The 144,179-nt window shown below is 40.6% G+C and overlaps 7 protein-coding genes across 8 annotated transcripts in view; 4 read left to right on the top strand and 3 right to left on the bottom strand.

Moving 5' to 3' along the window:
* Positions 1–821, top strand: part of LOC140535801 (uncharacterized) — a 13,119-nt gene extending 12,298 nt beyond the window's left edge. Inside the window, exons 10-11 of the mRNA XM_072657313.1 lie at positions 275–431; positions 514–821. Of these exons, the coding sequence (XP_072513414.1) occupies positions 275–431; positions 514–588 (232 nt within the window). The 3' untranslated portion in view covers positions 589–821. The remainder of the gene's footprint in view (positions 1–274; positions 432–513) is intronic.
* Positions 822–3,923: 3,102 nt separating this feature from the next.
* On the bottom strand, positions 3,924–16,795 carry cacng3a (calcium channel, voltage-dependent, gamma subunit 3a). The gene is made up of 4 exons (XM_072657314.1): positions 16,585–16,795; positions 8,211–8,294; positions 6,755–6,895; positions 3,924–4,600 (listed from the first exon to the last, which is right to left on the bottom strand). The coding sequence occupies exons 1-4, from the start codon at positions 16,793–16,795 to the stop codon at positions 3,924–3,926; spliced, it is 1,113 nt and encodes a 370-aa protein (XP_072513415.1).
* Positions 16,796–28,289: 11,494 nt separating this feature from the next.
* Positions 28,290–75,904, bottom strand: prkcba (protein kinase C, beta a). Its single transcript, XM_072657746.1, is given in 18 exon segments — positions 28,290–31,997; positions 36,959–37,099; positions 37,890–37,997; positions 38,117–38,197; positions 39,531–39,669; positions 40,058–40,120; positions 41,051–41,142; positions 41,342–41,515; positions 43,661–43,807; positions 46,676–46,772; positions 46,908–47,042; positions 47,294–47,450; positions 51,590–51,718; positions 53,966–54,077; positions 56,141–56,223; positions 74,749–74,780; positions 75,522–75,607; positions 75,609–75,904. Coding segments are annotated over 18 exon segments (2,010 nt in total). The 5' UTR covers positions 75,693–75,904; the 3' UTR covers positions 28,290–31,847.
* Positions 75,905–80,085: 4,181 nt separating this feature from the next.
* tlr2 (toll-like receptor 2) lies at positions 80,086–87,847 on the bottom strand. Its single transcript, XM_072657361.1, has 2 exons — positions 87,766–87,847; positions 80,086–83,629 (listed from the first exon to the last, which is right to left on the bottom strand). The coding sequence occupies exons 1-2, from the start codon at positions 87,783–87,785 to the stop codon at positions 81,262–81,264; spliced, it is 2,388 nt and encodes a 795-aa protein (XP_072513462.1). The 5' UTR covers positions 87,786–87,847; the 3' UTR covers positions 80,086–81,261.
* Positions 87,848–96,963: 9,116 nt separating this feature from the next.
* LOC140535934 (ATP synthase membrane subunit K, mitochondrial-like) lies at positions 96,964–101,972 on the top strand. The gene is made up of 3 exons (XM_072657503.1): positions 96,964–97,156; positions 99,264–99,350; positions 101,793–101,972. The coding sequence occupies exons 1-3, from the start codon at positions 97,088–97,090 to the stop codon at positions 101,892–101,894; spliced, it is 258 nt and encodes an 85-aa protein (XP_072513604.1). The 5' UTR covers positions 96,964–97,087; the 3' UTR covers positions 101,895–101,972.
* Positions 101,973–119,548: 17,576 nt separating this feature from the next.
* On the top strand, positions 119,549–126,844 carry socs1b (suppressor of cytokine signaling 1b). Of its 2 annotated transcripts, none has more exons than XM_072657021.1 (2): positions 119,549–119,605; positions 125,584–126,844. In XM_072657021.1, the coding sequence occupies exon 2, from the start codon at positions 125,658–125,660 to the stop codon at positions 126,225–126,227; it is 570 nt and encodes a 189-aa protein (XP_072513122.1). In that variant the 5' UTR covers positions 119,549–119,605; positions 125,584–125,657; the 3' UTR covers positions 126,228–126,844. The 2 variants fall into 2 exon arrangements, with proteins under 2 accessions (XP_072513122.1, XP_072513121.1); XM_072657020.1 differs by lacking the exon at positions 119,549–119,605 and adding an exon at positions 124,928–125,067.
* Positions 126,845–131,576: 4,732 nt separating this feature from the next.
* On the top strand, positions 131,577–139,528 carry LOC140536095 (Golgi apparatus membrane protein TVP23 homolog A-like). Its single transcript, XM_072657733.1, has 7 exons — positions 131,577–131,657; positions 131,788–131,864; positions 134,660–134,804; positions 135,718–135,807; positions 137,073–137,195; positions 137,430–137,558; positions 139,305–139,528. Exons 1-7 carry the CDS (start codon positions 131,649–131,651, stop codon positions 139,329–139,331), a joined length of 600 nt encoding a protein of 199 aa, XP_072513834.1. The 5' UTR covers positions 131,577–131,648; the 3' UTR covers positions 139,332–139,528.
* The last annotated feature ends 4,651 nt before the right edge of the window (positions 139,529–144,179 follow it).

Here is a 144,179-nt window from a genome sequence, read left to right as displayed (position 1 = left end):
CTGGAACTCCTGGACACGGATGGCTAGGGCAGCTCTGGCGACTCTCTCAGTAGTAGGCCCTGCATGTAGATGGCTGCAGAATTTGAAAGCTACCCCTCCACTGAACTGCTTTTGTTATGAGAGAACATGATTCCAAGGCTACGAATAGTAGCACACCGTAATACCGTTGTTTTGCCTCTGTGGGGCAGTGTTGTAGTGGCGAACTACTGTTTGTGCATTTGTCTGAATGGTTTATTTCTAGATTTACTTATTAACTGATTGATTGATTTTCTAGCTCTCAGTATCGCTGGGATCTCAGCAACTACAGCCTTGCAGATGGCGTGGTTGATTCGGGAAAGGCCAGTGACCTGTCCGTATGTAGCTGGCCAATTGAACCAATTCAGTGGACACCTTTCCCACTATTACAGCAACTCTCCAGAAATACAGCTTCAGTAAGTCAACACAACTTCCACATCACAGCTTCACGATGCTGCATTGTTGTAGGCTGAGTGACTCTCTTCACCTTCTCTTCAGGTCAAAGCCTCCCGCCCTCGCTCTTACTGCGAAGGCATGGAGCTGGTGGACCTGGAGAAAAGCTGGACGGCTTAGGCGGACTTGCGGGGGGCGGCTGCGAACTCTCGAGGAACATTCGAGACGTGATTGCGACTGAGACCAAGCTGAGGAACTTTTGAAGGACCGGAATGGTGGAGGAGCTTCTTCCCTGATTAACCAGACTGGGTGGGGTCGGTGGGGGTGGGGGGGTGACTGTAATACTTTCTGAGAATGTTTTCATTAAACGTTACTATTGATGTGAGCGTACGCTCACTTTCTGATGATGGACATTTGCCTGGGGGTCCTGGTTTATTTTCGGTGGGCTTGCTTGGAATTCCAGTCATCGATATTCTACGGTCCAGACATTCAGACATGTTCCAGACATTATGGATCAAAAAGGTTTGTAGATGTTTTTGGATGTTTTACCCAAAATGTACAGTATTTTCAGAACAATAGGAACAACCATGACCCTGTCGCTGGTTGTCTTTCCTTGGAGCACGATTGGTAGGTGCCAACCACTCCATACCAAAACACACTACCCACAAGACCTGCCTGATGCTTTGGAGGAGATGTGAGGAGACCCAGTGGTGACCACAGTTTGGGTCTCGTCAGCGTGTCTCAGATTCTTACCATTGCCCATTTTTCCTGCTTCAACACCTGACTGTTCACTCGCTGCCTACTATGTAGATCCCATCCCTTGACTGGAGAGAGGAGCTTAGCTTCTCAGGCCTAGGGTCTTGTAGGAGGACTCTAAAGGACTCTGGAGGACACGAGGGGCACAAACACAAGGTGATGGCATATTGCTGGCTTTGTGAGCTCCAGGGAGCTGCCAAAATCTTGGTGAGCTTGTTTCTGGAGGTCTAACCTTGCCAGTTGTAACTTTACAGAAAGCATCCATGATTTCTCACATTTCTCATTTTTCTCCAGCAAGTTCTCCATTGTGTCGTTGTCTGTTTTGCCCTTTGAAATAAAATCCAGCAGGAGAGGAGAAGAAGACGAAGAAGATGAATTGACTTTACCTCAAAGAGTCCACAGATCTTCTACTATTGCAACACGCTGGACATTGTTCTTGAGAATTCTGTGGAAAGTGAAAGGGCATGAGGACTCCAGTGGTCTTCAACCTTACCTCTTCTATATTGTTGACGTGTTTCCCCGTGTCTAGTAAAGTAACGGGCGAGTTTCCCAAAAAATCAACCGAAATTGACCAAGTGAGTTGAAAGAATGTCTCTTTTGCCCCCCTCCCCCCAAAACAACCACCTCCCTAACAGTGGGAACTTCCACTAGCGAGACTTTGTGGCACGGACTGTTGTCGGTGACGTAAAGAGGTTAGCTGCATCGATTGCTCTGCACCACTCAGCACTCGAGTCATCGTTCCCCTCTGGCATCAATGACCTGTAAGGCACCACTTTTATGCCGGTGGGAGGCACTCAACGGTGACCCCCAAGCAGTTTCCCGAGATGCTACCGCCCTTCGCTCACTGTCACAGTCATATCGGAACATCGGGACCACCCCTGGTTTGGAATGAACTCGGCCTGGGACGTGTCACAGATGCCAGGGTTTGCTCCACGTATAAATAAGCGAGCACACCAGTCAGCTGTTGCAGAGTGCAGAACCATCGTCACGGCCCAAGGGCGCAATTTGACCGATGTCCAAAAGGGTACCGGGCGAAGGGGTGGTAGCATCTGAGAAATCTGCTTACAAACTTACAGGCTCAAACTTACTCATGCTAACCGCTGTCGTTTGGAAGCTCTGCCTTTATTTCATTCAAGGTTTTGGATGACAGCTCAACGTTATTGACAGCTGATCTTTACGTCGTGTTAAATTTGTAATGATGAACCGACCAATAGAAATGCTCCAAAATGAAAACAATAGCATTGAAGGTTATGGCAGGTATATGCTATGTGCTAAGCTCAAAGAGAGCTGCTCATATGCTGCCAAGAACCTGCATGAAAGGTTAGGAGAGTCAATGAGGTGGAGCACCGTGGACAAAGGCGCTGCCCCTGGGGTTCAAATCCCGATCAAGCTGCCAAGTTGCCATCAGCAGCCGGAGTCAGAGAGAGCACAACTGGCCCTGCGCTCTCAAGGGGTGGGCTGACGGCACTTCCTGACCACATCACCTCTAGTGTGTATCGGAGCTGGGGAGCCGGTGTCGTGACACATCCTATCCCCCCATCTTACATTTGGGACCATTTAGGGCCCAATACGTTAGGCAGCCGAGGTAGCTGGCATGCTACTCGTTAGCCAGCGGATGTAGCTAGCATGCTACTTATTAGTCAGCAGAGCTGGTCCACCCCCTCGACTGTATTAGCTACCATGCTAGTAGTTAGCCAGTCGAGCTGATCCCCCTTCGACTGTATTAGCTATCATGCTGCTAGTTAGCCAGTCGAGCTGATCCCCCTTCGACTGTATTAGCTATCATGCTGCTAGTTAGCCAGTCGAGCTGATCCCCCTTCGACTGTATTAGCTATCATGCTAGTAGTTAGCCAGTCGAGCTGATCCCGCTTCGATTGTATTAGCTATCATGCTGCTAGTTAGCCAGTCGAGCTGATCCCCCTTCGACTGTATTAGCTAGCATGCTAGTAGTTAGCCAGTCGAGCCGATCCCCCTTCGACTGTATTAGCTATCATGCTGCTAGTTAGCCAGTCGAGCTGATCCCCCTTCGACTGTATTAGCTATCATGCTGCTAGTTAGCCAGTCGAGCTGATCCCCCTTCGACTGTATTAGCTAGCATGCTGCTAGTTAGCCAGTCGAGCTGATCCCGCTTCGATTGTATTAGCTATCATGCTGCTAGTTAGCCAGTCGAGCTGATCCCCCTTCGACTGTATTAGCTATCATGCTAGTAGTTAGCCAGTCGAGCTGATCCCCCTTCAACTGTATTAGCTATCATGCTAGTAGTTAGCCAGTCGAGCTGATCCCGCTTCGATCGTATTAGCTAGTATGCTACAGGTTAGCCAGACGAGTTGCCCATCCCCCCCTTTAGTGTTTATTTTATTGCTTTATTATTATGATCTCAGTTATCTGCTGATCTTGCTGAAGGTTAGCGCAATGGTGGATAGCAAGTGCACGATAGCTAGCTTCACCTGTTGGTGTCTTTCGATGAATTTACGACAGCCATGTGAAGATGGTCAATTAATCTCGTGCGAGATTTTAACCAGTGGAACAGTCGAGGGGATAGGATTTGTCCGGGGGGATAGGATGCGTCACGACACCGGTGCTACCTAGCCTACCTAGCGATGCTGCATCAGTGTTTCAAAGTTCGGTGAAAACCTCGGAGGAACCCTCTAATTCCGTAAAGCGAACTGGGCAAATGGAAATGTTCTCGACTGCTAATCGTGCTAATAGCACGGTTGCCCGTTAGGCCCGTTAGGTCTTTCACAGTATTGCAAGTCTTGTCACACTGGCGTGGTTCTCCTCGTGGCCGCACTGCCCGGCGGCGAAAGCGTGCCCCCCTTCGGTGGCTCTGACCCGTGCTGCAGACTTCGACCGAGTGGACGGCCTGAGTTCTGCTTGCAATGCTCCTGACCGGCGTCTACCTCCACGGCGCTCCGCACATGCGTGGCAGCCACGAGCAGGGCTTGAGGCAGCCCGTTATCCAGTGGGGCGACAGCACTTTGGGGTAGGAGTGCTCGCGCACCCATGCCCACACCCACGCCTACGCCCGCGCCGACCAAGGCCAAGCCCTCGTCGGTGATGGCTGCGTGGTGAAAGCGTGCAAAGCTACCACGACCATAGACCAGGGAGTTGCGCGCCAGTGCAGGGGGCGTGGCCGCAAGCGGGTAGAGCGCAAGGTCTCGTGAGCGTGAGCGAAAGGAGCCCGAGGAAAGGCGGCGCTGCAGTGAGGACTGGCGCGAGCGAGGGCGGACTGTGCGGCGGGAGCGAGCACGCAGGGCGCGGTGCGTGTCGATGAAGAGGTGCACGGTGAGCACGCCCACCGTCTCGGCGATGATGAAGGACAGGGCGCCGCAGTAGAAGCTCCAGCCGTACCAGTGGCTCCGCTTGGACTCGCTCTGGTTCGGGTCGCCCGCGTTGGATGAGATGTACACTATGATGCCGATGATGTTGCTGAGGCCTGAAACACAAACATACGGGTATCCTGGGGTGTCATTAGACCCAAGTTTCTGGGGCACGTGCAGAATTGCAACAGGTACTACATTTCCCATGATGCCCCAGCCCCCATTTATTTTAAGTAATATTACTAATAACAACATATTAGCATATTAGCACATTAGCATATTATATTCATTTGCAACAGGTACTACATTTCCCATGATGCACTAGCGTCTTCCCAAAAGTTGAGCAACTTAAGGGACATAGTCATAGACATGTCCAAGAAGCAAAGGCATTCATTAAACTAGCAAAGGCATCAGTTACGTTAGCATAGGCTTTATTTATGCTAACTAGGAATAATAGTAATAACAACAATAATAATAATAAGTAATATTAATCACTAACATTATTATTATTATTATTATTATTATTATTTGTAGTAATACTATTGGGCAATTCTGGAAGTGAAAAAAGCTGGAGGACCAGCCACGCACATTTGCAACAGGTACTACATTTCCCATGATGCCCCAGCGATTTTGAGCAGCTACCGGACTAACGGACGTAGTTCATGTCCATCAGTTGCCTTTGCTTCGTGGTATGCTTTATTTATGCTAGCTAATAATAATAATAATAATAATAATAATAAACAATAAGCAATATTAATATCTAACGCTATTATTAACAACATATAATCATATAATAATAATAATAATAATAATAATAATTATTATTATTATTATTATTATTATTATTCACTTTTAATATTATTAGGCAATTCTGGAAGTGGAAAAAGCTTTGTCATGTCTTCCACTAAAGTCTCAGCAGCAAAAACACCCTTTTATCCTGGATTGCTGAGCAGAACTACAGGACACGCCACGCAAACATGCAACAAGTACTACATTTCCCATGATGCTCCAGCGTCTTGCCAAAAGCGTGAGCAGCTAGCTAGCTAACGCTTCCAGTCAGAGTGTGTTTCGGGTTTTTGAGAGGAGTAATGGACTTTCGTACATATCTGAAAGAAAGTCAGCCCCCCAAAAGACAAGGTAATGATAGCTCATGGCTGTATGTGTTGGTTAAAGCCACTAATAACCGCCTAATCCACCAAACATACAGATTAGACCAATGGAGCAAAGCCATCGGTCACGCTAGCATGGGCTTCATAGTAAAAGGGGCATTGAAAAGACATCATATTAATATACTATAATATAATAATAAAACTACAACCACGTAACTCACTAAAATCCCAGCAGTAAAAAGAAGTTTTTTTTTTTAGTTTTTAAAACTACAGGACACGCCACGCAAATTTGGTGCAAAAGGTACTACATTTCCCATGATGCCCCAGCGCCTTTCCAAAAGCGTGAGCAGATAACGAGTTTATTTTATTCTCTTTTGTAATAGCATGTACAAGCCGCATTAATAACACATTATTATTATTATTATTATTATTATTATTATTATTATGACTGTACCCCTGTACCCTAAATTCTGCGTGCGCCCCAGTACAAGCAGTAGTGTAGAGGCGCCCCCTGCTGGCTAGTACAGACCTCCTGTAGTTGCTGTCACCTCATCACATTAGAAACTCCTACTGAGTGTAAAAGCATGTGGCTAAAACCCAGATCCTGGTCACATGAAGTGGTCAGGGGTCTTGGATCTTATTTTTTGTGGATGTTCAGAACAATCTCTGGTCTTTATTTCACAGCTTTCCGTCCCTTTCCGTCCCGGGTCCCTGACAGTCCCTGTCCCCTGTTGAACTACGGAAATCTTCTATCCAGACAAGGTAAACTTTTCTCAATATTTTACAGGGTCCAGATCTGATGTAAGCCCACTGTGTGGCATCAGTAGGGTGGTGTATTTCATTGGCACTGTAAATGACGTTTTATTGGAAACCCGCTATTTCCTGATTTCCATAGAGCACTACTATGCACTAGACGCGAGTCATGAGGTTTATGACCACCATCCTGGTGGACCTAAGACCTTCCATTCCCAGCCCATACACTCTCACACAGGCCTACTGGAGAAGCTCCAGATATGGTCATACGCTATAAAGCCAGACCTGATACCCGATCATGCATCTGATGATTAGATGATTAGACCTCACGTCCAGTGGCCATGGCCATGACCGAAACCCCTGACCAACAAGATGAGCATGTGTTGTGCGTCTGTTTAAAAAACCTACCAGCCGAGACGAAAAAAATCCCTGCGCTCAGGATGACGTTGTGCCGGCTCTTGTAGAACTCGCTGGCAGCCACACACACACCGCCAATGAACAGCAGCCCCACGCTCATGATGGGGAAAAGGCTGGAGGCACGGACTGCCCCTGTATTAAAGAAACAGCGCTGTATGATGATGGCTAGCAACTCCAAAAACAATCATTAGCGCTCAGTTATGACACAGTTATTAAAATAGAAGCCTAACAGTGATCGGCTGTTGTGGGCCCCACTGCTCCTCCGGTCCTCCTGACTGTGAAACCCCAGATCTTGCTGATCTTGCTGTGTCTTCTCCATCAGTTAGTGTCCTGCCTGTCAGCCTCTGCAGATACTTGTTAATAACTATATGATGCACATCCACTTTACTCTTGACAGCTCATTGTGCATTGCTTTAGCATATACACACTCCCGGCCAAAAGTTTTAGGACACCCCCAGTTTTCACGGCTTTTATTGACACTCAAGGTACAAAGGCAAGCAGTGAACGGTCAGGGCTTATTATGGGTCATCTAACTCTTAACCCTGTAGATCTTACAGATCTAGAAATTACAGATAAAGCCAGAGCGTGGTGAGGACACTTTCCCACAGCATCCAAAGACCATTAGAAACTGGAGGAAACTGATCTGATATAGGAAGAGGCCTGACCGACCCAAATCCACGGCAGCATCAGAATCCAAGTCTCTGAGAGTCTACAGCGTTGGTAGCTCAGCTTAACACTGGCCCAGGTCTCAGTTTCAGCTGTGAGGAGAAGACTTGGAGCTGCAGGTTTGAGGGGGGGAGGGGGTGGGTGCAAGAAAGTCACTGCTAAATTCTGCTGGTATTCTGTGGAATCCACGCTTCCCTCCAGCTGTGCAGTACTGCCAGTGTCACTGATTGGCTTCACAGTTGGCAAGGTGTTCTTTTCATGAAATGCAATTCCTCCAAACGTTGCTGAAACTTGTTGTTTTAGGCTTGATTAGCTCCAGAGGCTGTGGCTACTATTCACAATGCCAAAAGTGTGTAATTTGCCCAAGGTTGCCCAAATTCTTAAGCTGCAAGAGGCGTCCACATTCATATTCTATGGTCTACGTAATACTGCTAACCTTCACATTTACCTTCTTGATGTTTATAAGTGTTAATATGTCCAGAGACCATCTGAGACCATCTGAGATGCCAACAAACATATTAAAAATAGAGTGAAAAGATCAGATGATTTTGGACTACAGCAGATTCTGGATGATTTATGAGGTGTTTATGACCTAATTAATAACCAATAATACACAAATATTAAATCATACATACATCTTTATAAGGGGAGTCTTATTTTGAGGTGGTATTTGGGGGGGGGGGGTGTACACATGTTGGTTGTAACGCTGTTAAAAACACCTCCACCACGTTTAGCCGCTGTGTATTGCATTACATGTAGAGGTGTGTGTTGCAGCACTCACGGAGCAGGTATTCCGCTGCATCCTGTTCATAGTCAGCGTCTTCCGGGAAGTGGTCGATGTTTTTACAAACACCTGTGAACATACCTTTGAGAAACACACACACACACACGCACACGCATGAGCATGCACACACACAGCCGATTAATGGACAAAGCCTATTTTCCACTTCATTGCGCTAATCTAGTCAAATCCCGAACAATATCAATAATTAATTCATGTAATTACATTCCTCCTATTTCCAAGCATGACCACATTTCTGCTGAAGAGGAAAACAGAAGCAAGCCAGCTAAAGTCAAGCCAGCTAAAGTCAGGCCAGCTAAAGTCAGGCCAGCTAAAGTCAAGCCAGCTAAAGTCAAGCCAGCTAAAGTCAGGCCAGCTAAAGTCAAGCCAGCTAAAGTCAGGCCAGCTAAAGTCATGCCAGCTAAAGTCAAGCCAGCTAAAGTCAAGCCAGCTTAAGTCAAGCCAACTAAAGTCAAGCCAGCTAAAGTCAAGCCAGCTAAAGTCAATCCAGCTAAAGTCAGGCCAGCTAAAGTCAAGCCAGCTAAAGTCAGGCCAGCTAAAGTCAGGCCAGCTAAAGTCAAGCCAGCTTAAGTCAGGCCAGCTAAAGTCAGGCCAGCTAAAGTCAGGCCAGCTAAAGTCAATCCAGCTAAAGTCAGGCCAGCTAAAGTCAAGCCAGCTAAAGTCAATCCAGCTAAAGTCAGGCCAGCTAAAGTCAGGCCAGCTAAAGTCAAGCCAGCTTAAGTCAAGCCAGCTTAAGTCAAGCCAACTAAAGTCAAGCCAGCTAAAGCTCAAAGCCAGCTAAAGCTCAAAGCCAGCTAAAGGCAAGCCAGCTAAAGGCAAGCCAGCTAAAGCTCAAAGCCAGCTAAAGTCAAGCCAGCTAAAATCAAGCCAACCAAAGTTAAGCCAGCTAAAGTCAAGCCAACTTCAGAAATCTCAGTTTGCTCAAAAACACATTGTAAGCTGAGCCTCAGTACACTGGTAAACGAGCTGCAGCTGAACTTGTGGCTCCTCCCCCTCAAATTGTTTACTGTCTATTCCCCCTACTACATTAAAGGAGGCCTAGCTCTTCTCTAACTCCTGACCATAGAGGGTGTGGTGTTTAATGGGATTTGAACTTATGATTCCCTGTCTAAATGTTTCCTTGACAAGCAAACAGTTAGACAGTTGCTCCACTCAGAGAAAGAACGTTAAGCTATATTTACTCAGAGCTGTGTTCTAATGTAGTGTAATCTCACAGCTCTAGACCGGCCCTGCCGTCTAACTGCTGCTCATCAAGTCAGAGGAGATCATAAGTTCCAAGCCTAGCAAGGCCTCAACGCTCCATTGTCAAAAGCCTCTCAGTCTGGGATGTCATGTGATAGGGGGTATTCTATGGTGGGATGGGAATTAACAGTGAACAGATTAAAGGGGAGGAGCCACAGACTAAACATCTTACATAGTATTTAATCAGTTTCAGCTGCAGATCTCTTACTAATGTCTGGATTGTTGACCAAACTGAGATTCACAACTAATGAAATTGGGTTAGGAAGACGTTTGATTAGACCGAGTCGAGTTTACTCAAATCTGAACATCAGAAAGTTTTAGAACTTTGAACAAAAAGTAGTGATGGTTCATTTTTATTAAAAACTCATTAGTAATACAAATCTTGAAATTAAGGCATGGACCATTTTAAGGCCATTTCACAGAAGGTTCTGATTTCTGATCACCCATTTAAGCTCTTGGTTAGACGACTCTCAGGTGGTCCTGACCTGCTGATCACAAATGCGAGTCAGTTTAGCTTGAGTACATGCTTTTATTAAAGGAAAAGGTGAAATACTAATAACCGCTAAATTTTATGTTCAAATTTTCGAATTCTTTCTTTGACAATCCATGAAGTTCTAGGTATTGACCAGGAGCGAGGTGTGAGGTATAACACAAGTGTGTGTGAGGTAAAAATTTCAAAGTACTGGGTAATTATTTTGAATAAACGATGGTAACTTCTTATGTTCTTAAGTTCAAGAATATTACACTGCAACACTCAACAGGTTCTAGATAGATAGAAACCCTAAAGCACTTTATAATAGCAATGCATCATTTTATTTTGGCAGAGATATATCAGAGATATATTTTCCATTTCTGCTGTTTTATCTACATCTACTCGGACACTTGACATACATTCTTATAGGTGTTCCCTGTCCACTGACCCTGCAATTATAAATGTAGTCGTTGTGATTGTGGAGCTTTTATTCATTGTCAAATTAACTTTTCTTTTTTTTCTTTTTTTTTTTTTACAAAACAGCTTATTTTATGCAACCAGTGTGACAAAACAGGTCCAGGTCTGGAAAAGTCATTATTTAACAAAATTGGTCAAAATCTTGATTTCTTAACACAGTTAAAAAAGGTAAATATCTTGAGAACGTAAATCACTAAAAATAAAGCATAATCTAGGATTTTTACTAGATACATACTATGGGAATGAAACTAAAATAAGGTTCAAATCTAAAGAAAATAAGTATATTTTTAACAAAACTATTACAAATTTTCGGGGGACACTGGAAGAGCAAAAATACTTCACTATTTTACCAGAACTGGTAAAAAAGGCATAATTTAAGGGATGTTCTTTTACTAGATATGACATATTATGGGAATGAAGCTAAAATAAGGTTCAAATCTTAAGAAAATAAGTAAATTTTAACAAAACTGATACAAATCTTAAGATAAAAGCATCTGCTCAGAAGGGTGATTTTAGATAAAAAAAATTAATAAACAAATACATAAATAGTCATCATTTTGACAAAATAGGTCACAGTCTGTGGTGTCATGAATTTTTTTTTGAAAATAATACATTTATCAACATAATAAACCCAACATTTAGATACATTAAGCGTAACGCGATGTATTTAAGGGGACAATCGCAAATTTCAACAGAATTGGTCCAAATGTTCATGACACATAATACAAATATAAGAAAGATAACTGATTCATGACTAATTCCATAATTTCATATAGTAAATAAGTTAGTAAGTAAATAATAAATAAATAATTTGCTCAGTTTAAGATTAAAATGCAAATCTAGTGCGATGTATTGTAAATTCATTTGTTACAATTAAAATATGAAGCACAAAATCATGTTTAGGTCCCATGAGCTGCAGGCTTGCTGATCTATACAGCGATAAAGTCATAATTATTGATGTCAGCAGTCAAAACAGGCAGTCAACTTAAGGAGACTTAAGGAATATGAATATATATGAATATATATATATATATATGTATATGAATGTATATATGTATATATATGTATATATATATTGGCCAAGGTATTTTGATTTATGGCTTTGTTTCCTGCTATAGCGCTAAACGTTTTTTGGGTTTCGTTTGCTGTATAATTTACTGTATAATTTAATGGTATGTATTTTGTACTGTGTTGAAAAATCTTCTAGTTCTCGCAGTGTGACTGAGGCATGGAGACATCCGAGCAATAACACACACCCAAGCAATAAACACCCGACCTAAAAGATCCAGCCCGTGTGTGTCGTTGTGAAGAGAGCTACACATACTGTGGCAGCTAAAGTTACCTGTTTCCTCAGGTATCACAACGGCCACGTGCGGCCATGGCTCTGGTGCGGAGCTGTGTATGTACATGCACATGTGGCTATAGGAAGGGTCCTGGCCTGTGCTGCGTCGATGTACAGAATAGATCTCCTTCTCTGTGGACGTAATGGCCTGTCTGTCAATGTCAGCTGTCGCTGTGGAGCTGGGCAGGACAGAGAGGTCCCTCCTCTCTCTGAAGGTGGGTGGGAGAGTTGAAATATTTTATATTAGACTGTATAAAGGATCATCTCTGTAGCTTCCTTTATTACTGTTCTGTCACACTAGCACTGATTCACAAACACACACACACACACACTCGCGCTGGACAAGCGTGGTCATATTGATGCCCTTTTAACAGCCTGAATGCTTCATTACACTTTCCATTAAAAGAATTGATGCAGAACTGATATAGGTCAGAGAGCGGGGGGCACTGGAAGAGCTGGGTCGAAAGCAGAGGGACACATGCAGTGCGTGAAGGTGAAAAACAACAGCACTGCAAAAGCCCTAATGTAGAGTCAAAGGTGGGCAGCATCTACAACTCGCAAATTAAAATTATGGAATTTATTTAATTTTAATACAATAAGGCATAATTTAATGCAATTAGTCAAAATCTTAGAAAACAAGTCATAATTAAATGAAACTGGTCAAAATATGAAAAGATTAGTCATACTTAATGAAATTGGGCAGTGTGTCATTAAAAAGTCATAATTTCATGTAATTGGTCAAAATCTGAGTAAATACGGTAAATGAATAAATCTGTCAAATTCTAAAAAAAGAAGTCATCATTTCATGGAATTGGACAGTGAAATTTATCAAAATCTGAGAAAAGTTAACACTAAATGAAATTGGTTCACATCTAAGAAAATGTATAATTTTACAAAATTGGTCAAAATCTGAAATAATTAAGCATAATTTAATGAAATTGGGCAGTGTGAAAGTAAAAGTCATAATTTAATGCACTTGGTCAAAATCTGAGTAAATAAGTCATAATTTAATGAAATCGGTCAAATTCTAAAAAAAAAGAAGTCAATTTAATCAGATTTGATCAGAAAATAATTACATATTTGAAAATAATGGTCTTGTTTTAATGATATAGATCAAATCTCTTAACTCTTATCTCTGTTCTTTTTCTGGGGCAGAATGAATCACAACATCCATCTTTAATAAAAAACAAAACAAGAATTTGGTTTTCAAGGGTTTTTTTTTCAGAAACCAACCCAGGGTCAGGATGATACACACGGCACATCCAATATTTGGTTAAATATCCCATAGCAAATTACACCCTCACCAGATGCTTTCGGGAGCCGTCAGCATGCTTAGTTGACTCAATCCACTTTGTGCAGTGTCAGGGGCGGATCTACAGAAATATTTATGGGGTGGCGAGCGGGGAGCAGGAATTTTTGAGAGTTGGCAACATTTGGCAGACGTATATATACTATATTTAATCACAGGTTGATGAGAAGTTCATACAGGCTCATTCATCAAAACTCATACAGACGTTGAATCAATATTAGCTTTTATAGCCTACTAATTTACACGTGCTGCGTTCACTGCAGTCAGACATTAGAGATTTGCGCCCATAAATGTCAAACTGGCCATGACTTTTCTTTTAATTCGTTGCTGCCAACTGGGGTGGCAGCAAGAGTGGCAGCAGGGGTGGCCAGGCTTTCTTTGAGGGTGGTATTTCCCACCCTATGCCACCCTGGTAGATTAGCCAATGTGCAGTGTAGCAGTTCCACTGGCAGCAAAACAGTCCCAGAACATGACACTACCACCACCATGCTTAACAGTTGGTACAGTGTTCCAGGGTCTGAAGGACCTGAAGGTCAATAGACTGAGCTGTACTGAGATGTTGTTCATTTTCTATTTTGCTCATCTTTCGTTACGCTACCTTTCCTCTTCATTTTTGAAAGATTCAAAGTAACTTTAGCTACAATGCTTTCCTTGACAGACGTTGAATCGATATTAGCTTTTATAGCCTACTACTTTACTCAGAATTACTGTCAGACCTAGCTAACATTACATGTATAGTTAGCAAACTAACGTTTTTCAACCTGATATTCATCATCTCGACATCATCATCGCAACTTTACTAGCACTGTGCTTTCATTAGAATTTGATTAATTGATGGATAGTTCATCATTTTAAACTTCTTTCCTCTCGTGTCTCCTTTCTTCGCGACTTCTGAATCCCTCGCTTTGCGGAACTCAGTTTTCCAAACAAATCAGTCTCTCGCTGCTTTGCCATTTTCTTGTGCTGCGTTCACTGCAGTCAGACATTAGAGATTCACGCCCATAAATGTCAAACTGGCCATGAGTTTTCTTTTAATTCGTTGCTGCCAACTGGGGTGGATTAGCCCACCCTGGTAGATTAGCCTATGTGCAGTATAGCAGTTCCACTTGCAGCAAAACAGTCCCAGAACAGGACACTACCACCACCATGCTTAACAGTTAGTACAGTGTTCTCAGGGTTCTTGGAACGCTTTACCTTTACTACAAACATACTTCTGGTCATTGTGGCCAAACAACTCAATCTTTGTCTCATCTGACCATAAAAACCTTCTCCCAGAAGGCTTTGTCTTTGCCCATGTGGTGCAGCTGCAAACTTTAGTCGAGCTTAAAAGATGTAGGAGCTTCTTTCTTTGAAAGCATTCTCCTCAGACAATGGCAGTGTAAATCTCGCTTGACCGAATGCTGTGCCTTGGTGGGCCTTGGTGCCTTAGTGGTTCCAATTTCCTCTAAGCTGGGGGTCTTCCAGACGCTGGCTACATCTCCCACACTTGTGTACAGCTGGTTGAAATGATGATCTTGGAATCTGCAGTTGTTTAGAAATTGCTCGTAAAGCTACATTAAGGTCTTATCAGATCTCCTCTGAGCTCCTTAGACTTTCTCATTGTACTGTGTGTTGGTCAGTCCAGTGCTGTTGAACAAGCCCTTTTTGTAGACCCAGAGAAGCGTCCAGCTGTAGTCAATCAAGATCACTAGCAGGAAGTTAAGAGGCCTTGGTAAGTTAAAAAACTTTTTTTTGAACTTTCAGCACCATTGAATTAATAATCTAAGTGGGTGTATAGATCATTTTGACTCTTGCATGTCCCTTGTACCCTTAAAAATATAAACCTGTGCACGAAACACATTTCTTGTAATTAAAAATGTATATTTTAACTCATTCTACCGAGAAAAAACTGCACTACAGGTTAGATATATAGCTGAAAGCCCCACATTGCCATGGCATTCATATTCATGATGAGTGTATGTAAACATCTAACCACGACCATACGTAACATTTACAAAAAATAACCAACCCCTGAACGATTCTTTAGAAAACCAAAGGTGGCTTCTTTTAGTTCTTCAGACAAAGAACTATTTTGGCACCTGAATTTTATATCTAAGCGAGTTGTTTTGTGCATTTCACAGAAGTAACATGTGGTTGGTGTGGTTGGCGCAACAGATAACACCACTACCTGCCAGTGGGAGACTGGGGTTTGATTCCCGGTCTGGGTGCTGCACTACACCAATAAGAGTCCTTGGGCAAGACTCCTAACACTACATTGGCCCTCCTCCGTAATACGAGTAACCTTGTAAGTCGCTCTGGATAAGAGCGTCAGCTAAATGCCATAAATGTAAATGTACTTGATAACCATTTACATAAACAGTCATTGTTTATGATTAAGATCTTATCAGATCTCCTCTCAGCTCCTTGGACTATGTGTTGATCAGACCAGTCCTTTTTTTGGTAGGCACAAAGAAGCGACTAGCTGTAGTCAATCAAGATCACTAGCAGGACATTAAGAGTATGCCTGGTCATGGCAAGTTAAATAACTTTTTGGAACTTTCAACACCATTGATTTAATAATAAGTGCGTGAATGGATCATTTTGACGTTGCAAGTGCAATTTGATCCTTTTATTATTTTTTTATTATTGAAATATCAGTTAACGTTGAGTAAGAGCTAGTTATTCCTTAGTAACTGATTAAGACATTCAAATGTAGTAATTGAGTGCATTGAAAATTGATTACATAGTTTATTTAGTTTCAGTTGATGAACAAGGGAGCTGGCAAGACTATTAGAAGATACCCAAGCGTTTTTTTTATCTTGCAGTTTTTACAGTGTAGAATATTATTATAGACATGGCAGATTAGGGGAACTGTGGGGGTCAACATGAGCTCTGTGAGACCAAGAAAACTTGGAGAGAACAGCTCATATGCTGGTAAGACAGGCAAATCAGACAGGCAACTCCCAAAACAGCCTGTTATTTTTATATATACATATAAATACATGTTATATAAAAAAGAAATATGACTGGTACAAAAACCTAAAAAACAATTGGTAAAATTAATAAAAAATTTTGTTTAGTTATTTGAGCTACCCAAAGAAAAAAATGTAACAATAAATGAATAAAAAATTATATTTTTTGAGATATTAATAAGACTAACAGATTAGACTTTGTAAGTTCTTATGCTAGTTCTTTATTTAAATAAACACACTCATTAATAACTAATTCTAAGTAATATTTAGTAATGTAGTCATGATTAAGAAATTTTATAACATACACTTAATTAGTAAGTTCTACCTCTTAGGCAGTTAGTAAGTAAGTAATAACTTATATTTAATGAACAGGTAACTTAAATGTCAGCAGGCTGTAATCACTGGATTATTAACAACATAATTAATGTTTAATAAATTCATTTGCGACCCATTATGTAAAGTGTTCCTCTATACTTTTACCTCTGCTGAGTTCATGTCTACCTGGACTTTGGTGTGATTATTATCGGACACTGCCGGTGGCACAAAAAAGGGGTTGTTACCTTCCATACAACACTGGCGCCAAAGCCCAGAGTGCGTGAGCACCTCCTCGTTCTTTCGGCTCGTGTCATTGTCGCTGGCACCCTTGGTCCGACAAACCCCAGGCGAGTACAGCCAGTAGTCCGTTCCCACGGCAATGGTCATGAGGCTGAAGGCTGCGAAAGCCCCAGCTGTGGTGACGAGCATTTGCGCTCCACGATTGCACACCCTCATGTTGTCCTCTCAGTCACATGCACTCATTTGTCCGTCTCATTTCTCAGCTCCGGACCAGCAGGAGGGACCTCCGGTCAGAAGCATGTGTCCCCATTGCACTGGCTTTGGAACTGGAGTTGAGATCAAAGAGACAGCACCTCCAACAGTCCCTCCACTTAAACAAGGGTCTTCTCTCGGACCCCTGGCCCCCAGGACCAGTTCTGTAGATACCAGACTCATTCCATCAAGCAAACTGAAATATCCCACCAATCCATCAGTTCTTCACAAGGACGCCCACACCAGCGACAGACCTCCTCCATAAAGCTGGCCGACGCTTGAAGAACTTACCTCGAAGGCAGAATTAGGCACGAGACCTGGCCCACAATTCACAAACCATGTCTCTGAGGAAAGATGCAGGTAATTCCAGGCCAGGCTGTTGGTGTGCTCTTTGTGGCACAGTTGCAGAACAAGGCGTTTGTTGTGTGCTTTAGGCCACTTCATCTCTACAGTCACCGCCCCCCTCTGTAGTGATTGAATACTGTGAATGAAAGCAGGGCTGTTCACCACTGTGTAACAGATTGGTAGTTCTATCCTTTCACATCTGTAAAAGTAGGCTAATAGGTTAGGCTTCATGCACGACACGTGTGTTAGTAGTAGAAACAACCACTGAAATGATTGCTACAACGATTGCTTACTACTGAAAATCCCTGCAAACTGTATTACATTCAGTGGAAGTTAGGTAAAGAGTTTTTTTCCAAGTCATTTGGAGCCATTTATTTTGATCATTTTGTAAAATGTATTTTCGAATTATGTCAAGAAGTGGATAAAGAAAAAAGGAAAGCCGAAATTACGTCCAGGATCTCCATAATGCACATTTTTCTAGTATAAATACTTTTTTTTAGTATAAGTACTTTTTGCAATTCCAGATATTTACACTGTAATTCTCACTAGTAAAAACTCCAGGTCCACTTAACAGTAAAAGTAGTTGTAATTTGCAATTAAAATATGTGCAGTTTCGAATTTTACTCTATTCTATTTGTAAAGATAAATGCAGATATTCTAAATTGGGATTTTTACATGTAAAAAAAAAAAAAGAATAAAGAAATTCTGTGTAATGTACATATCTGGTCCTGGCAGAATGACTAATCAGGGAGAAAAAAAATAAAATATATATATATACATAACATTTATCAGCTTTGATAATTGTACTAGTAATAAGATAAAAACATATGCATATATGTGGTACTATTATTAGTACAATTATCAAAGCTGATATGTATATAATGTTATGTATGTATATTTATTTATTTATTTATTTATTTATTTATTTATTTATTTTCCCCCTGATTATTCATTCTGCCAGGACCAGATATGTACATTACACAGAATGTCTTTATTCTTTTTTTTTTTACTTGTAAAAATCCCAATTTAGAATATCTGCATTTATCTTTACAAATAGAAATGGTAAAATATTAAACTGCACATATTTTAATAACTACTTTTAGTTGGATAAGTGGACCTGGAGTTTTTACTAGTGAGAATTACAGTGTAAATATCTGGAATTGCAAAAAGTATTTAATAAGTAATTAATCTTTAATTGCTTTTTATTTTACTACTAAAAATGTAGTTATAGCTAAGAGAGAAAGTGACAAAAATTTGTCAGAATTACTTTACGGATATGTTGTTTTGGCAATATTCAGAGTAGGTTTATAGATCTGTAAAGATAATATTATTAGCAGTACAAATTGTGACATATGAAATTTAAAATTCTACTATGAATAAAGCATTATAGAGATTAGTTTGAGTTAATACTAGAAAAAAGTAAGAACGTTAAGGCTGATATCATATTTAAAAGTAAACTGGCTTGCCATACAATTTGGCCTTGTTTAACCAGCAATCTAATATTCATTAATGCAAGAATGGGCTTTTTAAATGAATATTTGTGGTTGTTTTATTTCATTCGTCTTGAAACATGATTCCTACTTACCACAAAAAATTCTATTTATTGATACGCATTGTAAAAACATCCACAGCTCTGCACATCACTCTGCACACAGTTACAGTTTATTGTTATTTATTTATAGCTAATTTTGTAAAACTTGTGTTTTACATCTCCTTCTTGTCTTCCATCACTCACCACACCAATAAGAAGGCCCAGCTTCACGTGCTGACCACAGTACAGCCTAGCAAAATCCTTACATTTCCGTTTAGCTGTTATTTATTGTGTGAATAATGTGAAAAATCGAAATATGGCCACGCAAAAACCTTACAGCTCAGTTTTTGCCATGCGAATCTGGTAGTTCTTTATATTACATTCAAATTTAATGGTGAATAAACCAATAGAAATGCTCCGAAAAAATTTGCCACCTGCCACCTATCTGCACTGACTTTTTATGCATTTTTTTTTTTTTATGCATTTCCAAACTGTTTATTTCTATTTCAGTTTATTTGCTTGGCCTCACACTCACGGATACATGCATTCAAACAGAAGGACGAGCAGGCCCGTTTTTTTTTTTTTTTTTTTTTTTGGAAATTTCAGCTTTAATATGTCCTACATACAGACCATGAATAAGGAACATGCAAAATATCTGTCTGCCATCACCAGAGAGACCCCTGCCCCGCTCCAGCCAGGCCGCAGCCATTCGCTGTTCTTATTTGGATGTAGTTCATTTGTTGCTGCTGTTGTCGACATGCCTTTGTCTTGCATAGTAAAAAGTCCTTGATTTGGGAGGAGGGGCGGGGGTGGGGGAGTGGTTGGTTAAGGAAGCCCTTTGAAGCTTTCGTTTGATTAAAATTCAGACTAAGACAGACTGACGCTCTATGCTAATTTGTGTGCATGCAGCACACACACACACACACATACACACACACAGATACACACACATAGACGGAAACAGAAAACAAACCAACAAACACACACAGGAGAAGACATTTGTCTAGGTAGTTGTTATCAACATCCATTTCATTGTACGAATTGCGATACTTCACTCGCCGCTCGTCCAAAGGGGCGTAACCGTCACGGTAACCACAAATTTGTTTATACAAATGTAACGTCCTCTTTGATCCCTCCGTCTTTCATCCGCTAATCCTTCCTCCGTCCGTGTGATCATGCTTTCTCAGGTCCATTCCCCAACAAGACAGCAGGACGCTTTATATTATCACCATTTACACGATCACACGATGCTTTTTCCGATGGAAGACTAGAATGCATATTTCGCTACTGTACAGCATATCTATCTACAAAAAAAACAAAAACAAGAAATAACTAAAGTAAACATAGAAAATATCTTGTGTCGTAACCCTTAAGGATCTATACTACAACAGATCCAACCACCATATCAACACGTTTGGTAAATAGATAGAATCGACACTGAGTTAAAAGAGCAGACGCTCTACGACGCATGCATAGGGTGGGCTACGGCTCCTCCTGGAGTTTTCGTTACTCGGACACATGGCACATGGTGAGGTCCCACTCCAACATACCGCATACAACGATAGAGTGGCGAAATGGTTGCAGTCTAGATTTCCGCCATGTGCGCTGTGTTGTCCCCATGCATACGGCCGTACACAGGGCAGAAAAACATCAGAAATATTACTATATTATTATTTATTGAAATTGTGTCAAAATTATTACTTTTTTTTTTTTTTTTTTACTTTGCATGACAATCAAACGACCAAAATGATCACTTCAACTGATGCTTGTAAAAATCTGTATGTGGGGAATTGTGCTAAAAAATGCATGTTAAAAAGTAAAAGTAAAAGGTGCTTTATTCTATTTGGTCGAAATGGAAGTTGTGTGTTATGTTTTTATATTCAGCACCAGTCAAAAGTTGGAGCTGTTGCGCTGAAAATAAACATATATTGGCTAGTGAAATCACCCTAATCCTAGTCCAAATACACAGTTTTTATTTTTAATTTTGCCTTTTTAAAATTTCCCTATTTTTCTCCCAATCATGATACTTCCAGTTAACCCTGTTAACTGTTCGTAGCTCCCCCTGGCACAAGCAATGCTCCCCACGCTAAGGAAGGTAAGGACTTAACATCTGTACTGCTTTTGTTTTATTACAAATTATTACTGAAACACATCCTTTAATAAAATATATGACAAAAGTAATAAAATTTCATATCTATGGCATTGATATGAAATTTCACTTTTTTTCTTTAAGCTATCTGCAAAATAAAATACGAGCGTTTTGACTGGTACTGTATGTTTCTAGTGTATTTGTCATATATATATATAAATATTTATAAATACTATATGTAGCTTCGGAAAGTATTTTGATGGTGACATGTTTTGGCTCTGTCTTGTATCACTTTGAATTTAAAATGAAATGTAGCTTTAAATTTATAAATATACACTAGATATATATACACTATATATGCCCATGGCTATATTATTAGCCATTTGAAATGAGTTTGAAATGATAGTTTTAGCATATTTTATACATTTTGACCCCATACTTGTAAGTTGATGTTGTTTGTGTCGTTGAGCGCTGTGCTTTAATTTAGTTGTTTATTGCTCAGGTTCCAGAAACAATCAAGCATTTTTACGAACTTTTATTTTCATGTCTTGAGTCTGAGAAAGTGCAGTCTTCTGTCTGCCTGACACATTGGGCCAGATATATTATACATTTTAATTGGAAATATTATAAAGATTTGAATTGATCAAATTTGCTATTAACTCGCTAGTTTCAAGCTGGAGGTGAAATAATGTATGTAAATAAGCTAGCAATGTTAGCTGAAGTAACAGATATGATTGAATTGTTTATATTAAAGACTTTAAATTGCCCTTATTTGGCATAAATTTCAACTTTAATGCAAAGTGACACTGTAGCGTCCAAATTTGGTGTTGTTGACATGGTCTGAGGGCCCCGAATGACTCTTATAAAGTTTATTAGATAAATAACGAATGGTAGAATCAGTGAGATTTCCCGTGACTAAACATTTCAACAAATGCGTTATCATGTTTACATTACGTTGTTCAGTATTACCGCCTTATATTACAGGAATCCTGGCCAGCTAGCTAGCTGACTAGCTAACATATAGGCAGCTATTTCAAAGAAGCTAACGTTGGCTATTTTCACATCACAAGCAAACATGGGCGTTAGCTTCTTTCTAAACAAATCAAACGTTAGCTACTTTCACTTTGCAAACTAACGTTAGCTTCTGTTTAATAAGTTAATGTCAATGTTAGCTTGCAATAGGAAATTAGTCAAAGCTGGTCACTGACGGTCAAGGTGGTTAAAAAGCTAAACATCTAGGGAAAAACATTGGGGGTTAACCAGCTGACCAGCATGGCGTATATTTTCATATGAGATGGATGGACTAGCTGGTCTATCAGCATGGCTAACCTGAACAAGTGATTTGTCATGCTGGTCATGCTAGTATAAACAAGCTTGGTCGTACTGGTTGCTCATGCTTGTAGACCAGTTAAACCAGCTAACTGGGATAAAATCACAGTCTATGCTGGTCAAGACCTAACCTGGTCAACCACATTGACCAACTTAAGCTGGCCAGGCTGTTTTTATTTTTATTTTTATTTTTTTAACAGGGTTTACATAAAGATCGTACAACAATTTTACATCGTTTACTGCGAAGTCAGGTTTGTAGTTTAGTTTAAGGTCTGCCGTTGTAGACAAAGCTAATTAGCTAATTATTAACCCTTTAGCGTTAGCTTTCTTAGCCAGTATGTCATTTTAATTACAGAGTGATCTAGAGCCAGCAAGTCAAAGTAAAAGTCAAACTATTTAGGTGTATTTTGTAGTACGTTTAAAAAGTATTTTTATTTGTTTTTGTTTAGGTTTTTTTTATTGCCTCAATCTGAAATATTTTACAATCATATCAGTCTAAATTCCACTCAGGTTCTAAGTGGCAACATCTGGCACTTTATAGGCAAATAAACAAAAATGAATAAGAAAAATTAGACCCTTTTGCACATACAGAAACTTTCCGAAATGAAAACTGTGCTTTAACCGTCAACATGTTAAACGTTAAGAATGCTTGTGGGTGCTTCACCACCTCCAGATACTGGCTGATGTTTTCCTAGCTGTTATTTACCGTTTTCAACGATTTCACTGAGCTAAGCTATATTAAGTTTTAAATTATGCCACTGTTAGGTTGTTTTTTTTCGGTCCATTTTCCGAAATGTATTTCAGCATCTAACACGACGCAAACTAAGTTTGCTTTATCACGTTTCTTCGTAGCAGGTTCATCACTCTTGCTGCGATGATGCTTGTTGTCTACCTTTTTTTACTTTCTGTACGTATACTTACACTAAACGTATTGTTTAATCTTAACCCACTGAACCCTTGGCCTGTTCTTCTGTTGTTCTTCTGTTCCTAATGCAGAAACTACAGTGAAATATTTGCTTACCGTTAAGCATTTTTTTTGGAGTCCCACAAGGTTCTATTTTAGGGCCTATGAAACTGATGTTAATTATGACAGAAATGTAGTCAGAAGAGTGAGGAACTGTACAGGCTTTACGTTACGAGTTGAAGAAGGCCCTTTGAGCCTAAATCATGATGTGTTGTTTTCAGTCTTTTAGCAATAGCAAAGTAGTAGCTGCGTGCTATTTCTAAGACTGTCCAGCTCACTGGCATGTGATATGTGAACATTAAACTCTATTAACTCCATTAATTCCGAGGCCCTAAGGCTAAGGGCTGACAAAAACTTCGGTAGAGTATTCGCTTCTGGTATTGCTAAATGGTATTAGACCAACACTGGCCCACTTTTTAAGAGTACTGCAGTAGCCGTAGCTTCTGGGTTGAAGTGACGGACGACGTTCTGGCTTAACGCTGATCGTACGGAGCCTGACGTGAACTCTACGAACATCACATAGCTCTATTAGTATGTTATTGTAAGACACAGGGTGGGGGGTTGACTGAGTGGCAGGAAAAAGAAAAAAGAGGAAGAGGTAGGATAATTCTCATGGAGATGACAAGACGAGACGTTCTCATGGAGACTATGAACTCAGTCGTTTCTCACTGTTCTCTCCCCTCTGTCCAGTCCAGTGGATACTGGGATTCTGCTCGGGCCTCGGGCGAGTATGGAGAGAGGACCATCGAAATGGACTAGAGTCGAAAACCAAACAAACAAACAAACAAACAAAAGAAAATGCAGACCGCCTCTGGCATCGGTAAGGATAGGCCTTAATGCTGCAGGAAAAGGGGAAGCCGATCGAAGGCTGGGCTTAAACCTGAATGACGAACTCTGGGTTAGTGTAGGAGAAGCCTTGGAACTCGTTCTGGTCCAAATTCATAATGAAGAGTTTATCTGTTGGAGTGAGCTCGACCGCCATCTTGGTGAACTCCTTATCGAAGTTCCCTGTGTCGCGTCGATTTTTCTACAGGACAGAGTTTAAGGAAAGAAGAAGAAGAAGAAAAGAGAGAGAGAAAGAGAGAGAGAGTTACATTACATCATGCATATATTCAAGTCTGTATCTCATTTAATGTACACTATATGGACAAAAGTATTGGGACACCTGTTTCTTATGAGATTGCAGGTATTACGAAAGAGTTGATCCTGCTTTTGCTGAAGTAACTGTCTCTACCGTCCAGGGAAGAAAGCTTTCTGCTAGATTTGGGAGGAGCATTGCTGCGAGGATTTGATTGCATTCAGCGACAAGAGCGTTAAGTGAAGTCAGGATGCTGGAACTCCCCAACTCCTTCTAAAAGTATTGGATGGCATTGTCCAAAGTTTTCTTGTTAGAAGTGAGTGCAACCTAAAGTAGCTGAATGCGCTCATTAAAAGGGGTGTCCACAAACATTTGGACATATAGTGTACGTACACGACCAGCATCCAACTATTATTCTCACAGTACAGAGCATTTCATATCCGCACATTTTTGTTGATCACCTTTTAAACCTGGCAGTTGATTAAATCTTTATGTAGTGTCAGAATTTGGACCAATAGAAATGCTCCAAAATGACTTGGGATGATTTAAAAAAAAAATTGAAATTCTATATAATTATAAAATCGGAAATGAACAAATTAGGTTTATCTGCTTACAGAATGACTTAACTAACTTGAAATGTAGACTGGATACAAATACAACACTATTGATATTAATACTAATAATATCTATTAATATCTAATACTAATACATACTAATATTATCATTGTATTTATTTATTTCAGCTTGTTTTTAAATGGAAAATGATTTTTTTTGTCATTTTTCTAAATATTTTAATGTAGACTCCTACATCTCCACCATGGGCTGAAAGTTGACTGATTTGCATGGTTGATTGTACACAACCTCGCTTAACTACAAACAGTATTGAGTGATTCCATAAGCAGGTAAACTAAAAATGTAAGGTAAGAGTTTTTCACTAAGCGTCAAACTCCTGCACAGTTACTTGACGTACACATGGCGTTTCTGCCAGCCAGGCCCTGGGTACGCTGGCATAGCACACTTGGCATAAAAGCTGTAAACTGCTTGAAAATCGCTCCAGGAATTATTTCCAATAAGGTGCCTGCAACAGTACTTTAGCTACACACATCAGCATTTCACACACTAATGAGCTAATGACTAATGACTAAACATCACAGAGACGCTCCCTTAAGGGTAACCTCCCCAAGGCTGGTTTGGTACCTTTCATATGAGAGTGCAGTAGCTTATAGTCAGGCCCGGCTGCAGAATTAATAAGACAAGGTGGGCAAACTAGGCCGAGTGCTTGCGCAGACTTGCTGTAGACACGCCCACCTCCTCCCAAAATTACCACTTGTAGCACCATATTTGTGGGGCAGTGGTGGCTCAGCGGTTAGAGCTGTGGGCTATTGATAACAGGGTTGTGGGTTCGACTCCCGGGCTCGGCAAGCTGCCACTGTTGGGCCCTTGAGCAAGGCCCTTTACCCTCTCTGCTCCCCGGGCGCTGGACTTGGCTGCCCACCGCTCTGGGTGTGTGTGTGTTCACTACCACAGATGGGTTAAATGCGGAGGACAGATTTCGCTGTACAGTGACAAATACGTGCACCTGCACCTTTAATTTTGAGGAGTGTAGCCGGACTCAACAGAAATGCAAAATTGAGGGGTGTATTGTATGACCACCCCTCTCCAGGTAGAGCCAGGCCTGACTATAGTGCAATATTTAGTCAATGTGACTTTCTAGACAGGTACTGTTCCCAATGTTGTGCTCAGGTTTACCCCTTAATTCACAAATTAGGCCTAAGTAGGGACGCCTGTTAGACTCTTGGATAGAAAGAACATCAATACATGCACTCGCACCCACAGACTGCATGCATACCGACAGCTACACCACAGCCAGAATTAGCTTTGAGAGAAAACCACAGTGCTGCAGGACATTGCTTCAGTTTCTGACACAGAAAAAAGGAGCATCACAGAAGAAGACCAGACACAGAGAGTAGTAATGAGCTATGAGGCAGCGGCACAGCGTGAAAAGACTCCAGAGTCCATGGGTCTGAACGATGCAGGTGACGGGATGCCGAGACGGCAGAACAAGACAGTCCGAAGAAGAGGAAGCACAACGTGAGTCACTACATCAACCAACCAACCAACCAAACAACCAAACAACCAACCGGCCTCCAGAGATGAGGAAGAAGAGTTTGGACGGGACCCGACCCGAGCAGGGCAGGTCCCTCCCATAGGTACGAACGGGTAGGGACGAAGACAAACAAGAAGACAGACCATGTTCTAGGAAGCACAAAACACCAAGAAAAACAAGACGCAAATGCTTAAGAGAACGCTTGATCATTCCTACCTTCAGCTAGAGGCCCAGAGAGGGGTTCTCTCTCACCCCCAACCCCACAATGGGATTGAGTGCCCTTAGGGAGGAGTGTCACTTGAGGGCCTGGTCCCTGCGGTCCTACACAATGGCTGTATCATGATGTTCTCACACAGTTTCCGCAAAGCAAGATTAGCCTGAAGTCAAGCCTGTCCAATAGGAAGAGTTCTTGCCGCATATTATATATTATAGGTTTCTATTGTTCTTTCAGTCAGATGCTATCGAAAAGCTGTGAAACTAATCGGCACATAAGAAAGGCAAAGAACAGGATGTCTGAAAAGAAATAGGAATAGTCCCATTGGAGAAAATGTAGGGTTGAAAGGCTGATATTAATGGATGAGCTTAAAGAGTTCAGTTATATAAGTTTAGTTTATACATATAAAAGTAATATACTTATATAAAAGTAAAAATGGTAACACTACTTAGATGGTTCATTGTAGATTCATGTAAATGGTTGAGTATTAAATGAAACCCTACATTTCTCTAATCTTACTTCTTTTAGGGTAATGTTTAAGGTTTTAGGTTAAGATTGAGGTCAGGGTTAGGATTTAGGGTTGACTGAAGGGTAAGGTTAGGGTTTAGGATTACATTTTAGGTTAGGGTTAGGATTTAGGGTTGTTTTAAGGTTTAAGTTAAGATTAGGGTTAAGGTTAGGAATTGGGGTTAATTCAAGGGTTTGGGTTAAGGGTTAGGGGTTATGGTTAGGATTTAGGGTTGATTTAAGGGTAAGGTTAGGGGTTAGGGTTGATTTAAGGGTAGGGTTAAGATTAGGGTTAAGGTTAGGAATTAGGGTTAATTCAAGAATAAGGTTAGGGTTAATTCTAGGGTTTAGTTTAAGGTTAGGATTAGAATTTAGGGTTGATTCAAGGGTAAGGTTAGGATTTAGGATTACATTTTAGGTAAGGGTTAGAATTTGGATTTAGGGTTGATTCAATATTAAGGTTAGGGTTAATTCAAGGGTTTGGGTTAAGGTTAGGGGTCAGGGTTAGGCTTTAGGGTTGATTCAAGGGTAAGGTTAGGGTTAAGGTTAGAATTTAGGGTTGATTCAAGGGTAGGGTTTAGATTAGGATTAAGATTCAGGGTCCTGGTTAGGGTAAGGTTAGAGTTTAGGGTTGATTTAAGGGTAGGGTTAAGATTAGGGTTAAGGTTATGAATTAAAGTTCATTCAAGAATAAGGTTAGGGTTAATTCAAGGGTTTGGGTTAAGGTTAGGGGTCAGGGTTAGGCTTTAGGGTTGATTCAAGGGTAGGGTTTAGATTAGGATTAGGATTCAGGGTCCTGGTTAGGGTAAGGTTAGAGTTTAGGGTTGATTCAAGGGTTTGGGTTAAGATTAGGGTTAAGGTTAGGAATTAAAGTTGATTCAAGAATAAGGTTAGGGTTAGTTCTAGGGTTTAGGGTAGATTCAGGGGTAGGGTTAAGCTTAAGGTTAAGATTTAGGGTTGATTGGAAGTTAAGGTTAAGGCTAGGGTAAAAGTTACATTCAGTAGACAGTTATTTACATTCAGCTTAGAGTTCAGTTGCATTTAATAGACAATCAGTTGAATGTCAAGTGAGCATCTCCGAGGCATCTTCAGTGGACCATCTAAGTAAAGTGATACCCTTAAGATTACTTAGAGCACAACAAAAATGCTATGCATGCATTTATTTTTTGCCAAAAATGCATAGTAGAGGCATTTTTTCCACTTCAGACCTCCAGACCCCGCTGTAGAGGTGTTTTTCATTTGATGGTAATCCAGTAAAGCGGTGTGTATTCATGTGAGAAACAAACAAGACATGAAAGGCTTATTAATATATTTCAAATATATCACTGAAATTTCCTTGTGTAGAAACAGTCTGTCCACTGTTAGCCGAGTTTATCTCATCCAAATACTGGAGGGCATTCAAATGTGGTCAAACAAAGTAGCACACCACAGATTTGGCAGAGGAATCACAAAAAAAAAACCAAACAAACAAAAAATCAAACAAGGATATGTTCTCTTTTTTCATCATTTTAGTAATAATACCACTTTCGGAATGGAGTAAAGTTTCAAAGTCTCTAGTAAGGATGGATTTCATGGATTTCCAGTACAGTTTTCTCAGATGCAGTGCAGATGCGAGTTCATGCAGGATGTCTAATATTCACACCACACGGCATGACGAAAGTGACTCCGTCAAACATGGCGACCGAACCCTGTGCGCTCACCTCTGGCTTTTTGATTTGGCACACTGATGTGGAGCAGGAGCACAGTTTGGAATCCACACCCACCCACCAATAATGTCTATCCAACAAGGGCAGGGAACAGGCTGACCTAGTCAACAACCTGGTCGATGACATTAAACGCTTCATGAACGCTGCATGGCAGTTGTGTAGGGGAGCATGTGTGTGTGTATATGTGTGTGTGTTTCAGTGTGATTTTCATATACAGTATCTCACACACGTTTGAGAAACATTCGAGGTTGTTTATACGCCCCCCCCCCTCCTCCCAGAAAATAGTAGACATATAAAGAATAATTAAATTACAGTATTCATTCATTAAATGGAATCTGACTCAAAACACACTGCTCATGTTCTTATGTAGTCCAGGCATTGCATCGTAAGTTGTAATGGTTCAAGCGTGGTCTGGCGTGACCCGACCTAGTCAGAATTGTTCAAGGTGGTGGTGAATTAAACTCCCATTTAAATTTTTTTTATTAATTCATAGTAGAAGGAGACTTTTAGGATGTTGTATGGTACGTACCTATACAATAAAGGAGAAGCTAGAGCCGGGCAATTAATAAAAATAATCAAAATCGATACCCGACACATTGTTTTCTGTGTTTTTTTTTTTTTTTTTATCAATTCATAGTGGAAGGATACTGTTGTATGGCACATGACTATACAATAAAGGTTATCCAGAACCTCTAATGCACTGATACCTGACACACTGTTCTCTGGTAGTTCCTACTTTTTCTTACATTTGGATACATTTAGGATGTTGTAAAGCAGGTATTTATGAAATACAGGATACGCTAGTCTGGGAATTAGTCAAAAAATAGTCAAAGCTGATATTCAGAACCACGAATGCACTGCCTGATACCTGACACACTGAATAAATACACATAAATCACACATAAATCAATTCATAGTGGAAGGATACTTTCAGGGTGTTGTATGGCACGTAACTATACAATAAAGAATAGGCTAGGGGTGGGCAATTAATCAGAACTTCATCAAAATATTGATTATAAAAAGTTGTAATGCACTGCCTGATGCCGGACACACTGTTTTCTGGATTTTTTTTAAATCAATTCATAGTGGAAGGATACATTCAGGGTGTTGTAAGGCAGGTACTTATAGCATAAAGGATGTGCTAGCCTGGGCAGGACATTAAAAATGTATCAAAACCAACATCCAGAACCTCTGATGCACTGCCTGATACCAGACACACTGTTTTCTGATGGTTTTGAATGAGGTATTTTTTTTTTATCAGTCCATAGTGGAAGGATACATTCAGGGTGTTGTATGGCACATAACTAATACAGTAAAGGATAAGCTAGTGCTGGACAATTAACCAAAAATTAATCAAAACTAAGATATATTAGAGATAATGACTATAGACTAAGAGATGATGTTTTTTTTTTTTAATTATTAATAATAATAATAATAATAATTAATAGTGGAAGGATATATTTAGGGGTTGTTAGGCAGGTACCTGTACAATAAAGAACAGAGAAATTAATCAAAACCGATATCCATGCTGATTACTGACAATTTTTAATGTTATTTTTTATAATCTGTATGGTCCCCTTAAACATACTACTGCGTGTGCAGTCACGTGACTCCGCCACATCCCAGAACTCCAACGCCAAGCAAACTGAGCTTATGGAATTGCTCATTAATTGCAATCGAGGTAAAATGTTGTATTAACCGTGATATTGATTTGAGCTCAGATGGCCCTGCGCTAGGATACGCTTTAATATAGTACGTATTTCCAGATTCGCCACTATTTCACCATCATCAACATTACATCTAAAATTCAGAAGTGTGTAGCTTCACTGGTGAAGTAAATAAACGGCTAAAACCGTGCTGTAGTCACCACAACTGTAAAGAAATAGGTCAGTAAGTTCTTCTATTAAAACATATATTTATTTATATTTATTTCCAGTGACCAGTGAACGTACACAGATACAGTGTGTGTTTTATATGTAACGTTTTTTGATGGTAAAACAGTGGAAAATCTAAAGAGGCTTCTCAAAACTAGGACTGCATGATTTTTGAAAAAATGGATGTATAAATAAATATCTATTTGCTGTCTAGTGGAAAACTTGTACTTACATATTTGTCAATTTTTATTTATATTTATTTATTTTCTACATGGTTTGAACCCCGGAGCTGCTCTGTACACTGTGTAAGTCACTCTGAATGAATAGGCCAATAGAAATGAGCTAAAGTGGAGTAATCTCTTATTTTACATTGACTTCCATTCAGAGTTAAGCAGGTTTTTGCCTTTGCCTAAATAAAAAAGAAATCAACACAAAAATATCACAATCTAAAAGATGCATGTTTTTCATTGGACAGCGACGATGTGCTTTCTACGATATTTACATATTGTGATATTAAAATAAAGAATGCAGGTATTTTCACCAGTCAATGTCAAAGTAAATGGTCCAACATGTCGTGGTATTAATAATGCACTCGGTGTATTCCGAAATTGGAGTAAAATTAACGATACAATCTGTTTATCATAGTTATGTCACAAAAATGAGGTGCTTGATATCATGTGACGTTGCCCCTGACGCTGCACGTCCTGCGGATGCTGCTAACGGTGTACTATGCAGCCCTACTCAACTAGCACTAGGAGCACTAGGAGGGGTGTTCATAGCCTTTCCATGAGTGAGTCTAGAACCTTCCAGAGACATTCAACTCTACAGGCCTTCAGTTCTGTTCACCACCACCGTGAGCGAGTTTGGGACTAGCTGAGCTTCACACCGGACCATTTTGAAAGTCTGAATCTGACGAAATTCTGCAGGAACTGGTAGGGGTCCCCTTCAAGAGGGAAGTTTTGGATGAAACCGAATAAGGAAAAGCCGTGTAAAACAAAAAAAAACAAACAAACAAAAAAAAAGTGTGTATGTGTGTGTGTATGTATGTATGTGCACGTTTAAAATGTTTTATTAGTAATTAATAACCAACATGAATTGCATGAAACAAAATGCATGGGCAAATGTAGGTCCACTGATTTAAAAAAAAGAAAAAAACAAAAAAAAAAAAACAAAACAAAACAAACTTTTCTCTCTTGTGCTCGGCTGCTCACTGCGCCTCAGTCCGATCGGATTGGTCCCCGTGTCGAGCGCCGGTACTGGCTACTCGAGCTGCTATTCCTGAGCTGCAAATTCTGGGTTAACGTAAGAGAAACCCTGGAACTCTGCCTGGTCCAGGTTAAGAATCACTTCTTGGTCGGGAGGGGTCAGGACTGGAGGGTGGCGGGTGAAAAAGCGATCAAAGTTCTCTGCATCCCGACCGCACTGTGGAGAGGACGAGAGAAGAGAGGAGTGGGATGGGAGGATGGAGGTTATAAAATAATTTAAATAATAGGCGGCAACAACAACCAAATAAAAAAATAAAAAAATAAATAAGAAAGCTGCAGAGCAAATATGGGGGAAACAAAAATTAACAGGATTAAAACATCAAAATGAGGAAAACTGGACAAAAACGGACACTTTTCAGACTGGAATCACAGTTATGGGCCGGATCAGCAACAGGAATCAATGTTTTAATCCCGTAAATCCTCCTGTAATCATGTATTCTTCAACTGAAAACACATGGGAGGCCAAACAAATGCTGAAGAAACATTTGTTTCAGAGGTTGCAGAAGGGGTCTAAAATCTAGGGCTGGCGGCCTGGTGCGACCACAGCATTTGAGGAGAGCACTGAGCATCCGAAATGTGCCAAAGTGTGTTTTCAGAGCTTCCCAAAGCTATTAATCCCTTATTGACTTTTCTTAAACCCTAAGCATTACTAATCAGTTGCTACATGCAAAGCAATGCAAACTAGTGGAGCTGTTCCCATATCATAACAGTGGGGTCAAAGGCCAGGAACCAGGCTCTGGCTGCTGATGGCAGGCTAATGAAAAATTCTTAAAAATAGTATAATACGGGGCTCCAGCGGACCCAAGGTCCGCTGGAGCCCCGTATTATACTATTTTTAAGAATTTTTCATTAGTACATGGCCATTCTCACATGCCCCTACTGACCAATAAGACATCTGTATGGAAAAGATGACCAGATAAATGTGTTCATTTCAGGATGAATGTGTGTGTCCCTGTTTACACAATATATAAGATATAGTTATCCTTACCACCCCGTCACGCTATAAATAAATGTAGTGTTGCTTTAAATGACATCACAAAGAGGAGATGACATCATTTGGGCCTTTTTAAAAAAAGCTGAGATCAAACCAAATGCAAACTCTGATGTTTTTATACAACATTTTTGGTGGATTTAAAAAAAAAAAAAGAAAAAAAGAAAGAAGTTTAAGATAAAAAGAAAACCCACATAATGATTGAATGAAGATGTATTTAAATGATTCAGACCCCGCAAAACTGGACTGAGGGTTTATGAGGAGTTAGCAGTCTAAAAAAAGTCTAAAAAAATTAAATAATAATAAATAAATAAAATTAATAATAATCATCATAGCTATATGATCATAGCTTCCTCACTGGAAGTGCTTAAGAAGTAAGAAAAACACCAAAATACTTAAAATGAAAGATAACCTTGCTACGACCAACACAGACACCAAGATCCAATAATTTGACTTTTGTTTGCATTTGATAAAATGGGAAAGCTGGTAATATGTACCCAGAAATTAATATGCTTTTAATAAATAAAGGATCAATTCTAGGGGTTGTAATTTTCAGGGTTTATTTATTGTTCTGGGATTAAATTTTTTATTATTATTTTATTATTTAACTTATAATCTTAAATTATTCACCTTTTAGTTTTATATTATATATTTAATATTTTTTTTATTATTTTTTGTTTAATTCTTACTTTTTTATCATATACTTTCGACAGTTACCTGTGAAGCACCTTGAATTTCATTTGTCTGAAAGATGCTATATAAATAAAGATTGATTGATAGATAGATAGATAGATAGATAGATAGATAGACAGATAGATATGATATAGCCTCTGTCCTCCTTACACTGTGTGCATAATTCTAAATGAATGGACCAATAGAAATGCTCTGCTTGGAATAAACTAATTTTACATACACTTTTAGGTTAAGACTATTTTTGCCCTCTCCTCTAAACTATAGGATATTTATAATCTGTACATTTTGGACATACATGATGTAATGGTACAGCGACTGAAAATGTAAACCTAGCCACTAGCTTGCTAAATCAGACGTGTTATAAACAATACCATGTAAGTAACACTATTCGATCCACTGTTCAGCTCTGTGGTGAAGTTAATTTTATTTGTGTTTATAGACCACAGTAAAACTGACTACCCCACTGATATGCCTGCATGAAACAAAGGGGTTTAGGGCTGTGGTGTTCTCCACTATGCTATCCATTTCAGTGAGCTAAGAGCAAACGAAACTGGCCACTTCAGGTGACCGTATGTGCATCGGCAAGAATGTGGCAAGTTGGAATTATCAGCGGTCATGTCAGTATCCGATCAATAACAGAATCCCATACCACTGATATATAATCAGAATCAGCACAGGCTTTACTTTCAAAGCTAATTCGCTGGAGGTTCCTTCATCTGACAGAACAGGACTATGGTCAGCCATGTGCCAGTTCATGCTGCACAAGGGTTGCTGACCCAAATAGACTTTCGAGGACAAACCTAGCATTACTAACAGTCTCTCTAAGAATAGAAATTCAGCTGCTTCCAACACCAGGGAGATGTTTTGTAAGTCGAGCATACAAATAACTTCCCTTCACCTTCAATTTTGAGAAATCAGACGTATGAAAGCAGTGCTATCGTATGTTTAGGGGAGCTTTACTAGTACAGAACATCAGGTAATCACTAATGCAGAATGTATACCCATCAGTCATAACATTAAAACCACCTGCTTAATACCAAAAGAGCTTTGACACGACACCCCACAAGTCTTCTGAAAGTGTGCTGTGGTTTCTGGTACCAAGCCTGTGGCAGTAGATCCTTTTAAGTTGTGTGGTGGGGCCCCCCATGGCCCTGTTGCAGGTTCATCGCTTCTCCTCCTTTGGAACACTTTTGGTGGGTACTGACCACTGCATACCGGGGACCCCACCACAAGACCTGTCTGATGTTTTGGAGATGTTCTGATTCAGTCGTTTGGACACAAAATTTGACTCTTATGAAAATAGTGGCTCAGATCCTTATGGTTGACCAATTTTCCGGCTTCCATCACCTTCCTTCACCCACCTGGAAGCAGCTAATTCAAATCATTTACTACACCCATCAGTGGTTTTGATGTTGTGGTTGATTGGCATGTGGACAGTGTCTGTGAACCCTTTACAAGTATTTCAATTTCTGCATAAATTCGACCCGATATGTGGTCAGATCTTCTTTAATCTGGTTGCTCTGGTGAAATGCAACATTTTGGAATGGCCAAGGCATAGTTCAGACCATATCCCAAATAATAATAATAAAAAAAAAAAGTTCATGCAAGAAAGCCCACCAATCCATTGTGCAGGACTGATCATCAGTTACCTGAAACGTTATTGAACATCAACAGACACTTCACCTTGGATAATTGTCCTCAAGAAATAATCCTAAAACTATAGGTAACACTGTATTTTAAGAAATGCAAACTAGCGTGTTTATTAAGACCCAATTCTAAAAGGATAATTTACCATGCATAAACCTTTATTAGTAAATAATTGGATATAATAGGAAATGTGAAAATCACTAAAAATGTAATTAGTTGTAATAATGCACAATAACCACCCTGTTATGCTAATTATTTCATGTGTTTTGGTCTTTAATTAGTGATGAATGTAACCTACAGCACCTAAAATGTTAATTACGCAATATCCCAGGTGGCCCGACGATAGCTGAACCCTTTTAAACAACCTAACGCAGTATAGAAACTCATACTGTTTCATACTAACCCTGAACCTAACCTTAACCTTAACACTTACCCATCCATCACCATAGCTACCTTAACCCTTATTCTACTAACCCTAAATGTAATCCTAATCTTAACCCAAACATTATCTCTGACCATTACCATAGTGACCCTAAACGCTGGGAAACAGGTCAATAACGACGGCTGGCAAAGAGCTGGCATATGATTTGCCCACACTTGTCTTCTGTTTAACCTCTCCGTCAACCCTGTTTACCTACTGAATGGCAAGTCTCTGCTTGTGGTGACGAGGAAGTAGCCTTCTTCATAAGTTTATCAGTTACTTAAAGCTCGTGTTCAGAACAGCGACGGTAGGATGGATTGAAACACACATATAGAAGCACCAATGCACTAATGTGTACACACACACACACACACACACACACACACATTCTGGTTTTACTATATGAAGTAGGACAGGCGTTGATTTATGTACTGTTGTAGTGGAGCAATGCTGCATTTACACCTAGGTCTAACCTTAATCTTAACCCTGATCTTAATCCTAATAACCATAATCACCAGCCTAACCTAAACATAACCCTAATCTGAAGCTTACAAACCATTTCCATACTAGCCCTAACCTGAACCCTACCAAACCTCATCTTAACCCTAACCCTACTACACGTAATCTTAATCCTAACCTGAATCCTACTAAACCTAAACTTAACCCTGACCTGAGCCCTACTAAATCTAATCTTAACACTAATACATTAATGTAACCATAATCGTAACCATACTAAACCTAATCTTAACCCTAACCCTAATCTTAACACTAACCCTACTAAACCCAAACTTAATCCTAACCTAAACCCTACTAAACTTAATCTTAACACTAATACATAAATGTAACCCTAATCATAACCATACTAAACCTAATCTTAACCCTAACCCTACTAAACCCAAACTTAATCCTAACCTGAACCCTACTAAACTTAACCTTAACCCTAACCTGAACAAAGCCCTAACTGTAACCATACTAGTCCTAAACCTGACCATACTAACCCTAAACCTATCCTTAGCCTTATCCATCACCTATCCATCACCATAATAACCTTAACCCTTATCCTACCAACCCTGAATGTAACTTAAATTGAACCCTAATCTTAACCCGGACCTTAACTCTAACATCACCATAGTGACCCTAAACCTAACCCTAGTCCTCACCATGTTAACCCTAAACATCAGCCTAACACTAACTTTAATCCTACTTATCCTGATTAACCCTGACCTAAACCTAACCCCATCTACTCTAGTCTAATTTTCCATGCTGTCCTATCAGCAGTACAAGAACTCTCTCTCTCTCTCACACACACACACACACACACACACACACACACACACACACACACAGGTGTAGGGCTGTTACTTACTGCTTTGGGTTTGAATGGAGGTTGAACCTCTTTGTTCTGCAGTTTCTCCCAGTCCATGTAACGGAAGAATGCATGTTCCTTAATATCTCGCTCCCCTTCTGGACCACAGCCCAAACGCTTGCCCGGGTGCTTGGTCATCAACTAAAAGACACAGCATAGTATGTCAGCGAGAGAAAGTCTGTGTGTGTGTGTGAACAGAAAGAGTAAATCCACCTTAAAAGTCTTCTAGGTACGTGTTGAAGAACATGCCTGCCTGTATCTTCTGCTACTGCTCTGTAAGAGACGCCTTGGTCAAAATAAGAACTAGAAAGTTCTCTACATCCGTTGTGCTCATGGGAAACACAGGAGGAGCTCCACTGACTGAAAACAGGCTAAACAGACGTTCATCAACAGTCAGACATTCGTTGCTATCTGGGCAGTGAATTGTCAACAAAGGCACGTGCAGCCCGACGCTCGTACATCCACCCCGCGCTTTACACCACTGAAATAGCAACCCGCCAAGGTCAGACTGACCACACCTGGCTCTTAAACCAATCAGCATGACTTTCGCCGATTCCCCTTTATTACTGCACGTTACGCCCCCAAAAAAACACACCCACGATTAATTAAGAGACTCAGTACATGACGTTTTGAGTGGCATGGCGAACTTTTCCTGTAGTTACGACAGCAAAGACACACCGACACGCCCTAAATCAAGCTGCACGGTTGACTGCTCGTCTACAGATCTCTACAATAGAGCCCATAGTGTTAAATGGATTATAGGTTAACTAGCTGTGCATCTGGATACTGAACACAGGTCTTTTTGTTCAGGTCATTTGCTCATCGGGTTGGTTTATCCCACAGTTGAGTGGTTGAGTATTGTAGCGAATACGCAGATCTGAAATGGTCATCGTGACATCGTGTGTGTGTATGTTTGTGTGTGTGCACTTACTCCCTTGCATATGGCCACTGCTTCTTTAGACATGGGTTTAGGGTAGGATACGTGGTGTTCCATAATGGACTGGAAGAGCTCGTCTTCATCTTCACCATCAAACGGGGGCTAGAGGGATTAAAATGAGGATAATGAGGACGATTTCATGCCATTTAGGTCGAGAACAAGATCAGTTGGACGTTAGAAATGCATGAATCAGTAGCTGTAAAGGCACAGCATTACTTTACCTGTCCTGCTAACATTTCATAAAGTAGAACGCCATAGGCCCACCAGTCAACAGACTTCCCATAGGGCTGATAAGCAATAATCTGAAACAGAAGACAGAAATCAGAAGGTCAGAGGAATCTCTCTCATATATATATATATACATATATGAGAATTGAACACATCCACGCTGTGATGGCTGGACTGGGGGGGCGTCCAGGAGAAACCTGGAGGAACCAAACTTTTTTTTTTTCCAAATGTTTAAAATCACCTGACCAATCTGAAGTAGACTTTTTGTTAGGACGTTTCCTACGACCAAATGTAAGAAAATTCTTAGGATGATTGGTGAACGAGGGGCTATAGTTTTCTCGGACACCCCATGCCAACACATGGCTTTGTTAACTTCCATCAGTAGCACATATTTATATATACTTATATTGTTATTAATAGTATAATTAGTAGTATTATATAGAGATTATATATTTTCTATATGTGCTTCCTGGCGTTCTATATGCGCTTTCCTTTTACTGTGATGTTGGCAAGGTTTTGCAGGACAGCCATGAGATAGATACGTAAATACATATAAACATACATTTATACATATACACATACAGTATGTTTAGAAGATAAGATAATCCTTTATTAGTCCCACAGAGGGGAAATTCTCAGTGTCGTAGAAAACCTAGATACATTACCACTATATATATATATATATATATATATATATATATATATATATATATATATATATATATATATATATAAAATATAATATAAATAATAGAAGTAAAAAAAGCAATATTATTTACAGATAATTGCAAATTGACCCTGAATTGCACGTCTGTGTGTGTGTGGGGGGGTATTGCATATTGTATGTTTACATTGAGGGACCTCTGTTCCCTGAACACGTGTATGTAGTTTAAGTGTGTGTGTATGTGGTCTGCTGGGAGCAGTGCTGGTTGTGGAGTCTGATGGCAGACACTACATACTAGCGTTTAATATATATAGAGAGTATATTATATACACACACACACACACACACACACACACACACACACCCACACACACCACCTACACATATAGTATTTTAGTTTATATAAACTAAAAATATAGTTTTGTATATAGTCCTGATAAATACTGAACTACACTACAAGTGTTGATTTAACACTGGTACATTTACTGTGGACTATGATCTACAGAATAGTCCAAAAGGCGTCCTGTTGCTAAGGTTTTGCAGGATTATGGCTGTACACTCAGAATACTGTGATTCATTGCTATTTTTTATTTATTTATTACTTTTTAAAATTGTTTTGCAGCACTAATAAACACTTGGGAAAGTCAGGACCATTCAGTTGGCCGTGAAACTGTGGTCCACAGATCATTTTGACCCTAAATGCTATGAAACCAAACATTCACAAAGCTCATAAACGCACCCACCTCAGGAGCAATGTAGTCTGGGGTTCCACAGAAGGTTTTTGTGGTGATGCCGTCGAGCATGTTCTCTTTGCACATACCGAAATCAGCAATCTTAATATGTCCCTCTGAATCCAACATCACGTTATCCAGCTTTAGATCTCTGTGGACGCAAACAGAAAGACCCTCATGCATTTCCACTGCTGTGAGCGTCATCTTTACATGCATGCCTTTTGGTATACGGGTCATCTTTTACTCGCTTAGCTGAGCAGGGCCTCGGCTACAGATACCGCCATCTATAAAACTGGCGTAAAGCACTTGGCTTAAGCTCTGGTCTTAAGATAAGCTTCTTAAAGTAGGCTATGGTTTTTCTCAATGATAACTACTCTAACACTCGACTAATGCTAACAGCACTACAGCACACAGAGTAGAAAACGAGGTGCTCCCATCTCCAATCCAGCATTTACTTCTGATACACTTCTGACCCACTATCAGCATCTGGTATTAGACTGCTGCCATTTTGCAGTATCCATCTGTAGAGAGCTGCTCACCTGTAAATTATGCCTTTTGAGTGGAGGAAGAATAGGCCAATAGCAATCTCAGCAGCATAGAACCTGCACACACACACACACACACACACACACACACACACCATACAAAAAGAAGACTTTTATCACATCATTGCATTGGTCTGATTTTGTAATGTAGGGATGTGAGGGTTTTTGTGCAACAGTAACCACCACTGCAAATTAGGCTTATTAGCACTGAGAGGACCCAGAGAGGACACCAATACCACCCTATAATACCAACTATGCCAGGCTATGCTAGGATACAGCTACACTAGCTTCTGGCAGCCCAATCCATTCTCAGCCCATTCCTCAGGACCAATGACCTCCAGTTTCTCCAAGATTCTTGGGTTTGCTGCTTCGTCAACCTCCTTCTTCAAATCCCACCAGAGATTTTGTATGGGGTTCAAGTCTCAAGACGACTGTGACGGCCACTCCAGAACCTTCCAGGACTTCTTCAGAAACAGAGCTTTTAAGGTATGCTTGAGATCATTGTCCTGTTGCAAGGTCCAATGATGCCCAAGCTTCAGCTTCCTCATAGAAGGCAAGAGGTTTTCGCTTAGGATTTCCATCTTCCCTTTCCTCCACACTCTGCGGGTTTCCAGTGCCAGAGGAAGCCAATAAGCCCTAGAGTATCACCGACCACCTCCATGTTTCACTGTAGGCAGGGTGTTCTTTTCAGCGTTTGCTTCATTATGTAACATTTTTGGCTTAAAATAACAGCTTTAAAATTCCTGCTGATGCTTTACTGACTATAACATGCAGAATAGCATTGCTACCCTGGGTTTCGATACTCAGTATATTCGCAGTATACTCTGATGGAGCAGACAGGAAAAGGAACTGTGAGAACTGCGAGTCATATTTGTGTAAAATCCTGTAGTGCTACCCCACCACCTCAGTCCACAAGCTTCCTTCACTTTCGGGGACGGTTCTGTATCTTTCAGCTCAGCCAGAAAAGCCAACTGTGTGCGCACTTACACGGCATGAGGTTCCTTAAACTTTCCCACTTGCTGTATCTGGTACATCAGGTCCCCACCGTTGATGTACTCCATCACAAAATACAGGCGGTCCTGCGTCACCACACAGAGGAACACAAGAGCGAGAACGTTAGATATAACGTTAGAGATAAAAGAAGCCTCAAAAGAGGATGTGAGTAAATCTGCACTCTCCAGTAAAAGTGCATGTATGTGCACGTGGGACCTGAAAGCAGAAGTAGACCTTAGTTCAACACCAAAAAAAAAAAAAAAGATGAGACACTGGGCTCTGTACCATAGTCTGAAAGCAGGAGTGCAGCTGTGTGAGGAAAGGAGGCTTCCCAGACAGAGCGAGAACTCGCTTCTCCACCATTGTACACTCCACGTCATCATCCTGAATCACCACGTCCTTCTTCAGGATCTTCACTGCGTACAGCTCATCCGTTCCCTTACGCTCCGCCAGCATCACCTGGACAGAGATAGTGAGAGTGAGAGAGGGAGAGAGGGAGATCAGACCTACACAGTATATTATCACTGCCATAAAACCCTATAGTACCTTTAAAGGAGAAGTTTAAAGGGGAACTCTACCAAATCTTAAAATCTGCATCATCATTAAAAGCTTAGGATGTAAACACCGTCATTTTGAGTGAAGTTGGTGTGAGATGTTCTTTCCTAGAGAAGCCTAAAGCTCCCTCACAGAAAGCTGTCGCCTGATGTCTCACACTGAGCTGTCCACACCACTTGCGTCTGGGCACAACAGTAGGGGGCGCCGGTGCAACTGGCTAGTTGGGGACAGCACCTTAATTTCAGAGGCTCCTCTTCATAGCTTAGTTTAACCGCTGGTACCAGCTTGGTGCAAACCTGGAAGACTAGCTTGGGCAGAGCCCGGCTTTTCATCCTAAGGGTCCTATTGTAGCGATCTTTTGACGAGCCGTCGACCGTGCACCGCACAGCTTGATTAAGGGCAAGTCGGTGTGTCTTTGCAATCACTGTTACGGCAGGAAAAGTACACCTTGTGTGGTTTGAAAAGTCTCTTAATGAATCGTGGGTGTGTTTTCTTGGGCGTAAAGTGTAGTAATAAACCAATCAGCTTGTCGCTCACCATCCCTTTAAGAGCCAGGTGCGGTCAGACTGACCTTGGCGGGTTGCTATTTGTGGTGTAAAGCGTGGGGGGTGTACTAGCGCCGAGCTGCACGCGCCTGTGTTGACAATTCACTGCCGAGATAGCAACGAACGTCTGACTGTTGACGAACGTCTGTCTAGGCTGTTTTCAGTCAGTGGAGCTCTTGTGTTTTCCACGGCAGAGATATACAGAAATAGACTTGAACACCCCTCATTTCGAGACCACTGCGCTCACTGGCGTAGATATATATTTACAAGCAGCGCTGTTGATTAAACAACGCAGACGGAAGGCGTGAAAATAGACTGTTGGCGGGAGGTGAGATAGCAATGAGCATCGCAGCGCTAGGTGTAAGATAGAGCCTTAGGTTTTCATACAGCTCATGCTCGGAAGCCGATAAAATAGCCTTTCATTCATGGTGGAGGAAACCATCACACACTGCTCTCCTATTGGCCACATTGAGACTCGGGCAAACACATGACCTCATACGTCTGTCCCATTGAGAATAATGTGTTTGACTGCACAGCTTGAGTGTTCCGTGTTCAGCGTGAAAGTAGTTTGATTTTGCAGTAGTTTTAATTTAGGTTTTAGCCTGAAGGTGTACCTGCAGGCTGTAGTTAGGCCAAATAGTCCCCCAACGCTTCAGATTTGTCAATATTTTACCATCGTTTGTATTACATACAAAACTCAACAAGGAACCATCACACCAAACCCACTCTGAACGACTACCTACGCCTTAAATTGTGAAAAATTTTAAATAAAAATATTAATTATAATAATAAATAATGAAAACTGTATCCCAAAACTTATAGACATGTGCATTTCTATAGTATTCCAGTAGCAAGTTCCTGCATTAGGACACTTTCAGGATTACATGTTTTCGTAATGTCTGTGGATTTTTATGAGATTGCATTTTTTTTATATTTTCTCAGTTAAATAAATAAAAGTATGGAATCTAAAACTTTAACAAGATAATATATTGTTTTAGGCACAAAGAGCTCTGATAATAAAGATTTGCCTTAAATGCACTGACTAAATAACAGTCAGTGAGCCTAAGTGCCTTAAACAATAGCTAACTACTGTTTTGCGTTGAATTTTTTACCTTAATTATTACACGTTATCTTTTACCATAATTGTTTCAATTTGTTGTTTATCTATTAATATCTATTAAAAAGTCATTATTAATAAAGATGTAGGTTTATACAAGTATTATACTTCTACTTCCAATGATTCGCTCTAAAAACACTGGCACTTATGGCACTACTTATGGCAGACCACAGCAAACAAACACCCAAACGCTTCATATAAAGCGAATAAGATCAGATGCTATTGAAGAATAAATACTATTAATGAATAAATATGTTGAGGTTGTGTTTGTCGGGCCGCCTTTCAATATGAGTGACTGAATATGTCTCCCTATGTCCGAGTTCACCTGCGTTAGTGGGAAATTCGATGGCAGAACACACTCTTACACGTCCCACCTGTGTACGTTACCTTGCCAAAGCTTCCTTTGCCAAGCACCATGACAAAATTGAAATCTGAGAGCTTCACACGATCCTGGTTGCCATTGGTGTCATATTTGGAGATATCGTTGGACGATGAACTGTCTGTATTCTTATTGCCTGGACCAATCCTGGCCCTCTGAGGAGAGAAACGGAGAGTTGTTAACCTTCTCAAAGCTCACGCCATTATGATAAAACATACAGTGCGGCTCAGCTGACTCTAAATACCAATCCTGAAACATTAGGTCCATGCTGGCATGTTAGCCAAAAGCTAATACACTGGGAGTCTTCTAGTTAAGGCACTAGAGCTAACACACTAGTGCTGAGCTAGTGCACTAGCACCAAACTAGTGAGCTAAAGCACTACCGCCAACAAGCTTTCTAAGACTACTATAGGGTGACCATAAAAATAGGACACCTGGACGGTCACTGTGTGTGAGTGTGTGTGTGTGTGTGTGTGTGTGTGAGAGAAAGAGAGAGAGAGAGATTAGAAGGGAGTTAAATATATCTACAATCACACAACTGTAATGTTAATAAACATTAATACATAAACATTTATTCATTTACCAAATTTAATAACTAGCATTAATAGACTATAGGGCCAAATGAATAAAGTTAATTAATCAATACAATTATATAGTTTTACCACCTTTTACAATATTTTTGAATAATATTTTTAATATAATTTGTATTAATAATTGTGATTATTATTCTCACTATAATCGTAAGCACTAAGCTAGCTAACATGCCAGCATCAATCGAATGTGTCAGCACCAAGCTAATGCACTAGCTAATTGACTAGCACTGGGACCAAGCTAATGCACTTGCGCAGAGCTAACTTACTAGCATCAAGCTAATATACTGGAACAGAGTCACCGTACTAGCACAAAGCTAATGCATCAAGAAGGAGTTAACACAATAGGACAGAGCTAGTGCTAACTAGAATAAAGCTAACACAGTAGGACAGTACTAACACAGTAGGACTGGACTAAAACAGTAGGACTGGACTAACACAGTAGGGCAGAGTTAATGCACTAGCACAGAACTAGTGCTAAATTACTAGGACATAGTTAAGGCTCTAGGACAGAACTAGTGCTAACTTACTAGGACAGAGCTAAAACACTAGGACAGAACAAACACACTATGATATAGTTAAGGCTATAGGACAGAACTAGTGCTTACTTACTAGGACAGAACTAACACACTAGGACAGGACTAACACACTAGGGCATAGTTAAGGCTCTAGGACAGAACTAGTGCTAAATTACCAGGACAGAACTAACACACTAGGACATTGTTAATGCTCTAGGACAGAACTAGTGCTAAATTACCAGGACAGAACTAACCCATTAGGACAGAGTTAAGGCTCTAGGACAGAACTAGTGCTAACTTACTAGGACAGAACGAAGACGCTAGGACAGAACTAGTGCTAAATTACCAGGACAGAACTAACCCATTAGGACAGAGTTAAGGCTCTAGGACAGAACTAGTGCTAACTTACTAGGACAGAACGAAGACGCTAGGACAGAACTAGTGCTAAATTACCAGGACAGAAGTAACACATTAGGACATAGTTAAGGCTCTAGGACAGAACTAGTGCTAACTTACTAGGACAGAACTAACACGCTAGGACATAGTTAAGGCTCTAGGACAGAACTAGTGCTAACTTACTAGGACAGAACTAACACGCTAGGACATAGTTAAGGCTCTAGGACAGAACTAGTGCTAACTTACTAGGACAGAACTAACACACTAGGATATAGTTAAGGCTCTAGGACAGAACTAGTGCTAACTTACTAGGACAGAACTAACACGCTAGGACAGAAAAAAGACGCTAGGACAGAACTAGTGCTAACTTACTAGGACAGAACTAACACGCTAGGACATAGTTAAGGCTCTAGGACAGAACTAGTGCTAAATTACTAGGACAGAACTAACACACTAGGATATAGTTAAGGCTCTAGGACAGAACTAGTGCTAACTTACTAGGACAGAACTAACACGCTAGGACAGAAAAAAGACGCTAGGACAGAACTAGTGCTAACTTGCTAGGACATAGTTAAGGCTCTAGGACAGAACTAGTGCTAAATTACTAGGACAGAACTAACACACTAGGATATAGTTAAGGCTCTAGGACAGAACTAGTGCTAACTTACTAGGACAGAACTAACACACTAGGACAGAAAAAAGACGCTAGGACAGAACTAGTGCTAAATTACCAGGACAGAAGTAACACATTAGGACATAGTTAAGGCTCTAGGACAGAACTAGTGCTAACTTACTAGGACAGAACTAACACGCTAGGACATAGTTAAGGCTCTAGGACAGAACTAGTGCTAACTTACTAGGACAGAACTAACACACTAGGACAGAAAAAAGACGCTAGGACAGAACTAGTGCTAACTTACTAGGACAGAACTAACACACTAGGACAGAAAAAAGACGCTAGGACAGAACTAGTGCTAACTTACTAGGACAGAACTAACACACTAGGACAGAAAAAAGACGCTAGGACAGAACTAGTGCTAACTTACTAGGACAGAACTAACACGCTAGGACATAGTTAAGGCTCTAGGACAGAACCAGTGCTAACTTACTAGGACAGAACTAGTGCTAACTTAGTAGGACAGAACTAACACGCTAGGACATAGTTAAGGCTCTAGGACAGAACTAGTGCTAAATTACCAGGACAGAACTAACACACTAGGATATAGTTAAGGCTCTAGGACAGAACTAGTGCTAACTTACTAGGACAGAACTAACACGCTAGGACATAGTTAAGGCTCTAGGACAGAACTAGTGCTAAATTACCAGGACAGAACTAGTGCTAACTTACTAGGACAGAACTAAGGTATTAGCATCAAAATAATGCCTCAGTTGCAAGAATGAAATAAAAAACACAAACACACAAACAAACGCTGGACTAAGTTAGTTAAGTTTGCCAGATATAGTTTAGCTATTTTAGACAGTAAATGAAACAGAACAGATGAAAAGTGAAAAGGTTAAACCTCAAATTTCTGCCGCAGTTCTTCATTTCCTTCCTCGCCTTCTGGTTGAACTGGAACATTAAAATATTCCCCTTCTTCTTGCCCCAACAACTTATACCTACAACACACACACACACACACACACACACACACACTTTCTGCAGTTGCAGTCGACAGCACAAACCCGTGGGTCTCGTGGCGTCTTTCCATGTGTTCTGAACAGCTGTATAAATCTCCTCAGCAGCCCCCTTACCAGCTACTGACCCCTTTTTTCTGGAGCTCAGAGATACCGAAAGAGAGAGAGCCCATGAAGTCATTCCTGCTGGTCAGATCCCAGTCCCACACCTCCACCGACAGGCGCCGGTCCTTATCCGACTCCCGTAATTTGCTACAAGCAACACACACACACACACACACAATGTGCATTAGGGGTATAGAACCTATGACCTTTTATGAAAACAATGCAATGTAGGGGAACTAGAACAGTACAGTGCAAATACTGAATATTAAAACATGTATTTATTAATAATCATTATAATGAATTAATAAATCAATTAATAAGCAATTATAACATTCCACACAGCATCAAAGCAGCTCAGTCCCCACTTTCAGGTCGATGTGCTTTATTCCTTAACTTACAAAGTGAAGGTTTCATTCCATGTGGGATTGAGGGAGCACTTGATGGTTTTGGTCTTCTGCTTGCTCTCACTCTTGGGGTCTGGGATCAGTTTGAGCTTCACGTATGGGTCCGACAAGCCATTGGGGTCCATGGGCACCAGGTTACGAGCCTCCTTGACTGACAGAACCATAGAAACAAGTGTAAAGAAAAAAATATTTTTAAGTGCTGCACGTTCAGAAGTTTGGACGCATTTTTGTGCTGTATACAGTAATAACTCACAACAAGGGTCCCTTAACAAGACACGTATAGTCGCAGTCACACAAATCAATGCTTCAATGGAAATGATTTCATTCATTTAGTCATTTAGAAGCATTTCTATTGTTCCATTTATTATTAAAAATGTGACACAGTGTGCAAGATCCACAGGGCAAAAATGGAGATGCAGGGCAATGACAATGCATGACAATATACTATATATTTATGATGTTTACAGTCCTTTTTGATCATCACTTCTGAATTAGTTGGCATTCTGGGCATTTATTCTTATAACTTCATTCTTGATGTTCTACAGCTACATCTGTGCTCATACTGTGAGAAGACTACTTATATCTCCTACTGATTATTTAAAACTTGTGAAGTTGCATAAAACAAACATATTGCAGTCATTTTGCAAGTATTCGGACAGTGACGATCTTTGTCATTGTGTCTCTAAATAAGGCAAACAAGATACTTACAAGTTACTTTTGCGCCTGTGAAAAACGGAGGGACCACGTAATCAGCAATGGCTGGGATTCCTAAATGCAGTATTGCAATATTGTAGCTAAATCCCTTGAATCAAAGCTGAACGTCTACACTTCAAATCACAACCTGACTGCTTCATTTCAAATCTATTAAGGTGGTGTATGTGGGGCAAATATCTCCCAAAATTATTATTAAGACAAGAGAGCTGATGTGGGATGTTCACTGTTAAAGCCACTTCTGATAGTCTGATATAAATTCTCCAGGTAAATGAATGTGAGGGCCTCAGAAATTCTAAACGAAGGTACTAATCTTGTTACTTTAGTCTGGAAGATTACTGTATTCTGGGGGGGAAACATCATCTTAACATTAATCTTAAGATTTACCTATATATATATATATATAAGCTGATTTGATTGATAAATCTATTGATGTTCACAGGTGGTGACGATTATATACAGATTATAAATATACAGTACATGTTGAGAACATCACTGCTAGTATTGATAACAATGATGACACTCATTTCAAATCAAATGTTAAGGTGGTGTATGTGGGGCATAACTACAAAAATGGTCTTGCTGTCCAAATAATTTCGGACCTGACTACATTATAGTCATTTTATAAATTTATCTGCCATCAGACTGGTGTTATATTAGTGAAAACGAACAGTGTTATTATCCGAACAGTGATTCTACATTTTTTAAGCATTACTATGTGTTAGAATGAATATTAAAATGTATATTTAGAAACAAAAATCTCCTTAAATTGTTTGTTTTTTTATTAAAATGGCAGTAAAGAAAATCAATCAAAAAAAAAAAATCAAATAATAAAAAATATAGATACTAATAAATACAAATGACATTAATGCAGCAAGTAGTGGGCTTCCAACACCTGGTCTGGCTAATCAGTACTTAATTCTGTTAAATCTGATGGAAAGAAACAAACATTAGGTAACAATGCCAAGAATTTCAGTGTTCTTAGTTTTTAAGTGCTTAATTTCACACTTCAGACAAACCCTATGAAGCTGTGAGGTAACTGTTATGATCAAAACCGTTCCCATCTGTAGGCTGCTTATTGACCCCTAAGCTGACCCCTGATTCGTTTCTCTAGCTCCAGAAAACTGGCCATCGTAGGTTGTGGACATCAATACCAGGCAGCTCTATGCAGCTCAGGCATACCTCACTGAATCTAATACAACACAGGGGACAATTGATGCGTATGAAGAGACCACTATACACTGAACTGTGTGTGTGTGTGTCTGTGTGTGTTAGAGGGAGAGATGTGGGGCGATCGTTGGCTAATTGATCTCATGATGCGTTTTTAGAGGAGTCTGTTTTCAACCCCAGGCTAAAGTAGCTCTGTAAAGCACACACTCGTTTAGAGCACATTGTAAGCGCCCACACTTGACGAATTCACACATATACACACACACACACACACACACACACACACACACACACACACAAACACACAAACACACACACAGCTAACATCACTGTTATTAATTGATTAGGAGAGTCTTGTTACTGTAGTCTGGGAGGTTACTGTATTTAAAAAAAAATATATATATATATTTAATATTAATATATATATATATTAATACAATTAATGCAACAGACTTTATACAGTGGGCTTTTATATATGGCAAAAGATTGCATGTATGCACTGTATCTGCCTTTATATTTAAGTTTCTAAAAAAAATCAATACTGGAAAGTAAATGATATAATAAAATGATAAATAAATTAAATATAACTTTATATTCTGTAGCTGTGTAGTTTTCATTTTCTATAGCTTTTTATTGTTCTACTAATGATTACATTAAATATGGTGAAGTTGCAATGGATGAGCATATCTGAAATTATTTTATTATTTAATTAAATTTTTGTTTGATATTGTTGAAAATGTCAATGAGCGCCATCCCTGTTATCAATATTAGCAGTGATGTTATCAACATTTACTGTATATTTATAATTGCATATAATCATTACCACCCATGAACATCAATAGATTTAGCAATCAAATCAGCTTATATATATATTTTTTAATTGAATAATTTGATTGATAAATCTATTGATGTTCAAGGGTGGCGGTGTTACAGGGATGGCGCTCATTAAAGATTTTCAACAATCTCAAACAGATTTAGTTGAATAAAATAATTTTGGATATGCTGATCCATTGCAACTTCACCGTATTTAATGTAATCATTAGTAGAACTATAAAACGAGAACTACACAGCTATAGAACATAAAGTTATATTTAAATTACTTTCCAATATTAATAATTTTTTATTAATAATTTTTTACTTAAATATCGAGGCAGATACAGTGCATACATGTGATCTTTTGCCATATATAAAGGTACACTGTATGAAGTCTATTGAATTGTATTAGAAATGTATAAAATCATCAAAAAAGTTAACAGCGCAAGTGATTCCACATGAAAGGTTGTGTACAAAAAAAAAGTACTATACATTATTTGGAAATGTCAACAATAATGGCTAGGACTGGCTATAACAGGGACAGGCATGTTTTACACAATGTGACAAATAGAAAAGTGAGAAAAGTGCTGATAATTGAGGTTATACTGGAGAACTTCTTCTGAGGACTGCCGTCATGCCCTTATGCAAAGCACTTAGGTTCGTGGCAATATGGCAGAACCACTGAATGCCAGCTGTGGGAAGAGACCTCATCTTGAGGCATCGCGATTACACACCGAGATCATAGCAGTCAATCTGATAAAAGTGCAATCATTTAAAACAATGCTGGCCATAAGGCCAAAATACTGCTAATATTTTCTATAATTAGTAAAGAAATGAGTAATAAAAATGCTCCAGCATGTGGACATGCTCTTGTACACATAGTACTGCTTTAATAAACACCCCTCAGGTTTACTACAATACCCAGAATGCCTTGTGTAACATCATGCAACCATTAAAACCAATGAAAAGAAGAAGAAATAAAAAAAGTGCTGTACCTCGAATGCCAACACTACACCGTTTAGCTCTGCTGTAGTAATGTTAGAGGCCATTGGGGCCCCGTGTAGGAGGTGAGCAGACATGTTTACAGCAGATGTGATGATAGCTGCATTATTCATGCTGGCTGGAGTTCCCCCTTTAACCTCGTAAAGAATAATATCTGCACTTATGAGCATTTATATATCAGACCTCTCTCAGAAATTGTATAAGCAAGACTATTCGTGTTTACGAGTATGTGATGATTCAGGCATGTGATGATTGGTGGCTATAGACAGCCATCAGTTGTTCGCCTCATTAGCCTCACAGCTGTAGCTTTTAGATCAACGTATAATTTAAGGCATTACCTAAATGGGATTCGTAAGTCAGGTGCAAAATGATTAACCACTGTTTATCAAAAAATATTTGCATAAATTTATCATTTCAAGCTGGATTTGGCTAATCTGGAGTAGAACAATAATATAACAAATGTGGTAACAAGGGGATCTTTGGCTGATTTGGTAGAAGAACCCTTTTATTTCCATAAAAAAAACATTTAAACCCCTAAACTAGGGTTCAGAAATCTTATATTTTCACTCTGTAGATGAATCAAGGAGCACTCACTGGTCACGGTAAGGGTGCCATCTACAATATCGGCGCTGATAAGCAGTCGTCCTCTCCTTTCCGTGTGATCCGTCCCACACAGACTGGGGACGTTGGTCACACATCGCTTATGAATATTCATCATGCAGTCTGCAAAAAACACACAAACACATTCAAATACATACATTTACATATGACACCTCTCTTTCCTTCCTCACACATACATACCCCCCCCCCCTTAAAAACATTCACACGTACACCTAAAATAGACCTCTGATTAAATACACTTGGGGAAAATGGCATTTCAATGGCTATTAAAAGATGTCTGTGCAGTAGCCGTTTATCTGTTCAGCTAAAAATAGAATAAATACAAATAACATTAAAATAATCATAATTAATTCTAGTAAAAAATTATACAAATGTGCAAATCTGCAATGCCTACAGTATCACAGTAGTTGTAGTCATCCAATAGCAGGTTTGGCTAATCTGTGCTTAATTGAGTATAAAAATAATATAACAAAGGGATCTTTGATTGATTTGATGGTAGAATCATTTGAGTTCCGTAAAGAACCATTTATGTAAAAGAGATTTGAGTGTGAAGAACCTTTAAATTAGTAAAGAACCTTTACATGGACTTTTTTCAACTTTTAAAAGGTTCTTCACAAATATGAAATATAAATATATAAAAAAAAATTATTCTTGTTAGAATTAAAAATGATGATGGTTCTATCACTCAAAGATTTCTTCATAGCACCTTTATTTTCAAGAGTACAGTGGTTAAATTCGGGGCATCAGGAAGAAATCTGGGACAAAATCTTGATCAATATCCAAATAAATCTTTGGATTTAAACATTTTCTTAAATATTTTCAAAATAAAATACTTTTACCAATACTCAAAAGTAACACGTGGTGTTTTCACAGGTGGAAATACACTCTTTTCCAATTAAAATGGTTTAAAATAATTTGCTTGGGTGCCCAAAGCCCGAATCAAGCTGCATTTGCTTTAGCAGAGGAGGTCCGTTAATGAATCTGACTGGCCTACTTGAACAGGACAACCTGTCCATATAATTTCAATACCTCTGACAACCTAGACCGAAACACCACAGCCAGGCATTCACGTTAAATGTTAAGACTGGTTAAAAAAGGTTAAAAAAGAAATGAATAAAAATAAAAACTAACTTCCCATACTTATAGCATAGCATTAGCATAGTGAAGTGAGCTTAGTGACCGAATAAGCAGAAATCTTATTTTGGTTTGTAAAAGGTGCTTTAAGATACTATAGATACTTTCTCACTCTTTTCAGGCCATTATCAAAAGTGTCCAGTTGTCTGATGATGAAACTGATAATAAAGGAACCGTGTCGATTCAGTTTAACATTATTTTTAACTTGGATAGCTCAGTTTTCTTCTGTCTATTAGTGGGTTTTGTTATTATAGCATCATGAGATTGATTTGAACAAGCTACTAGACACGTATAGTCTTGTATATAGTATACTATATATTATATGTATATATATATATATATATATAAATAATATAAAATACAGATATTGCAGATTTATTCTGGATTAACTATTAAAGATCCCAATTCAGAGGTTCTGTAATCACTCAAATTGCAAAACCTCCCCAGACAAAACTAATCAGGGTTGGGTAGGGCTGAAGACCTTTGCACAAAACTGTATATTTCTTATACTCATATTCTTTTTCTAACAAAACCTTGTAAATCCTGTAAAGTGGCCTTTTAGGAATAATAAAAAAACAACAACCAAAAAGTCAATAATTTTTTTTATTCCAAGTTATTTTGAAACATTTCTATTTGTCCATTCATAATGACTTTCTGACATAAATCAAAATATTAAATATGAAGGCCACACGATATTGGTTAATCGTTAGTGAAGAAAGCTGTAAAATGCAAATTAGCTCCCCAATGAATTACGTTTGTCACTGTGTGCTCTGACAAAGTATTTCCAGTAACTCCAAACTTTACAACTTTACAGAAGGGAAAAACCTTCTTAACTTTCAATGGAGGACAATGTGAAAAATGGATTATTCCAAGTAATTTCGGAGCATTTCTATCGGTCCATACAGCTGCCGGAATCTTTTTAAATATACAACAAAGAACTTCAAATCAAATTTTATCATCAGTAATGTGAGTAAAAAGTAGGACCTTTCACATTTCAACCTAATTTTGAATTTCTTAGTACCTTTTACGTACAATTATTTATATATATTTATATATACACACACTGAGACAATGTGATACCCCCTGCAATACCACGCCATTAGCCACTAGAGAGCACTGTATGCAGATTCTGCACTGGAAGGTAGTTGTGGGTTTAGTAATTGTATTTGGCAGCTCTGTGTGAGTGGGTGCATCTATTTTTGTAGGTGTACTTACTGTCACATTTCATCCCCTGGTGTATAAGTCCATAAAGCAGGGATCCACAGTGGTCACAGAACGTGGGACTGGAGTATGTGTGTACCTTAAATTTGTGTTTACTGCGGGGGTCCTGTAAAACACACCAAAAAAGCTTCAATCTGTGTTCATGGCGGCTGTTCAGAAAGTGAAAAAATATAGAAATACACAGATGAAATTCTGATGAATCAATAGCGTACACTAGGAGTGTAAAACGATAGAAATGCATGGATCCATTGGTTTCCTGAAATCTAAAATGTTCCAAAAATTTGAACGAACTATAATTGATTATAATAATTATTAATATGTATAAATATAACTAAAAAACAAACAAACACAAAAAACAACCACCACCACCTTTTTTTTATGTCCAGAGTTTTAAGCGAAGGTTTGGAGAGTTCTAACGGGTTTTTCACAAATCAGGAAAAGTTAAGTCTGTCCAGTGGGTGAAGACCTTGGGGACATTCCTAATGGACAGTCCTGAACATTTGCCTTAAGTTATGTGGCTTTTGTGAAATGAGCTTCTTTTAGTAAAAAAACCCCAACCCTCCTCTTGGAGATCTTCCCCTCCTGCAAGTTTCAACATGGATGAGGTGGGGTGGATTAGGGTTGGAGAGCAGCCTTCTCCACTTCCATTCTTCCAATTTGTGTTTATTTGTCAAACTTGATAATTAAGGCTAAAATGGTGTACCTAGCGTTAACTATTCACAGAAACAGAAAGACATACAGTACATTATATATATATATATATATAAAATAAAAATATATATATATATAATAAAAAAAACTTCTACAGAGTTCAACAAACATTTCTTGGTGTTAAACATCATACAAATATGGACGTCTGACCCAAGCAATCATCCACAGATACCGAATTCCTCCCATAAAAGGGCTGATTAGAAGTGTTTTCTGTAGTAAAACCAGAGACAAACCTCCTACTGATTTTAGAAGAAACGCAGGCCGAGCAGGTGTCTTCAAACTTTTGGACATACAGTGTATTTTATATATATGTCCAAAAGTTTGAAGACACCTGCTCGGCCTGCGTTTCTTCTAAAATCAGTAGGAGGTTTGTCTGGAGGTCAGGAGGTTTGTGTATATATATATATATATATATATATATATATATATATATATATATTAGACATTACAGGGGCTTGTGTGAGTCGATCAAAGGTTAAATTATCAGGCCTCTCACTCTTATTAACTCCATTAACTCCATCAGCAAGCATTCCTCGTGCTTTCTGCCCTCTCTGCTCAACAAGCTAAGAGTCAAAGTTCGGAGTCTGATCAGTAAGACAGCAGCTCCCGTTCCTGTTACCGTCTGGAGTCAGCCGGAGTGCAAGTTGGCTAAGTGAGAGTGACAGCAACCTCACGGACATCATCCTACACAGAATCGCGCTACTATGCACGGCGCGGCCAATCAGGGCCTCGCATCTCACCGCTGACCTGTTGCCACGCAGGAGCCGGCGGGCCCGAGCTGCTTATGCAAATGGGCCGCTGTGATGCTTGTGTGATCCTCTGAAGTTGTAAAACTACATGCCCAGTTTTGAGACTGGCTGATACGATTGGCTGCCTCGCGCAGATACAGCCGCACTCAGGAAATGTCTTTTTTTTCTTCTTCTTCTTCTTCTTCTTCTTTTTTTTTTTTTTTTTTTGATCGCGAGTGTGAGTGCGCTCACATGTTGGGAGGAAGCTAAGATATAAATAGACATTAGAGAAGATAGAGAGAGTGAGAGAGATCCCTCCCCATGTGTGTGTGTGTGTCTATGTGGGCATGCATGATATTAGTGTATGTACTGCAAGAACAGCTACCATATAGTCAGAGTACAGTACACGATAAACGTACAGTAAAAAGCCAGTGTTATTGAAACCTGACTTCATCTCTGTGTACCCATAAATACTGCTCGGCCAACCCCAGATATTCTTTATGTATTTATTTATGATGCGTTTTTATGAAGGTTTCCGGTCGGTCAGTGATTTCAGGGCTACTGGGGATGTAAAAGGTTAACGTTTGGCGTTGGCGTAAAACACAGCAACATTCATATGGTGATAGAAGATGCCTAACAAGTAATGGGGGAGTGTGTGTGTGTGTGTGTGTGTGTATGTATTAGTTGCAGGAAGTGGATTTTACTATGAAGAAGAAAGAGATAGACTTACATCTGATGCAGGCCCCTTGTCGGCTCCTGGGCAGGAGAAAGTGACGAACTCATGGCAGCGTTTATGCACCACAAAACAACACACTGAAAGAGAGAGAGAGAGATTGTTTATCATACATAAATATATACATATATAGGCCTATATATATATATATATATATATATATATATATATATATATATATATATATATATATATATATACACAAAAGCCTATTGAGGCTAAATGCAACGACTACTTCAGGAAAATATGGAAAGGGGCTAAAAAGAGAGCTAGAATCTAATGCTAGCTGACCAGGTGAAGCGAGCCAAGACTGCAAAACCAAGACTGCAAAACTAGCCCAGTAATAATTCTAAGCTAACCTAGGCTTTGTTATGCAGCTATGGGACGTCTCAGTGAAGTAAACCGACCAATATTTTTATTAATAACAAGCCCTCTATTAAAAGACAATCAGTTTGTTTCATTTAGAGGTTAAATAACAGGGTTGTAAAATAGGCTCATACTTGCAATTTATACGTCACACAACTTAAATACTCATCACATCACCAGAGATTAATCCGGTTGTGTCCCACTGACGGGGCCAAATGCACCTCTCAGAAGGCTCCTTGCAAAATGTAGTGCCTCAAGTCAATAGACTCTCAGTGACAAATGAGGTAGTCAGCCCAGTGATGAGTGAGGTATCATTTCAAGAACAAACGAGGTACTCCCTCCATGGACAAGCAAGGTCTTCCGACTACCTCGCTCGTCTCTGGGCCGACTACCTCGCTCGTCTCTGGGCCGACTACCTCGCTCGTCACTGGGCCGACTACCTCGCTTGTCACTATTGTTTTTAACTGTCTTCCCTCCTCCCATGTAACAATTACACTTAACTAAGTACTCACAGTGTTTACGCTTCACAGAATGTGAAACTGAAGGTTAGGAGCAAATAAAAAATCAGGGTCCAATCATGGGTAACAACTGAATAAGATCTCTGGCAGGATTTGTGTGGAAGTATCAAGGTTTGTTTGTATCTAACGTCAAGGTCTTCTCTGATTGATTACACCCTTATTGTATACTTGCTCCTGACGCTGTGCATACTTAATTATGTTATTAGTTATAGTTATATTAAATATGTAATTCATACATCGGAAGGGGGGGGGAGGTTAAAAACAGTAGTCTACAAACCACACCTGCACTGCAAAGATGTTGAGGGTTAAATTAAAAGCCCTATTGAAAAAATATTGGTGTTTATACAAGTAAAACCCGCTGCCTTTGTTCTGTAGAACTTTTCCCAAAATGTAACGTGAGACAGTTTGGGGTGGGGCTGTCGAAAAGCTCCTGGAAGAACAACAACAAAAGCTTTGATTACAAATGGTGGCCAGGGACTCGCATTCAAATCATCGAGTGATTTATGTTGCACCAATCTTTAACATGTAAAATTTGACACCCTGTACTTTTAACTGTCAGGGCCAAAGCAGTTCAGTAGCGGGGTTGTGAAATAAGCAGGAAGTGGGTTGCATTTTGCAAAGCTCGAATGTGATTGCATCACTGAGGGTCTTTCTCAATGCCTCTTTCTTTGTCTTGTATTATGAATGACTATAACGGCACACACTGATGCGCAATACAGTGAACTTTAGGGCTTCTGGAGTTCTAGATTTTTTGTTTTTAAGTTGCCTCAGATTCGGATTCTTTTGCAGGTCTGGCGAAATAAACACCGAAATATTGAAGGGTTTCTTCAAGGGTTCTTTAGTAAAAGCAGTAGTTCTCAACTTGACCTCCACTGTTTCTGTTAACTGCAACTTCTTAATTACATTAAGAACTGGGAAAACGACAACCTGAAAATGTTGTGCTATCTTCTTCCCCTTTCCCTGCTTTGTGGGCATCAAAAATGTTAATTTTCTAAGTGCTAGACATTTGCTTGGAGACCCCATGATTAGACCATTATTTTATGTTTGCTCCTGATATTATAGTGTAAACACTTTAAGTACTTAGTTATATTAATAGTTATATTAAATGTATGCATTTCAATTTTCTGAGTGCTAGATAACTGCTAAGAGGATGGTTGGGACAAGGCTTGAGAAGTTTATTTTATAGAGAGCATTTTTAAAAGTTTTGTGAAATTTGCATCATCTGACCTTTCCGAACAATGACTGTAAACAAATCATAGCTCCGATCAGATAATCATGGTCTGAGAACTTGGAAAACGGTCCGAGAGCTCAAATCTCTTGGGATGTCCAAACTTTTGCAACTGTCCAAAACAAAAATAAATACACAAATCTTGCTTAAAATGTTTAAAAGAATGTCGCATTTTAACGTTATATGTTTTGTAGATAAACTCAACTTAATACTCACTTAAATATACACTGTAACAGAAAGTTAACACCATCATTTTGGTGTCCGAACTTGACCAATGCCACTGACCATAACAACTTCAAAAATTCAAAATACATAAATTGCTCTATAAGTGGTTAAATTGGCTCCTTATATACAAGGAAAACCTCTGATAAAAGTCTTTAAAAATGTTTCTACATTTTACCAGAAAAGTCCTGCAAAGAATTCTTTAAAAATGAATAATAATAATAATAATAATAATAATAATTTATATCTTGATTGGTTTATTTATTTTAACATATGTAACTTCAGGCACACAAGATGCTAGCTAGCCACATAAAAGGAATAGGAAATAGGCAAAAAATATATATATTTCAAAAATCAAGATCTTTGACGCTTTAGCTTATAACTGTTAGCTAGGCTAACAAGGCTAAGAAAAAAAGGGTTTCACCAACCTCATCTGTGTAAATACAGGCCCAAAAGCATCCCTCAACCCACCTAAAACATCGTGATTTAGAAGAAAACGGTATGGCTTACTTTAGCCAATAAACATAGAAATAAACTCCTCCACAGAACTGAATTGTTGATTGCTGATCGACAGCATCCAGGAACCGTGGTGAATCATGTTCGTTTGACTTTATGCCAAACTGTTCCTTTAGCCTAGCGAACTATCAGTGAACAGCCAATCTGCTGTTCTGCTGGGAGTTCTCAAGGAACGCATTATTCATTTTTCAGTATTTCAGTCAGGCCATGTAGAGTGTAGAGCAACAGACCAGCTAAACATGGTCAAATATCCACCCAGTATCCACAACACCCTGATCCAGGGCCTGCTGGACGTAGAACTCATTGCACTGACTTCCATTTAATGTTACATTAATGTTACCACCATGATAGCTAATGTGACAGCAAGTGACAGCCTCTTAATTGCTTGCCTGGAGGGCTGGGTTAATAAAATATGGACTTTATGAAGTCGAGTGGAGGAAGAGAGGATTCGTGTGGCTGGAGTCCCAAGGAGAAGTCGAGAGAATGTGATGTTCTGATAAATATTCTAATTTTCTTTACATTATTATTTACATATATATATATATATATATATTTAAAGAACCCCCCACTTAGATTATTAATGCAGTGGTGCTGAACGTTCAAAAATATCTTAACCTGTCATGGTCAAAGTCTTTCATATTGCTATGAGTGATCATGACTATAGCTGGTAGCTTCTCTGTGCCCACTGATTGGATTGACCAACACTCAATACAGCAGTCAGAAATGTCTCTCGGAGCTACATTGTAGTCCAGTACAAGTTATTGGGAGATGTAGCCACCCACTTCTTCAAAGCCTGGAAGAAGACCCAAATTGCCACTCTCAACAAAAAAGTAAATAGGTTTGGATGGCCAGGAACAACCCAAGGACCACCAAATCACAAGCCTGCCATGAACACTAGTGTCACAGTCTACAATCAAAGTTGAGTTGTACATCACTATGGAGTGAGCTCTTGACTAGAGCTTGACTAAAGTTTGCAGTTGACCATGTAGACAAGGAAAAATGTCTTCTGGAGGAAGGTGGTATAGTCAGATAAGACAAAGATCATGCTTTGGGGCTGTTTTGCTGCCAGTGGAACTTAGAAGATTAGTAGATTGCACAAAGTGGGTGGAATACTGAACAAGGAGATCTACCTAGGATTAGTCAGTCTTAAACCTTAAACCATCAGCCAGTGGGAAAACCTGGACAAAACTGATCCCAAACACACAGTAAAGGTGGTTGTGGAATGGATGAAGCAGGCTAACATTAACCCATGCAATGGCCTTCAGCCTTCCCAAAGTCCAATATATAGACCCGGATTCTTCCAGAAGCTTGTAGATGGCTCAAAAACAACAACATTTAAACAAACATTTATTCTTTATTTATATATATGTTGTATTAATTCAGACCCCCCTTAATGTTCCAAATTAAAAGATGTTGTCGCTAATTTCACGAAATGTATGTAAACCTCTGGCCATAACTGTACAGTACAGTAAATGATATTCTATTAAATCCAGTTGCTATATCTAATATTAAGATTTTAATACATACATACATACATTTATGTAACTTCTTTCTAGACACATTAAACAATATTGACTAATTGTCTTGTTTCTGGATAATTTAGATTTTTATTTCAAACATTTTTTTTTTTTTTTAAATAGCAAAATGATCTGCATTGTTTTAAAACGAGTACATTCATGCATCTACCAAAACAATAAGATTTTTAAATCTATATCTATAAAGGCACATATAAGTTGAATAACCGCATCGTGTTCTTTCACAATTTCATAATGAGGAATTAGATATTTACAACTGGAAATACTTATTATATGTTTTGCAGCATATAGTTCTGTAGGGTAAACATGTCTATTAAGCTAATTACTATATACTTTATACTATATATACACTATATACTAACTAAAAATTATAATAAATAAATAATATATAATCACTGATCATTGATATCTTCAAAAATCAATTAAGTATTTTCTCAGCCTTAAAATGACAAAATCGAAAACAAAAATAAATTGTAAATAAAGTTTACATCCACATAAAAATGGGATTGACAGTAGAGTAACACACACACACACACACACACACACACACAAATCCTTAAATATCTATAGTCTGCATGGCCATATATAACCTAGCATTGTTTATGTGGTTCCTTGGCAAACCAGAGGAATTAAATGTTTAAGTGGATTGATATGGTTTGTTGATTTCTAGTGGTTTGGTTCTTCCTATTGGTTCTTTACCTTCAAACAAAATGTATTTAAATTATTTCTAGGTATGATTTAAAAAAAAAAAACACACCCATTTTAATATACTGTATAAGGCATATTTGGAACAAGGTGTGTTTAAAAGTTCTAAAGTGCATCCATTAAGCACTTCAGATTACAAAAGCAGTTCAATTAGGTTTAATGTTATTATACGCGAGATTAATAATTCATTTTAACATCACTTTTCGTGCTGGAATTAATGGCTTGTGCTCTACAAATGCTGTAATACATTTTGGTAAGCTTATGTTTAGTATGTTTACCCTATCACCGGAAATAGGCCATGCTGATCTGGCTTCCAAGATGGAAAGACAGATGTTTTATAAACTAAAAGCTCTGAAATCACTGAAATCACATGTCTGACATTGAGATGTTGCTGCACAGTAAAGCAGAGCACCACCACTCCAGAGTCGGCTACATCTACCTGATGGTCTTTCGCAGGCAAACGAGGGATTTTGCCTTTCTAGCCACCCTACAAGCATTTCCCTCAGGACGTTTGCTTCCTTTTTCAGACCTAAATTTGGCCTCCGTTGTTCCGTTGTTATGTCGTACTGGCATTGCTAAATTCCATTAAAACATTGAGGAAGCTGCTACCTTCAGAACTACCTCTCGCTGGCCACCCAGCCCGACCTGCTGGAAGACTGCCCGCTGAGGTCCCCTCTACCTGCGTCAGACCAGCTGCCACCTACCAGTCCGACCATCAGGCCCCCCACCCACCACCACCCATACCAGACCAGCGGCACACCCTCCTACCACTGCTACCTGTTTAATGACCATGTTAAAACCTAAATGGACTCTAAATGTAACTATCTGCCACTATTAATATTAATATCACCACTATTAACTATCTGTTTGATCTGATTTGGTAACGTTTATCAATAATTAATAAATAGTTCTGATCAGAGGAGGACGGGTCGGGTCCCCCTTGTGAGTCTTGGTTCCTCCCAAGGTTTCTTCCTCCAGCTCTGAGGGAGGTTCTCCTTGCCACTGTCACCGTTGGGGCTCACTGGGGGTCTTTGATCCTTCATGTCTTCTTATGTTATTTCTTTTTTTCTGTCTTTTATTAATTACTAATTATGTAAAGCTGCTTTGTGACGACAACAGTTGTAAAACAGCTATACAAAGAAATCTGACTTGACTACCTGAAAACACTTGACATGAATGATTTATTTTTTTTATTATTATTGTTTATTTATTATTTGCTTTTCTTTTCAAAGTCCAGCTGCTTGCGTTGAATAATCGTAGAATATTCGTCCAATTTCATAACGAAAAATGACAGAAATGATATTTGGACTTGGACTATCTTTGGACTATCTCTTGTCAGTGCAGTTCTATACGACTGAGAACCGGCGACACTGATCTGGCTCCCAAGACGGGAAGAGCAGACGATCTACCAGCCCCAGAACAAGACTTGACGTTTTAGTGACTAAAGGGCCTGAAATCGCTGGGAAAACTCAGACACGAATAATTTAGTATATTATTAAATATGCAGCGCCCAACAAATTATGCATGAGTTTGAACAGCTTCGCAGCCAGTGAGGGAATCTGGGCGTGTGCTGGCCAATGTGTGTATTGTGACAACTCGAACACATGCGTGTGCACACATGTTGGTTTCTGCTGAAGAGCCTAGAGGACCTAAGAGGCCGGAGGAAGACAAGCAGAGAAGGCATGGAGGGTAGCTATTAACTAAGAAGACACACACACACACACACACACACACACACACACATAACCTAAACAGCTTCCAGAAGGGTGAGTCACGAAACATGCAGCACCTCAAGCTTCACACACACACACACACACACACACACACACACACACACACACACACACATATTTCAAACACATTCCAGACTCAGAAATGTCCTGACATTTACAACGACCGAGCGAAAAGACGAGGCTGATAACAGTCAGCAGGACTGCGTGTCCCTCTTCAAAGTCAGTATTTCACTTTCTCTCTCTCTCGCGCTCTCGCTCGCTCTCGCTCGTCCTCGCTCGTCTTCCAGAAACCCATTCCAAGAGATTTCCACAGCAATCTGTCAGCTGTTGCCTAGCAACAAGACCTAAGGGTTAAACAGGGTAGAACCACCCACTCCTCTAAATGACAAGTATAACATCCAGTCTTTCGCACACACACACACACACACACACACACACACTTGCATTTTAAAGAATAAGCCTTGCACCTCCACCTCACAGCACTTATCATCAAGACAGATAGATTAAGTGTACCATGCAAATGAAGATCTACCCAATTTCATCTTCCTCAGAAGTCACAGAACATGTAAAGATAAGAAATCTTCATATAACCTCACAGCTTTTCAATCAAAATAACACAAACTATTGATCTTTTTATAAACAGCACTAACTGCTCATTTACACGATTTAAACAAACTGGTGTGAAATTATTTTTATAGTTTATCTTATGCACCCTCACAGTTTTCAAATCATTTGTAGGAAACTGAGTCTAGAAAAATGATTAAATATAAAATAATTATTATGCTTCAATGACATTTTCACAATAAATAATATACAACATTTTATTCAGTTATAGATCATTATAAATATAATTGTATGTAGTGATAATAAATACTCAATCCAATATCCATATATAACATATCCAAAAATGTTTACTATAATAATGTTTTTTTTAATATTCTAAAGCTTATATAATATATAATAATTATTTTCATTCTGTTAAAATACCCTGATGAAAAAACAAAAAACAAAAACAATATTATACACCTGGGGGGGTTATAACTGTTTTTAGCTCCATTTACCCAGGACTAATGATGCTGTAAATAAAATGTTTACAATTATTAAACGCCAATGATTTAAATTCAAAGTCTGATAATTTGACAAATTTATGAAATTTATGAAATTACCTCATTGGAGGTTGAGTTTTGGAGGCTGAGTTTTGGAGGCTGAGTTTTGGAGGCTGAGTTTTGGAGGCTGAGTTTTGGAGGTTGAATTTTGGAGGCTGAGTTTTGGAATTTGAGTTTTGGAGGCTGAGTTTTGGAGGCTGAGTTTTGGAGGCTGAGTTTTAGAGGTTGTTTTGGAGGCTGAGTTTTGGAGGCTGAGTTTTGGAGGCTGAGTTTTGGAGGTTGAGTTTTGGAGGTTGAGTTTTAGAGGCTGAGTTTTGGAGGTTGAGTTTTGGAGGCTGAGTTTTGGAGGCTGAGTTTTGGAGGTTGAGTTTTGGAGGTTGAGTTTTGGAGGCTGAGTTTTGGAGGTTGAGTTTTGGAGGCTGAGTTTTGGAGGCTGAGTTTTGGAGGCTGAGTTTTGGAATTTGAGTTTTGGAATTTGAGTTTTGGAGGCTGAGTTTTGGAGGCTGAGTTTTGGAGGCTGAGTTTTAGAGGTTGTTTTGGAGGCTGAGTTTTGGAGGCTGAGTTTTGGAGGTTGAGTTTTGGAGGTTGAGTTTTAGAGGCTGAGTTTTGGAGGCTGAGTTTTGGAGGCTGAGTTTTGGAGGCTGAGTTTTGGAGGTTGAGTTTTGGAGGTTGAGTTTTGGAGGCTGAGTTTTGGAGGTTGAGTTTTGGAGGTTGAGTTTTAGAGGCTGAGTTTTGGAGGCTGAGTTTTAGAGGTTGTTTTGGAGGCTGAGTTTTGGAGGCTGAGTTTTGGAGGCTGAGTTTTGGAGGTTGAGTTTTAGAGGCTGAGTTTTGGAGGCTGAGTTTTGGAGGCTGAGTTTTGGAGGTTGAATTTTGGAGGCTGAGTTTTGGAGGCTGAGTTTTGGAGGTTGAGTTTTGGAGGTTGAGTTTTGGAGGCTGAGTTTTGGAGGTTGAGTTTTGGAGGCTGAGTTTTGGAGGCTGAGTTTTGGAGGTTGAATTTTGGAGGCTGAGTTTTGGAATTTGAGTTTTGGAGGCTGAGTTTTGGAGGCTGAGTTTTGGAGGCTGAGTTTTAGAGGTTGTTTTGGAGGCTGAGTTTTGGAGGCTGAGTTTTGGAGGCTGAGTTTTGGAGGTTGAGTTTTGGAGGTTGAGTTTTAGAGGCTGAGTTTTGGAGGTTGAGTTTTGGAGGCTGAGTTTTGGAGGCTGAGTTTTGGAGGTTGAGTTTTGGAGGTTGAGTTTTGGAGGTTGAGTTTTAGAGGCTGAGTTTTGGAGGCTGAGTTTTAGAGGTTGTTTTGGAGGCTGAGTTTTGGAGGTTGAGTTTTAGAGGTTGAGTTTTAGAGGTTGAGTTTTGGAGGCTGAGTTTTGGAGGTTGAGTTTTGGAGGTTGAGTTTTAGAGGTTGAGTTTTAGAGGTTGAGTTTTAGAGGCAGGCAACACTCACCACCACCTCTAAACCCAGACATTCGTTAACTCAGTCCAGCTTAATGACAAGTAAGAGTTGAATTAACAATTCCGCTGAAGCTGTTTGACTTTGATTGCAGGCATGAGGTAGCTAATGCAGTGAGTCAGGAATACCCCAGACAGAGGAAAGCCCGTGATAAATGGACTCTTTTGCTCAGGGCTCATTTGAGTGTGTCTTACCGACTCACTGTCACTTTGTGTGACTGCTCTCCCCTGGGGAGGACTACTTGTAAGAAAAGAGAAGTAGATGGAACGGTGTAGTCTTGGGCCTATGACAGTCATCAGGACTTTGCATTATGTTTCCGCTGCAATGCAAAACCTTGTATCTGAATTTTCTCAGTTTTCATATTTTTGACTGATTTTAGTTTTTGTCCACCATTGTGTAAAATATTAATGATTATTGGACCAATTCCACTCAAAGATAGGAACACTGTCATTAGGCAGAGATGAGATTTCCATGACGTTGATAATACATGCATATATAAATAACATGCAAAGCAGTTACCAGTTTATATCATATTGGTCCTATAATGGAGGCCATGACATTTTGAGACCCAGACACAGTAGGAGGCCTCCTACTAGATCTAGACTGACACCAACCCCCGTCATGCAAAGTGACCAGTTTTATACATAAAGCAAGACCAGTCTCATTTTACAAGCTGTTTAAAAATATGTGCAAGATTTGCCAACGTTGTGATATTTGAGATATTGGATTGTATTACTGTCATCACTATTCTACTCTAATGCTAATATAACATGTGTAGGAGAATCTTTGAGCAGTCCAAAAAAAGCCATTCGTGACAGTATACAGTTGTGTGCAAAGATTTAGGATCCAAAATGACATTTTGTTAGTTAACGGTACACATTTTATGTTATTTTAATACATAGCTGCTATTTATTCGATAAGTGTAGTATAAATAATGGGCATTAAAGTGTGTCATGTACAGTTATGTAAAGTTATGACATCTTAGGTTTCATTGTTTTTCACAATATGTTAAACATTTCAGCAAATAAATGACAACTGTGCTTTAAACTCACTTAGAAAGTCAGCAAATTATTAATAGTTATTTGAAGAGAAGTGTCTAAACCTTTGCATACAACTGTACCAGTGTTATTCAATTTCAGACCTGGATGACCAGAGGCCAGCCCAGTCTGATGAATTCACTGCTCAAACACACCTGCTTCAACTTATCTGTTAAGTACTAGGTTTAATGGGTACATTTGGGCAGCTGGGGAAGCTGCCCTCTGGAACTGGAACTGGAGAATATGGCAGTGAATTTAAGGGTCTACAAAAGGTACAAGCTATTAAGGAACCAATTTGAGAACTTTGGACCAATGCAGGTATCTGATATTTCTCAAGGACTAAATCTACCTGCATTAGCTTAATGTTTGGGCCACTGTAAAGGAATCAATCATGAAAAGGTATCCCAGTTGAACATCCCAGATTATCCAGTGGAGAATAATCCAGCCTTTACCCATCTGATCTTTTCACCATTTTCACAAGGTAGCCTAGCTTCTCATTCTAAACTAAAAACAAACTAAAAAAGCACACATCAGCACATCAGATCGACAACCAATCACATTCATTTCACTTCAAATTCTCAAATAAGGTCTTTCTAAGAACTTATGTAGCTTTGTGAGAGATTTGTGACGCTGTCGGGCTTGTATTTACGTAGATGAGTCTGGAAACTGGAAAATATGGCAGTGAATTTAAGGGTCTACAAGCCATTAGAGCACCAATTTGAGAACTTTGGACCAATGCAGGTATCTGATATTTCTCATGGACTAAATCTACCTGCATTAGCTTAATGTTTGGGCCACTGTTAAGGATAAAAGACCCGATTTTGAGGCCGATTTTTTTTCCCTGTCCCCTCAACAATAGTGAAAAGGTGTCCCAGTTGAACATCCCAGATTATCCAGTGGGGAATATTGCTCTCAGTGCTCAACACTGGTCCTGTAGTATAGGGGGAACACACAACATTGCAATCAACGACCGCCAACCCATGAGAAGGACCTGAAGGAAGCCTTTACATCCTGCTCTTCTGGAGTTCAGTAAATACTTCATCCATCATAGGTTTCCACTAACGATCAAATCCACATAGCATTTGTGGATATGTGGATTTGAACGATGTAACACAGGTAGGAGAACTGAGGATTTGGAGTCTTGCCCTGTATGATGATGTAGTGTCGTGTGCTTCTTCCACCAGAGAATCGAACTCTAGTTTGGTCTCACAAGGAAGCGCAGTTAAACATCTCCAAGCTCCAATACAGTTCCCAATATACCAGCTATTCCAGCTAGTCAGCTAGTTAACAAGCTAGAAACCACTGCACTAGGCTTTAGGCATCCTTGCTTTAACCTCCAACCTTGTATTCCACTATGTAAAAAAATAAAGGGACCAGAGTTTTTCAAAATTAAACAAACCAAATAAAAAAAACATTGCACTAGGTCATTCCATCCCAATATGTACAAAATGCATTTGGCAACACTGTGGTCACACTGAAAAACATCATAGAATAGCAATAAAAAGCTCCCCCAAATACCAACACTTAGTGCTAGAAGTGTGAAAAAGGCTGCCGCAACTACTGTGCAGGCCGTCACATAGGAAAATCACACATGTAGAGTTGTTGTGGTGTCAATTTTTGATCCCATTACTTATTTATTATTATTATTATTATTTAACTTATTACATACTGTATACCAGCTCTACTTATTACCTAACATCTACTATACAGCTGCAGCTTTAGCATCAAGCTTTCCCAAGGCCTTATCTGGAAAAACCAAAAAAAAAAAAACCAAAAGAGAATGTGAAATTTGATGCTGGCCAGTTCTTTGGTAGTCAAATGCATTGCTCTTACTTATTTGATAAGTGGTCACAGTTAGAGTTACAGGACACTGTAATAATATTTGGCTTGCATAGTATGTTAGCTGGGAGCATGACTGGCTTCAAAGAGGGATATTTAAAGAAGCCACTGACTATAAAAAGGTGTTGTCTCTTGTGCTTTACTTTACAGATGAGATCTCAAGATCACAGGCTGCTTTACAGTTTGCTTAACATTATTCCAAACTAGAGTTCAGGACACTGCAAACCACAAAACATGATGTTTAAGACCACTGGCTAAGACAGTTAGCTTTAAACGGGTGGTTTTTACAACAAAACCCAGTTCTAATGCTAATGTTAAAGACATATATATATATATATATATATAATTTCTCTTGCAGCTTAAGGGCAGTAGAGGACTTTAACATTTTATGAAGGCAACATTAAGATATCAAAGACTGTGATATTCCTGTTAATACATAATGCCAAGTAAAAAAATAAAATAAAAATAAAAAAGTTTATGGATAATTATGGTATTCATGGTCTTTTCTGGATATTTATGGATATTTATGCCATTTATGTCCATTTATGGATATTTATGGTATTTATGGTCGTTTATGGATATTTATGGTATGCATGTCCATTTATGGATATTTATGGCCATTTATGGATATTTATGGTATGTATGTCCATTTATGGATATTTTTGGATATTTATGGCCATTTATGGATATTTATGGTATGTATGTCCATTTATGGATATTTATGGTATTTATAGCCGTTTATGGATATTTATGGTATGTATGTCCATTTATGAATATTTATGGTATTTATAGCCGTTTATGGATATTTATGGTCGTTTATGGATATTTAGTTTAGTATGATTGATGTAGGTTTATTGCAGAACCCCTATTTTAACAGGTTTTAACAAACCTACATGTCTCATATCTGATGTGTGCTTCTAAACTTCCTGACAAACATTGTGGACGTGGATTCATGCTTTAAAAAGTCATTTATTTGCATCAAGAATCCATCAGAAAACATATGGAAACATGCAGTAAAACTACATAGTAAAACAGCATCGACTTTTTAAGCTAACATTTAAGCTAATATGGACACAGTTATTCAAAATAGCTGTCCTACTGTTCTGCTGTGTGTTAATACTTTATGGCTTACACTAGAAGATTTATAGTAAGTCATACTATCTTCTAAACCACTTTTTCTGCACCAAACAAATGAAGATCTGGAGGTGTTTTAAGAGACGGACTGAAAGCCATTTTTGGGGGCGTATATTTAGGGAAATGAGATAGGTAGCCAAGCATCTCTTCTTCTAAACTAAAAACAAACTACAAAAAGCACACATCAGCACATCAGATCAACAACCAATCACATTCATTTGACTTGAACTTCTCAAATAAGGTCTATCAAAAAACTTTGTGTAGCTTTGTGAGAGATTTGTGAAGCTTTTGGGCTTGTATTCACGTAGATGAGTCTGGAACCTGTACCAGTGTTATTCAGTTTCAGACCTGGATGACCAGAGTCCAGCCCAGTCTGATGAGTTCACTGCTCAAGCACACCTGCTTCAACTTATCTGTTAAGTACTAGGTTTAATGGGTACATTTGGGCAGCTGGGGAAGCTGCCCTCTGGAACTGGAACTGGAGAATATGGCAGTAAATTTAAGGGTCTACAAAAGGTACAAGCTATTAAGGAACAAATTTGAGAACTTTGGACCAATGCAGGTATCTGATATTTCTCATGGACTAAATCTACCTGCATTAGCTTAATGTTTGGGCCACTGTAAAGGAATCAATCGTGAAAAGGTATCCCAGTTGAACATCCCAGATTATCCAGTGGAGAATAATCCAGCCTTTACCCATCTGATCTTTTCACCATTTTCACAAGGTAGCCTAGCTTCTCGTTCTAAACTAAAACAAACTAAAAAAGCACACATCAGCACATCAGATCAACAACCAATCACATTCATTTGGCCTCAAATTCTCATTAAGGTCTATCAAAAAACGTTGTGTAGCTTTGTGAAAGATTTGTGAAGCTGTTGGGCTTGTATTTACGTAGATGAGAGCCTGGAGGCTGGTGCTGATCGACTGCATCTGTGGTCAATAATCAATCATGTTAATTAGGTTCTTTTAAACAGATTTTCAAGAGTTAAACATCAAAGAAATCGCTCTAGCTTTGCGGAAATGCACTCGGCGCGACCATGTTAATGGGCTAAGAGAGGCGAACAATGACTAAGACTATCATTGAAGCTCTAGGAGAGCAAGAGCAACATGTATTGCACCATGTTACACTGTACGATCAGCTGAGCAATCAGGTCACTGACCCGGCCACTCATGCCCATGCAGAAGTGGAGTGCTGAACTATGTGCATCCCTATGCGCCTCAGTTTAACTGAAAGCACTGTACCCAGCAGTCACATTTCCCTGAATCCCCCTTTCCCTTCATTCAGTCGCTTCCTCATACTTCCTTTCGCTTCTGCATGTTGTAGGGGTTGCATATCGGTGCTGTGCGTAGCTGCAGATTTGGGGGTACAGTTGATATTTCTGTCATTTTTTTAATTTATTTTAATTGATATTATTAAACTCATTTATATTACTTAGGTAGCACTGTATTTCTAAGATACGTTACATTTAAGGGCAGCTCATTGAAAATAGGCTGGATTGTAGCTTTTTAACCGATAAGACCACCCAAGAGGGTTTCAGAGTCCTATTAAATCGGCAAAATCAATATTGGTCATGTGATGACAACACATTTGACTTTGTTACAAGATCCAAACAAAAGTGCTACGGAGAGAAAACCCTGGCTAGTGGCCCAGTGGTGCAACTGAACCCTCTGTGCTGTATTCCTAAGGTTGAGCATTTGCCAGTAAAATGAAATGGTCAAAAACTGTCACGGCTCGGAAACCTGTTAACGGATACGGCGGTCAGGGTAAAGCAGCCTTGACCTCCCTCTCGCGCTTTTTGTTTATCTATCATTTAGGCCTACATGCATAAAGCTGTCCCCAAATCATGGCAAGAGATGTTTAAGTAGCACTTAAGCGGCTATATACACACAGGTATAATGCATGTGTGTGTGTTTGCCCAAGAATTAGTCAATTATCAACCTTGTGTTGTGTGTTCACACAGAGCTCCTTCACTAACCTTGCTGATGTAGTGCGCTGGAGACTGAAAACAAGCTCCTCGGCTGAACTCGGAATGAATTACTACATTGTGCAAGTCTGACGCGTCTAAATATAGGGAATATAGGCAATATTAAATATTGTATTTTATTGTGATGCAGTTTATCATCATACACCATGCTTTTTGAGCTAATTATTAGTGTCTGAATAAGACAGACTAAATGCAGGGAGCATAAGGAAGAATATAATTAGCTCTATTGGATATAGGGTGTAGCAAATTTTCAATAATAATAATAATAATAATAATAAAATGACTAAATATAGCATTGTATTTGGATTGCCGTCACCAGAACTGCTGCTGCTACTAGTGAATTTCGTCTGCAAGCCATCTCCACAGGTTTTGGTCATGCCCAAACCTTTCGCATTTTTGTTTTGGGCTGAGATATTTGACACTCTTCCATTTCGTCCCTAACCCGCTGACTTCCCTGTTTGCAATACCGCATCATCAAGCGTTATCGCTTTCACCGCTCTGTCAGTGGGACGTGTCATGGCACTTACATGAAGTCTGCTTCTCCTCGGTCATACAGCATGGATGGATCCGGAAGTCTTAAGTCTAAACTTGAGAAACCTCATAGGAACCTCATTGCATATCTGTTCTGCAAGACGTGGGTGGGGATTGTGGCGTTGTTGGTGGGTGGGTGGGCTATGAGGTAAAGGATGGTATTATTGAAGGGAGGTGATTATCTTCAAGAATCTTCAAAGAAAACTTCTTTGTATGCTAATTCTAATAACAATTAATTAAAACATATATATTGTGTGTTGAGGAAAATGTCTTTAAACAGTGATGTCTTTAACATCGTGTTGACATTTCTTGAAGAAAGCGATCAAAAGAAAAGCTTCAAAGTGACTTGACATATATAATGATGTCATATTTTTACAATGACTTTTCCAATAACTCTTCCATTAAGAGTCAAAGTTGTTTTCCTTTTCCTGTAAAGTTGTGGAGGTACTAGGTTCATTAAAATATATGAAATTAAACATACAATTAAAAATACAAGAAAAGGTTCTGAGATTTAGTCCAGATGCCACATCTCCCAGATGGTTCCAGATGCCCCAGCTATTGTCTGAATCATTTAAATCCACCAGCAGCAGCAGATTTAACAGCTGATTTAACTAAATGAATCATTGATTAATCCTCGTTTAATATTACTTGCATTTACGGCATTTTCTTTTGCGCAAATATGCACTCACTGCCCAAGGCAGAGTTTTACAAGAGCATTTAGTCATTGTTTAGATGATTTAACTTAAGATTAGCTTAAGATTTAACCCTCTACTGTTTAAGATGACCGTACCCAAAAATTATGCTTTTGGACACTGGGCCTACAGTGGTGTGCTGTGTATTTACTCAAAAAAAATGAAAAAAAAAAATAAAATTATAAATAAAATATATAATATATATAATAAATAATATATACAATAAAATTCGAACAAATACAAATAACAGTAATACAAAAACTAGTGGTTTTGCATCACTCTGCCATTAAAAGCTCTCTTCATGGGAGTCTAGTATTATTTACAGTCATCAACCCACACCTGGTCTGGCAATTACAGCTTAAATGATGTTAAATCAGGTGAGCTGGCCATGGAAATTAGGTTGACAAATTCATGCATAGGTTGGGGGCATCAGATTGGGGGCATCCTACCCCATTGGGAGGGAGGGAGGGAGGGAGGGAGGGAGGGAGGGGGGGGGTAGACGTCTGTAACAAAGCTTCCATCCTAATCGAATCCTCTTAATGCCAATCCAAATGGCCTAACACAACGTGCATGTGTGCCGTAAAACCTCGGCACAGTGCTGCAGATAGTCTTTCAAGCATCACTGTACACAGAACTCAACATCTGCTGCAGAGAGTTTTATTCGAATCTGGAGGCTGCTGCTGTAGCTGTGGTATTGCCCAATATTTCAGAGGACTGACATTTTCGTTTTCATTTTCATACTCATGTTTATGTTCCCACTAATCTGCACTTAACCACCCCCCCCCCCCCCCCCCAAAAAAAAAAAAAAAAAGTACCAGCACTGACACTACATACTTCTTCTTGGCTGCACCAAACAAAGAAGCAATGAAGCCACATACACAAGAATTTCACTTCAGCTGTTGCATAACTACGCCTTTCAGAGACTACAGTACAGCTCTGGCTGTTAGATTTGCAACAACACATGGGCTCGAAGATCTAGATCACAGGCCTTTTTCAGGTCTATTTCAGGAATTTCACATTACAGATTAAGTGTATAATGACTAATGACACATGACTAGCCGGAAAATACATATGTAGAATGATGAGTGATGTGATGTGATGTGATTCTGGGCGGTAAATAAAATGGCTATATGTGTGGTGTGGTCATACGGCCCCGGCTTCATTCATTCACCACCACCATGATACTTAGTTGTACATATTAATTAAATGATTAAAATCATTTTTTTTTCATTTGAATATTTGGAAAGAATAAACTGAGAGTTTTTTTATGTATTATTATTATTATTATTTTTACATCTACTGGTTTAAAGAGAGACGTTACATAACCCGAATACTGTCTTCTTCACTGCCAGCCCAGCGGCTGATTAACGTGTGCATGGATTTCTAATAACATCTCCTTAATAGAAGATTTTCCAATGATTCAATTCATGCTTGTTGGCTTTTTGACACGTGCACGGTCTCACTCTCACACACACACACACACACACAGGATGAGGGCGTTTGTCACAATGCGAGTGTGAGTGTGCGCGGTGTCTCAACAGCCAAATGTCCCTGTCAGTGAGCATTTCTTCAACACAAACGTATAACCAAACGGAAAACCTGCAGCCCCCCCCCCCCCCCCCCCGCACCCCCCAACAACCCCCCCCTCCTCTCTCTCTTTCACAGGCACTTGGAACAGAGAGAGAGAGAGACTGAGAAAGCGAGAGAGAGAGAAAGCGAGAGAGAGAGAGAGAAAGCGAGAGAGAAGTCTTCACACACTGCGGAACAGGCCCCCCCTACCAAAATCAGGCAAGCAAAACAGTTCAGCGCCATAATGCCACCTCACACACGAAGGCACAGGCGTGTAGACACACACACACACACACACACACACACACACACACACACACACACACAGACACACACACGCGCCCGCCCGAATAAGAAATGAATTCAATCATCGTTCGTTCTGCTCTCTTCAAAGCTGGTGGGGTGGGTGGGTGGGTTTTGGGGGGGGGGGGGGGGGGGGGGGGTCCTACCTTGACACTGGAAGCCTTGTTTGCCGAAACCCTGCAAAAACAAGAAGAAAAAAAAAGAGGAGATTTAGGAACAGAGCTACAAACAGGGCAAGGCACATTCCTTCACACTGGTCTTTCCACCACACACACACACACACACACACACACACACACATACACACACACTCTTTCTATTACAAGCCATATACAAGACATACAAGATCAGAGCAGCAGTAAATCACAGAAACGCCCTACAGGTCCTTCTGGAAGGTACAGTACAGGGGTCAGGTTCATGCAGGAAGGGTTCTTCTGAGACATCTACACTGCAGTGCATCACGACAGCCAGGACTGACTGGATGCGCCACGATTTCTCCATTATTTTCTATGCATGCATGTGTGTGTGTGTGTGTGTGTGTGTGCAAGAATACTGCAGATGTGTCATTTGGTCATCCCTATCAAGAGCATCAAGTGCTTCACCTGTGCATCTAATAACAACTGCATGCCAGCTGCTAATCCAGCAACACACACACACACACACACACACACACACACACACACACAGAGATGCAGCTTTCCAACAGTATCTGAATGCTACTCGCTCTTCCTACACACCATAACCCCCTTCTTTCAGCATTAACCGTCAGATCATACAGAAAAAAAGCACAACGAGGTCCCCACAACGTCCCCAAGCCCCAGCTGCGCCAGTGCAGGAACGACGTCCCGGTCCCCACAATGCGCTAAATACAAGCCGCTCACACACGCACGCAGAGGGAGGGTCTACAGAGGCGCCTCACCAGATGAAGTCGGTGCAGTGGCTGCAGAAGGTGGGCTGCTTGAAGAAGCGCGCGATGAACTTGTGGTCCTTCACCTCGTGCACGTTTCTTCTGCCTCAGCGCGCCCTGCCTGGCGAAACCTCGCGCGCCGCTCGCGCCGTCCGCGTCGCCGGGCGCCGCTGGGTCGGCCATGTTTGGAGGCTGAGAGGCGGTTCGGAGGGGCTCGGAAGACCCGCCGCGACTGGCAGAGGCGGAAACAGGGGGGGGGGAAACAACAAGCGCGAGAGAGGAAGAGAAAAAAAACAATAAGCCCACCACGGTGACGCGCGCGCAGTGCCCGTCTGCCGCCCAGGAACGCTTCTCTACGGCTCTGCGCGCAGCTTCCCGGTTGACGGGAGAGGCCCCGCCCTCCCCTCGCCCCCCCTCCGCCCCACGCCCCCTCCACCTCCCACTCTCCTCTCCGGCTGTTCAGACACGCGGACGTGGATGAAGGGGGGGGGGCTGCCGAGTGGTCCAGGTGTGCACGAGCTTAGGCCTACCCGTCCAGCTGTGAGCGTAACCCTGTGTCTCTCTCTCTCTCTCACTCTCTCTCTCTCCTAGTGTCTCTCTCTCATCATTTCTCTCTCTCCCCTAGTGTCTCTCTCTCTCTCTCCTAGTGTCTCTCTCTCTCATCATTTCTCTCTCTCTCCTAGTGTCTCTCTCTCATATTTCTCTCTCCTAGTGTCTCTCTCTCTCTCTCCTAGTGTCTCTCTCTCATCATTTCTCTCTCTCTCCTAGTGTCTCTCTCTCATATTTCTCTCTCCTAGTGTCTCTCTCTCTCTCTCCTAGTGTCTCTCTCTCATATTTCTCTCTCCTAGTGTCTCTCTCTCTCCTAGTGTCTCTCTCTCATCATTTCTCTCTCTCCCCTAGTGTCTCTCTCTCTCTCCTAGTGTCTCTCTCTCATCATTTCTCTCTCTCCCCTAGTGTCTCTCTCTCTCTCTCTCTCCTAGTGTCTCTCTCTCATATTTCTCTCTCCTAGTGTCTCTCTCTCTCTCCTAGTGTCTCTCTCTCATCATTTCTCTCTCTCCCCTAGTGTCTCTCTCTCTCTCCTAGTGTCTCTCTCTCTCCTAGTGTCTCTCTCTCATCATTTCTCTCTCTCCCCTAGTGTCTCTCTCTCCCTCTCTCCTAGTGTCTCTCTCTCATATTTCTCTCTCCTAGTGTCTCTCTCTCTCTCCTAGTGTCTCTCTCTCATCATTTCTCTCTCTCCCCTAGTGTCTCTCTCTCTCTCTCCTAGTGTCTCTCTCTCTCCTAGTGTCTCTCTCTCATCATTTCTCTCTCTCCCCTAGTGTCTCTCTCTCTCTCTCTCCTAGTGTCTCTCTCTCTCTTAGTGTCTCTCTGTCTCTCTCCTAGTGTCTCTCTGTCTCTCATCATTTCTCTCTCTCCCCTAGTGTCTCTCTCTCTTAGTGTCTCTGTCTCTCCTAGTCTCTCTCTCTCTCATCATTTCTCTCTCTCTCCCCTAGTGTCTCTCTTAGTGTCTCTGTCTCTCCTAGTGTCTCTCTCTCTCTCCTTGTGTCTCTCTGTCTCTCTCATCATTTCTCTCTCTCCCCTAGTGTCTCTTTTTCTCTCTCTCTCTCCTAGTGTCTCTCTCTCATAATTTCTCTCTCTCCCCTAGTGTCTCTCTTTCTCTCTCTCTCTCTCTCTCTCTCTCCTAGTGTCTCTCTCTCATCATTTCTCTCTCTCCCCTAGTGTCTCTCTGTCTCTCTCCTAGTGTCTCTCTCTCTCATCATTTCTCTCTCTCCCCTAGTGTGTCTCTCTCCCCTAGTCTCTCTCTCTCTCTCTCCTGGTCTCTCTCTCTCCTAGTGTCTCTCTGTCTCTCATCATTTCTCTCTCTCCCCTAGTGTGTCTCTCTCCCCTAGTGTCTCTCTCTCTCTCCTGGTCTCTCTCTCTCCTAGTGTCTCTCTGTCTCTCATCATTTCTCTCTCTCCCCTAGTGTCTCTCTCTCTCTCTCCTGGTCTCTCTCTCATCATTTCTCTCTCTCTCCCCTAGTGTCTCTCTTAGTGTCTCTGTCTCTCCTAGTGTCTCTCTCTCTCTCCTTGTGTCTCTCTGTCTCTCTCATCATTTCTCTCTCTCCCCTAGTGTCTCTTTTTCTCTCTCTCTCTCCTAGTGTCTCTCTCTCTCATAATTTCTCTCTCTCCCCTAGTGTCTCTCTTTCTCTCTCTCTCTCTCCTAGTGTCTCTCTCTCATCATTTCTCTCTCTCCCCTAGTGTCTCTCTGTCTCTCTCCTAGTGTCTCTCTCTCTCTCATCATTTCTCTCTCTCCCCTAGTGTGTCTCTCTCCCCTAGTGTCTCTCTCTCTCTCCTGGTCTCTCTCTCTCCTAGTGTCTCTCTGTCTCTCATCATTTCTCTCTCTCCCCTAGTGTCTCTCTCTCTTAGTGTCTCTCTCTCTCCTAGTCTCTCTCTCTTTTAGTGTCTCTCTCTCTCTCTTCGTGTCTCTCTCTCTCTCCTAGTGTCTCTTTCTCTCTCATCATTTCTCTCTCTCTCTCTCTCTCCCCTAGTGTCTCTCTCTCTCTCCTAGTCTCTCTATCTCTCTCTCTCTCTCTCTCATCATTTACAGTTAAGATGTGCAGCAGATTAAAAAGTGAGAGTTTTAAAAAGTTTGAAGTCCAGGAACCGATATATAAACTATATTCCAGAGTTAGACTTTATTACAGAAATCATTCAGATCACAGGAGATGAAGACCCAGAGATGAAGACCCAGAGATGAAGATATGCTGCCGGTTAACCCTGAAGTTCAATCAGTGTTTAGAAGAAAGTGAGATTTTCTGAACTTTCTGATACTTTTCAGTTTGCTCAGAATGTTAAAGACATTCACTAAATCTGTACATTTCTAAAGCTAATTTCTTACAGTGTATTTTATAATCAGTTTTCACTAAAGATTCAAATACTGCAGTGAAATCACTTCATTTGAAGTCTCCTTATATTCTCTTTTGTATCTTTTCATCTTTTGTGGACTAAAGTGAACGCATGGCTTTAGCTGTGACTTGAGGCTGAGGAATGTGGCAGAAGTGAGGTTTTCTCATGTGGTTTTGGTCATAAACACTAGAATCCTCTAGACGTTTGCATGATCCACTGCTCCACTCATAGTTCCACACTGCAGATGCTCCTCACTGTTTACTTTGGAAATGATGGAAATAATGTCTATGTATTTTGACATTATAAGAATTATGCCTAAAATAGCTGACACTCAGGATTGGGTCAGGACATCCCTTTGATATATTTCTCTACAGCGTTTAGCAGGACGTTCGTAGGAGCTTAAGACAGAAGGTGTGCTGAACGTGAGCCCAGATAGTGTCTGCTTCAGGAACTGTGTTTGGAAAGCTCTCTCTCTCCCAGTCTCTCTCTCTCACCCAGTCTCTCTCTCCCAGTCTCTCTCTCTCCCAGTCTCTCTCTCCCAGTCTCTCCCAGTCTCTCTCTCTCCCAGTCTCTCTCTCCCAGTCTCTCCCAGTCTCTCTCTCTCTCCCAGTCTCTCCCAGTTTCTCTCTCCCAGTCTCTCTCTCTCCCAGTTTCTCTCTCTCTCCCAGTTTCTCTTTCTCTCCCAGTCTCTCTCTCCTAGTCTCTCTCTCTCCCAGTCTCTCTCTCCTAGTCTCTCTCTCTCACAGTCTCTCTCTCTCACAGTCTCTCTTTCTCTCCCAGTCTCTTTCTCTCCCAGTCTCTCTCTCCCAGTCTCTCTTTCTCTCTCTCCCAGTCTCTCTTTCTCTCTCTCCTAGTCTCTCTCTCTCCCAGTCTCTCTCTCCTAGTCTCTCTCTCTCTCATAGTCTCTCTCTCACAGTCTCTCTTTCTCTCCCAGTCTCTCTCTCCCAGTCTCTCTTTCTCTCTCTCCCAGTCTCTCTCTCCCAGTTTCTCTTTTTCTCTCTCTCAGTCTCTCTCTTTCTCTCTCTCTCCCCATCTCTCTCTCCCAGTCTCTCGTTCTCTCTCTCAGTCTCTCTCTCCCAGTTTCTCTTTCTCTCTCTCACAGTCTCTCTTTCTCACTCTCACAGTCTCTCTTTCTGTCTCTCACAGTCTCTCTCTCTCTTTTTTTCTCTCTCTCTTTTTATCTCCCTCTCTCTCTCTCACAGTCTCTCTCTCTCTCTTTCTCTCTCTCTCTTTCTCTCTCCCTCTTTCTCTCTCCCAGTCTCTCTCTCTCTCTTTCTCTCATAGGCCTCACCATATTATCCCTCAACTCCATACTATTTCTTCAGGTCTATGATCACCCGCAGAGCGAGTGTATGTACACTACAGCTGTCTGAGAGACATATGGCAATCAGAATGTACTCTCAAATGCAAATGTTCCCACCTGGTAACTGCTTGAGCAGTGTTTCATCTAACCCAACATTTGATACGGACTAAACCCAAAGACCCAAAGACACGAAGACCCAAATCTAGGTTTTGTCATTAATGCCAGAAAACGTTCAGGAGATAGACGTGGCCGTGCAGAATCAGAACCTTCTCCACTGTGAAGTAAGGTGGGATATTGGTGACGTTCCCAGGCTCCTGCCTGGGGATAAAACAATAAAACACATTAAATAATAAAAAGATTTTATTGTAAGTAAATGACTAAATTACACAGTCATTAGACAACCATAAAGCCATCAGAGTTCACTCTTAAAAGGTATCAAGGAAAGCCTGGGTGACCTGTAAAACGACACCTGACACATGAGAAGCTTGTGTGTGTTTTCTACATCTACTTCTACTTCAGGTCAAATACAATTTTTGGAAATGTACTGAAAGATGTAATGAAAAAATACAGCAATGGACAAGTTCCTTTGTCCTGCAGGGTTTGTTTTAGCCAGATAACATAAGCCTAGGTTCTAGTCTGGCTAACTGAGAAATTCTTTCCAAATTTTTATATTTTCCACCAATAATTTACATAGACTCTACTAAACACAAGTCAATAAGGAGACCATAATACTGAATACGGAAGAGAAGGGTCTTCAGACAGCGAGCGTTGGACTCCCAGGGGAAGTTCGTTCCACCACTTCGGTGCAGGACAGTAAGAAGTCTGGACGCTCGTCTTCTGTGGATCTTAAAGGATGGCGGGTCGAGCCGAGCCGTACTTGAAGCTGAAAGGGCTCTTGGTGCAAATCAGGCTTTTAACCACTGCCATCGAGTACAGAGGGACTGGCTGGTCCGGGCTTGGCTTTGTAGGCCAGAGTCAGGGGTCTGAATCTGATGATTGGATGAATTGGCTGAATTTAGGAACGTATTATAATGTATCATTAAAAATCTGTCTTTTACTGATTATGTAAAGCTGCTTTGTGACGACAACAGTTGTAAAAAGCACTATACAAGTAAACTTGACTTAATAAATCTATGGTTGGGCTCCATCGCTTAATAAATAAGTCATTTGCTTTATTTGATGAATATCCAAACGTTTTGGATCCATAGGTTATATGTGGGTGGGTCAGCTACTGTGAGTGGTATTCCTAAGAGGTATTTCTTAGACCTCCCCCCTAAACCTTCAGGAGTAACTCGTAATATCGAGACTGTAGGATCTAGTGGGATATCCTGTTGAACACTTCTTTAAGAGCTTTATAACCATCTTTCCAAAAGGTCTTAACTTAGAGCGTAGGCCGAATACGTACAAATACCTTCCAGGACCAGGAATCACAACCACCAAGCTAGCCAGTCTAAGCTAAATGATGTCTTTGAGTGTTAATGGTCTGATGTAGATGGTCAACAGAGCTCATTCCCATAAGCTGACTGGTCTGTGAAGACGAGGGGAAAAATGTGCCCAAACTCAAGCTTCAGGAATCCTCCATTTTCAGAGCAGCTTGCAGATTACACCAGAATTCCTCTCTTCGTTCTTCCTCCTGAGGCCACTCAAGGTAAGTCCTGGAGTTCATTAGTTTCCGTAGCTTGCAGAAACGCTTGGGGATGGTCTCTTTGGCGATGGGCTCCAGCAAGACCAGGACAGCAGAATCGTCGTGCTCATCAACGATGCGGAAATGTGAAAAGTCCAGCTCGTAGCGGCACCACTCGCTCGTGACGAAGTGCTCGGACAGAACGAACAAAGTGCGATGGCTCCTCTCGATAGACTCTATGATATTGTCCACGATCCAACGGCCTGGGCGGAAGTCTCGCCTATGCAGACAGAGGGCAAAGGGAGGCTGAGAGCTTTCCAGCTTGGGTACGAGGATTTCCTCAACCCACTCTGCGTCTCGCTGACTGTACGAAACAAAGGCGTCATAGCGAAGATTTTCTCTCGCTCTGTGTACGGCTGGTTTTTGCTTCGCCCGTATCCACGCAGCGGTCATCTGCAGGTACCATAAAACATGGAGCTTGCGACAGGTCACTCCAACAAGGACGAGGACGAGGACGATCGTAGAGCAGAGAATTGAGACGGCAGGGATCATGTGACACTCAAAGACCGATAACTGAGCGCTGGCCACTGAATGACCCCTCAACACGAACGGAGAGTCACATACGTAATTATCGCGGCCATCTCTGAGCATGACCAGGTGGTCCACCTCATCATCGAAAAACGCCACAAACTCACAGCTGCAGACGAAGTTGTTCAGGCCAGCTTCCAAATAATGCAGATTAGCGAAGCTCATGAGGTCAGTCTTGTTGAACATGTTGAAGGTGTTCTTCTTAATCAGCAGGGTGCTCAGGCTGGGCAACGTTCCTCCCTCAGGGAAGTGAACAAGCCTGTTACCAGAAATTCGAAGTTCCACCAGGTTGGGAAGGTTGAGGCGGAAGACCGTCAGGTCGTTCTGACTGAGGTCCAGAACAGTTAAGCTCACAGGCAGGCATGGCGTTGCCCTACGAAGCTTCGTGGCTGACAGGTTCAGAAACCGTAGACTTGCAGGCCAAGCGCACTTCTGCGGCATTGTCAGAAAGTCGTTGTGGCTGATGTCCAGAAAGGTCAGGTTCGTCAGACGTGTCACCATGTGCGGTATGAGGTCTAGAGTTTTTAAGGAGTTGTAGCTCACGTTGAGCGCGGAGAGATGGTGCATTTTGCCTTCGCCGTTGCATAAGGTTTCCCGAATTGTCACGTCTGTTAGTAGGTTTTGGCTCAAGTCTAAGTACTCGATGTTTTTCAGAAGAGCCGAGGTTCCGCAGGGCATGACGAAAACCGTGCAGTTGATCACCGACACCGCGCTGGGATACTTCAGAAGGAACGCTAACTGGACCATGCTGCTAAATTGGAAGAAGCCTTGGATTTCAACATTGCGAATAAAGACAGTGTGCAGACTCTCATAGTGCGTCTCCCAAGCCTTTTCCCACCAGCCTTTACCTTCAAGCTGCACGTCCTCAAGACCAATGTAAGCCAGTGGGGAACCGTCCATGACCTTCAGGAAGGTGGTGACCGCTTCATCTGTTGTGCTCACATTCTGCAACGTAAGCCTCTTGGTGCCCCCTTGCCTGACCTCTTTAAAGGGTTGCATGGATTCATTTGTCGACAGCACAGCGTCTCGGACGGTCAGTGACGTCTCAGGGTGGGAAACATCTCGAAGGATATTTGAGACGAGCGATGAATTTTCCTGAAACAGACCATCGAAGCTTAGTGAAACTGTTATGATGGGTCGTGGCATCTTGAAGCTTCCTGGTTCATATGAACTCAGGTTCCTTCCGACAAAGATCATCTCATCGAGTTGAGGAAGCCCTCGCAGGACGTTCTTTTTCACTTTCTTCAGCAAAAGATTTCCAAATTTCAGCGTTCTTAGGCTTCCCAGATACCGGAAAAGAGAAGAAGATCCCAAGGTCGTGTACAGATTTCCCAAAAGGTCCAGGTGCTTCAGAGATTTGAGTTCTCGGAACCAAGATGAAGCGATACGTTCCAGGTTGTTGGAGGACAGGTCAAGCGCTACAAGGTTGTGCTGCGATCTGAATGCGTCCTCATGTATCATTTTGAGTCGGTTCTTCTGCATGTTCAGAATTTCCAGTTGAGTGTACAAGCTCAGATCCTTCTTTTCAACCGATTCAATTTGATTGAAGGAAACATCAAGGGTTATTACATTTTCAGGAACTGCTGGGAGCTGTAGGAAGTTTTGAGAGGAACAATTGCAGAAGCGATGCTGGTCGCATTGGAAACAGTTGGGCCTCTGGAACGTCAAAATGTGAACCCAAGTGAAACTAAAACAGATCAGCGTGGACAGTGAAGTCTCCATTCTGTCGAAAACAAAACCAACAACCGATTGGATTTTAGATTCTGTTCCATCGTAAACATTGTTGCACAAGTGTGGTGACTGTTGGCGAGTAGCTATAATATTAATACCATTTACTAGAAATGCAAATCTCTTAAGATTGCTAAGTAGGAAAACTTACCTTGTGAAAAGAAATAACCAACTACATGTTAAATATTTTCAGTAACTTATGTCATCTAAGAATTTGATATTCTGTAAAACAAAACAAAAAATAATAGAAGATGAAAGTAAGAGGACCACTCCACTGTATTCAGTAAATACAGTAATAGTTATGGTGTCAAATTATTGGAGCCTTTATCTTTATTGATTCAGTTTTATTCAGTCACAGTTTGCCTCTCTTGTGGTGAAATAGCGATCACATTATTTCAGTTGTCACTTTTTGTAACTGCTTGATTTCCCATGTGGTTCATGTCAGTGTTTAAGAATGAATATGCTAATTAACAGAAAAATTCATATGTTCATTATCAGAAAAACCTTTTAACTGGAAACTAGGATGTCAGACATAGAAGTTTTGTGTTGAGCAGATGTGATCATAGCATTTGTTTTTAAGTAGCATTTAGTAGCATATTTTACAATTAAACAACAGACTGGATTTGTGGTAGGTGGGCTTACTATGGGGGATCCATCAAATTTACATATATGGACAAGAATGTCTTAGCAATATGTGTCTTTCAATCATTTCTTTGAACTTTTTAAAAATTATTTTAATAACAATAATAATAATAATTTAAAAACCTTCTTCCAGATGTTTTTTGATTGGTCGGTGTGGTCAGTTGTAGTCGAGCTAGAAGTGTTTTCGATTTTGAATCAGGGGCTTCTTTGTTGGATGGTAGCCATTCAGTCTACGGTGATGTTAAACTCGCTGGACGGTGACTCCTCTAGTACTTGGCAGGCCTGTGCCCTAGTGCTTCTTAGGTTGTTCCTGATCATCCAAACCAGATTTCTCTCAGTTAATGTGGCTGACAGTTTGGGTATTCTTTTAGACCCTGGAAAAGAGGCTACACCTCCCAATAACCTGCACTTCTATTATGTTGTTTGGGGCGATGATCTTAAGATCTGCAAAAGATCTGGAATCTACTCTCCTTCTCAGATCTAGTCTCCTTTGCAGACTGAAGACCCTACTCTTCCGAGAGTACTTGGGCGAATAGTAGAGTGTCTACCTAATTGACTTGTGTTTAGTAGAGTCTAAACTTAGAGGCATTTTCAAACCACAGCTATTCAAACTAGCTGTGGTTTTTCTTGGGTAAATAGCAAAGCACTTTTGAAAATCGCATTGCAATCATGCTTCTCAGATGTGCTCAAAAGTTTGGACTTTGAAATCCAAAAGTGCTGTAAAACAAATCCTTTTTTCATGGCCACAGAAAAGATGCTACTAGCTGTACTCCATCATGATCACCAACAGGAAGTTAAGAGGCTTTGGCCTTGGCAAGTTAAAAGAATGAGAAAAAGAATCAAAAGCCAAATATTCATGTCCAAGATGAGTGTATGTGTATAACTTCTAACCACAAGTGTAGACAAAGACCCTAATATAAGCCCACCTACCATTATAATCCACTCTGCACTTTGATTTAATATTGTATATCGAATTTTACTTCATACATTTCTCATTTACTTCATAAATACTCATCGAATTTCATCAACTTAACATGAAACGTACATCTGAAACCAGACATTTAAGCCTAACTGCATACTAAGATATGGCTATGCCCATGTTCACACTTGTTGGTGACTATTTTGAAAGCTGTCTGAAAACTTTGACTAGAAGATGAGTCCTACAAACTGACATTTTTAGATGTTTTAACTGTTCATTTGGGTGTCATTACTTTTACAACTTTAAGAAATTAATGTTTCAAACAATGCATAGTATTACTTGGATGTTGGAAATAGTTAGGAGCTAAATCAATAGACTGTTATAGGGCCACAGCACAGCTGATAGAGTACATACAGTAGGCATACTAGTCAATAACATATATATAACTCTCTCTCTCTCTCTCTCTCTATATATATATATATATATATATATATATATATATATAACATCACAGGTTTTATTTGCGTATGTTAAAATCCATAAATCTATTCATTTCCATTTTTTTGATATTCAATAGTGATAGTGGTAGATTGCTCTAAAGTTTTAAATAATTGATACTATTGTAAGGTGAGGTCTAAAACCAAATAGCTTTAATGTGACAACAAGAAAAAGAATAACATAATTTATATTATCAATGTGTTTATATTAAAACAATGTTTAATTTTGATGTTTTTTTTACATGTTTTAATTTCAAATAATATTTTATCAAAAATTGCAGCTGCTCCAGTCCAAGCTTGTGTGCTCCATTTAAGCTCACTTACACTGAACATCTGTGTAAATATTTCATAAATAGACTTTAAACATTCACCTAATGGCGGTTACGTTCAGTTAATCATTAAGCTAACATATAATTAAAAACACTATGAATAGATTTACATTTACTTACTTATGGGATACACAGTTAATCTACTACACCTGTTAGACATCGATAAAAGCACCAAATTCCCCTTTAAATTTATAAGGAAATTTAGGCCAGAAAAGGTGGAAATTCTCATAAAATTTTAACATGCAAACAGCAGTACCTGAATACATTATTCAGTGTTTTAAAATGTTCAAATAATAAAGGCATGTTGAACTCAAACACTCACTTAAACATTCATAGCTTATATTCTAGTTTTATGATTCTTGAACAACCCAGATAAATTAAATGTTTGATTGGATTATTATGATTTGCTACTTGATTTTAAAGGTTTAGAATGTGTCTCTTAGTATAAAAACTATTTTTTACGTCTAGTAAGAAATACTTGACACAATTTTAAATAAAGTTGAAATAACACTCCGCTATGAATGACATAATTCATCACATTTACTGCCTTTTTGCTAGATTTGAATGGTTTGATACTTGGTCTTAAATCCAAAATGTTACAAATACAACCTATTCCAATGATTTCAAAATACATTTCTGAAAACAAACCATGATTTTAATAAAATGTGAACTTATTTATTATTTGGAACCATATACTTTTAAAGATGCATGGTTTTATTTTAAATATGGCTTAATAATAAGCCATTAAAATAGGTCAATATTATAGGTAAATATAACCTACATGAAAATGATATTGTTTGCACAGCAACATCATTCAGTTCTGTTTTTGAAATCAGATGTAAGAAACGATCATGAGATGAACTTTGGAAGTGCACCGCAGGTCTAATAAAGGAAAACTGACTCATAAGAAGCCTAGAGTATGTTCTCCATTTTATGAGGAAGGTGGAAAAGAGGAAAGTCCCTGACCATTATTGCACAAGATATTTACATGGCAAATGTAATGCCATGTATTTAGTCAAGTTGTTAATGAGTTTTAGAGGCGTTTACCTTTTTAGATGAGCTTAAGCTTGTCAATGCCACTTTTAAATTGTTAGATTACATGTTTCTTTTGTTTTTTTTTTACTTACTTAACCATTTGGTACTTAAGCACTGTTCACACTAATAAAGTTACTTGAGTTGTAAAACATACTAATAAAATGAAGACCTGTGTCTGTTTGCGCTGTATTTGGACTACCAAAGCATATGCCTCTTCTTATCAGCACTGTCTTATCATCTTATCTTATTTAAAGGAAGTAATAATACAATAGCTGGTGTCCTATATGCTAATATCAGATACACAGTTAGGAGAGCAAAAGAGAAATAGCAATCAAATCAATATTTTATTTGTTGTTATTTTTTTTTTAGGTTTATTTTATTTGTATTTAGAGACAGAATTTCTATAGAGAACAATAAGAACTCAACTCATTTGGATGTTAAATGGTTCTTAGCTTGGTTAAATGTTAACCATATGTTCCATATAGCACAAAAAAGGGTTCTACGATCATAACAAGTCTACAAACCCTTTGAGATACTATCTGTAGAACCCTTAAAACATATAGAATAGCTACAAATTCTACACATGTGTTTTATGTCTGTAGTAGAAAATGCAATTTTTGTCATTCCTAATTCTAGGCCTAGCAGTTAGCTGTAGCAGTAGCCGTACGATGGTTTTAGCGTTAGTATTCTCATCAATCAAATGAATTACCTTGCCGCTATTTCTGCCATGTGTTATGTTCTGATAGATGAACCGCAGTTTGCCGAGCAAAAACCTCCAACCTCAGATGCACTGTCAGATGTAACGTTGCGTCACAGGAAGGAACAAAACCACAGAATGTCAAAGATAAACGTTAGTCGTTTTTAGCGTACAGTGGCTTTCATTTCTAACACAAAACCTTTTTTTTATGTAATTATAAACAAAAAAGTGTCTTCAAGAAAGTAAAGTCTGGCATTTCAGTACGGAATGAGGAATGCTGTGTTCCTGTATCTTCTTGCAAAAGCAGATGAACAAGAGACCTTTCAGTTGACCTTGGACAGCAAATTTAGCTGCAGTGTTTAAAGGGCCTGAAACGGGTTGCTTTTTAATTATGGAGCTTTTCTTGATTTTAAAGGTAGAGTGTTTTATGTGAAACTGAGGTGCCTTGGGATGCCTTGCTTCAGTGATCTGTGCTGAGAAATTGAGGATTTGAAAAGAGGAAGCCAGCTGTTCATGCAAAGCTTTGTAGTTGACAGTAACAGGGGAGGAGCACGTTGTTAAATGGGCTGCCACTCTTGACAGTACCAACAATCGCCGAACTTACATGTGCAGGAAACCTGAAATATTAAAATTAAGAGGCTTACAAGTAGAAGTAGAGCCATTTAGTATCAATACTCCAGCAGCAGAAAGCCACAGATTTAAGAGGTTACAAGATTTTTTTTTTAATGTTAAACTGACAAATTACAAAGACAATTGTTCATATTGTAAATGACACACTTATTATTTAGCCATGAAAACATTATTTTCTGTAAGGAACCTTTGTTCTACACTTGGTTGCAAGGTATTTGCATATGCTCACGTTCTGAAGTGAACAGATGCACAGATGTCCTCCTTTGCGGTGGTCCGCCAAACCAGCGCCACAGTCACCTTTAGTTCCTGCTTGATTCAGGGTAGTATTGGCCAATAGCAAGACTGTAGCAACCACATATGTAAAAATATTGAATTACTGATATTTTTGTATGCCACTTCGGCAGCTGCCCATGCCGCCTATACTTACTGACAACATTTCTCATTGCTTATTGCCTAGATTTCAAATATTTTACTGGCTTGCAACATTTTGTTTGATTCATACATGTGTTTACTTTAACTAGACCCATAAGAAAAAGTGCTCTGATACACATATCCAGTAGGTGGCAGCAGGGCTGAATGGATGCACTGAATAATAGAACAATTATAATAATATTTTAAATAGGTGAAATAAATGCAAATGTCATTTATTTGTTACCTAAACAAACTTGTTTACCATTTGTGGCATGTCTGATAGCCTCTATGCTATATGTGCTGTAGACCATATTTTACAGTAATTACAGTAATTCAATTAATCTAGAATAATATATTTGTTCCAAAGAAATTTTCCCACAAAGAAATTCCCACCGAGACCCTGCAGTTATGCCAGCTGAAAAGACAAGGTGTTCAACGCAGTGCTGCTTACATCCTTCTTCAGTTGGGAGCAGGGCTGAGATACAAGGATGGGGAAAATTAAGCTTGGTCTAAATAGCCACTAAAAATCTGTACCTGTTTTGAGGGCAGACCGAACAATTTATTGGAAATTAAAGGAGGGGTATCGGGCAGTGCAGAGGCTCTGGGTGTTTCTTTTTTGCCAAAAATTTGAGTTTGTTATTTTTTCTATTTTTTATTTCTATTTTTATATTTATTTGTTAATTTTACAGCATCCGTGCAGGCCAGCAAACGTTTTTGTCACTGTGGTGAGCTTGGAGGCTGAGGTGGTCATAAAAGCAAGTGATACTTTATTAGAAAGAAAAGAAAACAAAACACAGTACGAAAACTAAGTTCATCTCATGAGTACAAAATCCTGAGGACAGGTGGGGTCGCTGGACGGTAATTTTCCTCAATAACACGACCAGAACAGGAACACTTCCGGACCTTTGGGCTGACTGGACTCGGCTAGATGTGTACTTTTGAATGAAGCAGTACGTTTCACAAGAACACATGGACACAAGTCCAGAGAATTAAGAATCGGACAGAGACTGACGAGGTACACCTGAGTAGAAAGGCTACAAAGGAGGCACGGGTGGGAACACTAACGACGAGGCGGGGCTAGTGCGGAGACGAGGAAGGAGACAAGAACACAACCAAACAGAGCCATGTGCTGAAGAGACAAACAAGACAAGCAGACAAAGACAAGGACAGCGACAGAACTGGGCAAAAGACCATTTTCAAGTTGTAGGTGGATTCTTCGTAAGCGCATTGGTTCATTAGCTAGGCAGTTAGTTAGTATCCAAGCCCTGAGCTGTACAATTTAGTGTTTGACAACTCTTCAGCTGTAAGACAATATGCATTTACCTCCATAATTTCATCCAAATTTTGCAACTATTTTGGAAATATTTTGGCTATTTGATTTGTTATGGAACCAAACCAAAAGTGGTTCTTCTATGGCATCGCTCAAAGAACTCTCAAATGGTCTCAACTACTTGTGGATGGACGGTTCTTGCTTCTGCTGTTGGCTGATCAGTATAATCTGCATCTCTTTCTATCCTGAAAGCCAACTGTTTGGCAGACGTTAGCCTGTATGCATCAACTAACACCAGACATTTCCATTTCTCCTTAATTCATTCCGTTGTTTCATTTTATATTGGCGTCCTTCAACTGTTGTTGAAGCTTCAGGAATCCTCCATTTTCAGAGCAGCTTGCAGATTACACCAGCATTCCTCTCTTCGTTCTTCCTCCTGAGGCCATTCAAGGTAGGTCCTGGAGTTTATTAGTTTCCATAGCTTGCAGAAGCGCTTGGGGATGGTCTTTTTGGCAATGGGCTCCAGCAAGACCAGGACAGCAGAATCAACGATATTGAGAAGTCCAGTTAATGGCAGCACCACTCGCTTGTGACAAAGTGCTCGGACAAAACGAACAGCTGATGTTGCCAGTGTTGCTAACTCCTCAGTAAGGAAAGTAGCTATTGGCTGTCCTTAAAATCGCCAAAAAAGTCGCCAAAAAAAAAAAGTTGCTAGAAGTCTTTGCCTAATTTGCATATTTGTCCATTTGCTTGTATTTGAAGCTGTAGAATAAAGAAATATGTATATATACATTGCCTTTGAAATAGGCCGCCACGTCTCAAAATAACTACATGACTATAATGCTTTGTCTAGACTCTCATTACATAAATCATTTTTACGTAAATTACATAAATTAATTTTGTCTGGTGTTGTTAAATTTTACGTTCTACATTACTTTTACGTTCTACATTCTACGTTCAACCCTTCTCCTTTATCCGGGCTTGGGACCGGCAAAGTGACCTTAAAAGAGACAGTTTGGTCTTCTTGGTCTGGAGTTCCTTAGTTTTTTGTTTTCTTTTTTATTATTATTTTTTTTACTATTTTTTTATTTAATTTTTGTTAGTTTGGAGGTGAGTGATTGACTGAGTGTGTAAATTAAATGCAGTGGTTTATTTTCATGTCTCTCTAAAGACGCATTTCTATTTACATCCCGCTCTGTAAATAAGGGGCGGGGTCAGCGGCCGCTTTGGGCATGCGCAGTTCATTTGCAGTGTGGACGTGGAGCGGTGTGGGTCTGCTCGGACTGTGAGACTGAGCACTGGGAGTGTTGTGGGACGGGGCTCACGGCAGGACAGAAAAAAGTGGCAGTTCGAAGGGGGTGTCGGGGGGGGGGGGGGCGTGTGTTGGTCCGCCCTCACTAGTGTCGGGAGTACGTAGGGGTTCTGTAAATGTTGTTCCAAATTGAGGAGGAAATGGGCGAAGAACCTTTACTCAGAGAACCTTGAGTGCATGTGCAGTTTACAAACCCAGATGGGGCCCATGTTTAACCCCTCCTGGTCCAATCAGGACCCTGGTGGGCATCCATGGACAAAACGCTTTGGGTCCCAAATACAGGCCCCACATGGGCATGTTATCTGGGACGTTGTCGAATATGGTTCTCTCAAACTACAGGCACAACTGACCAACAAATGTTCTCTACTAATGCCAGTCAATCATCCCATTTATAATTTTCCATTCGGACAAAAGGAAAACAATATGTAGCATGATTATCTGTCAGGAAACGTATGTCTGGTCCACTGGTTCCTCTGAAAAGTGCAAAAGAGTTTATTACATGTCGAAAAAGGGAACAAAGTATAACCACCCAGCTCCTTATGAGAAGCAGCGTGAGAGCAGGAACCACTATTAACACTACTGTTTCCACAACTAGTGTAAAGCTAGGATGATATTTTATATATTTACTGCATTTATTAATGATAAAGAACCAGCTGAGGCCTCCTCATCACTGGCAGTAGAATAGTAGAATGGTGCAGGCAATGCAAGTACTACGAGTACTACGTCTGGAACTAGGTGCTAAGTCTGGAAGCAATCACAATTCTTGGTGTTTATGATGAACATAAAAAGCCCACAAGGTCACCCTGAAACATCCGCAAGTGAAACAGGACAGTGCTGGGTTGACCAGCATTAACTGCTGTTGATTAATATGTAGAAACAAAACTCATTTCCAAAGTAACAAAAGGTTTCTGATTCAAAATTCCAGTATTTGAAAAAAACAAAAAAACAGTATATCAAAAACAGAATGATGTATCATATTCATATGAACATAAATACTACTATTTGATTTGTAGATTGTAGATATACGAGAGGTTATATGAACACTTATGAAATAGTGATGTTTTCTTAATTTCCTTGATGACGTGTATACATGTAAACAAATCCTCTCCAGGAAACAATCACTTATATATGGCCTTTCTCTACTAACTGTAGAGCATCATTTAATATGTTGGAAATAATAAAGCATAACTTTGTGCCACAATTTGTGGACATGCTCATTTTTTCCATTTTCCAAATACATTAATTTCAGTAAATAAACAGCAGTTTTGCTCTAGAAATGTGTATTTATTTCAATTCAAAAATGACCAGAGATGCCAATACATTTATTTTGCTCAAGCAAGCACGCCAAAACTTTACTGCCCACTTTACAGAAAAGGAAACAACTGTCTCAACTTTCAATTAAAGCCAATGTAAATTTACGTTTTTCCAAGACATTTTGGAGCATTTCTATTTGTCCATTCATCACAATTGTAAAGATGTACCACATCAGATTATTTATTTGCTATATATATTTCCATGCAAAAATAGATATACAAGGTTATTGAGTACACAAACACACACACATATAATTTAATATATTTGCAATAATAAAGCATAGCTTTGTTGACATGCTAAATTTTACATGATATTTATTTCCAAATACTTTAACTACAGTAAATAAACAGCAGTTTTGCTCTAAAAATGTGTAAAATGTGTTAAATAAACAAACACACATGTAATTTAATATATTTGCAATAATAAAGCATAGCTTTGTTGACATGCTGATTTTTATATTTAATTTATTTCCAAATACTTTAAATTCAGTAAATAAACAACAGTTTTGCTTTAAGGCTGTATATTTATTTAAATTCAAGAATGACCAGAGATGCCACTAAAGTTATTTTGCTCAAGCAAGCACGCCAAAACGTTACTGCCCACTTTCTTAACTTTCAATTAAAGCCAATGTAAAATTATGTTTTTCCATTACATTTTGAAGCATTTCTATTCTATTATCACAATTGTAAAGATGTACCACATGAGATTATTTTTTTTGCTATATACGTTACTATTCACAAATCGATATACAAGGTTATTGAGTACACACACACACACACACATATATAACTTAATATATTTGCAATAATAAAGCATAGCTTTGTTGGCATGCTGAATTTTATATTTTATTTATTTCCAAATACTTTAAATTCAGTAAATAAACAGCAGTTTTGCTCTAAGACTGTCTATTTATTTAAATTACATTTGTAAAGAATCAAGAATTACCAGAGATGCCAATACATTTATTTAGGTCAAGCAAACATGCCAAATGACAACTTTACAGAAGAAAAGGAAACAACTCTATATATGTGTATATATATATCCATCCACTTATCTACTTCATCCTAGTCAGGGTCACGGTGGTTTATGTCCAGGAAGTAGGAACAACCCCTGGACAGGCTGCCAGTCCATTGCAGAATTTAATTCCCACACTCACACCTAGGGGCAATTCAGCACGGCCAGTTCACCCACTGTGTGTATTTTTGTGAGGAAGGAAGAAACCGGTGTACCCGGCAAACCCCCGTGGACATGGGGGGGGGGACACTAAACTCATCACAGACAGAGATCATATATGTCGTAGGTGCCGTACAGATGGAAATTGACCGATTTCAGTAATGTACTGATTGCAGACAGTAGGATCTAAAGGATCTAAAACCAGGAGACTTGATACTTCTAGGGACCTCACTTAGCTGAGCTAGCACATTTCAGCCAAACGACATCAATCTGCTTTGTGGGAGTAAAGACATCACTGACTAGTTATACTGATCACTAGATTAGCTAGCACTGAAAAAATATTTCCAATACAGAGTATGGAAATATGTGGATTGGACCACAGTAAGAGACTTCCTGTAGCCAATATGGCTTTCTGTCCATTCTTAACAATAGAGAACTTTACAGCTCCGGAAAGAATGAAGAGACCACCTGACATGATCAGTTTCTCTGGTTTTACTAGTTATAGAAATTAACATTTGCGTTGTATTTCATAAACCATGGACAACATTTCCCCCAAATTCCAAATAAAAATATTTGCTATTTATAGCATTTATTTATTTATTTGCATAAATGACAACTGCTCAAAACAACTACTCAAATAATGCAAAGAAATGATTATAATAATTAGAATGCTATAATATAATAACATAATATAATAATAGTCTTGCAGCCAAGTGTGTCATATTTTAAAACACATTTTTGAGTTTTAAGTCCAACAGTGTGGTAATTCATTAATTATTCATAAATATTTTTAGGCAATATATAATGCATATATATAATATATAATATAATGATTATAATAATTATAATGCAAAGAAGTTATTATTGAAATTTAAACAACACAGTACTAATATTTCAACTTTGAGAGCATTCAGAAATCACTATGGTGAAATAACCTCGCCTGCCAATCATAGCTCTCATGTCTTGGCCGGCTCTCCACTCTCGTCTTTCACATTGCTTTTGGCTGCCATTCATAATACACAAATTACAAATTAGGTAACACAGCAATAACAGAAGCCCTATACACAAAACCTGTTTGTTGACCTGGTTACTTCTTAGTTTTTTCTGTTTCTAATGATTCATGGTGTAAAAACTGGATTTGAAAAGAGGAAACCTGCCACCCATACAGGCCTCAGTGGTCAGGCAGTTGTTTGGCCACTCGAACAAACCTAAATTCTCTTGTTACTTACTGGTTCTTCTCTCGTGCTAGGCCAGGTCACAACACTCTCAGTTACTGAGCACTTCTCTTTCTGGCTAAGACTGTGCCTGTTCGATACAGAAAACTGAACACACTCACATTTGGAGTGGGGGGTTGGGGGATAATTGGGTCACATCAAGAGGCTTTTATTGCAATTGAGTACAAGCACACAATGGAGCAAAATGACGTTCCTCCAGGACCATCATGGAACCATGCAACACAATAAATACGATAAATACGTCAGACATTAGACACATTAACCACACAGGACAGTGCAGCGCCGATGTGTGTGTGTGAGTGTGCAGGAGGTGAGCGGGGGTCTCAGCTCAGTCCTTGTGGGATGAGAAGCCTGATGGCTTGAGAGTAGAAGCTGTTGCAGAGTCCTGGCAGCGATGGCTCAGACGCCCCGGTACCTTCTGCCAAACAGCAGCAGTGGGAAGAGTCTGTGCGAGGGGTGGGTGGGGTCGTCCACAATGCTGGTGGCTTTGCAGATACAGCCCATGATGGAGGGGAGAGAGCCCCTGAGGATCTTCTTCACTATTCGGAAGGGTCTGCACTGTAGGCTCTTGTGGTTAAAGACGTTGCAATTCCCAATTAGGGTACATATAGAGTACATAAAGTTTAACCCCTTAACGCAGCACTAGCTCACATTATTCAGTAACTACAGGAGCTTCTCTACAACTGGTGGGGCTAATGTTTGGTAATAGAAGCTTATAGTAACACTTTCGAGCCCACCTGTCAGTCCATAGGCCTTTTAAAGGGTTAAGCGATGTGACAAAGCCATTGCTTTGTGGTCCCCTGCACAGGTTTTCCAACAGCGTTTAGATACTGCGAGTCTGCGAAGGCCATTTTTGTGTGGATTTGGAGGATTACTTTGGATTATTATCCTGCTGGGAGATCCCTGCATTATCCATTTCAGCCTTCTAGTGAAGGCAGTCAGATTTAGCTCTAAAGCGACCTGTAACTTGACAATGCATGATTTAGATGTGCTTCAGTTGAGTCTACATATGCTCATATTAGTTTTAATACGCACTTGTTTTAAAATAAATAAATAAATAAATAAAAACATAATTAAAAAAGTGTTTGCAAGGGATACAATAATTATATAAATAATTGTCTAGAAAGTGTCCAGACTGTGAAATAAAGAATGAAAGGAAAGGAAGAGAGGGGAAAAATAAAATGGACACTCCTTGTAAATAAATTATGTTTAATATCTAAATAAAATAATACCAAATTTTAAGAAAGCAAAAAAGTGAAAAATTATATATATATATATATATATATATATATATATATATATATATATATATATATATATATACATTTATTATTATTATTATTATTATTATTATTAAAAAGCAACGTGGGACAATTCCTGTTTGCAGGGTCTTTAGCCCTTTAAAGCCAAGTGTGTCATATTTGATACACATTTTTTTGTTTGTTTTAAGTCCAACAGTGTGGTAATTAATTAATTATTCATAAATATGTTTAGGCAACATATAAATAACAATATTATATAATTACGTTTTTAAAAATGATAATTAATTACACAAAAAGAAATTACACTCAGATACAGATACATGTTTTCTGCTCTCTTATGGATTAACCATGGTTTAAAATGATACAAAATAAAAGTCATATTATGCAACGTGTTATTTTCTTTATCATTATTATTTGGTCAGTTGACTAAGAAACACTTCCGTTTTAAACATTAATTAGATTGTTATTTTATTTTTTTTTTGCAGTTATTTAATGGTTTAATATTTAAAATCTCGAGTCCCGCCCTCAACGCCATCTCCCATTGGCTAACCCAAAGCGATACGGACGATTTCATTGGCTGTCCCAGGCTGTCATTTCAAAACAACGCTGATGTGAACACAACAGAAACAGGCTGAGGGGGGAGAGGGCATTTAGACGTGGCGACACTCGTATCTGTGCTTCACAGCTTTAAACTAAGGATTGATCGATATTTGCTGCGTTTGCAGACATGCCGAGCTCTCCGGTGAAGACCCGAGTTCCCCTGAGCAGCTTTGGCCATCTCGTAACAGAGGTGCAGGTACGACCCCTTCGACACGGACCCCAGGACTCCCCGGGTCTAACGCTTTCTGAATGCAGCCTGTGATTAAGTTCAGCGATGTAATGGGGGTCTGGGGGCATTTCACAAAGCACATTTCTCAGCCAGATAGGTTTAGTGGGCTAATGGCCAATAGGAATGCCCTCAGCTCTGTTCCTATTGGACAGGCTTGACTTTGGGCTTGAGATATCTGGCATTAAAAAAAAAGAAAAGAAAAATATAATAATAATAATAATAATTATTATTATTATTATCAACAAAATTATTATTATTATTATTATTTGGGGTATTATTATTATGATTATGATTATTATTATTATTATTTGGGGTATTATTATTATTGTTATTATTATTAATGTAGTCCATTTGCCTTTGGCATTTGCTTTTGTCTGAAATTAGTTTATCATTTAGCACTGAAGCCACATGTCTAGGCCTCGTCCACTTGACACTCCCCAGTCTCAGCTTCTGAAAAAATATTCTGGAGCTGTCATATTTAGGTTGGCTGTAGGTTGCAGAGCACTGGGCTTGGGCTTGGGCTTGGGCTTGAGATGTTTAGAAACACCACCCAGGATTAGTCCGTCAGCCAGAGGCCCAAAGTTGAGGACTAGCCAATAGGAATGCCCCTCATCTTTGTTCTTATTGGACAGGGTTGACCTTGGCCTTAAGATATCTGGCATTAAAAAAAAGAAAAGAAAAATATAAGAATAATAATAATTATAGCAACAAAAATATTATTATTATTGTTATTATTATTATTATTATTTGGGGTATTATTATTATTATTATTATTAATGTAGTCCATTTGCCTTTGGCATTTGCTTTTGTCTGAAATTAGTTTATCATTTAGCACTGAAGCCACATGTCTAAGCCTCGTCCACTTGACACTCCCCAGTCTCAGCTTCTGAAAAAATATTCTGGAGCTGTCATATTTAGGTTGGCTGTAGGTTGCAGAGCACTGGGCTTGGGCTTGGGCTTGGGCTTGAGATGTTTAGAAACACCACCCAGGATTAGTCAGTCAGCCAGGAGTTGACTGTCAGGACAGGGTTGACTTTGGCCTTAAGATATCTGGCATTAAACAAAGAAAAAAAAAAATATTATTATTATTGTTGTTGTTGTTGTTGTGGTTTTTATTATTATTATTGTTTTTATTATTTATTATTATTATTGGAGCTATCATATTCAGGTTGGCTGTAGGTTGCAGAGCACTGCGTCTGTAAAATGACCGTAGATACAAATTACAAATACAAGCTTGCTAGCTGGTGAGCTAAAGGCTAGCTGCTAGGGTTGCAGCGGTATACCGGTTTTAGAGAGACTGTGGTATGAAAGTCGATGGTTATCAATATCAATTTCTTACTATTTTCAGATTTCTAAACCCCAACAATCGATATATTAATGGGGGAAAATATTTTTTTATAAGCAAGAACAAACAATAACTTGCACATATAGTGATTGGAAATGCAAACAAACCATCTAACAAACAAACAAACAAAACAAAATCCACCTCAAATACAGATTTATTTTTATTTTTTTTCCAAATGCAGACATTGTACATATACATCCATTAATTAATTGTTTTAAGTATATTAACTATTTTGCTCAGTTAAAAAAGAAAAAGTTCTCTTTCTTTTTAAGGGTCAATGATGATTATTATTATTATTATTATTATTATTATTATTATTATTATTATGAACAGCAACAAGAGGAACTGTGAAATTCTATATAACCTCATATTTTCTAAAATGATTATTATGCAGTGAAAATGTTCAGCAACAACAATGAAGGCAATTTACAACAAACTATTAATTTTATTAAATATATTGCTTTGCAAAGTCTGCACATGCAGCTAATCCTGCACACCGAGGATAGTGTAGTGTAGCATGTCCCCCTCCTGCTTGTGTACGGTAGGTATGATGCACTTCCATTGGTGTCAACAGCAATGAAAGGTTTTAAGTTCTGTTGAATTCTACTGTGTAAAGTTGCGATCATATTAATAATATTGGCTAAACCATTGCTTTAATAGCAAAACATATTTACTAATATTATTAATAATAATAATAATATTTTACCTTTTTTTCTGTGTGTGTTTTAGAGACAACTTTTTGGGATTAAAGCCCCGGTGAATCTGACAGGATGGAGGAAACATGTCAACACCTACACACTACAAGGACGCCGAAACGTACGCAGTGCAGTCTTATGACACAATAATTGATTTTTCTTTATTATTATTGAGGAGTAGTAAACACAGCCTCTGTAGCTAATCTGTAGCTAAACACCATGTTTTCAGCAAATCCTAAAGTACAGTTTGCAGCAGTCAGACAAATCTAAATCTGAGAGATTCTTGGGTTGTCCTGCTGCACTTTTACAATTGCTATATGATGTTAAGGGGATGGGGACTGTGAAAACCATTCCAAAAAGCTTCAGATTGTGTCTTGTCAGGTAGTCCGTGGTGGTGGTATGAGGTATATTTGGTAGAGCTGGAAAATCCGCTCAGGGTTTTTACTTTCTGGACCTGAATTTTCTATCTCTAATTTCTGAATCATGATATCATTTATTTCAGCTGGTTTGATCTTCACATCCAGGTTTTGCTGGTATTTTTATGGAATCCATTCTTCCCTACACCCAGGCAATATTGCCAGTGCCACTGGCAGCAGCACAACCCCCCGAAGCACGAGGTTCACAGTTGGCAAGGTGTTCTTTTCATGAAGCGTCTCATGAGCATTGAGTACTCTTGGCTTCAGACCTTTAGACAGGTGCTAAGAGGAGCCCAGGTTTGCTGAGTGTTAGTGTAAGTTTCGACAAGTCAGATAGTATTATTCATTACTTGTAAATCTGTTGACGTGCCTCGGGTTAGATCTACTCATCACAGTCTGAGAGGAACTGTGCATTAGGATGGGTTGAGCATATTGAGCGACTGAGGTGGTGTTTACTACTTTACACAAAAATGACAGTGTGTCATTTGACCAAAGGTGCCTAAATTTAGCTCTAACTTAACTCTTGAGCAGTGGTTCATGCAATGTTTTAACCTCGTACTGGTCTAGTGGGCAAAGGGCTTAAGTGTTTTGAATTGCGTATATTAGGACATTAGGATATTAGAGCCATATGGTAAAAATATTATATTATATAAATATTTAAAGACATTTTCACAATCTGTGATATTTATCGATATACATAATCACTGACAAAATGCATTGGTAACGTGAGACCTAGATCTCAATACTCTCCCATACTGAGTTCAGTGACTATTATTCAAAATGTGCTGCACCGACGATGCCCTGGATTTGCTTAGAAAATCATATTGTGTATCACAGTTCATTAGGAAGGAGTGTCCACAAACATCTGGACATATAATAAAGTGTATGTATACAGCACTAATACAGGCCAACTGATAAATGTCTTGCAATTAGAGGAGCTCTGGCCTGTTTGGAATGAACACCTACAGCCATACCGACCCAGCGACCCAGATTAAGATTGGACTCCCTGAACTGTTGGGAACAGAGCCTTGGTCTCGTCAGGCAGAAAACAAGACTAATTAGTGCCATCTGGTGGAGAAAGCAGCAGTGGGTTTTTTGGCATCCAATTAATCTACTAATGGGCTTTTTAATGATTAAAAATGTGCCTGTGCATATGCAATATGCCTGTATGAGTATTTCAGATGACAAGATAAAATCATAGGACTAAGAACTCCTAAACTTCTCCTCTTCGACTATATGTAGTCTGACTTTACCTCCCTGCAAGAGCCTTTCGGGGTGTGGTCCGATACTAAGTGAAGTCTGATTGAACTTATTAGTGGTTATTTTGAGAGGTGATTTAAAAAATAAATAAATGTATGTATATATATATATATACACACACACACACACAGTGTATACGGATAACACTAATACCTGCCAGTTTGATATATTTTAGAAATATTATTATTATCATTATTATATATGTGTTTGCCTTTATAACATTTTTTACAACATTTTTATTCTCAACATTTTGCTTGAAAATTATTATTATTATTATTATAATTACTATTATTTCTTTTTTGTAAAGATATATAAGAATATATAAAAATCGGTACAATACCTAATTTTTAATAAAGAAATTATTTCTGATTGATGAATGCAGTGAAATGAATAAAATGCTGTGCATCTATCACAGCTATAACAGCTAAAGTTTGGCTGGAATTGGGCCATGCAACAGGACAATGATCCCGAGCACAGCAGCAAATCTACAACGGAACGACTGAAAAAGACAGGAATCAAGGTGTTGCAAATGACCAGTCAAAGTCCAGACTTCAATTTAACTGAAGTGCTGAGGCGGGACCTTTAGAGAGCTGTGCATAAACGAATGCCCACAAACTTCTATGGCCTGCAGCGATGTTTTGAAGAAAGGTGGGCCAAAAATCCTTCAGAAAGATTAACAAAGAAGACTGATAATAGTGGTGGTTCTACAAACTACTGATTCATGGGTTTTTTCCACACATGTCTTTTCCATTATGGCTTCTGATTTGTTCAATAAATCATGACACAGTGGAATCTTGTGTGGTGTTGTTCATCTGAGGTTGCACATGTTTGTATTCACTGTGAACCTGCTGTTCTTGGCTTACCAGAGGTCTTTCCATCTTTTTTAGTTTGTTCTGGCCACCTATGGCGTCCTGGCTCTGACTGCAGCCGCCTGCATGTTGAACCGCAACAAAAACAAGGAACATCCCACACCCTCGTCGCCCTCTTAAAGACGCCCAAGAACTTCATTTCCCACAAATGATCTGTTTATTAATGGTCAATAAACCTCTTCTGTTCAATATGTACAATACTTAGTTCTGTTGCTGCATTGCCAACGTTCTCCTGAAGCCATTCATCGTCGACAGAGGGCCACATTGAGTGGTGTCCATGGCAACAGCACAGATTTACTAGGTGCTTGCATTATAGGCTCTTGTTACAGGCTCGTTATTTGTGTTCTGGTGTCTCGGGAATTGGTGAAACCTTCAAGGGATCTGAAATCACGGAGGTGTTTCCAGACTTGATTCAGATTCCATTGCAGAACCTGCAGTTATATCAGTACTGGCAGTGATGTTAGGTGCATGCAGTGAAGGTGACTGACCAGTAGATGGCAGTAGAGTAGTACTGCAGCTCATTATTTTAACCCGGTACCTTGGAGCAATGTTGAAGAAATGTTGTAAAATCCTGCCTAACTAAGGGCTTAAGACGTAAACAAAGCCTTTCATGGTGGTTGGTTGGTGTGGACTCGGATGTTTTGGTGATTGGAAGCAGATGTCTGAAGCTCCCTCGCAGAAAGTTGTTGCCGATGCATTGTTTTAACCTTGGTTTTGAGAGGATTTTGTCCTAAGGCCCAGTGTCCCTACTGTTTTACCATTGTCAACACTCCACGTAACCCCCAGAAGATACTCCTAGATTCACTGCTGCGTTTGCCAAGCATATAAAATGGCAGTATTTGCATGGTAGACATTGTGACCCTTGCTTCACATCACCACCAATGTATCTACAATCACATCAAACCACCCTGGATGTCTCCATTAACATCTTACCGACTGGATTTCGCAGAAATGACCCCACCCCCCTCAACCTTCAAGGCCTGGGTTGACATTTTTACTTTCATGTAAGCTGACACCCACAGATGTGCAAAGCATGTAGGCGTGTTCTCTGGAGCAACGGTTGGTGCTCCATCCAGTACTTTTGGGATGAGGTGTCCTATTCATAGTAGTAACTGACGCTCTTGTCGCTGAATGTAGTCAAATCCTCAGTACCCCAGTAGAGACTCCAGTTTCTCCAACAAATACCCTTAATACCTCTTGATACCTTCAGTGGAAACAATGAATGAGCAGCTGTCCCAATACTTTTGTCATTGAAGTTCTTATTGATCTTACGCACTGCACAGTAAAAACACATGTTCGAACACTAAACCTGCTTTCAATTAGGCCTCAAAAAGCTTCTCCCAGGCCTCAGGACACAAAGATGAAAAGATAAGGCTGGAAAAAGAATTCACCAAGCTTCCAGAGATGTCCGTTCTGTTGCCAAAAGCAATAGTTTCCTGCTATCAGCTGCTAAAATAAGGCTAGAGAAGGTTTGAGAAGGTCACACATGTGCCTTCTTCGTCTTCCATGGGTTACTCAAGGTCATGGATTCAGGATTCCAGGGTAGCTTTACTATTCCTTGTACAGGCAAGATGCAAGATGCATCAGCAGTGATGTTCCCGGGTCAACTGGTGGTGTCGGGTCTTTCAACATCAGACGTCAACAACCCTTCGCCCAGATGACCCCTACAAGGTTTGATCAAGTCACGGATTGCATCCCAGCAGCCACAATCCACAAGCTAGCCCTCTTTATCAAACGCCCTCGTCTTCACCACTCCGGTTCCTCCTAGGCCTGCCTAGTTCCTCCACCCCCCCCCCCCCCCCCCCCCGACAGCCCCACTTCTGTTGGCTCGCAGGTAGCTCCTGGTATTTGGCCCGCTTACTCAGTCAGTGTAGAATGTAGCTGCAGGATTTTTGCAGGATCACATTACGCCGGTTTTAGCCTCCCTTCCCTGACTCCGGGTCCATTACAGGATCCCGTTTTAAGGTTGCTTTAGTTCTTCCAGGCCCTGCATTGATCTGTGACACGTCCTATCACAGACCGGGGCACAACTCTACCAATTCTGCCACATTACTCGAAGTTAATGATTCCTAAGGTGCGATCCTACTCTTCTTCCAACTCCTTGGGGTTTCCAAATTAATGGGACCAGCTGGACCTGAAAGATCGCTGCACTTTGGCAACCCGCAGCGCATCACAGCTGGGGGAAGCAGGGGGGCGAGCAATCCCACTGGGGCTCACGGTGCAAAGCCCTTAAATGTTTAACGGCCCTCTGATATAAATATTGACACAGTTGTACACTCATGACTCGCAGGCCTCGGTGGTTAGTTCCCATCAGCAGTTGACAGGCAGCCCCGATGTGCGCTGCACACTGAGGGTTCTGGAAAATCTGTGGATCCTTTGTCTTCGACCCCCTGCTGTGTCAGACAGCAGAATATGATGGTCCAAATAGGAAGTCCTTAGCGTAAACCACAACAACAACAGATAAAGTTGTTTCACAGAGGGTTCTTTAAATGCAAAGGTTCTTTACCTATTTTAAAGAGAACCGGAGAACCCCCTGCTCCCAACATACCCTATGGAGTAAAGTACTGGGACACCCGCTCGTTCATAGTTTCAAGGGTCTTGGAAGTTGATTCTGATTTTGTTGGAATAACTCTACAGTCTCTACAGTCCAGGGAGGAAGGGTTTCTACTAGTTTTTGGAGGGGCATTGCTGCGACCTCATTCTAAAAGTACTGGATAGAGCTCCACCACCATCATTCCAGAGAACACAGTGTTTCCACTGCTCCACAGCTCAATGCTGGGGTGCTTTATACCCCTCTATAGCCCACGCCTGGCATTAGGCAGCATAGCTTGGTGCCTTCAGGTCCTATTCTATTGGCAACACTTCTCTACAGGGACTATGCATATGCATTTGCACATCTGTGCCAGCGATGGGTGCAATTTAAAACAGTTGAATGCATTCATTAGAAGAGGTGTCCACAAACATTTGGACAGGTAGCCTACCTGATTCAGCTAATCAGCAAACTTCTCCTGAATGGAAGGCAGTGTGTTACAGCAGGAGACGACCAAAAAGGTGCAGGGCAGGCGGTCCTCCAGGAAAGGACTGGGACTGGTTCTAATATGGCTTTGGTCCGCAAACCTTTTTGGGACCCATAAAAAAAAAGATATTTCACTGGGCCCCACAATGCTAATAATACTGCCACATTCTTTTGGGCCCCATATCAGCCATAGGCCCTTAGAATCGTCCTTATGTTATACAGCACCTTGGGTGCAATGGTGTGATTGTTATGGCCTGGGGGTCACGAGTTCCAATCCCGAGCTGTGGAAATTTGCCATCAGCAGATGGAGTCTGAGGGAGCACAACCGTGGCCGAGCTTTCTCCAGGTGGGTAGATGGCGCTCTCTCCCCTCATCGCTAGGGCGTCTGTTAACTGGTGCTAACAGTGAAGTTGGGGACCCGGTGCCTTCCTCCGAGCGTTTAGGCTGCCTGGCAATGTTTAAAAAAGAGGTGGTGGCTGGCTTGGCATGTGTCGGAGGAGACATGTGTGATCGTCCTTACCGTCCTAGTGTCGGGAACATTGCTAGTGCTTGTGGGAGCTACAAGCAAGTGGGTACCAATTGGCAGTACCATAAGGATGGGGCAAATCTGCACACAAATTAAATAAATAAATGAATTAATTAATAACATTACGAGAATATGAACTGCCTACCATTAGCACCGCCCACTTAAAGGTTCTTTACCACCTTAAAGGAACCAATGGAGGTCCTTCTATGGCCTCACTCAACAACCTATTTGCAGCTCCTTCATTTTTATGGTAAATATCGCACAAACAGAACCTTATCTAACACAAAACACGCGTTTTTTAGAGTATTTTTTCCGTTGATCCAAGAAGCAAAGTTGTATCTAGCATGTAAATCTCTAGGGCAAAAAAAGTAAAACCCCCCCACCCTTGTTTACTGAGCTGGCCGTGAGACTCGGCTGATAGGACACACCCAGGCTTGAACTCGGGCACCCTGGCTTGCTGAATGTAAACCTCACAGTGATGTTTGGCATTAGAGCGAAGGAGACACCGCAAAGGTTTAGACTAGGGCACTAGGCCAGGAAGGGTGTGGTCTTCCATGGCACAGTGCACACCAGCTGTGTAGAGCTCTTGCCGTTTTTCAGTTTCCCACGTGATGTGAAGCTGACTAATGGTCTTTCCATTTCGTCCACATATCATGATGAATGGACTGATAGAAATGCTCCAAAATGACTTGGAAAGAAATCTTTTCACATTGACTTCCATTGAAGGTCGAGAAGGTTTTTTTCCTTCTCCTGTAAAGTTGCCATTTTAGAGAAAGAGACCCAGTAGTACTTGTCAAGGATTTCAGTGAATCAGGCCTGCTGTTGCAACAAGGAATCGTGGGGTTCCTTCAAACTTCAAGCTGCATATGCAGGTGGTTCCAGGCGCTAGACTCTTTATTAATGCTTTTATTAATGATTTATTAACTTAATAATAAACCAGCTTAATGCCCTTGTAAGGCCACACTTATCATATGGAGTCCCTCAAGGTTCTATTGTAGGGCCTATAAAGCTGATGTTAAATTGGACAGGACAGTAGTGTCCTTCTCTTATGGAGTCCCTCAAGGTTCTATTGTAGGGCCTATAAAGCTGATGTTAAATTGGACAGGACAGTAGTGTCCTTCTCTTATGGAGTCCCTCAAGGTTCTATTGTAGGGCCTATAAAGCTGATGTTAAATTGGACAGGACAACAGTGTCCTTCTCTTATGGAGTCCCTCAAGGTTCTATTGTAGGGCCTATAAAGCTGATGTTAAATTGGACAGGACAGTAGTGTCCTTCTCTTATGGAATCCCTCAAGGTTCTATTGTAGGGCCTATGAAGCTGATGTTAAATTGGACAGGACAACAGTGTCCTTCTCTTATGGAGTCCCTCAAGGTTCTGTTGTAGGGCCTATGAAGCTGATGTTAAATTGGACAGGACAACAGTGTCCTTCTCTTATGGAGTCCCTCAAGGTTCTATTGTAGGGCCTATGAAGCTGATGTTAAATTGGACAGGACAGCAGTGTCCTTCTCTTATGGAGTCCCTCAAGGTTCTATTGTAGGACCTATGAAACTTTCTCATTTCTTTCTGCTTAGTTTCATGACGATCGCTGGTGGATCTGAGATCATTCTGAAAGTGAAGGTTGGTTTAGCTTGTTGAAGTCTGATTGCAGTTTCCAAGGTTCCATTATTACCAAAGAATGTAGAAGTATAGTATGTGGAAAGTTCCTCTTTTCTTCTTTCTTGTTTGGCAGTCGGCTCCTTCGCTTCATGAAGATCTAATAGGACAGTTTATCAGAATGAAAACTGCATACCTCCAAATGCTGCTAGATACTCGGTATGCGAACAAGCTGTGCACCTCTAACAAGAAGGACAAGGGGGTTCTTCAAGGGTTATTTAGTCAAGGCCAAGGGGCACTGCCAGGGATTTTGGGCCCCATTAAAATATATTATACTAGGCCCCACGACACATTTCTTAGGGCTCTAGGTCAGTCACAGGCCCGTAGAATCCTACCTTTCTTCTCAGAGCATAGTATACCTTTAAACAGGTGGGTTCTTCAGGGGTTCTATATGGCACCATGCCAACTCAAAGAACCATTTCCAAATGTTTGTGGACACCCCTTCTAATGAATGCAATCAGTTACTTTAAGCCACACTTATTACTGACTCAATACACAGCTTGTCTAGTCCCTGTGGAGAAGTACTGCCAGTGAAATAGAACTCTCTGGAGCTCATAGAGGGGTATACCCCCCCCCCTCTCCAGCACTGAGCTGTGGAGCAGTGGTACTGTGTTCTCTGGAATGATGGATGGTGCACCATTTGATATTTTTGGGATTAGGTGGGGTGGTGATCGCCCTACGTCCTGACCTCACTCGCGCTTTTGTCGCTGAATGCAATCAAAATCTGGCAACAATGCTCCTCCAAAAATATAGTAGAAGGTTTTCTTCAATGGACAGTGGAGACAGTTACTCCAACAAAAGCATGATCAACTCTTTTATTAGCCTTGAATTTACAAAAAAAAAAAATAATTAGGTGTCCCTATACTTTTGTCCATGTAGTGCATAAAAAACAATGAATGCTTAAATTCTTCTTAGCATGCTAAATGAGTTTTCATATACACTGAAAATGTCTTGCATGTGGTTCTTTAAAATGTTCCTTAAATCATTTAAATATGGTTCTATATAGATCCAAAACTCAAGAAAGAGGTTAAGAAAATGTTCTATCTAGGCCCTAAAATAGAACCCTGAGGGACTCCACAGGATGCACTAAACTAAGCGGTTACCAAATAATTCATGGTTTCTGCATTAGAATTACAAACTGAATAATAACCCTAAGGTTCAATGGATTAAGGAGCCTTTGAAAAAAGGTTCTATATAGTACCAAAAATGGTTCCACAATGCACAGTTTTTCAGTACTATAAAGAACCTTTGTTTCTTAGAGCAAACTAAAATGGTTCTTCGAAGAACCTTTAAAAACTGTCAATGCATTTTTAGTACGATAGTACGATTTTTGGAAGCAATGGTTCTGTACCAATGCAGGAATGGTTCTTTCCCAGATGAAATGGTTCTGAAATCATGTGTGGTTTCAACTTTTAACTTGAAATTGTTTCCGCTACTATTACAAGTCAAAGAACTTTTTTGGTACTACATTGAACCCTTTTGGCTTACAATTGGACAAATCGACTGCTTCAAAAGCTGCTGGTGTGTCAAATTTAACACCAACTTCATAGGCCCTAAAATAGAACCCTGAGGGACTCCACAGGATGCACTAAACTAAGCGGTTACCAAATAATTCATGGTTTCTGCATTAGAATTACAAACTGAATAATAAACCTAGGGTTCAAGGCATTAAAAAAGGTTCCTATAGTACCAAGAAGGGTTCCACAAGCCACAGTCTTTCAGCAGAGAGGGATTGGAAGTGATTTAGTGTGGTGTGTTCTCGAAAACATCTAGGCCCTAAGACAAAACCCTGAGGGACTCCACAGGATGCACTAAACTAAGCAGTTATCAGTTGACTGCTTCAAAAGTTGCTGGTGTTCAACAAACAATACTGGTCCACAAAGCAGAAAGAAGCCTCCAGCCTTCAGAAGACTTCACAGTAGCTGTGGTCAATGCATGGAACCACTGGCCGCCCTCGCACTGTTCCAGAAAAAGGCAAGACTGCAGTACCTGAGCCTTTCTTTCACCCGGACTGAGAGCCTAGGTGCGGTTAACAAAGCCAACAGTGAACATTTTCAACAACCCACGTGTCACACTTAACAAAGTTTACAGAAAAGCAGAGAGTGACTGGAAGTGATTTAGTGTGGTGGAGTGGTGTGTTCTTACATTCTGCAGCTTCTTACTTTCATTTTGTTTGAAAGAGAAAAGAAAAGAAAGAGGTTAAGAACGTTCCAGCATACCAAACCGGGTCAAGCGTCTAGGTTTGGCATGCTGGATGTTTCTCACCATTTTTTTTTATTTTTTTTTTTTTACTTTCATTTTGCTGAATAGACTAATGGCAGCTTTACAAATTACACGGCCATGTAGCAGCCAGTCTGTAAGCTTCAGCGGTATTTACATGACGAATGAACTACAAATTATGTTAACGAGTGTGTATATAGACTTACAGGTTTGGCAACGTTTAAACCGCATTCATTTTCACATGATTTCAAGTAACCACTAATCTCTAAGTTATTGCTATGTTGCTTGTAAAAACGCAGTTAGCAGGACACAGGTTTGACTGCTGACTCCAGACACTGTATGGATTTGTCCAGTTCCACCGGCAGCTCACCTGATTTCCTCTAATCGAGGACTGATTACATAAACTAGAGTAGATACACAAGGAACTCCTCTTGTAGATGGTTGCTTAATGCCCTTGACTCTGTATGTAAGGCCACACTTATCTTATGGAGTCCCTTAAGGTTCAATTGTAGGGCCTAGGAAGCCAATGTTCAATTAAACAGCAGTGTCCTTCTCTTATGGAGTCCCTCAAGGTTCTATTATAGGGTCTATAAAGCTGATGTTAAATTGGACAGGACAGCAGTGTCCTTCTTTTATGCAGTCCCTTAAGGTTCTATTGTTGGGCCTATGAAGCTTATGTTAAATTGGACAGCAGTGTCCTTCTCTTACGGAGTCCCTCAAGGTTCTATTGTAGGGCCTATGAAGTTGATGTTAAATTGGACAGGACAGCAGTGTCCTTCTCTTATGGAGTCCCTCTAGGTTCTATTGTAGGGCCTATGAAGCTGATGTTAAATTGGACAGGACAGCAGTGTCCTTCTTTTATGCATTCCCTTAAGGTTCTATTGTAGGGCCTATGAAGCTGATGTTAAATTGGACACCAGTGTCCTTCTCTTATGGAGTCCCTCAAGGTTCTATTGTAGGGCCTATACAGAGTAGTACACAGCTATTCAATTAAACATTAGCTTTATAGGCCCTACAATATAACCTTGAGGGACTCCCTAAGAGGTTAATCAATAATTCATGGTTTCTGCATTTGGATTCAATAACTGAATACAAAGGGGGGTTTAAGGGGTTAAAGAGCCTTTAAGAAAGGGTCTTTATAATACCAAAATTGGTTCCACTATTGTTTTGTGGGTAACAAAGCCAACAGTGAACATTCTCAACAACCCACGTGTCACGCTTAACAAAGTTTACAGAAAAGCAGAGAGTGACTGGAAGAGATTTAGTGTGGTGGAGTGGTGTGTTCTTACATTCTGCAGCTTCTTACTTTCATTTTGTTTAAGAAAGAAAAGAAAGAGGTTAAGAACGTTCCAGCACACGAAACCGGGTCCTTTACTCGAGTGTCTAGGTTTGGCATGCTGGATGTTTTCTTATTTTTTTTGAGACAGAGAGCCATCTACTCAGAGAGAGGGACAATGGCCAATTGTGCTCCTCCAGGCTCTGGCTGCTGATAGTGTGACCTCTGACTGTGTGACTGTGTGGAATAAATATTTTGTGGATTACAAAATATGGTATCACTTTACTTGGATGGTTCGTTGCAGATCTCGTAGATGCTCACCTAACATTCAACTAACATTCGACTGAACGTCTAATAAATGTAACTCCCTAACCCTAACCTTAAATCGACCCTAAATCCCAAACTTAACCTAAACCTTAACCTAAACCTTAAATCAACCCTAAATCCCAACCTTAACCTAAACCTAAACCATAAATTGACCCTAAATCCCAACCTTAAACTAAACCCTAAACCATAAATCGACCCTAAATCCCAACCTTAACCTTAACCTAAACCTTAAATCAACCCTAAATACCAACCATAAACTAAACCCTAAACCATAAATCAACCCTTAATCCCAACCTTAACCTAAACCTAAACCATAAATCGACCCTAAATCCCAACCTTAACCTAAACCCTAAACCATGAATCAACCCTTAATCCCAACCTTAACCTAAACCTTAAATCAACTCTAAATCCCAACCTAAACCCTAAATCGACCCTAAATCCCAACCTTAACCTAAACCTAAACCATAAATCAACTCTAAATCCCAACCTTAACCTAAACCATAAATCAACTCTAAATTCCAACCTTAACCTAAACCCTAAATCGACCCTAAATCCCAACCTTAACCTAAACCTCAAATCAACCCTAAATCCCAACCTTAACCTAAACCTAAACCTTAAATCGACCCTAAATCCCAACCTTAACCTAAACCATAAATCAACTCTAAATCCGACTCTTAACCTAAACCCTAAATCGACCCTAAATCCCAACCTTAATCTAAACCCAACCCATAAATCGACCCTAAATCCCAACCTTAACCCAAACCTAAACCTTAAATCGACCCTAAATTCCAACCTTAACCTAAACCTTAAATCAACCCTAAATCCCAAATTTAACCTAAACCTTAACCTAAACCTTAAATCGACCCTAAATTCCAACCTTAACCTTAACCTAAATCTTAAATCGACCCTAAATCCCAACCTAAACCTAAACCTAAACCTTAAATCAACCCTAAATCCCAACCTTAACCTAAACCTAAACCTTAAATCAACCCTAAATCTCAAACTTAACCTAAACCTTAAATCAACCCTAAATCCCAACCTTAATCTAAACCTAAATCTTAAATCAACCGTAAACCCTAAATCCCAACCTTAATCTAAACCTAAACCTTAAATCCACCCTAAACCCTAAATCAACCCTAAATCCCAACCTTAATCTAAACCTAAACCTTAAATCCACCCTAAACCCTAAATCAACCCTAAATCACAACCTTAATCTAAACCCCAAAGTATTGGGACACCTGCTCATCCCTAGTTTCTTCTGAATGCAAGGCTATTATAGTAACTTTCTCTGCTGTCAAGAGAAGAAGGCTTTCTACTAGATTTTGGAGGAGCATTGCTGTGAGGATTTGATTGTGTTCGGCAGCAAGAGCACTAGCGAGGTCAGAATGTTGGATGATCCCTGCTCTACCTCACTGCTCTACCTCACCCCAATAATAACTCCCCAACAATAGGTTCTTCAGTTTGAAACAGTGGAGGAACCTCTTAAGGTGCTCTGAGAGACCTTCAGGAAAAGGTTTTAGAAGATATAGATAAAAATTCTTTGAAGTCTTTCAAATGATGACCCTTCAAAATACCCTTTAGGATCTTATACTTTGAACAGTGTATCAAAGGGAAGAAAGTCTTTTGTATAGGGGGTCTTTAAAAGGACCGTTAGATGTTCTATACAGTTTCCACTATATGAACCCATTTTCAGGACCATATAAACCCAGTTCTCCCGCCTCTGCTGGAACAGCTGCTGGGCAGCTACAACTGTGTGGTTAAGATGAAGGCGTGTCTCTGCAGCACACTTCCAGAAATGGGTTGAAAGAGGTTAAACAACAGGTTACTGCAGGTTTCACACTGAACTGAAAGCAAACGTTGCTCTGTTTTACGAGCACCTGGTCCTTTAAAGAACGTCTAGGCCTACCTGAAGTGGGTGTGTATACCAAAGCACGCAGTGCTGTAATCCCCAGTCAGCTGTGGCTGGAGCACGCTGCTTGTCGGCTCTCTGGTAAGTGCTGTTTTTAATGTAGGCTTAATCCTGTATTTTCAGAAGAAAGGTGGCAACAGCAAAGGCTACCTATACCTACTTATACTCACAGGCACACGGCTGTTACAGGCATAGCTACAGCCAGTAGCAGTAGGATGTCAGTGTGTATCTGTACTAAAAAGGGGTTTAAAAGAGGTTCTTTAGGGTTTCTTTGGTAAAGGCAGTGGTGCTATATGGAACCCTATTGGATGTATTGAAATGTGCCATTTCACTCTAAGACAAAAGGGTTCTAACAGTGCGTAATAATAGCAGAACCCTTTTTTGGGGTTCGTTAGAACCCAAATGTTGAACCATATGCTTCTTTACACTGCCCTTAGTAAAGAACCCTTTTTATGGTTCTTTGAGTAGGGTTTTAAATATGTTTCCATATAGCATCATTGTTGCTGCTGTTGTAATCCATAACAAACATTTGCATGCTGGGTTTTTTATGGGCCTGTTTTCTTGGCGATCGGACCACGGACCACAGAACCCCCCCCCCCCCCCCAAGATGCGCTGTGTGATCGGATGACATCGGATTTCACTTGTCTGCCAAAAAAAACCCAGGTGTAAACACCCCCCTCTCGCCCAAGATGCGCTGTGTGATCAGATGACGTCGGATTTCACTTGTCCGCCAAAAAACCCCCAGGTGTAAACACCCCCCTCCCGCCCAAGATGCGCTGTGTGATCGGATGACGTCGGATTTCACTTGTCCGCCAAAAATACCCAGGTCTAAACACCCCCCTCCCCCCCAAGATGCGCCGTGTGATCGGATGATGTCGGATTTCATTTGTCCGCATAAAAAAGCCAGGTGTAAACACCCCCCTCTCGCCCAAGATGCGCTGTGTGATCGGATGACGTCGGATTTCACTTGTCCGCATAAAAAAGCCAGGTGTAAACACCCCCCTCCCCCCCAAGATGTGCTGTGTGATCGGATGACGTCGGATTTCACTTGTCTGCCAAAAAAACCCCAGGTGTAAACACCCCCCTTCCCCCCAAGATGCGTTGTGTGATCGGATGATGTCGGATTTCATTTGTCCGAATAAAAAAGCCAGGTGTAAACACCCCCCTCTCGCCCAAGATGCGCTGTGTGATCGGATGACGTCGGATTTTATTTGTCCGCCAAAAAAAAAACAGGTGTAAACACCCCCCTCCCCCCCAAGATGCGCTGTGTGATCGGATGACGTTGGATTTCCTTTGTCCGCCAAAAAAACCCCAGGTGTAAACACCCCCCTCCCCCCCAAGATGCGCTGTGTGATCGGATGACGTCAGATTTCATTTGTCCGCATAAAAAAAGCCAGGTGTAAACACCCCCTCCCCCCCAAGATGCACTGTGTGATTGGATGGCGTCTAATTTCACTTGTCCGCCAAAAAAAACCCAGGTGTAAACACCCCCCTCTCGCCCAAGATGCACGGTGTGATCGGATGACATCGGATTTCATTTGTCCGCCAAAAAAAACCCAGGTCTAAACACCCCGCTCTCGCCCAAGATGCGCTGTGTGATCGGATGACGTCGGATTTCACTTGTCTGCCAAAAAAAACCCAGGTGTAAACACCCCCCTCTCGCCCAAGATGCACTGTGTGATCGGATGATGTCGGATTTCACTTGTCTGCCAAAAAAAACCCAGGTGTAAACACCCCCCTCCCCCCCAAGATGCGCTGTGTGATCGGATGACATCGATTTCACTTGTCCGCCAAAAAAAAGCCAGGTGTAAACACCCCCCTCCCCCCCAAGATGCGCTGTGTGATCGGATGACGTCGGATTTCACTTGTCTGCCAAAAAAAACCCAGGTGTAAACACCCCCCTCCCCCCCCAAGATGCGCTGTGTGATCGGATGACATCGGATTTCATTTGTCTGCCAAAAAAACCCCAGGTGTAAACACCCCCCTCTCGCCCAAGATGCGTTGTGTGATCGGATGACGTCGGATTTTATTTGTCCGCATAAAAAAGCCAGGTGTAAACACCCCCCTCCCCCCCAAGATGCACTGTGTGATCGGATGACGTCGGATTTCACTTGTCTGCCAAAAAAAACCCAGGTGTAAACACCCCCCTCCCCCCCAAGATGCGCTGTGTGATCGGATGACGTCGGATTTTATTTGTCCGCATAAAAAAGCCAGGTGTAAACACCCCCCTCCCCCCCAAGATGCGCTGTGTGATCGGATGACGTCGGATTTTATTTGTCCGCATAAAAAAGCCAGGTGTAAACACCCCCCTCCCCCCCAAGATGCACTGTGTGATCGGATGACGTCGGATTTCACTTGTCTGCCAAAAAAAACCCAGGTGTAAACACCCCCCTCCCCCCCAAGATGCGCTGTGTGATCGGATGACGTCGGATTTTATTTGTCCGCATAAAAAAGCCAGGTGTAAACACCCCCCTCCCCCCCAAGATGCACTGTGTGATCGGATGACGTCGGATTTCACTTGTCTGCCAAAAAAAACCCAGGTGTAAACACCCCCCTCCCCCCCAAGATGTGCTGTGTGATCGGATGACATCGGATTTCACTTGTCTGCCAAAAAAAAGCCAGGTGTAAACACCCCCCTCCCCCCCAAGATGCGCTGTGTGATCGGATGATGTCGGATTTCACTTGTCTGCCAAAAAAAACCCAGGTGTAAACACCCCCCTCCCCCCCAAAATGCGCTGTGTGATCGGATGACATCGATTTCACTTGTCCGCCAAAAAAAAGCCAGGTGTAAACACCCCCCTCCCCCCCAAGATGCGCTGTGTGATCGGATGACGTCGGATTTCACTTGTCCGCATAAAAAAGCCAGGTGTAACCACCCCCCTCCCCCCCAAGATGCGCTGTGTGATTGGATGACGTCAGATTTCACTTGTCCGCATAAAAAACCCAGGTGTAAACACCCCCCTCTCGCCCAAGATGCGCTGTGTGATCGGATGACGTCGGATTTCACTTGTCCGCATAAAAAAGCCAGGTGTAAACACTCCCCTCTCGCCCAAGATGCGCTGTGTGATCGGATGACGTCGGATTTCACTTGTCCGCATAAAAAAGCCAGGTGTAAACACCCCCCTCTCGCCCAAGATGCGCTGTGTGATCGAATGACGTCGGATTTCACTTGTCCGCATAAAAAAGCCAGGTGTAAACGCCCCCCTCCCCCCCAAGATGCGCTGTGTGATCGGATGACGTCGGATTTCACTTGTCCGCATAAAAAAGCCAGGTGTAAACACCCCCCTCCCCCCCAAGATGCACGGTGTGATCGGATGCGACTGATTTCACTTGTCCGCATAAAAAACCCAGGTGTAAACACCCCCCTCTCGCCCAAGATGCGCTGTGTGATCGGATGACGTCGGATTTCACTTGTCTGCCAAAAAAAACCCAGGTGTAAACACCCCCCTCCCCCCCAAGATGCGCTGTGTGATCGGATGATGTTGGATTTCATTTGTCTGCATAAAAAAGCCAGGTGTAAACACCCCCCTCTCGCCCAAGATGCGCTGTGTGATCGGATGACGTCGGATTTCACTTGTCCGCATAAAAAAGCCAGGTGTAAACACCCCCCTCCCCCCCAAGATGTGCTGTGTGATCGGATGACGTCGGATTTCATTTGTCCGCCAAAAAAAACCCAGGTCTAAACACCCCCTCTCGCCCAAGATGCGCTGTGTGATCGGATGACATCGGATTTCACTTGTCCGCATAAAAAACCCAGGTGTAAACACCCCCCTCTCGCCCAAGATGCGCTGTGTGATCGGATGATGTCGGATTTCACTTGTCCGCATAAAAAAGCCAGGTGTAAACACTCCCCTCTCGCCCAACATGCGCTGTGTGATCGGATGACGTCGGATTTCACTTGTCCGCATAAAAAAGCCAGGTGTAAACACCCCCCTCTCGCCCAAGATGCGCTGTGTGATCGGATGACGTCGGATTTCACTTGTCCGCATAAAAAAGCCAGGTGTAAACACCCCCCTCCCCCCCAAGATGCACTGTGTGATCGGATGACGTCGGATTTCACTTGTCCGCATAAAAAAGCCAGGTGTAAACACCCCCCTCCCCCCCAAGATGCACGGTGTGATCGGATGGCGTCTGATTTCACTTGTCCGCATAAAAAACCCAGGTGTAAACACCCCCCTCTCGCCCAAGATGCGCTGTGTGATCGGATGACGTCGGATTTCACTTGTCCGCCAAAAAAAACCCAGGTGTAAACACCCCCCTCCCCCCCGAGATGCGCTGTGTGATCGGATGACATCGGATTTCACTTGTCTGCCAAAAAAAACCCAGGTGTAAACACCCCCCTCTCGCCCAAGATGCGCTGTGTGATCGGATGACGGCGGATTTCACTTGTCCGCATAAAAAAGCCAGGTGTAAACACTCCCCTCTCGCCCAAGATGCACTGTGTGATCGGATGACGTCGGATTTCACTTGTCCCCATAAAAAAGCCAGGTGTAAACACCCCCCTCTCGCCCAAGATGCGCTGTGTGATCGTATGACGTCGGATTTCACTTGTCCGCATAAAAAAGCCAGGTGTAAACACCCCGCTCTCGCCCAAGATGCACGGTGTGATCGGATGACATCGGATTTCACTTGTCTGCCAAAAAAACCCCAGGTGTAAACACCCCCCTCTCGCCTAAGATGCGCTGTGTGATCGGATGACATCGGATTTCACTTGTCCGCCAAAAAAAACCCCAGGTCTAAACACCCCCCTCCCCCCCAAGATGCACTGTGTGATCGGATGACGTCGGATTTCACTTGTCCGCATAAAAAAAACCCAGGTCTAAACACCCCCCTCCCCCCCAAGATGCACTGTGTGATCGGATGACGTCGGATTTCACTTGTCCGCATAAAAAACCCAGGTGTAAACACCCCCCCCCCCCCCCCAAGATGCGCTGTGTGATCGGATGACATCGGATTTCACTTGTCCGCCAAAAAAAAAACCCAGGTCTAAACACCCCCCTCCCCCCCAAGATGCACTGTGTGATCGGATGACGTCGGATTTCACTTGTCCGCATAAAAAAGCCAGGTGTAAACACCTCCCAAGATGCACTGTGATAGTATATATGGTATCACACTGTACAGTTTATCCTGCTTTTATTGGAGAAACTGTCTCTACTGTTACTGTAGACTTTCTAGTAGATATTGGGGGAGCATTGCTGTGAGGATTTGATTGCACTAGCTGAATGCATTCATTAGAAGGGGTGTCTACAAACATTTGGACACATTATAGACATGTATAGTTCTTTAAATGGCCTTTATGAATTGGTTCTAGAGCACGTTCGCAAGACGTGGAAATACGGCCATTCTATTGTGTAGAGGGCCGAGCAGACACAAAGCTAACATGAGGACTCGCTCATCAAGCCCTGTCATCACATCCTGGAGGTCTCCCCCGGCCTCCCCCTGCGGCTGACCTGTCCGTGCACACATGCATTCCTCTGCAGTGACTGACCAAGGTTAAACAAGCGTCACAGAAAGTTGGCAAGACAGTCTACGGACGGTCCAGGATGGGAATTATGGGCTGATGCCAAGATCCGATATTTTGCATGTATGTGTCTGCCAGCACCAATGCCAAAACCGGATCTAGATGAATTACAATCGCGGGGAAGTAAGAGGATTGTTTTTATAGGGTTACAAAAGCAGTGAAATGATTAACAGCCCTGTCAGAGGCCGGAAAAGGCAGCGGAACTTTCTGAGCTTCATTAAGTATTCGTTTGAAATATTGTTTCAGAGCCAAACTTAAACTCCCCAATTTCCGCCGGTTTCACAACTCGTACATACACCCCCCCACCACCTCCCTCCCCTATCAAATTCAATGCTCCAGGCACTAAGGGGGGTGAAGATCAACACCTGCACAGCCAGCCAGTCCCTCTTTTTCCAACTGCCGTCGATGCGACGTCACCGGGCAACCAACGCACCTGGAGGGAAGCGCTCTCTCGGATGCCAATGGCTAGCAGCATGACCGGGATTCGAACCAGCGACCCTGTGATCAAACTGACAGCGCCTTATTCCACTGGCCCACTTGCAATCCCACCTGTTACACTATCAGCTAAAGTTAGCTAGGGTAACTCTGTGTGCTAGAGTTAGCCTGTATTAGCCTGAATTAAACCTGTTAGCTAGGGTAACTCTGTGTGCTAGAGTTAGCCTGTATTAGCCTGAATTAAACCTGTTAGCTAGGGTAACTCTGTGTGCTAGCGTTAGCCTGTATTAGCCTGAATTAAACCTGTTAGCTAGGGTAACTCTGTGTGCTAGAGATAGTCTGTGCTAGCCTGAATTAAACCTGTTAGCTAGGGTAATCTGTGTGCTAGAGTTAGCCTGTATTAGCCTGAATTAAACCTGTTAGCTAGGGTAACTCTGTGTGCTAGAGTTAGCCTGTATTAGCTTGAATTAAACCTGTTAGCTAGGGTAACTCTGTGTGCTAGAGTTAGCCTGTATTAGCCTGAATTAAACTTGTTAGCTAGGGTAACTCTGTGTGCTAGAGTAAGCCTGTGCTAGCCTGAATTAAACCTGTTAGCTAGGGTAACTCTGTGTGCTAGAGTTAGCCTGTATTAGCCTGAATTAAACCTGTTAGCTAGGGTAACTCTGTGTGCTAGAGTTGTTGGCATACGTTGTCGGCGTACGTTGGCATAGCAACATAGCAACAAGGGGTTAGTATGTTACGATGTTTCGAGTTCACTAACTGGTCAGTATATAGTCTACACCTTATAGTGTTAGTGAACTTCTTGCTGTGGTCCAGGAGCCTCATCGGTGCTAATATTTCAGCTATGGGTTCCCTTACTGACCTTTGCATTTTCCTCGACAGGAATCGAAGGACTTGTCATCTCACTGGCTGTATCGAGCAGATTCTTAGCGGACCTCAGAGCTGTAGGTGAGTAGCAACTACAGTAAGAAGACTTTGTTGACTGTGCAAGTCGAACAAAGCAAAATCAATAGACCTGCTCAGCGCCTGATTTGTGCAAATCTGTGCATCGCAATGATCTCCACATCTCCATTCATGTTGCGATGCATCAAAAAATAAAATATGCTACCATTTCCCACCATTTTCAGTTAGCTCAGTTCTCTGAAAGACCACTCAGGCCTGGAACGCACTGTAATTACCAGCCATCCAATCTAAGTCAATAACTAATTACTTATTTACTAAGTAAATTGCCATAAAAGCTTCCCAAGGCAACAGTATCATTAGTCATTCTGTTCTACAGCAGTTTCCAGCAGTTCCTGAAAAAAAGTAGTTGCCTGTAATACAGTACATTTACATAAGCTATAATGTACTTGCTGGTTGTCATTAATGTATATAGGCGTCACATTGGTTTGGCAAATGGCTAAAAGGCTTCTGAATTGTACATTATTAGGTCATTACTCTAGGAATTGTAGGAATTGGCTTGGTTAGTACAGTACAGGGGGAAATATTGGAGTATCATTGACAACAAGTTCAATAGTTATAGGAACGAGTCATGATGCATAAACCAAAACAAAGTTAAGTATATATTTACATACACCACTATATATAGTTAGCATACTATATATACTTCATATATTAGAATTTTTTTTAACTTTTTTTTTTTGCAAAAATTAATTAATTACATGTTTTTATACAACAGTAAGTTGCGGCCACGCAAGCTGATTGGTTAAGTGTTTCAAAAACACTGTATCACTGTATGAGTCATGATGCATAAAACCAAAACAGTTATATATGTTAAATATATATATATATGTTCTTTTTTAAATATATAACACTTATGAATACTTTATATAGTTAGCATCCTATATATATATATATATACATATATATATATATATATATATATTTCACATCATACCAATTTTTTTCAAACTTCTTATTTTTGCAAAGAGTAATAAATGACTTTTTTTATGCAACACTTTGTTTCTACCACGCTTTTTTTTTCTTCACAAAAACTGAACGCCGTTGCTATAAATCATATAATGAACCAGCAAGTAACACAAACGCCCTGAGCAAAACAAAACAAGACTGACCTAAAATGAAACTAAAAGAACGAAAACAAGAATTCACAACAAACAAAAAAACAAAACAAAAAATATGTAACCAGTTGGTCTGTGTGAGGAGCTGGAGGAGCTGGAGGAGCTGGAGAAGGAACTACACAAGCTGTGCAGTGAGTGGAGTTTGTGGCTGTCACATAGCAACAAGCTGATCGTTAGGGAACTAGACTTTGGTGGAAGGATACGCAAACATTAAACCATATGAAAGGCTGTCACTGTCCTGCACCTTCGAGTCTCCATCTTATATCTTCACTTTGTGATATGATTTGAATGTGGCTCTTTACATTGTGTCATCATTTCATGATGAATGGACCAATAGAAATACTCCAACAGGACCTGGAAGACAATCTTATTCCATATCATTTTCTATTATGTACCGTGAAATATGTGTGAAACACTGACAGTATATGCTGATATATTTCTCACATGGATAATATGATTGCATACATGTCACGTAGATTTGTGGCTATTTTGGCACATTTGTGTTATGTAAATAAGTCATATGACATATATTTTAATGTCATATATGTGAAATCTATATATTGCCATATATCAGATTTGTTGGCATATATGTCACATAGATTCATGGCAAATTTGATACATTTGTGTTGTGTAAATAAGAAAAGTCAGTATATTTTAATTATATATATTATATATATATATATATATATATATATATATATATATATATATTTAAATATTTGAATGTAATATATTTTAATATCTTATAAGTCATATATCTGAAATCTAAATCTATTTAAGATTTGATGGCATATATGTCGTAGATTTGTGTCTAATTTGACAAATTTGTTTTGTGTAAATAAGGAAATTTCATATAATTGAACAAGTCAAATATTTGTAATCCATATATTGCCATATATCAGATTTGTTGACAGTATGTTGCATATATTTGACACATTTATGTTGTGTAAGGAAATTCTATATATTTTAAAAAGTCATATATTTAAAATCTATATATTGCCATATATTTATGATTTGTTGGCATATATGTTAAATAGATTTGTGGCAAATTTGACTAATTTGTGTTGTGAAAATAAGGAAATTCCATATATTTCAATGTTATATATCTAAAATGTAAATATTGCCATATATGTAAGATTTGATGGTCTACTTGACAAATTTGTTTTGTGTAAATAAGGAAATGTCATATATTTTAACAAGTCAAATATTTGTAATCCATATATTGCCATGTATCAGATTTGTTGACAATATGTTGCATATATTTGACACATTTGTGTTGTGTAAATAAGGACATTTCATATATTTTATGAAGTCATATATCTGAAATCGAAATATTGCCATATATTTAAGATTTGCTGGCATGTTGGCATTTGTTGTCATGTAGATTCGTAGCAAATTTGACAAATTTGTGTTGTGTAAAAAAGAGGAAATTCCTTATATTTGAATAAGTTATATATTTAAAAGAAATAAGTGAATATATAGTGAAATATCAAACATTTCAGTGGGACAAATTTCAGGAATGTTGACAGTCAGGTGATGTTAGTGAAAGCATTATTTATATATATAAAACATGCTTGGTCATATATATATATATATATATATAATAGGTGAGAAAAGGGGGTTATTGTGCTGGGGGACTTCTTTCTCTCTCTCTCTCTCTATCTCTCTCTCTCTCTCTCTCTCTCTCTATCTCTCTCTCTCTCTCTCTCTCTCTCTCTCTCTCTATCTCTCTATCTCTTTATCTCTCTCTCCCATGTTCTCCTCCTCTGTAGAGAAACAGAGTGCATGTGAATACCATGTATCCCCCCCCCCCTCCCCCTCCATCCTAGTTCCTCGCTCCTGCTCGTGTAAGACAAAGCCCTGCTGTTTTATAGATATTCTATACAGAGCTGTCATAAGATTGAAAACACTGGCTGCAAATCACGTGATTTAGCGTAAGTCTCAGGCTCAAGAGTGAAAGTAAAAGGAACGGACTCGCGTGTGCGCGTGCGCGTGTGTGTGGTTTTATGTGTGTGTGTGTGTGTGGTATTATGTGTGTGTGTGTGTGCGTGTTCATGTGTGTCGGAGAAGGGAGGGGGGAGGGCTTGCGGTTGCCATCGTTCATTGCCATTGGATGTACCCACGGGCTTTGATCTCCCACCGCCCGGGTCCGAATTGGAAGTTATTTGGAAGACCATCTGCAGACAAAACGCAACGTTTTCTAGACGTTAGGTAAAAACCCTGGGCTGCAGTGTGAACTGCGAGGAGACCCTGAAAAAACCCCTGCAGCAAAGGTGTCGATCCGTTTTTTATGCAGAAACCTGCAGGTTGAAGTTGGAATTATTCAGTCCACCTTAAATAGCGCAGCGATTAAAGAGCTTAGCGCCGACGGGCAGACCGCCAGCGCTGCGGCGTTTAAGGTGGACCGGACAGTTCCAACTTCAGCCAACCTTACAACCATACAGCTGCACCCAAAACACACATACTAATACTATACTGTTAATAACTGCCCTTCTAATGGATATATATATATATATATACATAGTCGTGTACTAAATAGTCAAATTAAGTGCTAATCCTCGACGCTAATCCTCTTTTTAAGCATAATTAACGTTAATTTGCTTAATTAGCATATGTAAAAACATTAAATGGGCGTGTACAAAAGTAACGGAACTTTTAATACACTGTTTTATTATATATTTAATTAGTTAAAGTCAGAAAACAAAACAGAAAACCGTGTCAGAAAACGTGCAGAACTGTTTTATATGGACGTCTGTTTCCTGTAGGTGGAATTGTTTGATTATTTACACTGAGGAAATCAATATTTGCTTAAGACTGTGTATATATATATATATATATATATATATATATATATATATATATATAAAGACTGCGTGCAAAACCAAAAGCATGCTAGCATGGGGAATAAAATAAGTTAGTGTATCTATATATCTATCTATCTCTCTCTTTCTCTCTCTCTGTCTCTCTCTATCGATCTATCTGTATATCTATCTATCTATCTATATATCTATATATATATATATATATATATATATATATATATATATATATATATATCCCTCTACAACTCTATCTATCTATATATCTATCTATCTCTCTCTATCTCAAAACTCTTGTATCTTCGGAACCTTCTTAACATTCAGTGGAAGTCAATGTTAAAAAAATGCAAGAGTAAAAAAACATATATAAATATATAAACTTTTTAATATCTTTTTTTTTTGTGGGGGGGGGGGGGGGTTTGTTTGTTTTTGGGCTTTTCCCCCTCAACCACAGCAGTGTAAGAATCTTCTAAAAAAAAGTTCTAGAAACACCGGTGAGGAAATGGAGAAAGTAGCCTCAGAACAGTGCGCACTTCACTTATAGTGAAGCCCTTAATAAAGTCTGGCATCTGCCATCCGAGACGATTAGTTGAGTATGGCTGTTTCCTGTGGAGGATAATCGGTTCGATTAGTTCGTTTGCACGCCTGGAAAATCAACACGACTTCAGACTTTTATAACGACGACGCCCAAAACCAAAATAAATAAATAAATAAATACAAACAAATATGTATATATTATTTATTTATATATATATATATAGGCATTTCTATTTGTTCATTCTTCGCACGAAAGATCCCATTATGTCAGAATGTAAGAAATAAGTGTATATATTTATATTTGTATATATATATATACAATATATATATTTAATTATATATCCAAAAGCACTGGTAGAAATGGAGATTTTCCTGTCTAGAACCTCGAAACAGTGTGAACTTTTATGGTAGAGCTCTTAATCAAGTCAGACATCCAGACGTTCAGAGACGCACAGTCTCGTTTTAGTCGCCTGTGATTCGTTTCGGTTTATGAGAAGAGGTTGGAGATACGAGCTGATGTAAAGTTAGCAACAGTGAAAGACTGGCAGACTCTCTCTCTCTCTCTCTCTCTCTCTCTCTCTCTCTCTCTCTGTCACACTCTCTCTCTCTCTCTCTCTCTCTCTCTCTCTCTGTCACACTCTCTCTCTCTCTCTCTCTCTCTCTCTCTCTCTGTCACACTCTCTGTCTCTCTCTCTCTCTCTCTCTCTCTCTGTCTCTCTCTCTCTCTCTCTCTCTCTCTCTCTCTCTCTCTCTCTCTCTCTCTGTCACACACTCTCTCTGTCTCTCTCTCTCTCTCTCTCTCTCTCTCTGCGTTACACCGCCAGCCTCCAGTTCCCCACAAGCTGCAGCTCGGCTGAAGTGAACGGAGCGCTTTCACTTTCGGTTTGTGTGGAGCCGGGGCGACATGTTTTAGGCTAAAGGGATGCTTTCAAAATGTCACGACGTCGAGGGAAACGGCGACCTTGAGAGCGTACAGGTTGGTCTTCATCGTTTTCTCACCGAATGGCGTGGGGGTAGACTGGGTAGCGTGAGAAACAGCTGTCTTGCGTGAGGAATAGAAAAGAGGTCTGACGCGAGAGAGATCCTGGCTGGCTGCAGGACGTGAGCTTTGGTTTGGTGGTGTTGCTTGTGTTCAACGGGGCTACAGGAATGTGTGTGTAGGATTCTTCTTATACAGCGTCTAGGTGTGTGTGTGTGTGTGAGACGGTTGAGCCCACTCTGGTGGACCTTCTGAACTGCTGGGACTCATGAAGTGCTGGCCCAAATGCTGGTAAGGTCACTGACCAGCTGAGCCTCGGTTGTCAGTTGCTTTGTACCTAACCCTGTTCCCCCGGGAAGCCTGTGTGGGACCGTGTGTTTTGCCTTATGCCATCATGTGCCATACACTGAGCGCACACATGCTGATGTGTTTAGGCAGGAGCAGACTCCTCCTCCTTCGGTCCTCTCTCCTCTCTCTCTAAATGGCTTTGTCTTTCTCTCTCTCCGCTACTAGTCAGCTGGCGGCCACTTCTGCATGAATAGAAGCCATGGAGACACTGCTCAACTCTGCCCGGAGCCTGCTATAGAATGGTCCAGCACAATGATCCTGACCATGCAGCTGCGCCACAGGGTCCACCTAAGCCAACTGAGGTCCCCCCTGCACCCTCTGATCCGCCGACGCACTTCCACCCGTTCCGCCACCAGCGGGACCGCTCCCTCATCACCCAGGCCGCCGACTACCTGGCCAGAAGCGGGTTTTACTGGGGTCCCCTGGACGTGGACGAGGCGCACGCCCGGCTGGCCGGCCTCCCGGTCGGGACGTTCCTGATCCGGGACAGCACGCAGACGGACATCTTCTTCACCCTCAGCTACCGGGCCGAGGACGGGCCCACCAGCGTGCGGGTGCTGCTGAGGGACGGGGCCTTCAGCTTGGATGGGAGCAAGCACGCGTTCCCTTGCCTCTTTGCCCTGCTGGAGTTTTATATGACGACCCCCAAAAAGAGTCTGCAGAAGCCCTATCGTGGAGGCGCGCCCCAGACCCTCCAGGAGCTGTCCAGGAGGGCCGTGGTAAGGACGTACGGCAGGGAGAGCATCGGCGGACTCCCTGTGAGTGCTGGGCTCAAAGACTTTCTGAACTCCTATCCTTTCACCATCTAACAGGGTGTCAACTTGCACATGATGTATATTTTAAAAAATGCTATCGTGCTCTCATTGCAGCTATTCGGGGCTTGCCGTCGGTGCCAGCTCTTTGTGACTGTGTGTGTGTGTGTGTTCAAGGATTTGTCAGTACTGTTACCATCAAGTGCACTACTACAGGATTGCATTCTGTATTTCATACGCCTGCTGTGCAGACAATGCGTAGTTCATTTCAGATCATCCCTTGTGAGAAAACCCCAGAAAAAGACATAGGAAATGGCTATGGCAGTTTTTCTCTTGATTCGTCAGGTGTGTATTCTGCACAACGGAGAAGGGAGTTTACTCTGTGACCAGAGCCGAGATTTCAAGCATGGGTATTGAATTGAATGTGCTTCAGTCCATGTCAAATCAACAGCCTATTTCCATTGGTTCGAACAGTCCAGGCATCCCAATCGTAGCTTATTTCACTGGTCAAAGTAGCAAGTGGTTCTCAGATTGCATTAATTGTTGGCCAGCAAACCAATTTAAAAGATAACGGTCCTGATGAGAAAATCGGTTTTCTTTTGTATGTGAAAAGAACATTATTTGTTAATAACCATGTTCATAAACGGTATTAAACCAATGCAACAGTTACCTAAGGCTGACTTCCCGCCTCTGTTCCCTCCCCTCTCATCCTCAGTTATAAGTTCTGATTACTGACACATTTAGAAGAAACAGAAACAGAAACCTGCTCTTCTTTAGAATTGCTGACGTGGGTGACATCCTGATGTGTTGATCTTCCCTCTGTCTGGTTCCTTAGATCCTGGGGGAGGCGGGCCGAACACCAACAGTCTCATTAGGTTCACCGATTTTTGATTTACTTGTTTTCTTTGAAGGGTCTGTCAAAAATGTCACCTTCAACCACAAAACTCATCAGTGAAGACCTGTCAGGTGCTTCTTGCTTTGCAGGAAAGCAGCTCCATCTAGTGGACCGTAGGGACCATGACGTCCATGTCTGAAAGCTTATCAGTAGCAGCCCCAAACACTCTTTAAAGTGAATGTTCTGAAAATGGTTCTCTATGTGGTGCCAAGGAAGAACCATTTTGATGAATTCTGTAAAGAATAGTTTTTACATTTGAAAGTTGTGGAATTGTGTAAAAATCTGGATTTTAAGAAACTCTATGTGATGTAAAGGGCCTAGGCAGAGGCCTTAAACTGCAACCCTAAAAGATTCTTCAGACCTAATAAGTCATTTTTTGGGGACCCAATGTGGTTCTAATAGGGAAAAACCTTGGTGGAACCTTAATTTTTAAGAGGTTAGCTCACTCTAGATAACTCCAACAGTATTAAAATTGTTGTATTTGTTGAGTTTAAATAGTTCTTTTGTGTAAATTAGGCAATCTGCTCTTTTAGATCTAAAGACAACTCCATTCCAATTAATGCCAAATTAATTTCATTGAATGTCTTCAAGTTTATTCCATCAACAATTTGTATTTGTTGAGTTTAATTAGTTCCTTTATGTAAATTAGACAATCTGCTCTTTTAGATCTAAAGACAATTCCATTCCAATTAATGCCTAATTAATTTCATTGAATTTCTTCAAGTTTATTCCATCAACAATTTGTATTTGTTAAGTTTAAGTAGTTCTTTTATGTAAATTAGACAATCTGCTCTTTTAGATCTAAAGACAACTCTATTCCAATGAATGCCAAATTAATTGAATTTCTTCAAGTTTATTCCATCAACAATTAGAATTGTATCTTTAGGTAACAGAGTCTGTTTATGCATAAACAGTCTGTTTATGCTGTTTATAACTCACTTAATGACAGTAAACATCTACAAAACATTGGTTGTCATAACACTTTATATCATGGCAACCATAAACCGAAATGTTTATGTAGGTTTAGGTCAGTTGTCACGCATGACTTCTCAGCCTTATGACTGCTGCCATACAGTAAAATCTGAACTCTAATTTTAGCTGCTAAAAACCTGCAAAAGCATCCGAAAATACTGAACTTTCCAGCTTTAGTCCAGCCTAAAATTCTAGGAAGGCTGAGAAAATTAACTATAGGTTTGACAGATAAACGGTGGAGAATCAGCGTAGTAGGTTTCAGGGCTATTGCTGACTATTTTGGTTGGAGTTTTAGATTTCAAGGTTTAAGTTTCGCTTGTATTTATACAGCACTTTTAACGACGGGCGTTGTCACTAAGCTTCTTTTCCAAGAAGAAAAACAGACTATTTTGGTGACCACTGTGAACCAAAATGATTTATTACCTTTTAAAATTACAACCATTTATTACCTTTAAGAACTAAATACTTTTACACTTTTAAACCTTAAAATAACAATAATAATAAAAAATAATAATAATACATTTTATGCCTGAATGAATTTCATGGATTTTCAACACTTTATTGCTTAATAAAATTTTAATATCCCATTTGCTCACAATATCACAATTCTGACAAATAATTAATCCTGTATCCTCACCTTTTTAAGAGAAATATTTGAAAGCTAACATTTTAATAAGAAATAATTAGAGAAGCATGACATATCTCACTGCCTTCCACATATTTCCCACCAGAGGAAGTGACATTACTGCGGGTTATTAGAACTGTTTGCACATTTTATGCAGAGTTGACCAGAATACTGAGACAGACATAAAATCTATATATTTTTAATTACTTATACTTCATTTGATACTTCCTTTGACTTTTTGTATTTTGCCATTCCTGACACTTGATTTACTAACTGTTCATAGAGTAAACACAATTTTTTTTTACTATTTAATTGAACTATTCCATGTAAAAATTTAAGTTGACTGTATGAATCAGGAGGCGAAGACAGTCAGTAACGTGTGGGCCGGAAGTTGTTTAGTTCATATTTTGTGTATGCATTGTGCCTAAAACAGACGCCAGCCATTATCTTTAGTGGAATTCAATGTCATTATACTAGTAATAATAACTCAATAAAGATTGGATTTAGGAAAAATCACAAAAAGGTTTATCTGGGAGGTGCGAAATGTACCCCCAATTCTATAGTGGTCCATGTTCTATTAGGGTACATGTAAGAAAGGATATATTTATTCAGATGTTGTTGTACTGTAATAAAGATTTAAAAATATACATATTTCCCATGTGTCAAGTCTGAAAGTCAAATCGACTACTATCACTTAAAAAAAAACAACCCTATAAATTCATAACAATGGCGGCCTGATGAGCTGATAAGCTTTCAGAGGTACTGTACTCGAGCATGGAAACATGAATTGCAGATTTGTGCCATCTCTGCATTTGTTTTTTGGTAGATGGTGGTGATTTTGTTTGACTATTTTTTTTTTTACATTTATTTTCTATCAAATTTACAGGTAAAACTGTTACGGACTAATTAGTGAATCAAGTTTGGTCGGCAGAGATAATTTTAGCAACTGTAGAACAAATGTAAAAAAAAAAGTTGAACAATTTTAGGACCAAGTTCAGGCCTTATGTGAAGAGTACGCAATTCGATTCACTTTTTAATTACTTCAGGTATTGATCTAAGCCGATGATTAGCATGATCTGGGTCTTCTGTTGACCCAGCTCCTTAGATATGCTAGATAGAGGAACTATAACTAGCTACACAGAACAGAACATCGTTCCTATCTAGGTATAACAGGTTAGACTGTAATAATAATAACAGACGCCAGTTTCCTGGATTAGGCAACAAGAGCGCTGGTGAAATAAGGCCTGTCATAGTTGTCATAGTGTCATAGTTGCCAATCCAGTTTAGCCTAGAAATGTTGGATAGGCTTGAGATCAGGGCTGTGAACTGTTCACTACCTAACTCAGACATTTCTAGAACTCCAAAAACGGGCCTAAACCTGTAAATGCCTGAGTCACTAAACTCTGTAGCGTTTTTTTCCGGCATCCTCCGAACCCAGATTCTCTAGAGACCAATGGTGGTGTCCTTTACACCAGTATTTCTCAACCTTGGTTCCTGGAGGCCTCCAGGACCAGGGTTGAGAAGCACTGCTTCACACATTGCACACTGCTATTGCACATGATGGTCCTAGGCTTGGTAGGTAAATCCACGAAGCTTCAGACCAGCAGTTCTATGTTGCTTCCAGAGGCAATATGGTGGTGTTTCAACTGGACGGGCCTGGTCACCTCCAGAACCAGAAAGCTGCCCAGCTGGTGCCATCGCCTCTCATGGCTTTGCTCTTTCCTTAAACATGACAACATTCATTTGACATTTTACTGGTTTAACACCTTTATTGGAAAGCGACTTCACAGAATGAGCAAGCCCAGGTCGACAGCAGTCAGAAAAAAACCCAATGACCCCAAAGAAGCAACACAGAGAGGAACCAAGACTCAAAAGAGGAAGCCGTCATTATTTGGCCGGCAGCAGATAGTCTTTCCAGGTTGCTATTATCACAGAACTCTGAGTAATACGGCTTTTCACCTAGATGAGGAAATCCACGCCCAACCCCACCCACATCTCTGTCAACCATATATGCCCTGTTGAAAGACAACGTAGACTGAGAAAGTGTCTTCCCGAATATCCCTCTCTTCAAAGAAGAGGCCCAGTTCTGTGCTGATGTTGATCTGGTGACAAATGAAAGGAAAGCCGACCCAAAGAAAAGGGTCTTACTAAGGAGTTGGGCCTCAGCACCCCTCCAGAACAGCTTACAGCTTTACAGTGAACCTGGGTCCACATTGTCCAACTCTGTGGAGCTTAACTTGAGGGACGTAGCTAATACCATTCCTTCAGCTGGTGTGGACACTGGACCAGACACTGGACTCTTAAGTGGGCACTTGATCTCTGTATTGCCAGGGACATTAAAATCAGACAAGGGGTTTAGCAAAGCGTTGAGAATCCCACCTGCATTCCGGGAACTATAAACCAATCAAGGTGCGTCTTAATACGCGTATTACGGTAGAGGAAACATAATATTAAGACCATTAAAATCATAAAATCAGGATTTAACGGCAATTGAAGCACCGTGGTTCAGGTTATTAGCAAATTTAGGTTTTTAGTGCGCAGCTATTACACACGGCGGTAAGAGCAACCTCGCGTTTGCCGTTATCCTGCCTCACATTAAACAACTTCAAATATGTGGGTTTTTTTTTACACATACATAGGATATATCAGTTTAGAGTATGTGGTAATATGTCCATACCGAATACAAAGCGATTTTAAGCATTTTAAGTTATTTAAAATTTTTTTTTTTTTTCGTAAATAAAGTTATCCTTTTTTTATTACATTAAAATGTTAAATTAGGGATGGTATATGTGTATATCGACGATTGTTAATTATTAATTAACATTATTAATTAGAATATTTATTTATAACGTGTTAAATCGGACTTTTTTTAATCTTACCGCTATGTGCGTAATAGCCGCGCATCCCAATTTCACCCGAGGCTAGTTCAGCCGTGTTTTGGGGAGAGGCAGCTGGTTCACCCGCAGCGTGGAAAGCCTGTGTGAATATGGTTGAGGTACAGTGTGGCCCAGTCGTGCTGTTATCATGGAGGATATGTTATTTTGATATTTTATTTTTTTGCTGTATGTGTGTGTTGATGTCTTTGTTACCCCCCCCCCCTCCTTCCTCCCTCCTCCTGTCTCCAGTCTCTCTCTGCAGAAATAGTGGACGTGTCTCTGGATTTCGGTACAGAGGAGGACCGTCGAGGGTCGACCAAAATACGGTGACCGCCACCTCTCATCCTCCTCCTGTCTCCTCCTGTGACGAGCAGCAGCTCACCACACCTTCCTCCTTCCTGGTATAACGGGTTGTGTCACGGAGGAGGTGCTAGACAGCTGGGCACCACTCAGCCATAACATTAAGACCCCTGACAGCTGATCTACATTAGTGAACTGATGATGATGAAGAAGAAGAAGAAGATGATGATGATGATGATGATGATAATGTGTGAGAAGCAGACACCTTTGTGCCTCGAGAGCCTAATTGTTATGGCTAGACGACTGGGTCAGAACATCTCCAGAACACCAGCAGGCAGGCAGGTCTTGTGGGGTGGTCCGAGAAAGGTGGAGGTGGATCTGCTGCTAGTGTTAGTCTCAATGCCAGATACCACAGCACGCCTTCAGAGGTCTCGTGGAGTCCTTACTGAGGTCTGAGGGGACCTAGTCAGTATGAGGCAGGTGGTGTTAATGTTATGGCTGCATTTTGGGCAGATTTGAATGGGTTAATTGAACCCATGTAGAAGAGCTCAGCTTAAGGGCTTGGTAAGACACGCACACTGTGGGCCTGGGGTTAGGCCTAGTCCCAGACTACATGTGGTTCTCAATGTAGTCCAGGACTAGGCCTGATGCCCTGTTTGGGAAACCTACCCTAGGTGTCCAAAGGGGTGTTCATGGACACCCCGTCTAATGTAGGCCTTCGGCGATGTTGCGTAGCACCCATTGCTGACAAGAGATGTGCAAATAGACGTTTGCAGCTTGTCTAGTCCTTGTGGAGAAGTACTGCCAGTAGAATAGGACTCTCCAGAGAAACATGGACCTGTTGGAACCATGCTGGATAGTGGGTTAATGGGTTTTGCCGCATACTACATATACATACATTCCTCCTACAGTCCTCAATGGAATCTTGTCTTGTCCTTTTAACACTGCCGCACCCCCTTCAGACTGCTTGACACAGTGTGGCGTAGGATGAGGCGTCTGAGGCTGGAGCTTGTTCCAAGAAAGAATCTATGGGGGTTGCCGGTATCTTGATTTGAACAACAGGTTCCTAGCGTGGCCTCAGCCTCGGATCTGCAAGATCAGGCCTTCTGTGTGCTGTCTCGGGTAGGAATGCTCTGCTTGAAGGTGAGTCACTGCCATCAACGAGAGGAAGAAACGTCAAGATCTGGTAGGAAGGCATTTCCCCCAGTGCTGTGAGCATTCACAATGATGATGATGATGTCAGCATGCAACATTCCTTTCGGGTTACTGTAACAGAGGAAGTTGGTTGAAGAAACCCTCGAACTCGAACACATTTCCTGAATCTGAGGCTGACAGAGTGGACGCTTCTGTGAAAAATGGCAGAGGTTCGAGGAAACGTGTCTCCAAGAACGTTAGTGAGCGAGGAATTGGCCTTGGTGTCGAGTCGAAACAGTGCAGCTTCTCTAAAACCCATGTAGAAGAGCTCAGCTCAAGAGCTCGGTAAGACATTGTGGGTTGTGCAGACACGTACACTATGGGCCTAGGGTTAGGCCCGTCGTTCTGACCGTAGTCCAGGACTAGGCCTGATGCCCTGTTTGGGAAACCTACCCTAGGTGTCCAAAGGTTTGTGAACACCCCTTCTAATGTAGGCCTTCGGACTAGAGGGGTATAAAGCCCCCCAGCGTTGAGCTGTGGAGCAGTTAGCCTCACTAGCGCTCTTGTCGCTGAATGCAATCAAATCCTCACAGCAATGCTCCTCAGAAGCCCTTCTTCCCTGAACAGTAGAGACTGGACAGTTACTCCCAACAAAAGCAGGATCAGCTCTTCTTTTCCCGAACAAACAATGAATGAGCAGGTGTCCCAATACTTTTTTTTTTTCAGGTAGTGTATCATGGGTTTGGAGGACAGGCAGCTGAGGTACGTGAGGGTGAGAGGTGTGGTCTTGCGCACTGTCATTTTACACCTCCGAGAACGGGACCTGCTCGGACACTTTCTGGAAGCCCCAAGGAAAACGCCTACACCAGAGGACAAAAGTGCTAGTGTGAACTTCGGGAGTGTCTCAGGTTGTTTTCGCCCAGTCATTTAGACTGGATTTTCTCACGGTTCTCACCTGGCGTGTCCTGCATTCACACACAGAGACTCTGTGGCAGGAGGAAGTTATTTGAAGATTGAATGAGTGTCATGTTGTCTAGTTCAGGTCAGATGGACACAGTGGAGTCTTTATTAGGCTTATTTGGATTTGGCTGAGGTGCTTTGTCACGCGGTGTTCCTCGCCAGAAAAGAACCACTACAACTGTTTTACAACTGTCGTCGTCACAAAGCAGCTTTACATAATTAGTAATTAATAAAAGACAGAAAAAAAGAAATAACATAAGAAGACATGAAGGATCAAAGACCCCCAGTGAGCAGCCAATGGTGACAGTGGCAAGGAGAACCTCCCTCAGATCTGGAGGAAGAAACCTTGGGAGGAACCAAGACTCACAAGGGGGACCCGACCCGTCCTCCTCTGATCAGAACTATTTATTAATTATTGATAAACGTTATGGCAGATAGTTACATTTAGAGTCCATTTAGGTTTTAACATGGTCATTAGACAGGTAGCAGTGGTAGGAGGGTGTGCCGCTGGTCTGGTATGGGTGGTGGTGGGTGGGGGGCCTGCTGGTCAGACTGGTAGGTGGCAGCTGGTCTGACGCAGGTAGAGGGGACCTCAGCAAGCAAGGCTGGGTGACCATTTACTCGGAGAAGGTAAAAAGAGAGAACCCTTTCCCAGCTCCTTTAGGTTGGAGTTAAGGTTGGTTGAGTTTTGGGTTGCCGTCTATTTACTTTCTTGCTCCTTCTCCAGGCATCCACTGGCCACGTTCTTCCACTTGTTCTTCCGCGTCAGCGCCATCGTTGCCTATCTGTGCTGCGATTGGTTCAGCCGGAGTTCCGTCACGTGCTTTGTCACGGTCATCTCTCTGCTGTCATGTGACTTCTGGTCTGTGAAGGTAAAAAGGAGAAGAGTGAGAGCTTTTATTTGACCAACAGAAGAACGGGGTGGTTGGCATCGGGAGGGTTTAGTGGGCTATATACATTGATGTCATTCTGAACGGACCAATAGAAATGCTGCAAAATGAATCGGACCTAAAATCCAGACCCCGTTTACACCTGGTCACTGCATGTCAGCCATATGCCTTCAAACTGGGTAGTCATATGCGGTCTCCGGTTAGTCTGACTGAAATCTGATCGCTGTGTGGGACGGAATATGCTAATTCACTTGCCGCTCAGCAATTATTACTGGTGTTTGAGTTGTAGTGTTTGGATCAGGTTTAAATCTTCTGGCCTCCATATATTATCTTATAGCCTCAATATATTCTCTCATGGCCACATTATGCTATCTTGTGGCCTCCAGATATTATCTTCTGGCCTCGATATGTTATCTCATGGTCTCATCATATTATCTTGTGGCCACCATATATCACTTTCTGGCCTCAATATATTGTGGCCTGGTCCTGTTATCTTGCGGCTTCCATATATTATCTTCTGGCCTCAATATATTATCTTGTGGCCTCATCATATTATCTTGTGGCTACCATATATTACCTTCTGACCTCAATATATTATCCTGGGGCCTCATCACATTATATTGTGGCCTCCATTTAGCACCTGCTGGCCTCAATATATTATCTTGTGGCCTCATCATATTATCTTGAATATGCAAATTCGCTTGTCGCACAGCAATTATTCTAGATCTGATCCAGATATGATCCCGATCCTCGCTTAAAGTGACCAGGTGTAAACGGGGTCTCAGCGTATTTTCTTGCAGATTTTAATTTTTTCTATTAAAAAATGTAGGCCGTAATTGTTGTTTGCCCTACCTACCTTGTGTGACCCCGCCCTCTTCTTGTGGTCGGTGTTCAGAACGTGACTGGCAGGCTGTTGGTTGGCCTGCGCTGGTGGAATCAGATTGATGAGGATGGGCGGAGCCAGTGGGTGTTCGAGGCAAAAAAGGCAAGTGAGAGAAACTTCAGAAATTGTCTGCCGTCATTTTCATCACAAAACTACTCATCTTAAGATTTACTTACTGTAATGTCCATAAAAATATGGGTTAGTGTGAGTCCCAATATTCAAATAGATACAAAAAATTATTTTTTGCAGATAATATATGTGATAATTTAATGAGATAATATATCTCGTGGCCTCACCATATCTTCAGATCTCAATATTTTATCTTGTGACCTCATTATATTATCTTGTGCCCTCAATATATTATCTTCTGGCATTATAATATTATCTTGTGGCCTCAATATATTATCTTGTGCCCTCAATATATTATCTTCTGGCATTATAATATTATCTTGTGGCCTCATTATATTATCTTTTGTCCTTAATATATTATCTTCTGGCGTCACAGTATCTTATGGCCTCAATATATTATCTTATGGCCTCAATATATTATCTCGTGGCCTCATCATATTATCTTGTGGCCTCCATATAGTACCCTCTGTTCTCAATATATTCTCTCGTTGCCTCATCATATTATCTTGTGGCCTCCAAATATTACCTTCTGGCCTCAATATATTATCTTGTGGCCTCCATATATTACCTTCTGGTCTCAATATATTATCTCGTGGCCTCATTATATTTTCGTGTGGCCTCCATATATTCTCTTCTGGCCTCAATATATTATCTTCTGCCCTCTGGCTTTATGATTTTTGCAAATCAGTGGGTCCAGGCCATGAGATATCTTTCTATCATCATATTATCTTGTGGCCTCATCATATTATGTAGTAGACTCAGTCAAACAAGAATGCAGTGACTTTGCAAGGAGACACAGAAACTAAAATATAGGCTCCGGGTGTGTTCTGAGAGGTGTCAATAGCTAGAGCCTGGAAGGACCCAGAGCAGAGGGAGTCATAACTGAGTCTCTCCAGCAGAGGGAGACATTGTGACGTTCTTGTGGCCACAATATATTTATTTGTAGCTTATTAATTGTGACTTATCTGTTTATAATATATTGATTTATGGCAAAATCAATGAGTTTCTGTTGTTTGTATTATTCATTAATTTGTTTCCTTGAACCAGCTAGAGGTCATTTTCAGGTCATGCATTTACACCTCTACAAATATGAGATGTTTATTCCATGTTAAAATGACATCATTAAGTGTTATGGAGGCATATTTCATAGTTATGTGCATCTTGTTGTTTACAGTACAGTCTGTATCCGTGCATTTACGTATGTGTGTGACTGTGTGTGTGTGTGTGTGTGTGTGTAGAGTCGTGATAGTAGTGGCACAGAAGCAGAAGCACAGATTTTCTGGTTGGGCTTGATCATCTGTCCCCTCATTTGGACTGCGTTCTTCTTCACAACCCTCTTTTCCTTCAAGATGAAATGGCTGGTACAGTCTCTGACACTCACACTAACACACACACACTTACCTGCATATGCTAACACAAACGCAGACCACCAGTCGTGTTAGCCTGCTTATAGCTGTAATTGTGTAATGGGATTTTCATACCCTTTCAGAGGTCTACATACACACACACACACAAACAGACAAATGTACACACACAGAGAGAGAGAGAGTCTACAGTACAACAGCTCCATGTGTTCTGTGCACGTCTTTCTTTAGGCTCTGGTGGTAGCAGGTATTTGCCTCCAGGCTGCTAATCTTTATGGCTACCTGCGCTGTAAGGCTGGGGAACAGGAGACCCTGCCCAAGTCAGCATCCCACTACCTGGGGCAGCAGTTCATTCAGAAGGTAGAGCTCACACACACCGGGAACCTCAAACACGGCTGTGCCTTCTCCAACAGAACCACCAGCAGAACCACAACAGAGCTGGAAAACAGGCTCTGTATAGAATTATATCTGTCTGTCTGTCTGTTTATCTGTCTATCTATCTATCTGTCTGTCTGTGTGTCTGTCTGGTTATCTGTCTATCTATCTGTCTGTCTGTTTATCTGTCTATCTGCATGTTTATTTGTCTGTCTGTCTATTGATCTTTCTGTCTGTCTATCTATTGATCTATCTACCTCTCTAACTGTCTGTCTATTTATCTGTCTATCTATTGATCTATCTACCTCTCTAACTGTCTCTCTATTTATCTATCTGTCTGCATGTTTATTTATCTGTCTGTCTATCTATTGTTTTGTCTGTCTGTCTGTCTTCCTATCTGTCTATCTATTAATCTGTCTACCTCTCTAACTGTCTGTCTGTCTGTCTATTTATCTGTCTGTCCGCATGTTTATTTATCTGTCTGTCTTTCTATCGTTTTGTCTGTCTGTCTGTCTATCTATTGATCTATCTACCTATCTAACTGTCTGTCTGTCTATTTATCTGTCTATCTGCATGTTTATGTAACTATCTGTCTGTCTGTCTATCTATATATCTGTCTAACTGTCTGTCTGTATATCTATCTCTCTGCATGTTTGTTCTGTATTTCTATCTATCTATCTATCTATCTATCTATCTATCTATCTATCTATCTACCTGGCTGTCTGGCTATCTGGCTATCTGTATACCTGTCTAGTGTATTTACTGCTATTCCATATATATACAGTCATGGCAAAAATACTGGTACTCCTGCACTACTTTTGGACCACTCTTCTTTTGCCAACTGCTCCAGGTCTCTCAGATGTGAACGATGCCTTCTTCCAGGTGCTGCTTTGAGATCTCTCCACTGGTCTTCAATAGGATTCAAATCTGGATTGGTTTTTGGCCACTTCAGAACTTTCCAGAGCTCCATTGTCTTTAACCCTTTCCAGGTGCTTTGTGCAGTATGCTTTGGGTTGGTATCCTGCTGGGAGACTCTGGATGACCTGAGTTATTGACACTGGGTCTTACATTGAGCTCTAAATTCTTTGGTAGTCTTCAGATATCACAATGCCATGCTCCCAGTCAAGACATCCAGTGCTAGTAGCAACAAAACAAGCCCAAAACATCTGAGAACCTCCACCATGTTTGACTGTAGGGATGTGCTTTACCAAGAAAAGCTCTATATTTTCCTCTCATCTGTCCACAGTACATTCTCCAAGAAGAATTGTGTCTTCCTCAGGCAAGTTCTGTCAACAGTGCAATCTTCCATCAGTTGTTCTCTTCCGTCCACGTCCGGGGAGGTTAGTTACAGTGCCATGGGCTGTAAACTTCTTAATGATGTTGCGCCCAGTGGACACAGGAACACTAAGAATAAAGTGTATGAACGTGTGATTTCTACACCTCGATACTCCATACTGCCACAAATTCAAATGAAGGAGGCATCACATGACTGAAATCCAGTTATTTCTCACCATTCTCACCAAAAGCTGCCAGTAATTGTGTCTGATATTTCTGTGTGAGTTCTGTGTGGAATAATGCACCAATGCCTTTCCTGAAAGCGGTGCAGAAGAGCCAGTTGTTTTGCCATGACTGGATCTGTCTAACACTATATGAATATTAGCTGACATTACTGGTGGCTAATGTTAGCAGAACTCCTCCTGAACTCTTGTGTTATGTTTTTATTCGTTTCAGCCTGATATCATATTTGGAATACTCTAACCGAAGAGGAATGCTGCACCCTGAAGCGTGTACAGTATGTGCACTGGCTGCATGGGAAATCGCGTCGATCACCTCACTTGCTAACGCTAAATGGAACCTTGGTAGCTTCAAACTAAGACCAACTGAGTGCATAATCTGCGTATAATATGTCCAATGTGTGTGTACCCGACTGTATAAATAAATATATCATGACTAGGGTGAGCATATGTCCTGTGTTTCCTAGACATGTCCTTCACCACAGCCTAAAAATGCCTAAACACAGGCTCTGAGGGATTAAAGCAACAATATGGAGAATTGGCATTTCTTGCTCTTGGGCTCCCCCTACAAACGGGACGAGTAATTCACACTTTGAGACACACGTCTTTTTGGACAAGCTGAATTGGTAGCGTAATATTACATGATTTTACACAAATATGACTATATGAATATGATTATGCAGCATTACGCAGTTCTCGCGAGTGTTGACCTACCCACTTCTCCGTAGTTATGTGGTGCAGTTAGCAGTGCATCGAGGCCAGAGCAGCAACGGCAGCGACTCTGTGCTCCATGTTACGTCAGTTAAATCAGAGGAGCATTATTTTGAAGCTGATATTTTAAAGGACAAATGTTACATAGAGTTGCTTTAAGTTATTTGGCTAAATAAAAATGCCCCCCCAGGACTTAATAAAAGGGGTGTGATAAAAATGAGTGGGCCCTCATGTGAACACTGCTTAAAGGTTCCTCACACTCATGCCTCTCTTTTACAGAGATCTGAGATCACATAGTTTCCCCATTCTGATGGTTGATGTGAGCTGCTGGCCCACATTGCACTGCAGCCACGCGATTGCCTTCGGAATGAGCAGATGTGCTGAACCCCTACGAGATCCCCCTCAGTTCCACCACCCTGAGATAGGTATGTTTCTGACTGCATCAGCCATGACCATGAGATTAGCTCAGATTCATACTCTGAAACATTCAGGATCGTGCCCTTCGCGAACGGTCGACGTTACCGCCTGCGTCCACTAGATGCCACCACGTCCTTAAAGATTTGGACAGTCTCTGCAGCGTGAGAAACCAGCTGGTCCGCAGAAAAATGAAAGCTGTGAGGAACATTTCATTTCAGATCCTATTTTAGTCACGTCGTCTGGTTGGAGGCCTTGAAGTTTTCCACAAATAATGTCCATAATATTTCTGTCCTTTACTGGGTTGGACAGGATGAGAGGACAGGTGGGCTAAGCTATTTACAGAATGTCTAACTTCTGTAAAAATCTCCTTTCCATTTATTTGTGCTTTTACATGCTATGAATTATTGAAGCTGTGAGAAGTAACTATGCAATCTTCATGCCAGTGCTCATAAATATGCAAATGTGCATCCCTGAAGGAGAGATTTCAGTGTCAGCTTGTGTACTCTGTGATTTCAACAGGTTTCAGAGAGTAGGAGGGGTGAATTTGCCTGGCTCTGTCTCTCTCTCTCTCTCTCTCTCTCTGTGGTTTCACAGTTGGAGTAGGAGTAGCTTGCCGTCAGGAACTCAATCGAGTTGTGTAGTGGATGAGAGTTTGACAGATTCTGGGTCTCACTTGTACAGACTTCATAGCCTGCTACATAGTCCACTTCTACATAGTCCACTTCTACATAGTCCACTTCCACATAGCCCACTTCCACATAGCCCACTTCCACATAGCCCACTTTTACATAGTCCACTTCCACATAGCCCACTTCTACATAGTCCACTTCTACATAGTCCACTTCCACATAGCCCACTTCTACATAGCCCACTTCTACATAGTCCACTTCCACATAGCCCACTTCTACATAGCCCACTTCCACATAGTCCACTTCCACATAGTCCACTTCTACATAGCCCACTTCTACATAGTCCACTTCTACATAGCCCACTTCAGTAGACCACTTCCACATAGCCCACTTCTACATAGTCCACTTCTACATAGTCCACTTCCACATAGCCCACTTCCACATAGCCCACTTTTACATAGTCCACTTCCACATAGCCCACTCCTACATAGTCCACTTCTACATAGCCCACTTCAGTAGACCACTTCTACATAGCCCACTTCTACATAGCCCACTTCCACATAGCCCACTTCCACATAGCCCACTTCTACATAGTCCACTTCTACATAGCCCACTTCTACATAGTCCACTTCTACATAGCCCACTTCCACATAGCCCATTTCTACATAGTCCACTTCTACATAGTCCACTTCCACATAGCCCACTTCTACATAGCCCACTTCTACATAGTCCACTTCCACATAGCCCACTTCTACATAGTCCACTTCTACATAGTCCACTTCTACATAGCCCACTTCCACATAGTCCACTTCCACATAGTCCACTTCTACATAGCCCACTTCTACATAGCCCACTTCTACATAGTCCACTTCTACATAGCCCACTTCAGTAGACCACTTCCACATAGCCCACCTCCACATAGCCCACTTCTACATAGCCCACTTCTACATAGCCCACTTCTACATAGTCCACTTCTACATAGCCCACTTCAGTAGACCACTTCCACATAGCCCACTTCTACATAGCCCACTTCTACATAGTCCACTTCTACATAGCCCACTTCAGTAGACCACTTCCACATAGCCCACTTCTACATAGTCCACTTCTACATAGTCCACTTCTACATAGCCCACTTCTACACAGCTGTTATTTTACTGGGTGTTTTTATTAGGTTTGCTTGGCTGAATTATCTCCTGAACTTCTGATCAGGGCTGTGGCAAGTCCAGAGCCTCCATGGAATCACAGGGCGCATTGCAGGAATACCCTCTGGACAGGATGCCAGTCGATTGCAGGGTACTCCACACACACCTAGGGGGGCAATTTAGCATAGCCAATTTAATGATGTGTTTTTGGGAGGTGGGAGGAAATCAGAGTACCCAGAGGAAACCCACACAGATACAGAGAGAACACACCAAACTTACAGACACTGACTGGAGCATGGATCCAAGCCATGGCCCCTGGAGCTTCACTGTGCCACCCTCTCCTGAACCTAATAATTATTAAAGAAGCTTAGCCCTCCATTAATGGCTTATTTAGCATCTGGCTAAATGGTGCTTGGACCCCAATTCAATATGCCTTCAGCTCATAATGACTCTAAAAGGAAGCAAAAGGAAACTGTTGTCCAGGTGACCAAGTGGTCTATCAACCTGCATGTGCAACCAGGGTGAGCTTAACTTGAGGCATTTAGGGGCTTTTACGCTCCAGGATCCAATCAAAACACAAGACTAATGGTTTTCCCAACACGCTCTATCACATTATGAGACTGTAATAGATCATTGGGCTTGTGCTAGTGCTAACCTTCCTTACAAGGTGTCACTGTCATGGTGTGGAATGTCCCTTTATGGACGTGTCACATTTGATAAAGAAGGAAGACGTAGTTACCTAGTCACAAGAACAAGGCCGAGAGCTTGTGGAGGCTCAGCAAGTGAGTAACCTGTATCAGGTTCGTACTGAAGGAGTGGAGTCAATTACAAGCTTGAGCAGCTACTGAGAGACAGAGCTTGAGCAGCGTGGAAGTCCACTTCTACATAGCCCACTTCCACATAGCCCACTTCTACATAGCCAACTTCTACATAGCCCACTTCCACATAGCCCACTTCTACATAGTCCACTTCTACATAGCCCACTTCTACATAGTCCACTTCTACATAGCCAACTTCTACATAGCCCACTTCTACATAGCCCACTTCCACGTAGCCCACTTCTACATAGTCCACTTCCACATAGCCCACTTCTACATAGCCCACTTCTACACAGTCCACTTCCACATAGCCCACTTCCACATAGTCCACTTCCACATAGCTCACTTACACGTAGCCCACATCTACATAGTCATGAAATCATAGAATCCATTAAAAGTTGGACATTTGATCCTTATTGAAAAATAATAATAATAATACAAAATGTGTCATTTGGCCAAGGGGTGCCCAAACATTTGCATAAGACCGGAGCTATTTGGGACAAGTGTGAAACTGCCTCTAGTGTTGGCTTAGCCTTCATGTAGGTCTAGGGAACTGGCCCTAAATGTATGCCATTCTGGTTTCTTGTGTTCTTTGTTATAAGGTAGCTGGGCAAGAAGGTTTTACCCAGAAACACAAAAATCCAATTCTTCTAATGGAGCTTGATGTCATTACTTTAAAAGAGCCAAAGGGCATAAGGCCTCTCTCTTAGAGGCCTATATTTCCAGGAGTTCTTTGTGGATAAACCTCGCCTGAAGCAGTTGGAGAGGGTCTGATACGGAGTGAAGACACAGTCAGAGTGAGTAAATTAATGTACAACCACAGAACAAACATGTAGGTCGTCATACGTACTCAAAAATATGCGTTTTTCTGGTGCAAATGTAGTATTTGTGAGTTAGCTGGTGAGGTAACGTTAGCCAACTCAACCACTAATTCATTTCACAGAAAACATTAATATCATATAATAAAATACAGCCACCAGTCAAACTCTGGAGAGACAAGCATGCCCGAAATAGTCAACGTTAGCATGCTAATGCTAATCCCGTCACAGATTTGTGGTTTATTTGACTACAAACAAAAATCAGAAGTTAAAAAAACTTTTGTAGTTTAAAAAGAGTGTATATAAAGATACATACACTATAGACCTATATACACCTATAGAACATCTCCAGTGTAAAGTTGTATGCATATGTACATATATAATATAAATTGTGTGTGTGTGTGTGTGTGTGTGTATATATATATATATATATATATATATATATATATATATATATATATATATAGAGTGTATGTGTGTGTTATGTACATATATACCCACCTCAATGGATGTCTGTGTATAGGTTGTTTTAATAAGCTTATAAGATTGCATATGCA

This window comes from Salminus brasiliensis, chromosome 15 (genome assembly GCF_030463535.1).
Source record: "Salminus brasiliensis chromosome 15, fSalBra1.hap2, whole genome shotgun sequence".
Classification (NCBI taxonomy): domain Eukaryota; kingdom Metazoa; phylum Chordata; class Actinopteri; order Characiformes; family Bryconidae; genus Salminus; species Salminus brasiliensis.
This window is presented reverse-complemented; position numbering and strand designations above follow the sequence as displayed.

What these genes read in the sequence shown, in the direction of transcription:
- cacng3a (XM_072657314.1), bottom strand. Translation starts at nt 16,795, where the DNA reads ATGAGGGTGTGCAATCGTGGAGCGCAAATGCTCGTCACCACAGCTGGG. An exon ending in GCGCCAGTGTTGTATGGAAG is followed by an intron (nt 8,295 to 16,584) that starts GTAACAACCCCT and finishes TGTTTCTCAAAG; the next exon opens with GTATGTTCACAGGTGTTTGT. An exon ending in TGCAGCGGAATACCTGCTCC is followed by an intron (nt 6,896 to 8,210) that starts GTGAGTGCTGCA and finishes TCTTTAATACAG; the next exon opens with GGGCAGTCCGTGCCTCCAGC.
- tlr2 (XM_072657361.1), bottom strand. Translation starts at nt 87,785, where the DNA reads ATGGCAGAAATAGCGGCAAG. An exon ending in ATGGCAGAAATAGCGGCAAG is followed by an intron (nt 83,630 to 87,765) that starts GTAATTCATTTG and finishes TGTTTTCGACAG; the next exon opens with AATGGAGACTTCACTGTCCA.
- LOC140535934 (XM_072657503.1), top strand. Translation starts at nt 97,088, where the DNA reads ATGCCGAGCTCTCCGGTGAAGACCCGAGTTCCCCTGAGCAGCTTTGGC. An exon ending in ATCTCGTAACAGAGGTGCAG is followed by an intron (nt 97,157 to 99,263) that starts GTACGACCCCTT and finishes TGTGTGTTTTAG; the next exon opens with AGACAACTTTTTGGGATTAA. An exon ending in CACTACAAGGACGCCGAAAC is followed by an intron (nt 99,351 to 101,792) that starts GTACGCAGTGCA and finishes CATCTTTTTTAG; the next exon opens with TTTGTTCTGGCCACCTATGG.
- socs1b (XM_072657021.1), top strand. Translation starts at nt 125,658, where the DNA reads ATGGTCCAGCACAATGATCCTGACCATGCAGCTGCGCCACAGGGTCCA.
- LOC140536095 (XM_072657733.1), top strand. An exon ending in CGAGGGTCGACCAAAATACG is followed by an intron (nt 131,865 to 134,659) that starts GTGACCGCCACC and finishes CTCCTTCTCCAG; the next exon opens with GCATCCACTGGCCACGTTCT. An exon ending in GGCAGCAGTTCATTCAGAAG is followed by an intron (nt 137,559 to 139,304) that starts GTAGAGCTCACA and finishes TATTCGTTTCAG; the next exon opens with CCTGATATCATATTTGGAAT.